This window comes from Helianthus annuus, chromosome 8, assembly GCF_002127325.2.
Source record: "Helianthus annuus cultivar XRQ/B chromosome 8, HanXRQr2.0-SUNRISE, whole genome shotgun sequence".
Classification (NCBI taxonomy): Eukaryota; Viridiplantae; Streptophyta; class Magnoliopsida; order Asterales; family Asteraceae; genus Helianthus; species Helianthus annuus.
Window position 1 is genome coordinate 45,616,104 of NC_035440.2, and position 144,179 is coordinate 45,760,282.

The 144,179-nt window shown below is 38.1% G+C and overlaps 1 protein-coding gene across 1 annotated transcript; it reads right to left on the minus strand.

Moving 5' to 3' along the window:
* Positions 1-83,217: 83,217 nt before the first annotated feature.
* LOC110871077 (oleosin 1) lies at positions 83,218-83,945 on the minus strand. The gene has a single exon (XM_022120045.2). It carries the CDS (start codon positions 83,904-83,906, stop codon positions 83,436-83,438), a length of 471 nt encoding a protein of 156 aa, XP_021975737.1. The 5' UTR covers positions 83,907-83,945; the 3' UTR covers positions 83,218-83,435.
* Positions 83,946-144,179: the final 60,234 nt, after the last annotated feature.

Consider the following 144,179-nt stretch of genomic DNA (forward strand, 5'->3'; position numbering starts at 1 on the left):
TCCTATTTATACTCAACTTAAAAACTTAGGCTCACAATTTTATCCTTCCACATACACCTCCTACGTGCCCTCTTTGAAATGATTTTGAGTTGTTGAAATGCACGTAGACATTTTTCAAATTCCTATTTTAAGTTTAGTATTATTTTATTATTTTATATTTTATTTGATTCTTATCTCGACATGCACACATACAATTTAAACAAAATCTAAATTGTTAACTTTATTATTATTTTATTATATATATATATATATATATATATATATATATATATATATATAAAATTATAATTAATTTAACTGCTTCACTTATTTGGCGCGTATAACTTCTAAAGTATGACGTTTCTAGAAAATAATAAATATGTTATTAGAACGAGAATAATCTTATCTATATTTTGAACCAGGTATCATTAAAAACAGAGTAAGTCCAAATATAATGTATTTTTATAATTTAATTATTAGATGGTTTCTAGGCCTGTCTAGTTACTTCATATTTTTAACGGTCAACTTACCCGAAATCTACCTGTCTAATAATATAAGTTTTTTTTGTATACTTTTATTTTTAATAGAAAGGTTACTCATATACAGGCCAATTAATTAGTATAATATTTCAACCAACTATATATATATATAATAGTTTTTAAAACTATTTGGGTCGAATAATTATATTAAAATAAACTAGTTACTAATAAATTTAAATAACCCTAAAATTCTTATATGGGAAAAAAAAGAATGTTACATCCTCCCCACCTTGTTTTAAATCTCGTCCTCGAGATTTGGGCTACGATATCTCTTTTAGAATTATGTCACGCCTTTGTCAACAAGAACAGTATTAAGGTAGATGGTACAGAATCAAAATATCAAATTTTGTGAATTTGAGTTTTACAATAAATTGGACTCAATAATTCAACTGAATAATTCAATAAATCGATGTCAAACGAACGATGTGAATTTATATAATTTCCAAGGTAACTAGGTTCAAGCCAAAAGAGATATATGATCAATAGATGTCTAGATTGAATGTTTATAAATTGTGAATGACTTTTAGGAACAATAGAATTTATTGTCAAAAGAAAACTTTCTTTGATTGTCAATTGAGGAAGATTCAGAATTAACAAGCTCGAATGAAATAGAAATACGGAAATGATTTGTCAATTATTGAATTATGATATGAGAAAAATCAATGGGTTGACATTTATTGAATTGCAAGGATACACCGATATACAACAGAGTTTAGTGTATCATTGTCTTAACACATAGTTGTATTAAGACCATTTTCAAGGATGAGTCAAGCGAAAGACATACGTGGTTCTGAAAGATTCGTATGATTATGCTTAGCACAAGCTACAAGTTTATTGTGACAACCCTAACTTTCAAGGTCAGTATCTCTTCGTCACGTATCTTGTTTCTCGTTATTTCTCTTTCGTATCTTCCCTGCGACAATAAATTGGTAAACACTCAGTTTGGATTGCCAGTCGACACTTATACTTTAAAACTTGTACTAACAAAGTGTTGTGGATCAGATAGTAATCTGATCGAGTAGCCACTCGACGATTATGTCACAACAATGAAATCAAAGAATTAAAGTCCGACAACGATGATCAGATCTCAAATATTATTGGGCCGCAAGCATGGAAACAGCTTTATTGAGCTTGACAATTCACATGCAAACATAAATCCAAATCAAATGGCCGACATAGTAAGCGAACCATCCTGACACTCGAAGATATGCTGCGAGTACGTGTGTGGATTGATTTATGTGAAAATTGGAAGGACACGTATCTTTAGTTGTGCTCTACCGTAGCAGACACCATTCTAGTATTCAGACAGCTCTGTTTGAGACATTGCATGGACAAGAACGCTAATCTCCTTGTTAGAATAATGGCAACCTAATCACAGGTCCAGGACTTATGCTCAAAACTCTTGAAGATTTCTTAGATCGAAAATTGTTTGACGGCAACGCGTGACTGCCAGGAAAGCTGATAAGCTTAGGAAACACTGGGAGTTTGTTGTAGGCAAACGTGTCATAATCGGAAGTCTCACCCTGGGAGAGTGCGGTGCACTATAGAAAACGTGACAAGCTTGGTTTACGATGAGTTGGGACAGTCGGATTTCTGGAACGAATCGGTGACATAGCTCACAAACTTGGGTAAACTGACGTAATGGAATAACGTTCGCGATAACATTCATACCTCGAATTTAAGGCAGTATTTGTCCGATGAAACACTTGTGATACCTTTACCAGAGTCTGAGGTTATCGAACCAGTTGTATTTATCAGGGAATCGATCGGAAATCATGGACCAGGACGTTAGGATTCGTTAGCATAGTCGAATTCCAATTGTGAGAGTTCGTTGGAACTCAAGACGTGGACCGGAGTTCAAGTGGGAATGTGAAGATCAAATGAAACTCAAGTATCCTCAACTTTTTCCTAATGATCAATCAAAGTTTGGTAACACTGGCGAATTTCGGGACGAAATTTCTCTTCAAGTTGGGGATGATGTGGCACCTGGGGAAAGCGTGCAACAATCTTGATTTATCACTTCACTTCTTTGTGCTTGTTTGTCAAATTTCGGGACAAAATTTCTTTCAAGTTGGGGATGATGTGACAACCCTAACTTTCAAGGTCAGTATCTCTTCGTCACGTGATCTTGTTTCTCGTTATTTCTCTTTCGTATCTACCCTGTGACAATAAATTGGTAAACGCTCAGTTCTGATTGCCACTCGGCACTTATACTTTAAAACTTGTACTAACAAAGTGCTGTGGATCAGATAGTGATCTGATCGAGTAGCCACTCGACAATTATGTCACAACAGTGAAATCAAAGAATTAATGTCCGACAACGATGATCAGATCTCAAATATTATTGGGCCGCAAGCATGGAAACAGCTTTATTGAGCTTGACAATTCACATGCAAACATAAATCCAAATCAAATGGCCGACAAGGAAATTAACTTTTCATGCAATTCATTATCAAGACAAATTGTATTTTATATATTGCCTACACCTATCTGATCATTCAATTGTAATTGGGCCTTATACTATAGTTCACGTGATACTGACAATGCTAATCTTTAATTGGGCCGATTGAATATTATTGGACTGACAACTGAATCAATTTAAAGCATCACATGTATATGGCCGACAACAATTTTGAAAAATGGACTATAATATAATAGCTAAACGTATTATGTGGGCTCAGGCCCAAATCGGTCAAAAATAACAACCGCCCCAAGTTTTGGTTATTTAGGGGCACGTAACATGTTATTATTGATAACACAAAATCAAAAACCCTATCCTTCCTCACCTGAATTACGACGATAGGAGACCCCCCCCCCCCATCGAGATAGCACATTGATTTGTCAAGACTTTTGGTTAGTGATTCTTGCGTAAGATATTCATTGTTGTATGGTATTGCTATATGTGATATTGAAGGTGTGACATACATATAGGATTGATTAATTATGATAATAGGTTGCATGATTTTGTTGTACATCTTACAATTCACGAACTAAACTGAATAATCTTCGCATTATTTTGTTAGTTGTCTTGTTTGCTTATGTGAAATCTTGTTCTAGGTTCTTAATATGTGAAACTAGGAATCTTGCATGACTTTGTTCTGTATAAGTGGGTGCGATCAATTAACAGCTTAGGTTAACATATGTGAACTTTGTGATACTTGAATTCATGATTTCTTTATAAGGATAACTATCATCAACGTTAATTAGTATCATGCTATTTAGATAGAATGTTAATACACTGGATGAATGTTGGGATAATGGGCCAAGAACCATTAAAGGAATTAGATGTCATGGGCTGGAGAGTCCAATAGAGGATGGGTTATAATCTGATGTTTTGGGTGATCTTTGGGTACGGGTTATAGTGGGCTGCGTAACATTTACCATAGTTTGTTGGGCCCAAACTTAACTGGGCCCAGGTTGTCTTTTAAAGTCATAATACTAATATCTTAGTTTTGTTTGGTTTGGGTCTAGTGTTGTTGGGCCAGGTATAAGGTGTGGATCACTGGGCTACATAAGCAAAATGGTGGAACATAGCTTTACTGAACCGTATGATGTTGTTTTATATTGGGTTTAATTGTAATTGGGCTTCTGGTATGGGCTGCCAAGGGATGGCAAGCCTTAAAAAGTGTTAATACAAGATTTAAGGTAACTAAATAAATGTTGAGTGATATAAACTATTGTTGTTATGTGCATGATCGATTGAATAAAGTTTGGACTGTTTCTATGTGTTGTGGTGATATATGATCATGTAACGTGAAAATATATATGGCCTGAATGCTCGTTGTAACTTGTGTGATAATACATGCCATACTTGCCTAACATTTGTGGAAAGTTGTGCAAAGAATATGCGGTTTACGTGTAAGCGAAACTAACTGTCATTGGAACCATATTAGGGTGTGGGTGTCCAACGATAAACAAATAAACTAATCTTACCGAGCAAACCTAAGGTGAGTTCACTGCTCTTTTCCAAGCATGCATCCCGGGGAGGGATATCGGGTAACGTTCCGGGGAGGAACACTTGTTTATTTGGATGTTTGTTATTATACTCAGTTTCTATCACATAAGACCCCTTACATCTATCGACAGTTGCTGGGGAGGCAACAAGGTTATTAGTTGATAGCGCTATTAGGTTTGGCACCCTCACACCGTACTGGGGAGGACGGGCGTGAACTAATTTCCTTAAATCATGACCAGTGTTCTGATAGACACATTGGGGTTGGGCAAACACGTCTTGTAGCCATTTCGGTAATCGAGTTAATAACAACATCAAGTCAATCTGTTAAACTGTTTTATACATGTATCTGGTAAACTAAACTCGTTAACGAAACTTTGAACTCACCAGCGTAGTCTGACATACTTGTTTGCATGCTTGTAGGTCGTTAGATGTTTTGCTTTGGAACTTGCTGTCTGGAGTAGCTGGAGTGGTCATGGGTCGACTGGATGGATTTATGTTATTCTTGATACAATACTTTGGTTTTTAAACTGTTTATTTTGCTTCCGCTGAATACTTTGGTTTTCACTTAAACTTGTTGATGGTATTTTATTAATATTTAAGGATTTTATTTTGAAACTTGTACGCGTTCAATGTAATTAGTGGCTCGTTATTGGTATGTCGCACGCCTAACAGGGACATTCCCTAGGTGGTATTTTGGGGGTGTGACAGTTTGGTATCAGAGCCACTGGTTATAGTGAACTTGGTTTTAAAAACGTTTTTATAAAACCAAACTATAACCGAATAATTCTGAAAACGTGAATACGACCATGACACTCAGCTCCAGATTGCAAGGTTCGTCTCTCGTATACTCATTGTACTGCGTAACTAGTGAACACTTACATATGATATTGCATGTGATTGCACATTTAGCACAACAGTATGAATTCACGTATTACTTGCATGTGTTATATGACTGATAGGGTGGTAGTTCCCTAAACATTCGTGACTTACGTTTTGTGATGCTCTTTGTTTGCTACTCGAGTTTGAGGAACCATTTGACATGAGTTAGTTAGGAGGAGCTGAGATGAGCATGCAAATCACAATATTATTGTGGGTGCACACATAATAATAATGTGGGGTGCATGCGAGTCCCAGTGAGACTTAACAAGTGAAAAAGGGGTTTCGTTCCGTTATTTAGTTGATGTGAAACACAACAGTCTATAGGAGTCAGAGGAGTGAATGTCTCCTACTCGAATATGATCTTCTCACTCCTCTCTGAATCCTTTCGAATCTCGATGTTATCAAGTATCACCCGAACACCCATCTGAACGTCTAGCGAACTGTGTAGAATGTTAGGTGCTTGTACGGGCGTCCCTGAGTTGGATGTCACAGCGTCGAATGATTGGTTTATATCTCCCTCACTTCTCTTTGTTTGCTGGAACTTAATGTATTGACGTCTTAGATCCCAAAGTGCGACCACCTCTGTAACACTCTCGAAGCAAACTGTATATTACTTAAGCAACTTGCAGCATCAGTGGACAAAAGGATGAGAGTAGTACTATACCGACTTCAGCATTTGGATGACCCTGATTACCAATAACGAACACCAGCAATTTGACGCTAATAGGATCTTTAACCCCAGTCAGCGGCTCATGGGAGCCAACTCCTACGAATTAACCGGGACATGAACGATGACAATTGACCGTGGTGCGAAAATGTGAAACGACCAGCACAATGAGTAGCGTCTTAGGACGTGGCACAGAAATGTAACAAGATGGACCTCTTCGGTGAAGAATTGTAGGACTTCGTTTCAGGCAATGACGTTAGAGGTAACAGTCACGGAAACATCAGGATACTCGTAATTGTAACTAACGGTATGGAAATGGAGGTGCCAATAGCATGGATTAGCCATGATTAGATCAAGGCGACAACAACCAAAGACATGACGTAAGTACTGGAAATCTTCGTAACGATAACAACACGGGAAATGATACTCATGGAAGGGCATTTAGGATTGGCGTGGGCGATGCTAGGATCATAACCACATGGTGGCCTACACGTTTTTGGTAATGAATCGCTTCGTCTCTGTTCTACTTAACCCTGATGCTTCTTGAAACCGAACCTGTTGTGGAATCGGCTGACAACAAGACAAACGAAACCTCATATGTTTGATGGGATACAAACTCGACCTTGTGGGACAAGCGTTCGACGTTGACATTCCTTTTACTACCCTTGATGGCTACGATACAGCAATTAGTGTGGATTGGTTATCCAAAGATCGCGCAGATCTACTAGTGAGGAGAAAGTTTGTGTGGAGAACCGTTGTTTGTTCTAAAGCGTCAGAGGGGTGCAAGGGTTAGCGCCATTCCAGCCATGAGGGCCCAGAAGTGTCTACAGAGGGATGACCTGCCATGTTAGCAACCGTTCTGACGATAAAGCTAAATAAAATAGGATCGAGGATCCACCCATTGTTATGACCCATCTCAGTGTGCTACTCGAGGAACTTTCAGTGTGCAAAGAATATGCGGTTTACGTGTAAGCGAAACTAACTGTCATTGGAACCATATTAGGGTGTGGGTGTCCAACGATAAACAAATAAACTAATCTTACCGAGCAAACCTAAGGTGAGTTCACTACTCTTTTCCAATCATGCATCCCGGGGAGGGATATCGGGTAACGTTCCGGGGAGGAACGCTTGTTTATTGGGATGTTTGTTATTATACTCAGTTTCTATCACATAAGACCCCTTACATCTACCGACAGTTGTCGGGGAGGCAACGAGGTTATTAGTTGATAGCGCTATTAGGTTTGGCACCCTCACACCGTACCGGGGAGGACGGGCGTGAACTAATTTCCTTAAAGCATGACCAATGTTTTGATAGAGACATTGGGGTTGGGCAAACACATCTTGTAGCCATTTCGGTAATCGAATTAATAACAACATCAAGTCAATCTGTTAAACTGTTTTATACATGTATCGGGTAAACTAAACTCGTTAACAAAACTTTGAACTCACCATCGTAGTCTGACACACTTTTTTGAATGCTTGTAGGTCGTTAGATGTTTTGCATTGGAACTTGTTGTCTGGAGTAGCTGGAGTGGTCATGGGTCGACTGGATGGATTTATGTTATTCTTGATACAATACTTTGGTTTTTAAACTGTTTATTTTGCTTCTGCTGAATACTTTGGTTTTCACTTAAACTTGTTGATGGTATTTTATTAATATTTAAGGATTTTATTTTGAAACTTGTACGCGTTCAATGTAATTAGTGGCTCGTTATTGGTATATCGCACACCTAACAGGGACATTCCCTAGGTGGTATTTTGGGGGTGTGACATTTATACCGTCACCACAAGGTGTCGGAGTGATTGAAATAATAATAGCGGTGACTGAATGAGTTCATCATGCTTGAAACCAAATGAAAGTTCAACGAAATAAATCCGAATGTTTGTTTCAAACAATTCTAGTAGGAGTTCCGATTGAAAATGAAATAATTGAATAATCTTTTTCGATCGAAAAGATCAAGAAATACTCGATCGATGTTGTAGGAATTGTTAAGAGATACACTAAGATATGATATGAATTTGTGTATCATTATCTTAACACACGATTGTGTTAAGATTGCTTTTATAGGATAAACCAACAAAGCGGATTCAATATAATAAATAAATAATTAAATCCGTATATGATGTGTGCAAACGAGATTAGCGCAAGCTTCAAATTTGTGAAAACGTCACCACAAGGTGATCGTGATTAAAGAAACAATTTAATGAAGTCGAAGACCAAACAAGCATGTTATGGTTCAAAACAAATGAAGTGCTTGTTGGGACTATTTTTAATATGATAGCTTGCAATCCATCATATGGGACCTTGAATTGAATACGTAATGCGAGCAAGTTCAAGCAATTGAACTTGTTTAAAACAAAACGAGTTCATGTATCAATAAGAAAGTTCTGACATGGTTACAACAAAACCCATGTATACCATTCGAAAGAAATCGAGTTTTTCAAAAATTCATCGATTTATATCAAAGAGTCATCGTTTTGTAAAAACGCGATTTACAAATGCAAAGATCAAGTATAGTGAAACGATATTTGAGTTTGGATAAAATAACAAATTGGAATGAAGCCCTCAAGTGGTCTTCATAAATCAAACGAACCACATGCGCAACAAACAGTGCATGTGTAACGTGTGGATTTACCAAGAAATGAAATAGATCAATAATTGCTACTATGAAAGAAATCCTCATGGTATGATGACCATTAGGGGAAGTAGAAACGCGAAGGTAAACTCATTGTATGCAGAAGTCAGGATTTCAACGAAAGAAATATAAGAACTTTATCTGGAATTTCATGTGATAACCGTTGTTAAGTGACGTTATCATGGAATGTCGAATAAAATGAAATAGAGAAATTGTACCGATATGTAACTTCTTTTGTAGTGCCAATAATTATGACTTTAATTAGACTGTGCACCGATGGTTGTAAAAATCTTGTTCCAACGTCCTCAGCAAGATTCATGTCGTTTGTAGGATCATGTGGAAAAATGCCGCTTTTTGATTAGTAGTTCTCCCACTGCCGGGATTAGCATTGTTGTTGTCGTGCCCAATCATGTTTTCAAAAGGCCTTGCTTTGAAAGTCGTGTGTGATATACTTCGACGTCTGTGGTCGTATAATTTAAGTTTTATGTGTTTTCTTGTGCACTAGCACAACTTTACGTGCTTCTTACTTGCGTTAATAGTTTATGGTAACGCATTGGAAATTCTTTATACTTTTGATGGCGTCCCAACTTAAAGGGTTCCCGTTGTTTATTTTGTCGCACGAGTTACGAGACAAATGATCAAACAAAATAATGTTTGATATTGGAATTAAAGATATATGCAAGAGATTCTTGATAAAGAAATCTAGATTTATTATTGACCATATGCTTGTGCTTTATTTCAAATTGTCAATCCTTATGGTTTTTGAATTTCCTTATAGATATACATATATATATAATCATATATTTCACATGTTGTAATATACATACCTTTCATGAGGTTAATGTATTTAAAAGATTCATATTTCCAAAAACAAGTCAGATATCAGGTCATGATACTATTTAGGGAAATTTTGTCACTTGTTTGACATATTATATACCTTCTTACCCGGTTCTAGCCGGAGAGGTAACCCTGTTATATCCGGACAAGTTGGAGAGTCTGCTACACCATACCCAGTCTTGCCGGAGAAAATTTATATTTCCCATAAATAGTATTTTTCTTTAAATCATGATTTAGAAAGTGCATTATGACTTTCAACAAGGACTAAGCAAATTAGTCTTCACATGACGGATCATGTTATAGAACAAAGTAGTACTAATAAATAAGAAATAACAGTGGTCAAGTGTTATTGCTTATTGATTTATATTTGCAACGTTCTAGTTATTATTCTCATGGCATAACAAAAACCCATCACACTTTATTTACACAAGTATTTAGCTTATACTAAGGCATCTTTTCTTAAGTTCAAGTCTAAATGCTACCATGTGTGCTACCAGTTAACAGCAATCTCCTAACTCTTTTATATATGCTTAGGTATTATTAGCACAACACCTATAGGCTTAAATCAGTGGCTATGATACCACCTTCTGTCACGACCCCCGACCCCACCCAGGACGGAATCGGGAGTCGCGAGCAGCCAAGTGGTACCGGTGGTTATTTTTGAAAACATTGCAGCGGAAATTTCATCAGGACCGTGAGTTAGGAAAAATATCAGAGTTTTAGAAAACACCGGATTTTTATTTATTAAATAGATGGGATAAAACCCAAGTTTTACAAAGGTAGCTTTAATATGGGATAAACCCGAATACATAAAACAACTTTTCTTAATTTAATTTAATGGATAAAATGAGCCACTTCTGTAAGCCTTGTTGGTGACGTATCCAACTCTTACTCCAATCTACTGTAATTACCTGAAACGTGTTTTAAAAAGGTTTTGTCAGCAGGAAATATTGGTGAATCATTCTTTTTGTCTAAAACGACGCATTGTTATAATTTACAGTATTAAGAGCGATTACAATGTTTATATATATCAACCATCTTCCCAACGGTATTTGTCACTCGACCACCTATTGGCTATCTCGTTGTCCAATGGTGTCTGTGATTATGGTCATATCACCCTTGGCTAACCCGTTGTCCAATGGTGACGGTTATCAAGCAATGTATACAAAACCCCACATACCGGCTGTAATTGAAGACTACAAAGACTTAATCACTGTAATTATAACTTTGGAAATAAACATGATTTTGAAAGCAAACTTTGTACAAAGAGAATGACTCACATTATAAGCATGTAGTATTGATTTAACAAGCTTCCTGATTCAAATTCTTCTGAGAATTAGCATCTACTTTGATTGTAAGTGTTGGGGTTAGAGTTTAGCCTACTGATAAGCCTGATAACCTAATTTAAACAATAATGCACATGAAACTAGGTAAGTAACTGAATACAACTTTTACGATAAGCTCACGAGATTAAAACCTCATAACGAATGACAAAGTGCCACGATACTTAAACATCCAGCGGATTCGCAACGAATGACAAAGTATAGCCCGAGTTCGGGCCACACTCAAACATCCTGTCGGAATCACGACGAATGACTAAGTATAACCCGGGTTTGAGCATCACTTAAACATCCCTCGGATAGTTTAAATCGATCGGATATTGAATCGTAACAGCGATTGAGTTAATACCCGGTATCGTAGCAGCGTCTCCCTAACGAAATTTATGATTTTATGCAGTGTATATTCATTTTTGTGAAAAGATTTCGACACCACCGAACTGCTCCTGATCCAAGCTATTTATAGCTGAAAAATGGGTCTCACGCGGCCCGCGTGAACCCTTGCTCGACCCTTACGCGGCCCGCGTGGAGGTCTAGTCTATGTATAGGTTTGCTGGGTCACGAGTAGGTGTGCCACGTGGATGACACGTAGCCCCGGATGCTTATCCAGTCAACTCTCAAGTTGACACGGCCCGCGTGACCTTCTGCCTATTCTTTACGTGGCCCGCGAGAAGACCAAACATCTGATTTTCTTGATTCTTGATATAGATTGGGGTTTCAGGGGTCCGGGTTTTTACTTACGGGTTTAACTAGAAAGTCTCCTGGTATAAATCTTGGATATAACTCCCGAGCTATTTTAAAACTATATATATATATATATATATACTCGTGTTAAGTATAGTTGTAACACCCCCAAAATTCCACCTGCGGAAACCCCGCGAGGCGTGTTACGCATCAGAGTTCGAGCCACCAATCACACTGAACCAATAGTAAGTACTTAAATAAAACATGTCATTAGTTACTGAAACAAAATGTCAATCTGATATCAATTCCCAAAATGCTGTGTAGCGGAAGCATGCAATCGTTTAGCAATCATTTCATAATAATATTCAAAATCAATGTTTGGTTTATAAGAGAATCCAAGAGTCTCGATCCATGACCACTCCAGCACTCCCAGATAGCAAGTTCATGATTCAAATGTCAACGACCTACAAGCATGCAAACAAGTGTGTCAGACTACGCTGGTGAGTTCAAAGTGTTGCTTACGTGTTGTGTTACCAGATACATGTTAATGCGATTCAATGTTATATTACGATGTTGCTCATGTTAGTTACCCTAGGGACTACGCCCTTACGTAACCGAGGAGTGTGCCTCTTAGCAACCCACTATGTTGTTCAGTTAGTTACCCTAGGGGAACCGCCCTTACGTAACCGAGGAGTGTGCCTCTAAACACCCATAGTGAAACCCAGATAATTAGTGCCTAATAGCGCTATCAACTAATCACCCCCATTGCCCTCCAGGCAATAACCAAAACCGATTAAGTTGTTTACCCAATGTTTCCCGTCCAATGTTTACCCGTTGTCCCAAACCACCGGGACGCATGCTTGAGAAAATGCAATGAACTCACCTTTGGTTTGCTCGGTAAGATTAATGCACGTATTCCAAGTTGATCAATTAGTCCCCGCACGGTTTGATCGACAGGCCGATGTTTTCGAACTACAAGATCACCTCAATGGGGAAGGGGTCTGCTGCCAAGGTCGACGATTAGGAGAGGGATATAGGGGTAGGGTTTGTTAGATGGGGATTATGAGGAGTATATGAATTACGTACAACCTAATATAGTGGTAATATCCTAAGTCATGTGGGCCGATCCCACATCTTCTCTGGCTACAAAAGGAAACGGCCCAAACTTGTGAGTGGTGGGCTGGGTGCGGTTATGAGGATGTGGGCCGAAATAGTGCATAATTTAAAGTGTGGGTATGTTGCCTAGAATACGCGCGGCCCAACAAATGTCTACATGTTACTACACCAGATTATCATACGCTTAAGAGTAACGGAAGTATCATTTAAACAGAATGTTTCAACACAATAAAGAGGAATAACGAGGAGTATAGATCGTAAGATAAAACGTTACCGACCTTGAAAGTTCGGGTTGTCACATCATCCCCAACTTGAAAGAAATTTCGTCCCGAAATTTGACAAGTAAGAGCTGAGGAGTGAAGTGAGGAAATTAGGATTATTGCGGATTTTGCTCGGGTGCCACATCCTCCCCATGTTACAGAAATTTCGTCCCGAAATTTAGGCTATATTATACTCTAGGCTCCAATTATGAGTTTGTCGATAATTCACTAAACACGTAGTTAGATACGGTTTCACGAAAGTTCACTAAATAATATATAAGTCATATAGCATATAAAGTCAGATAACATATAAATTCACATAAGTCATATATAAGTCATACCCATGTGTAATTCCGTAATTCCCCGTATTACCGTTATGTGAGTGTTATGCATGAATGAGTGTTTGAGGTAATAGGGTTTGTGTTAATTGTGTTAAACTAAAAATGTCTTACTCTTAGGTAGAAAACACAAGTTGAGTTAACAGGAGTTTGATGATGAAGAATGTTGTGACAATTTATGCTAAGCTCAAGAGATGCTCTCAAAAGTTGAAATACGAGTGTGTCATACATCTGTGTGGCATTGCCTGATGCATTTAACATGTGCGACCGGGGGGGGGGGGGGTTTGTTGCACTAAATGTAACTTGGGTGAGCTATACTCCTTCGAATTTGGGGACTTGCAGAAAGGCAGTATTTAGTTATCATGGATGTTGTATATTAAGTAGCCAACACTTCACGAAGCAAGTGTATCTAATGTATACCTGGAGCTTACCAGAATTGAGGCGAATGTCGTACATCATAAGCAAAGGGTCGACGAGATAAACCGAACTGGAAATGTGTCAAGGTAGTTTGTTACGGGCTAAAATGCTCAACCCTCAAATGACGTGTGTCGGGTGCACCACCGTGATTTTCTCGAAGCAAAGTATGTGAATGTGATAAAGTGAGTGTAAGAGATATACGTTTATATATGGTACCGCTACCGGCGATCAGAACTGGTGCAGTCGCCCCTATCGAAGATCAAAGGTGATGCCATCGTAAAAAAAAAAAATTCGAGAAAGAAAATATAATTTTCTTGGAACAGGTGATTCAAGCAATTCAATCAATCGATTGAATGAAACCATCCATCATATCAAACATAAAGCATAGTAGTTAAAATAATTTATAAAACCCGATACGATTGATGTTCAAACCAAACTTTGTCTGAGTAGCGAAAACATAATAATGAAAACCCAAAATAAGCCATAAGTTCAAATATCGTTCATCGCGTCCCCTTGTCCTAACACGAAAACTCGTCCTCTTGCCTCGTTGCCATTGCTGTTGTTTCCAGCATTGCCGTTATTCGGGCGGTTGTTGGTGTTGGCGTTTTGGTTTAACTGGGGGCAGTCCCGTTTAAAGTGACCCTCATCACCGCACTGATAGCACCCCTTCCTGAAGCCCTGGTTCTGCTGGGATGGTTGCCCCTGTTGTCCTTGGTCTTGCTGGTTCTGTTGCTGCTGGTGTTTGGGTTGTGAGGCCCTACAATCCCTGGCCTCATGGCCTGCCTTACCACATTTGTTACACGTCCGACCACACAGCCCCCAATGATGATAGCCACACCTGTTGCATCGTGGCTTCCTCCCTGCATACGAACCCTGGCTGTGGTCGCTTCCCTGGCCTGGATTGACAGAAGACGACTGGCTAATGTTGCGGCTGCTGTTGTCTGGCCTTTTCTGAGTCTGGCCAGCACCAGATGCTTTGTCATGATCACTCCACTTTCGCTTGTTATCATTAGTGGACGCAGTGGCAGTGGGTGTAGCAGCAGTAGCGGCCGAAATACGCGGAGGTAACGATTCGCTTTCCACCTCTTGGTCCACAATCTTGTGAGTCAGACGAACAATCTGTGTCAAATCATTGAGATGGGCTGCAGTGACCAAGCTCTTCACACGCGAAGGCAACCCTTTGATGAATAACTCAATCCTCCGGGACATAGGTCGGGATAAGTTTGGGCACATGTCGGCCAGTTCATACGATCGCTTCACATACGCTTCGACTTCAGATCCAACCATCTTCAAGTTATAGTATTCGTTTTCCAATTTCTGGACCTCGTCCCGAGGACAGTACTCCTCCCTGATCAGTTCTTTAAAATCTTCCCAAGTTGTGGCATTCGCTGCCTCGATGCCCAACAACTGTACCTGGGCGTTCCACCACGTTAGGGCACCATCAGCCAAGGTACCCGCAGCATATTTCACCCTGTCCCCAGCGGGACAGTTACAGATAGCGAACACAGACTCTGCTTTCTCGAACCATCTTAGAAGTCCCACAGCCCCCTCAGTCCCGGTGAAGGTTTGTGGCTTGCAGTCCATAAACATTTTGAACGTACACACAGGCTGGTTAGGTTGAGGTTGCGCTTGTTGACCTAATTAACGGGAGGAAACACATTATAGGAATGAAAAAGACGTGTACGTGGTATAAGAGTAAAAAGTACTTGGTACATTCCGTACCAGCTTGATAGGCTGCTAAAGCCTCAGCCACGCGAGTATTGATTAGGTCGGTCAACTCAGCCTGAGTCATGGTGATGTTACCACGTCCGTGTCCTCGTCCACTCATGTTTCTAAAGTGGGGAATAAACCGATTTAGAGAGCGAAACGAGATAGGAGTCGAGCATCATACTGATATTCACGTACTACTAAGTTCACACATAGTAAGGCAGAACCCTTCTCACGCTCGATAAGCCTCACTGGGTCTTGCATGCACCCCGCGTTATTATTAAGTGTGCACCCATAATAATAAGGCAATTTGCATGCTTATCTCAGTGCCTCTTAGCTTGCGCTCGAAGTTTCCCCCGTTCAAACAACACAACAGATGGTATCACAGTTCTACGGTTTACATGAATCAAAGAGTAGTGTCACACTATCCAGTCACTATGGTGTTAAACGTTTCAGTTCATGTATGCTGTGAGTGTGTGACTACTAAGCAAGTAATGCATAAAGTGAGAGAGAGACGAACCTTGCAATCTGGAGCTGAGTGTCATGATCGATTTTCGAAGTTGTTCGGTTATAGTCTGGTTTTACAAAACGTTTTAAAACCTAGTTCACTATAACCTGGCTCTGATACCAACTGTAACACCCCCAAAATTCCACCTGCGGAAACCCCGCGAGGCGTGTTACGCATCAGAGTTCGAGCCACCAATCACACTGAACCAATAGTAAGTACTTAAATAAAACATGTCATTAGTTACTGAAACAAAATGTCAATCTGATATCAATTCCCAAAATGCTGTGTAGCGGAAGCATGCAATCGTTTAGCAATCATTTCATAATAATATTCAAAATCAATGTTTGGTTTATAAGAGAATCCAAGAGTCTCGATCCATGACCACTCCAGCACTCCCAGATAGCAAGTTCATGATTCAAATGTCAACGACCTACAAGCATGCAAACAAGTGTGTCAGACTACGCTGGTGAGTTCAAAGTGTTGCTTACGTGTTGTGTTACCAGATACATGTTAATGCGATTCAATGTTATATTACGATGTTGCTCATGTTAGTTACCCTAGGGACTACGCCCTTACGTAACCGAGGAGTGTGCCTCTTAGCAACCCACTATGTTGTTCAGTTAGTTACCCTAGGGGAACCGCCCTTACGTAACCGAGGAGTGTGCCTCTAAACACCCATAGTGAAACCCAGATAATTAGTGCCTAATAGCGCTATCAACTAATCACCCCCATTGCCCTCCAGGCAATAACCAAAACCGATTAAGTTGTTTACCCAATGTTTCCCGTCCAATGTTTACCCGTTGTCCCAAACCACCGGGACGCATGCTTGAGAAAATGCAATGAACTCACCTTTGGTTTGCTCGGTAAGATTAATGCACGTATTCCAAGTTGATCAATTAGTCCCCGCACGGTTTGATCGACAGGCCGATGTTTTCGAACTACAAGATCACCTCAATGGGGAAGGGGTCTGCTGCCAAGGTCGACGATTAGGAGAGGGAGATCGGGGTAGGGTTTGTTAGATGGGGATTATGAGGAGTATATGAATTACGTACAACCTAATATAGTGGTAATATCCTAAGTCATGTGGGCCGATCCCACATCTTCTCTGGCTACAAAAGGAAACGGCCCAAACTTGTGAGTGGTGGGCTGGGTGCGGTTATGAGGATGTGGGCCGAAATAGTGCATAATTTAAAGTGTGGGTATGTTGCCTAGAATACGCGCGGCCCAACAAATGTCTACATGTTACTACACCAGATTATCATACGCTTAAGAGTAACGGAAGTATAATTTAAACAGAATGTTTCAACACAATAAAGAGGAATAACGAGGAGTATAGATCGTAAGATAAAACGTTACCGACCTTGAAAGTTCGGGTTGTCACAATAGTACCCCTAATTCAACCTTGTCCCTATGTCACGAGACAGAACCCCAATAAACTTAGTCAGGCAGAGCCTTGACATGTGTTATGGGGCTCAGATCAATCGGAAAGGGTAGCGGTGATCGGGAGTTAAAACACTTATAATGGGGTAAGGATCTTATTGTTATTATAAATAAAATAAATAACCAACATAAAATTCTTTTGAGAGTAAGTTGGCGATATGAACAGAAGGACACAAAGGTATGCTCATGAATATCGTATTTATACTCAACTTAAAAACTTAGGCTCACAATTTTATCCTTCCACATACACCTCCTAGGTGCCCTCTTTGAAATGATTTTGAGTTGTTGGCATGCACGTAGACAATTCTCAAATTCTTATTTTAAGTTTAATATTATTTTATTATTTTATTATTTTATATTTTATTTTGATTCTTATCTCGACATGCACACATACAATTTAAACAAAATCTAAATTGTTAACTTTATTATTATTTTATTATATTTATATATATATATATATATTATAATTAATTTAACTGCTTCACTTATTTGGCGCGTATAACTTCTAAAGTATGACGTTTTTAGAAAATAATAAATATGTTATTAGAACGAGAATAATCATATCTATATTTTGAACCAGGTTTCATTAAAAACAGAGTAAGTCCAAATATAATGTATTTTTATAATTTAATTATTAGATGGTTTCTAGGCCTGTCTAGTTACTTCATATTTTTAACGGTCAACTTACCCGAAATCTACCTGTCTAATAATATAAGTTTTTTTTTTGTATACTTTTATTTTTAATAGAAAGGTTACTCATATACAGGCCAATTAATTAGTATAATATTTCAACCAACTATATATATATATATATATATATATATATATATATATAATAGTTTTTAAAACTATTTGGGTCGAATAATTATATTAAAATAAACTAGTTACTAGTTACTAATAAATTTAAATAACCCTAAAATTCTTATATGGGAAAAATAGGAATGTTACACAAGGTGATAGCTAATTCCAGACAGCGATCCCAGCTTGATGAAAGGGGGAGTCTGACGAGGTTAGAGCCAGAGATAGATCCTGGAACATCATTCGAGAAAGAAAAGCTGTAGATGCGCTGAAGATTTTATGAAATCAACATTCAAGAGGGAAGCATTGATGTTGATAGAGTGTAGTTAGAGATTGAAGAGGATGCTACAAAATGTAAGATCCAAGCAGACTGATCAAGACTGAAGAGTTGACATGCTGAAGACTCGCACCGAAGACTTCGTTAACATCCGAGGGGGAGTCTGTTGGTGCATACGTCTGTCGACTTCGTCTTCGTTCGAGTCTTATATTAAGAAATGATAGTCCAGGTCACGTTGTACGAGAAAATAGGTTTTCAGGTGAAACTGGTGATTTCGCACGAAATGAGAAGGTCATTTCGCACGAAATGAATATTGTTCATTTCGTACGAAATGACACATCCCTGTTTCGTACGAAATCAACTGCCTATAAATACCTGTGATGTCATTTCGTTTGTATACTTCTTGATTCCGACGCCGAAGTGATGTCGAAGTGTCTCTAGCCTGTAAACTGTTGTGAAATCAATAAACAAGACAGATTAATGATATTCTAGTGTCATACAAACAAGCTGAATGAAGACTGAATCAATGAATTCCGCCTCTGATTCTTTCTAAGAACTCTTCTGATCGACTCGTTAAGGTCGCACAACGATCCTACATTTAGTCCACACCTTTTCAAAATAGCATGTTTGCTCCCTGTGGTTTAATAAATTGTAACTCGGATGGTCCCTACACTAGATGGCTATTAAATTATTCAGTTAAGTATGTGTAAAATGACAAAAATAACCTTACCTTAATCATATTAAATAAAAAGAAATATATATTAAATAGGCCCCACCCTTTTTATTTAAATATAATATTTAACCCATATCCTACCCCCACCCACCCCAACCCATCTTCTTCACCCATTTACCACCCCTAAACCATCACCACCACCATCCATCTCCACCTCCAAACAACCACTAAATCCACGCCCACCGTGACCACTATATATCAGCATATCACTAGATCGTCTTTCATTCGGGTAACGATGAGAGTCAACTACGCTTGTAGCCAAATTCTTTCCCTCTATATTGGTATAATCAATACCAGACTAAAGTTGGTAGTGAAGACCGATCATCTTAAGTTGCGACCTGAATTTGAACTCTAAATTGGCAATCTTTTCTCCCTTTGACTCCAATCTGTTTCCTTTCAATAGTTGTGTATAGACATCATCAAAAACTCTCATTGCTTTTAATCTTTTAACGTTTTACGTGTTACTTTCGCGTTCCAGTAGTCGTACTCACGTCTTATTTTTGGCCATCACCTTCCTTTGAGCCAAAAGACGGTTTGTTCCTGCCTAGTTCTTTGGATTGAAACCTTTTATCCTCACCATCAGAAGTCAACTTCCTTACATTTGAATCAACATTATCTGAACTTTACAAAGGTTTTCCCCATGATACAGTACTGGTGGTGACTTTTCAAAGGTTCCGGATGGAAGTGACCTACGGTGGCGTTTGATGATGGTTTCAAGCCGATCAACGGTGGCTTTCTGGTGATTTGGGGTGTTGACAGACGGAGATTAAAGTGGTTTCAGTTGGAGATAGGTAGTTTCAAGGGGTGTATGGAGGTTTATAGGAGGTCCGCGATAATTGCCGATGATATGTTATGTGATTCCGGCAATATTGTCCAACTTCCGATGAAAGGGTGGAGGAGGTAGGAGAAGGAGAAAAGGGACTGATGGTTGATGGTGAAGAACAATTGTGGGGCCACATGCTTTTTTGTGACCCATTAGTTTTTATTTGTTTTCTTTATTTATAATAAAGTGGGGGTAGTTAAGTCATTTCACATAAACTTAACTGGAAAAACTAACCTTTATCCATTGAGAGGACTATCCGAGTAACAATTTGTTAAACCACAGTAAGCAAACATGCTATTTTAAAAAGGTGGGGACTAAACGTGAAAAAATGGCAAACCATAGAGATTATCCAGGCAATTAACTCTCAAATTTATTATCAATATGGGCCAGAACGTAAATTCCTACACCATCAACAGTACCAACATAATAATCGAATGTATGACATGTCTTTTTTACATCATGCATTGTGTACACATATCATGCAAACACTCAATGTCTAGCCATTATGATTGTATAAACTTAAAGTTAAATGACATGGAACTTTTTTTTTGTTATATAGTCTACGCATATCATGCAAGCACTCAAAGTCAAATTATTATGATTGTATAACCTTAAAGTTAATGATGTGGAACTTTTTTTTATTGTTATACATTTTAATTTTAGGTTAAAAATCTATTTTTTTGTGAGACTTGACGATGTTGTTGATTTGTTTGGGAATAATGGATTTTAATAATCCAAACTATTAGTTGTTGGCCGGCAACAGTCTCAACTATAAAAATAACCGGTGGTGGTCCCACCTTTTCACATATTGTAAACTAATGGACTTTTATTAAAAAACCTTAATTTCTTTTTGTCTCCGTATCCTTTTCAGTTAATAAAGGCCCATTGGTTTACAATATACGAAAAGGTGGGACCAACACCGGTTATTTTTTAAGTTGGGACCGTTGCCGGCCAACGACTAATAGTTAGGATTATTAAAATCCATTATTCCATTTGTTTGTATGTACAATCAATGATGACCCTAAGACATCCACTTATGTGGCTCAAGTAGAGTCGTTGGATATTGAGCGTCCAATGGTTCTCATTCAGTGGTATTACCTGCCGGAGGAGACAAAGGAAGGGTGGAAAAGCTTTCATAGTATAATGGAGTTGTTTTTATCTAATAACTATGATGTGGAGAGCATTCATACCATCCAAGGGAAGTGAGTTGTTTATTCCTTGGAGAACTACATAAACCTAAAGTGTGTCCATGTTGATGACTATTTTTGCCAATTTGAAAACAACTATGTTAAAAAATGCCCCGTCGATGTTTTTGTTGTTGTGTGAGTAATTTGATTCTGTCAACTACATGTATTCACTTTTGTTTGATGAGTGTTGACATAAGTCCCAAAATGGCAGATATTATGTTGCTTTTAATTTATAGATCTTATAATCTTAATCACTTCATTTTGTTACTTGACAAGATTTGTAAACTAATTGGTTATATACATGTTATGAAGGTATTGCGATTGTAAAATGCCTTACAATCCAGATCTATTTATCGCGCAATGCGATGGATGCAAGCACAGGTATATCTTGTCCAAATATCATCAATAATCATATACATAATGTTGATGATAAAGATGAGACATTTTTTTATTCTTATTTTGTATTTAAAAAGAGATTTGTGAGAGTGACATAATCAACATTACATCTCTAACCAATTTATAATACCATATTGTTTAGTTATCTTTAATGAAACAAATCTTTATTTATATATTTAATTTCTAAGTTGTGCATCAGAATTAATTTTTAATTGTTTAGATAAGAGTTAAATGCCTGGTTGGTTCCTGTGGTTTGCGAAAACTGCAAACTTGGTCCTAAGGGTTCACTAATTACACAATTGGTCCCAGTGGTTGCAATTTTTAAACTCGGGTGGTCCTTAACACTAACATTTGTTAAATTTTCTAGTTGTGTCTTTGTGAAATGACTAAATTTTCCATGAACAATTAAAAAAAAGAGATGGGCCCACCCTTATCTTCTTCTCCCCCATCTCTCTTTAACCCATCACCACCTCCACCTTCAACCCACCGTCACCACACCTCCTCCACCTGCACCTCCACCTCCACCTCCACCTTCAACCCAAACCACCACCACCAAAAAGATAGTCGTCGCACCTAATATCCTTTTGTCTCTCTCTCTCCCTTTCTCTCTCAACTTTTATATCCCATCGCAAGATGTGGGCATAACACCAACCGCGGTCGCTAGTTCGGGTCCAGACCACAATAGCTACCGCTCGATCGGCGCTTTAGGTTTGTGGTTTTGAAATTATTGTTGTTGTTTGGATTTGGTTGTTTTTTGATACTGCTGGTTGATGATTGCTAATAATAATAACTAGTATCAAGCATCGAGGCGTTGCGGCGAGGTAAAACCGTGCCAAATAACATCAATGCCATACCCTCGTCAACAACCACCGACACCGTAAAAACTCGTAAAACAAAAAAAATAACAAAAAATAGACGTAAAAACATTGAACCACACCCGGCTGTTGTAGCGTGCTAATGCGAAACGTAAAACATAAAAAATAACTAATTCGATCGAGGACCCGCGCGTTACAACAGGGTCGATAAACGGAAAAAGTAGACGTAAAAACGTTGAAACACACACTGCACGTTGCAAAATTTCGACCAACATGAAAAACAGCAAGTTTATAAAAATGAAAAGTATAGGGTCAAAGTTGAAAATAAAAAGCGGTAGGTAAAATTATAAAAGATAAAAAGTACAATGGTTAAAAGTAAAAAAACTAAACTAAAGAAAAACCAAAAATATATTCACAAAGCATATGATCAGTGCATAAATAACTTGCTAATTAATTAAATTATAGGTACAACTATGAGATGCACAATACACCCACAAAGCTTGATGTACAAACACTAATGCAACAAAATGTTGCAGATTAATATTATATAAGTATTTGTGGATTTAGCAAAAGAGACGATGTATCAACTTTTTTGTACTATTGATTTATGTTTGATGTGAATTTTTGAATCAATTTGGCAGATTATGTGGATTAACCATTTCATTTCGTTTGATTAAGTTGGAAATTTGTGTGTGATTTGACTGCATTAGGATTTTAGTTTTGTTTATGCTTTAGGATTGGTGGGTTGACGGTGGAGGTGGAGGTGGTGTTAATGGTGGGTTGAAGGAGGTGGTGGTGGGTTAGGGAGTGAGAGATGAGGGAGAAGATGATGGGGGTTGGCCCATATCTTTTTTTTAGTTGTTCCGGGATGATTTAGTCATTTCACAAAGACTTAACCGGAAAATTTAACAAAGGCTAGTGTTAAGGACCACCCGAATTTAAAAATTGCAACCACTGGGACCAAGTGTGTAATTAGTGAACCCTTTGGACCAAGTGCAATTTTCGCAAACCCTAGGGAGCAACTAGGCATTTAACTCTTTAGATAATTAATAGCTTAGTTTATTATTAGGGTTTTTTCGTGGATTTGTACATATTATTGATATTATTTTGCAGGTTTCATCCATCAAGGAAGCGCATGAAAGATAAAGATGCAAAGCGACTAACGATGTTTCTCTGCTCTAAGAAATGCTCCGATGATGATGCAAAATGACCTTGAAAATGCTAAATAACTTGGTGTTTTTTAAATGTGCATCTTTATGGTGGTTATGTATTAGTTTCTACCTCAGTTAGTTAGTGTGTTGTCATAAGATTCAACAAACATACAACTTAATTAATCTTACTCTTCTAAGCAAACAACATAAGCTGTGCAATTCAAAAAAAAAAAAAAACCCATAAATATACTATTTATTAGTAATAAATAATTTAAGAAAGCTGATTTTTATATAATACTGAAATGGAAGTCTATGTGAATAGCTATTTAAAAAAAGAAAGGATTAGTTAATATCAATGAGAATTACCAACATGCAATCACTAATTAACACAAAATCTCTTGACATATTAGTAGGGGAAACGTGACTTTTGAACAAAATTGTAACCCAGATTAACCTTGACCATGTGAGTAAAGCAAACTAGTGTACGCAAAGGTAACTTAATAAATATTATGTGAGGGTCTTTTCATAGAAAACAAACGTTATTCATTTATTTATTTGTTGCAAATTGATTATAGATACTTAAATTTCTAAAAGAGTGTTTGTTGATATTTAAACTATGTGTTTTAAGGAGGGCTTTTTTGGTGTGCGCTTAACAACTAACACACAACAAGAAATATAATTCTTTTCTATATAAAAGAACTTGAAATAGTTAAAACTTGTTGCTTCGGTTGATAAAGGAAGCCACACGAGACTCTTGTAGTAAAGATATGAACATGAATCTTGTGGTTAACACTGAATGTATAGAGTGTTTGAAATGGTTAAGTTTATGGTTGAGTATGGCATTGTAAGGATCCCACAAGCTTGCAGATCTACTTTGGGAGAACCACGTTCTAGAGATAGTTTTTTAGTAGAGCTCAACGGAGTGGAGATTTATTTAGCACCATCCATGTTAAAGGTAGTTAAGACACATTGAATGTTACGGTGTTGTGACAAGAAAAATCCTTGGGAACTCGAAAGCGATACGAAGTCAAAGTACCCGCATCTTTTCCCTGAGTCGTCCTCTTGAATAATTTCGGGATGAAATTTCCTAAAGTAGGGGAGACTATAATGCTCTGTAGTTTATACTTTCTATTTTAAGAAAGCTTGTATTCGTATTTCGTTTCAATCTTTGTAATCTCGAGACTTTGATCATAATGGAAATACATTTTTTATCACACTTGTTTAATTCATACGTACATGATACATGCTTATTCATGAATACGCATTTTATATACGAAACCGAATCATACTTGACGTTTATTTTATGTTCGGGATAATATTCATACACATTCATACTATACACATACTCATGCATGCCTTAAAAACACTTAACATATTGTAGAAATTACATAATTGGACAAACAGCCAAACAATAAGGGACAAAAATATAAAAAAAATATTTCTGATATGTGTTTCGGACCACAAGACAAAGTGTCTTATGGTGCGCAAGAGGTTCTGCCGGGCAGAAATTTTTACAGCTCGCGAAATTAAGCCCAAAATCTCCTTTTCAACCACTTTTTTCACCTCTTTCTTCACCAATTACCTTCTAACCTCCATTAAACTCAAACCCTAATCCTTCCCTATAAAACCAAGCCTCCTCCTACACATTTTCACTTTCCATAACCACATTATACTCTCAACCATCTCAAATCTCCAAGAAATTCTACAACTTTGGGCAGAATACTTTCAAGTGTTTAAGTGAGTTTCAACTCACTTCCTTCTCACTTTCTTCTTGTTTTCTTCTTCCAAACCACTTGGATAATCTCTAGGGATGTTACCCAATGTTCACCAAGGTGTAGTAAGCCGGTACATCACCAATGTTGAGGTCCAAAGTCATATTAAAATTATGTTTTGTTAAAACTTGTTTAACTTGTCTTTGTTTCTTGTTTTTCTTGTGGGAATCTTTCACCATCCTTGTTCCCAACTAAACTCATGTTGTGCGGATTGTGTTATGGTTGATTTCCAAAAGGTTTAAGGTTCAAAACCTCCATCACTTGCTGCCCTAAAAGGTCCCAAGTGACCTACAAAGTGTTGCAACCAAACCAAGCCTTCAACCTTCAATGTTGAAAGACTTATGTTTTGGTTAGGTGTGAACAATGGAAACCTTGGTTCTCCATCCATGATTCCACCACTCCGCTTGTTACTTAGTTAGTTAGTTAAATCCACTTGGTTTTTTGGTGAATTATAGGTTTTATATTCTATACTTGTCCATAGTCATGACCAACCGAAATCAACAATTAAATTGATGATTTCATGCTTTGGTGAATCTATATAATGAGGTTAAATAGATGGAATTTATCCTACCTCCTTGCACGACCATTACATGGTACCCTAAGCTACATATGATGATTATACATACTATATAACTATAATATATAAAAAGCCGAATCTTAGCACCAACCAAACTTATGGTTGAATGTTATGTGTTATGGTGAACATTATATTAAATTAAGATTCCTCATACATGTACTTCCTATGGGCAAAATAGTGCCCATGAATAACACATAAACATGGTGTCCAATTTGAGTATTTAACAAGATAAATTTTATGTAATTTCATACTAAGATACATTTCCATATACGAATTCCTAATCCAATCCATCGTACTTACACGCCTTGTGATAACTTGGCGTTCCGAAGCTCTCAAACACATCTACTCACTTACGTGGAACTTCTATGAAAACCGTGAGTGTACTCGATCCCCTTTTTCGCTTTAATCACTTTCTAGGGTATAATATGTATGACATAATCAAACACACTCATACACACAATAAAACTTATACAATCACTCAATCCATCAAACATGTTATTTGATATGCTTAGGTTATTCATGCTAGATATTCAATCATGCAACTACTTATCATTAACTTTGCTAGCCAATCTTAACATGTATAGCGCTATAGGAGTAGCACCGCCCATTTTTGTGTTCTATGTTAAGTATTCAATCGTAAATGGGCTTGTTCACTTGTTGACAAGATTAAACTCTTGGAATTTTTGGTTTGGCACTTAGGTTGTGCATGCTAGTATGTAATTTAACTTAGTATACGAATTTCATGTTGGATTTGAGAACCTCTTTATTATATGCTATGTTAAAACCAAACTTGTATGCTCGCCACCCTTTTGTGATGGATTTGAGAACCTCTTTATTATACTTTAATACATGTTGCAGGAAATGTATGATGATGCTCTAAGAAATCTACTTAGGGTGGCTTAGGAACGCAACTAATTTATATGTTTTGTATTTCCTTTTGTTTGATTATGTTATGAACAAGATGTTGTAATTTCGTTCCAAACGTTGTACTTTTGAATTAGAAATGAAATGAAATATTGTTATTTAAATTATTGTCACTTCTAGTATGTTATGAAGTATCGAACAATCTCGTTTCGTCTCACTCCGATGTTTCCGCCATCGGTTGGGGTGTTACAATAATTATCTCTTATAGGTAGTTTTCTACGAGGTTGTGGTATAGGTGGGATACCCATGGGGCAGTAATATAGACCACATACAGGGCCTTAATATAGTATCAATCTATTTGTTGTTTTGACGATGGTTGATCAACTATGTAGAGTAAAATCTGTATGCTTAGCTCATAAGGATGTGTTCATGATTGTTAAAGAATATTTTGGTTTTACACAATGCTATGATTGTACGTGTGATATAGTTGTGTGATGCGCCTTGAATATTTTGTGTTTAGTGCTTGTTAAAGTTTATATTTTTAATTTATTTAAACTCACTCAGCACAATTGGCGTTTGGAGGTTTGTTGACAAAGTGAAGACTGATGTGCAGTAGAGACTCCCTGGCAATTGGCATCCCGTTTTTAATGTTTAGGTAGATGTTTTTTTTCTTATTTGGGTATCTAAATACTAAAATTTTCCTTTACGTTTGAATCAAAGGTTTTGATTTGAACTACATGCCAAAAAGTAAATCCAACAGTTGAGATCCTCGGGCACATGGCATTTCATAAATTGTGTTAACAACACTTATTTTTTTAAAAATTCATTTACCCTTTAACTTGATTTTTCTTTAAAAGATAGCAATCATTAACTTGAAAGAAAAAAGTAAATACACAGTTTTGTTTTGTTTTTTTATTTTGTCAATATTGTAATATATTTTTCTTTATTGAAACGGATTTGTGTTCAAAATGAAGTATTTTTATCAAAACTGGTATCGTAATGAACCGAACCAATACCGACCGAGTACCATAAGGAACCAAACCAATACCGAATGAACATGATTGTATATTACATTAGACAACTATTGTGTAATTAAACAATTGTAAATAATATTTTTCTTTTGTAATACATATATGTTTCCTATTGCACCGAACATAGAAATTTCTACTACTTAAGAATTAGACCTTAAACTCTCATAGTTTTTAAAATTCATTACCCTTTAGTTAAAGATAATTAATATATTTAGACTTATTAATCAGATAAATAAGCATAACCCACCCCCAAACTTCAAGTTAGACTGCATAGGGGGGTTCGTCGAGTCAGCCAAGGCTTATGTGAAGCTTAGGCATAGGGATAGGTGGACAACGACATAGAAGGACAAACCCACTTTCATAAGAAAATAAGTTAGGGTTTTGGGCCCTAAAATTTGTGTTCCCCGTTTAAAAAAGAGAGAGTAAATATGATATGGGGATATTACTATATATGCAACTTGATTTTATGAATCATAATCTTGAATTCTTTGATATAGTTTACTTATAAATATTCTATGTTGTGTATGTACAAATCTTGGTACGAATTGCGATAGCCGCACTTTAGGTTTTTTATAATTGTATTTGTATTCTTTTAAACCGGAAAAAGCCTTCGTAGGCCCAATAAAGGTCCAATAATATAAATCTATAAATCTCAAACCCAACTTCATGCATAATTACAAAACCTGATTCTTCTTTTGATATTTTTTCAAACCTATCTACGATTGACAACCTCATTTGGTAACACTTTGTTCCCAATCTTAGAGGAAAACAACCAATGTCATCTCATGGTAAACATTTGATTCTTGTTTCATTACTTCTATTTTCTCCCTTATTGTTTTGAGTTATTATTGTGAAGAGATCTCCCTTTTATTCTTATCGTAAGGTTTTTATTTTTTACTTTTACGAATGTACCCTGCTTAATTGTAATCTTTTTCATCATGCAGGGAATGAGAGAACACATATTTTATTTGTTTATAACATGTTGAGCGTTCATAGCAGGAAAATGAAGAATCATACAAGGTAATGTAAAACTTTAAAATTTCAATGAACTGCCTTTTAGATATGTTGCTCCACATCGCCACAAGCGTTGGTTGTTAGCTATGCTTAGTTAGAGTTTTTGTTTTCTCTAAACAAAATTTCAAAACTTGTTTTGTTTAGATCTTTCAAGGGGAGGATGATGATTTATAGATTTGTTGCTTTTTTCTAAAAAATACGAATTTGAATTCAACTTTAATGTAGTTGATTGTTTTCCAAATTAATTACTTAACCAATAATTGAAAGATGTTTCTTACCCCTCTTTGATGGCTATGGGTATTTGCCGCCAGGGATCCTTGTCGGGTGGTGAATTGGGAAGGGAGATCCCTTCCGCAGTCAGTGGTACCGTGCAACTACCCTTTTTAACCAATAATAGGTGACATATGTTTTCGTTCAATTGAAGAAATTATCATCAGATATCATATCAACCTGTAAGTGCCTATGCACATAAAGTATCGATTCACTCGAGGTCACACATGTGTAATGTGCTGAATCCAACACACAATTATATAGACGAATGTAATTGATCACAAACACGTAAATAAACCTTAATTTCTATTGATTGAAAGATACACACTCTTATAATCACACTCAGAAATCTCAATCTGTCGAAAACTTCTCCAAAAACATAGATAAAATCTGAGCTATAAACCTATTAATTAAAAAATGATATTTGTTTAGTTTAGATTATCCAAGTTAGTGGATGATGATTTAAAACTTGATTTAACTATATGGATGGTCTTAAGAACATGTATATATTAAAGATTTGATGCTTATTTCTAAAAAAAAGAATTTAAATTCAACTTCAACTCAATTGGTGTTACGACAAGTGCTGAAGATCGTTCATGATTAAATTATTCAACTCACTTTACTAAAATATTACCATTTTGATTTTTGTTGACCATTAAATGTGAAACGATAGTGAATCATGTAGGAACGGTGTATTTCAAATTTGTAGCCGTTTATCGCTTCTTTTTTGTCTTGGTGATTTTATTTATTGCAGCTGAGCCCTGTTGTAGAAGCCGCAGTTCTTTCACTCTCATAGAGCTCAGGTTCCCGCTTGCTACTAATAACTTCTATTTTATTTTTGCTTTATCAAATATAGTCCTCTTTTGTATCTCTATTAGCTTTAATCTAGTTTTTTGTTTTTTCTTTCTTTCTTTCTGTTTGTAAAAGAAGTTTTGCATTCACCATAAACAATGTAGTTATCTCTTACATTTTGTTTGTGTTTTGTAAAAGCCAATGGCGAACAAGTGTTTGCTGATCAGCAGGACAACAGGACAACGAAGATGAAATTGATGACAATGTTGCTGGTCTTGAGGACAGTGGGCCGGGTGTGTGATGTTTTTCTCTTAACTCATATTTATGATATTTACAATCATGGGTCGTGTGCTGCTCTAATGAAATTTGAAACTGAGATGCTAACATAACCTTTCATGTTTATCAGATACTCGACGACTTTTTTATGTTTCTAAAGATGAGAAACAGATGATGCATATGTGGAACTCCTTTGGGAGAAAGCAACGGTAATTTGATCTCCCTTTATCTCCCAAAATAAAGTAAACAAAAATAGTATTTAGTGCCATGCCATAAATCCATTTAACAATAGATTCATCACCCACCCCAATTAAAACTTATCCACTCATTCACCCTTAACACATATGTATGCAAAAGTATAAAGTTCAAAAACTATGAACTATTGAAAAGAATAAAAAGATATAGATTTTCTTTTCTCACAGCAATTAAGTGTTCTAGGGTTATTTTTCCAGTTACATATAAAAATAAGCATGTTTTTGCATACCATTTAATATTTGCAATAAAATCCTAATCATGGTATATTCATCACCTACCCCTATTAAAATGCATCCATTCATTCACCCTTTATTATAGACTTTCGGCTAAAACCAAGTTGCTCCTTTTCTTTCTCAATTTCTCAAATTCACCAATTCCTAGGGATCTCTCACATTTTTTTTCCTTTTGGTCATTTCTTCTTCTTTTTCCGTTTCAGCTTCGGAAAGTTTTGCATTATTTCTCGAATTTAGAGTTAATTGCTCGGATGGTCCCTGTGATTTGCCACTTTTTCATGTTTAGTCCCCACCTTTTCAAAATAGCATGTTTGCTCCCTGTGGTTTAACAAATTGTTACTCGGATGGTCCCTACACTATTTGGTCGTTAAATTATTCAGTTAAGTGTGTGTAAAATGACTAAGATGCCCTTACCTTAGTCAAACTATAATTAAACATTAAATAAAAAGAAATATATATTAAGTAGGCCCCACCCTTTTTATTTAAATATAATATTTAACCCATATGCTACACCCACCACACCCTAACCCATCTTCTTCACCCATTTACCACCACCACCAAATGACTGCAACCATCCATTTACCACCCCAAACCATCACTATCACCACCACCATCCATCTCCACCTCCAAACCATCACTGAATCCACGCCCATTGTGACCACTATATATTAGCATATCACGAGATCCGCTTTCATTCGAGTAACGATGAGAGTCAACTACGCTTATAGCCAAATTATTTCCTTCTATGTTAATATAATCAATAACAGACTAAACTTGGGAGTGAAGACCAATCATCTTAAGTTGCGACCTGAATTTGAACTTATCGCCAATATGTTCACCACATATGTGACCTAAACTCTTTTCAGGATCCATCCATTTCAGCATATGTTTGGCTATTTTTGCAGCCTCCACGGGAACCCACCAATTGGCAATCTTTTCTCCCTTTGACTCCAATTTGTTATCTTGCAATAGTTGTGGATAGACCTCATCAAAAACACCCATTGCTTTTAATCTTTTCATGTTTTGTGTGTTCCTTTCGCGTTCCAGTAGTTGTACTCATGTCTGATTTTTGGGCATCACCTTCCTTTGAGCCAAAAGATGGTTTGTTTCTTCCTAGTTCTTTGGGTTGGAACCTTTTATCCTCACCATCTGAAGTCAACTTCCTTACATTTGAATCAACATTATCTGAACTTTTCAAATGTTTTCTTCATGATACAATACTGGTGACTTTAGATAATGTTGATTCAAATGTAAGGAAGTTGAAAAGTTCAGATAATGTTGATTCAACTTCCTTACATTTGAAAAGTTCAGATAATGTTGATTCAAATGTAAGGAAGTTGACTTCAGATGGTAAAGATAAAAGGTTTCAACCCAAAGAACTAGGCAGAAACAAACCATCTTTTGGCTCAACGGAAGGTGATGCCCAAAAATCTTACGTGAATACAACTACTGGAACACGAAAGGAACACACAAAACGTGAAAAGATTAAGAGCAATGAGTGTTTTTGATGAGGTCTATGCACAACTATTGCAAGATAACAGATTGGAGTCAAAGGGAGAAAAGATTACCAATTGGTGGGTTCCTGTGGAGGCTGCAAAAATAGCCAAACATATGCTGAAATGGATGGAACCTGAAAAGAGTTTAGGTCACATATGTGGTGTACAGATTGGCGATAAGTTCAAATTCAGGTCGCAACTTAAGATGATTGGTCTTCACTCCCAACTTTAGTCTGGTATTGATTATACCAACATAGAAGGAAAGAATTTGGCTATAAGCGTAGTTGACTCTCATCGTTACTCGAATGAAAGCGGATCTAGTGATATGCTAATATATAGTGGTCACGGTGGGCGTGGATTCAGTGATGGTTTGGAGGTGGAGATCGATGGTGGTGGTGATGTTGATGGTTTGGGGTGGTAAATGGATATCATTTGGTGGTGGTGGTAAATGGGTGAAGAAGATGGGTTAGGGTGGGGTGGGTGTAGCATATGGGTTAAATATTATATTTAAATAAAAAGGGTGGGGCCTACTTAATATATATTTCCTTTTATTTAATGTTTAATTATAGTTCGATTAAGATAAGGGTATTTTTATCATTTTACACACACTTAACTGAATAATTTAACGGTCATCTAGTGTAGGGACCATCCGAATAACAATTTGTTAAACCACAGGGAGCAAACATGCTATTTTGAAAAGGTAGGGACTAAACGTGAAAAAGTGGCAAACCACAGGGACCATCCGAGCAATTAACTCTAAATTCGAGAAATACTACAAAACTTTCTGAAACTGAAACGGAAAAAGAAGAAGAAAATGACCAAAAGAAAAAAAAATGTGAGAGATCGCTAAGAAATATTGGTGAATTTGAGAATTTGAGAAAAGAAAAGTAGAAACTTGGTTTTAGCCAAAAGTGTGGAATAAAGGATGAATGAATGGATGTATTTTAATACAGGTGGATGATGAGTATACCATGAATAGGATTTTATTGCAAACATTAAATGGTACGTAAAAACATGTTTATTTTTATATGTATCTGGGAAAATAACCATAGAACACTTAATTGCTGTGAGAAAAGAAAATCTTATATCATTTTATTCTTTTCAAAAGTTCTTAGTTTTTGAACTTTATGCTTTTGCATACATATGTGTTAAGGATGAATGAGTGGATAAGTTTTAATTGGGGTGGGTGATGAATCTATAGTTAAATGAATTTATGGCGTGGCACTAAATACTATTTTTTGTTTACTTTATTTTGGGAGATAAAGGGAGATCAAACTACCGTTGCTTTCTCACAAACGAGTTCCACATATGCATCATTTGTTTCTCATCTTTAGAAACATAAACAAAGTCGTCGAGTGAGTATCTGATAAACATGAAAGATTATGTTAGCATCTCAGTTTCAAATTTCATTAGAGCAGCACATCGCCCATGATTGTAAATATCATAAATATGAGTTAAGAGAAAAACATGACACACCCTTCTGTCCTCAAGACCAGCAACATTGTCATCAACTTCATCTTCGCTATCCCGCTGATCAGCAAACACTTGTTCCAATGCCATTGTCTTTTACAAAACACAAATAAAATGTAAGAGATAACTACATTGTTTATGGTGAATGCAAAACTTCTTTTACAAACAGAAAGAAAGGAAAAAAAACAAAAAAAAACTAGATTAAAGCTAATAGAGATTACAAAAGAGAACTATATTTGATAAAGCAAAAATAAAATAGAAGTTATTAGTAGCAAGTGGAAACCTGAGCTCTATGAGAGTGAAAGAACTGCCGCTTCTGCAACAGGGCTCAGCTGCAATAAATAAAATCACCAAGACAAAAAAAGAAGCGATAAATGGCTACGAATTTGAAATACAGCGTTCCTACATGATTCACTATTGTTTCACATTTAGTGGTCAACAAAAATTAAAATGGTATTATTTTAGTAAAGTGAGTTGTATAATTTAATCATGAACGATCTTCAGCACTTGCCGTAACACCAATTGAGTTGAAGTTGAATTTAAATTCGTTCGTTTAGAAATAAGCATCAAATCTATAATATATACATGTTCTTAAGACCATCCAATAGTTAAATCAAGTATTATATCATCATCCACTAACTTGGATAATCTAAACTAAACAAATATCATTTTTTTTAATTAATAGGTTTATAGCTCAGATTTTATCTGTATTTTTGGAGAAGTTTTCAAGAGATTTCTGAGTGTGATTAAAAGAGTGTGTATCTTTCAATCAATAGAAATCAAAGTTATTATACGTGTTTGTGATCAATTACATTCATCTATACACGTGTGTGACCTCGTGTGAGTTGATACTTTAGGTACATCGGCACTTACAAGTTGAAATCTGATGATAATTTCTTCAATTAAACGAAAACATAAGTCAACTATTATTGGTTCAGTATTTGATTTGGAAAACAATCAACTACATTAAAGTTGAATTCAAAATCGTATCTTTTAGAAAAAAAAAAAGCAACAAATCTATGTATCACCATCCTCCCCTTGAAAGATCTAAACAAAACAAGTTTCATATTTTGTTTAGAGAAAACAAAAACTCTATCATTGACAAGCTAACAACCAATTCCCATGTGGTGATGTGGAGAAACATATATAAAAGGTAGTTAAATTGAAATTTTAAAGTTTAACATTACCTTGTATGATTCTTTATTTCCCAGCTATGAATGAACGGTTAATGTGTTATAAACAACTTAAAATATGTGTTCTCTCATTCCCTACATGATGAAAAAGATTACAATTAAGCATGGTACATTCGTAAAAATAAAAACCTTACGATAAGAATAAAAGGGAGCTCTCTTCACAATAATCACTCAAAACAATAAGGGAGAAAATAGAAGTAACGAAAGAAGAATCAAATGTTTACCCTGAGATGACATTGGTTGTTTTCCTCTAAGATTGGCAACAAAGTGTTACCAATTGAGGTTGTCGAAGGCGGCAGCCGCAACGCTACTATAGGTCTGAAGAAATAACAAAAGAAGAACTAGGTTTTGTAATTACACGTGAAATAGGGTTTGATATTTATAGACTTATATTATTGGACCTTTATTGGGCTTACGGAGGCTTTTTCAGTTTAAAAGAATACAAATGCAATAAAAGAAAAAAATAAAGTGCGGTTGTTGTAATTTGAACCAAGATTTGTACATCCACAAGATAGAATACTTATCACTAAACTAAATCAAAGAATTCAAGATTATGATTCATAAAAACAAATTGCATAGTAATATCCGCATATCATATTTACTCTTTATTTCTTTTTTAAATGGGACACATAAATTTTATTTCACACCCCAATCGATGGCAGAAACATCGAGGCGAGACGTAATAGATTTCTTAAACACAACATAACACTAAATTTGCGACAATAAATTAAAATTCAAAATTCCATTTCATTTCATTTCCTCAAACTCAAACATTACATTGTCTCAAAAGGAAAACACAACAAATTTCAAGTTAAAAGACTAAAACGTAAAAATGCCTAAATAAAATTTGGTGAGTTTCTAAATCCACACTAAGTAGATTTCTTGCATCATCAAATATTTCTGCAACATGTATAAAATATTCGTCAACACAAATTATGTCGGTGAGCATACCAGTTTGTCTACATAGCAAAAGTATGAATAATGTTTCAAATCCACATGCTTAAAGTATACTAATCATGTAATCACACTGCCATACAATAGCTAAAAGTCAACCCAAAGTTTCTAATAGCGTAATCTTATAACCAAAGTTTCTAGTTGCGTAATCTTATAACCGAAGTGAATAACACCATAATCTTATAACCAAAGTTTCTAGTAGCGTAATCTTATAACCGAAATTTCTAGGCAGAAGAGCTCTGCCGATAAAAGGCGGAAGCCTGTCAAATTCCGAATCGGGGACAGAGTAATGCTCAAGGTCTCGCCTTAGAAATGCATGATGAGATTTGGAAAGAAGGGAAAGTTGAGCCCTAGATATATTGGACCATTTGAGATAACAGAATATGTCAGTTTTGTAGCTTACAAACTTAAGCTACCAGAAGAGCTGAGTGGAATCCCTGATGTATTCCATATCTCTAATCTAAAAAAAGTGCTTAGCTGATGAAGTGTAGGATCGAATGCTGACCCGAACGAGTCGTTCAGAGGTTGTCTCTTGCAATTCAGATGCGGAATAATAAGAAAAGCAAGTAAATATAGCTAGTACTTCTTCCTAACTGCTTGTTTTGCTGATATGAAACGATTTACAGCTCAATCTTCACACCGGCAGAGCTTCGGCGTGGAATACAATGCATCACTACTGAGGATCGCTCAAGCACACCTATATATAGTGTCTTGGGTCCGCTCATGTGGACATGTGACACATGAGCGGTCCAGACTTGACCATATAAGCGACCCAGATGCCATATAAGCGATCCAGGCATCTCAAGACCCTATAAGCGACCCTAGCTCCTAAAATCTATACACACTCTTGTTTTCTCGTATTTCGTGCCCTATGCTATACAATACAATGCAAGACCTGATCCTAGACACCTAGACGGAATCAACAGATGTAGTGCACCAACAGACTCCCCCTCAGATGTTGATGGAGTCGCCAACACACCTTGACTTCAAAGCTGTGTCTTCACATCTTCAGTCTTGATCAGACTCTGGGCTTTCTCTATTTTTCAATCTTCAGACTCCCCCTCTCGACTTACTGGCATTCATTTGTTCTTCAGTAACATCTTCAGGATCTTTGTCTGGCTTTAAAACACTCTAATTCTCTTGATCAGATCTCTTGATTCCTTAAGTTCATTAGCATCAACAGTTGACATGATCTTTAGAATCATAATCTGATCTTCACAAGCTTTCAGAATCTATCAATCTGACTCTAACAGAAATCTTCAGAATTGATTTCTAGGATCAAAACTTGGCTACCTGCACAATCTCAACCTAGAAATAAATTTCTTTTACTAACATTTCAAATCACTATATACTAACACATAACTCTCCTCAAACCAATTTATGATGAACCACTTGAAGAAGGTTAAATTTAACGAAAACAGTTAGATTTACACAAACACTCCCCCTCAAATTCTGCTCATCATGTTTAGCTCTCGGAATTTTGAAAATCAGCTATTCAACATCAGTTGTCGAAAATCTTTTTGACTTTTTCAAAGTTTATGCTAAAATACACACAAAATCTTTTTGGATTTTCTGAGAGATATTACCTGACACCACCTGAAAAAAAAAATTAAACAAAAATACAATATTTTTTGTGAGTTCGTGCAAGAGGATCATATCAGTTTATGAAACAAATCACCAACACCGTTAAGCTTGATTTCATTTTAAGCTTTAAACAATTTACCTAGATTGTCAGTATGTTTGTCCTCTTAAATTCTCAACACAATTTTCAATCGATTCGAGATACGACATTAATGTTTTAGAGACTTAAACTTAATTGTGTATCACTCCACTTGAATATACTCCCGTATCCAGATCCCAAATATTCAGTCTTACAGGTGAGTATACCACAGCTGATATCTGTAAAGGGGTTAGGTGCGAAACCGTGAGAGCTCAGGTCAGAACTTCCGTTCAGCAGAGAGATGACGGCTCGACTTTTGGTGGGTCCCCTTTAGAGGATCTTTTTGCATTTCAACAGCAGTGACTATCAATTTTATTGTTTCATCAGCATGCTGAGGGCGAAGCTTATGTTTCAAAGCTTTAGCAAAAAGTATTATCCGGGGACTAGGTCAGTACTTCCATACAGCAGAAGTCCCGGGATAATACCCCAGATATCACTGAGTATAAAGACCTAGTATCTCAGAATATGGGACCTTTCAAACAAGATTTCGGGGGTTACCCATATATTCAAGAATAGTTACCCACGAATTAAGCAAGTTTGAATTAGGTTTATATCTCGTTTCAATTTACTAAATGTGCGAAAATCTACTGACACATCCGCAGTAAAATTGTTTAACACTTTTTAAACTTTTCAATTCTTTAGCGTGCCGTGATAGTCCACTGATGTACTATCATTTCCTCTTTTTCGCAACAAAACTCATTTTCGAATTTTATCATGTTTTTGGCTTTTTTCAAATTTTCAAATGTTTTTGGATTTTCTGAAATTTCCCTACTCCCCCTAAAATGCAAACACATTTTAAAGAAAATTTGAAAACTTCTAGACTCTTGACCCACTAGAAACATAAAAAGTAAAACAAACTGTACAAAAACTTGACAACTGACACTGAATCACATCAAATCGCCATTCACTAGGCATAAACAATCTGAACTCCCCCTATCACAAATCATTTTCTCATTTAGATTACACTTAAGTTTGTTTTAATCAAAATGACTTTTCCGGAAAATGAATTTGTGTTGATAACAACCACTTGTAGGTTTATCAATTTTAAGAACGGGGATGTGGTTCATCATCTTGTCTATCTTTTTCCATGAATAGTAAATCAAGTACAAATTAATGTCCTTGAATTACCATTTGTATCTTAGACTCTTCTGTACCACCTGTAAATGTAATTACTTCAAAGTATCCAAACATCTCAAAAATTTAACCACAACTACCACTTGTGGGATCAAGATTACCACTTGTAAATACCCAAAAACTACCAATTGTAGGAATGTTACGTCTACATCACCATTTTACCGAACAAAATGCCGATTCCTGCTTCGCACTTACCAACCTGGAAGCTCCGGCGTAGTCCTTTCACCTGCAAAACATTCAAACATTAATCACAATCATTCAAACAAATACGTCAAAAAAAACTAGAATGATGCCGATTCCTGATCCACGATATAAACTTGGGATCTCCGGCATAGTCCTTCGACTATTCTGGGAAACAAACTTCCCTCCAAGTCTTCTCAGACTTGAGGGTTTTCAACTCTTCAGTTGTAGGGTCGTATGTCGTCTTTTTAGTTGTGTAAAAATCTTTTACCCCTTTAGCTCTCCCACTCAACATTTTCCCAAATATTTTCTTAACATTTCCGTTGAATGTTTTCTCGACATCAAATTCTTTTTCATCATCATAAAATTGATTTGAAATTTCAATTTTGCCAACTTTCTTTTTAACTTCCTCAAACTTTAGTGATGGAAGAACATCATCATTTACTGAAATTTTCTTCACAACTTGTGGCTCTTCTGGTTTTGTGGAACCAGATTCATTGCCGACTTTTTCTTCTATCTTTTTTGCAACCCACACTTGGTTGTCTTTTCCTTTCCTTTGGTAAAAATGTTTCTTTGAACATTCCCCAACCTCATTTTTCGAATTTTCAAAAATTTTAGATTTTTCAACAACTTTTTCTTTCAACTTCTGAGAAGCTCCCTGTTTTGCTTTGATATCTTTCGGACAATCCGATGCAATGTCACCAGCTTCATTGCATTTAAAACAGGTTTGAGCATTTCTCGGATGAAATACTCCAGTTCCATTCCTTTTCCTCTCAGCAAGAAACTCTTTGTTAGACTGTCTCCAAAATGGTTTCTGCTGTTCATCTTCCAAGCTTCCACCTGATACAAATTCAGTGTTTGATTTAGAATTTTTCTCATTTTTCTGATTTTCTGGGGGAACAAAACCTAAACCTTTCTTTTTGTAGCTACTATTTTGGTTAAGTTTCTTTGAAAAACCAGAACCAGAATTGTAACCTTTTTTCTTGTTTAGACGTTGTTGAACTCTAGAAGTATATTTTTTCGGTTTATCAAAACTTTTCAAAACTTTTAATTCAGGAATATTAACCTCTATTAGTTTAAAAGTTTTGTTGATTAATTCTGTTTTCATACTCATTATCGGAAACTCTTTGTTGTAATATAATTTGTCAGAACCATTCAAAGTATACACAACTTCGAATGTTTCATCATTCAAATCTGCCTTTGATAACAAAAATCCTTTACTATAAGACCGTTTAACCGACGAATTTTGACTGTTGACTGACGACTTTGGCTTTTCATACTCAGATTTCGACTCTGTCTCCTCATCAGTATCCAACACCTGATCGACCACCTTTTTGATTAATTCAGACTCATGATCAGTATCGGATGAGGTAAACGTCACATCAATGTTTTCTGGTAAGACATCAGTTGTGTCGGTTTTAAGCTTTATATTGACTGCTTTTGCAAGTTGCTCCTCATTTGGTTTCCTAGGTGAATACCCATCCCAAATTGGAGGCGGACACTTGTTATAGCTAACAGTTGTTTTCTTACCACAGTCTTTCTTTTCTTTCGGCTTCTCGTCTTGAAAAGCTTCCATACCTGCAACAGTTGGATAAACACGATCAATAAGATAATCAGAGGTAGAATAACTCAACAATAACCTCCTAATTCTCTCATTTTCAATCTTTTCAGTTTCCAACTCTTGCTTCCATTTGGCACTCTCTTTAATGTAAAAATTTATAGCTTTTTGCTTCGACATTAAGGTTGCATTCATCATTGTCAGCGCCTGTTCTCTTTCTGAATTTGTTGTTTGGAGACCAGTTACTGTTTTGTTCAACACGTCGTACGATTCCTTCACATAATTGAGATTGAACAATAACTGCTCTTTCTTTTTCTCGTACTCAGCTATGATGTCATCTTTTGCTGCACATTCTTTGCAGGCTTCCAAACACTTATCACATGGCTTGACGACTTCAACAATATTTTCAACTTCGACTGTTTTTACAACTTCAATCACTTTCTCTACTTCAATCACCTTTTCTACTTCTTTCTCTACCTTGATAACCTTCTCATCAACACTTTCAACATTCTGAACATCACCTTCAGATTCAGATTGTTGTTCTTTTGCAGCTTGTTTTTCCTTCAGTTTCTTCATTCTTTCTGCAAAATAAAAATGAAAATTTTCAGGAGACAAATGAGATTTTGCAATATTTATGTGTTTCTCTTTCTCATCATCACTGCTGCTGTTATCAGGTGATTTATCAAAGTGTACAGATTTATCAGAATCACCATCTGATATATCAGAATCAGACGGTGTTTTGTCAAAAACAACTTCCTTTTCTGGAACATTTTCATTTTGCTCAGATTCATCTAAACTCTGTATGCTATCATCTGAGCTATCTGAAACATCTCCAGAGTGTTCTGAAATTTTATCAGTACTGTCTGAACTTTCATCAGATGACACAGACTTTTCATCTTCACTTTTCACATTCTCTCCGATAGATCTCATCCAAGTAGCAAACAAATTTGGTTCTCGGACAATTTTGGCAATGAAGGCTTTGAACTCTCCCTTCTTATCCACAAACATATCCCAACTGAAACCTTCAGGTAGTTTCTCATCATCTTGATCGATAATGCGTGCTTCTGTGGCTTCAGATGATATGTAATCACTCCAGCTGAAATCTACCAAACATGCTCTCTTAGGATCTTCAATCTTTCTCCCATGAGCAGTCTGAGGTTCTTGGGATTGTCCAACTTGCTGATAGATAGCTTTGCGATAATAATCATCTTTCCCGAATGGATTCTGTGCTCCGCTAGCTTCTCTTCCTTTGCACTCCCGCTTGAAATGGCCTTTTTCCCTGCATCGAAAACAAGTAACTTTAGATTTATCAAAACCTAAAGTTGAAACATGAGCATCTAAAAAGTCATTTCTCCCGGTAATGGTTTTGAATTTCTCAGCCCGACGAAGAACACTTGCAAGACACCATTTGATATCCATAAGTTCCATTTCCTCAGCGTCTATTTGATCGTAATCCTCTTTAGTGAGCATAGGATTTCCGATCCGACCAGCCACTAGACCTTCATAGGATAACAGAACTGAACCCAGAAGTGCCATATGATCTTTCGCAGTGTCTTCAGAAAAACTTTGACCTTCTGGTAGGTTGAGAGCTATGTTGCATTGAATCACATATCCGTTTCCAGTTTTTGTACTTTGAGATTGAAAACTTGTGTTAGTCTCTTTCGGATTCACACTTGGAAACGATGAAAACCCGCTGCTACTCTTGTTTGAGCCCTGATCAGCTTTCTCAGATGAATCACCAGCACTGAAAGCGGTTTGAATTTTCGGACTTCTTTCAGATTCAGTAGCTGGAATACTACCACGATAATACATCTTCACATCCTGTTGACCACTCGGACTATTCATCCTCGCGATCTTTTGCTGTTCAAGATCTTGGCTTTCTATTTTCTCAAAGAACTGTGAGATAGTCAACCCATCGTACACACCCGTATTCTTCAAGATCATCAAATACGTTCCCCACTCTTTCTGAGGTAACGCGTCAGCCAATTTATCCACCCATGCCTCACGACCTTTTTCAACTCCTAACATCGATAACGATCGCACCAGGTGACAATATCTTTCAATCAATTTCTTAGTATCTTCTCCTGGCAAACTACTAAACAGATCGAACTCTTTCTTTAATAAAGCTTTCTTGCTTTTAATCATGTTTTCGCTTCCCTCAAACTTAACTTTTAATGCATCCCAAATCGACTTAGCAGTTTTATCGTGCTGTAACAAGATGAATATATCTTCTTTAATAGCCTGCTGCAACAAACTGATCATCATTTTCTCTGCTCTATACATTGCTCGTTCTTGTTCAGTAAACTCGGATATCTCTTTAATAACTTGCAACTCTGTTCTAGGCAACGTGTACTTCTTCAATATGCACTCCCATGATCTAAGATGGTTTGCTTGAACCCAGTTTTCAAACCTATCCTTCCACCCATAATACTCCTCAATGCTCATCAATCTAGGAGGCTTTTGAGTCGTTCCCGTCTCATTTTCTAAGTTCATTGCTTGAGCAATTGCGGCTGGAGTAGTCGATGTTGCAAATGCGTTGTAAAATTCGGAATTCATGTTGACTTAACACGATTATCAAGACACCTGACAGAAAAGCGATTCACCACTGAACAGATAAGCGAACCAAGGATAATCCAAATAAGCGATTCTGAATGAATATATAAGCGATCCAGAAAATGCTTGGAGCGATCCAAAAAATGTTCTAAAAGCGATCCAGAAAGTAACTTTTGTACGTATGAGCGGTTTCAGAACATGACCTAAAAGCGGTTCACAATGACGTCACTACGAGCGGTCCACATTACGAACATGATTTGATCTGTTTTTAAGCTAAATTTCGACCTGAAACTTCCAAGGGTTTGACTAAGCACTATTACGCACAATCTGTGAGAATTTGATCGAATTTCAACCGTGAAATCTCCCCAAATCAGAAAAAGAAGGTGTAGAAACGAGAAGAAATGATGAAATCCGGCTATAATCTGCAGAAAACCTCCTCCCAAGCTCTGATACCACTTGTAGGATCGAATGTTGACCCGAACGAGTCGTTCAGAGGTTGTCTCTTGCAATTCAGATGCGGAATAATAAGAAAAGCAAGTAGATATAGCTAGTACTTCTTCCTAACTGCTTGTTTTACTGATATGAAACGATTTACAGCTCAATCTTCACACCGGCAGAGCTTCGGCGTGGAATACAATGCATCACTACTGAGGATCGCTCAAGCACACCTATATATAGTGTCTTGGGTCCGCTCATGTGGACATGTGACACATGAGCGGTCCAGACTTGACCATATAAGCGACCCAGATGCCATATAAGCGATCCAGGCATCTCAAGACCCTATAAGCGACCCTAGCTCATAAAATCTATACACACTCTTGTTTTCTCGTATTTCGTGCCCTATGCTATACAATACAATGCAAGACCTGATCCTAGACACCTAGACGGAATCAACAGATGTAGTGCACCAACATGAAGCACTTGTCATGTCTCATCATGACATTCAAATTGACGAGAGCTTAAAGGTTCATTGAAAAACCTTTGTCCATTGAGGACCGTGAAGTCAAAAAGCTCCGTAAGAAAAAGGTTTCCCTCGTCAAAGTAAAATGGGATTCCCGTCGTGGCCCAGAGTACACTGGGAGGTTGAATCCGAAATGATACGGAAATACCCTTATATGTTTGAATAAATCTAGAGAATGGAGATTTCCTTTAAGGGGTGAGGATGTAACACCCCAAAAATTGTGTCCAATTATGGGGCGACACGTGTCCAACTCTCCAACTAATCCTGACTATGTGGAAAGAGGAAGGACCTATACTATACGTTCACTGAAACGTTCCGTGAATCTCCGACTTATCCCGACTCTAGGAAGTTGAGAGAATATTATTGTGCGTTAACTAAAACACATCCTGGATCTCCGACTAATCCCAACTAAAAGGAAGGAGAGGGACTAAAAGTGTCAAATGGCCAAAGAATAAAAGTCCAAGGACTAAATATGTAAAAATCTCAAATTATAGTTTCTGGAGGTCCCTTACGGACCACAAGGCTTAACCCTTATGATCTGCAAGGGGGTTTGAATTCTGGTGCGCGCTTAAGATCCTTACGGACCGTAAGCCATCACCCTTACGGTACGTAAGGGAATGCCAGTGACAGCTTCTTCGCAGCTGGCTGCCTTAGCAGCCAAGCTTGCCACCTTGCTCGTTTTGTTCCACTTCTCATCTCCATTCAACACTTGTCCTGCCACTAATCAATGCCTAAACACCTGGTGGGACACTTGGCATGAATTGGTGGCACTTTGATTAGTATAAATAGCCATTGGATCTTCACAATTCAAGCTCACACCATTCTCTTTCACTCTAAACTCTCTTCGAGCTCTCCTCTGGACAAGAGGACCCCCATTCCTTGTCATTTTCTACTCAACACTTCCAAGTAAGTGTTTCTCCTAAGCTCTTTTATAGTTATTTTGATTATTTGAAGTTTAAAGTCAAACAGTTGACTTTCAGTTTGATTTTAGCTTCTGACCGAATTGGTCAAGGTAAAGTTCAATCTGAACATTCCTACGTTATCGTAATAATGATAGTATGATCCCTCTGTGATCATACCCTCGTATTATTACGTTTACTAGTTGAATTGTTAAGTCGAGCATGCTACGTAAAAGTTGAATTTTCGACTAAACTTTATAAAAGGCATAAATGGTTTTTGTAACTTATAACTCAATTGTTTTGACACATGTACAAGTTTTACAACTTATATAAACTGATATTAGCATGCCCAACTCGTCCAATTCAATTTAGAATTTCATTCTATGTCAAAAGTCAAGAAGTTTGACTTTTGCTTTGACTTTTGATTCTGACCCGTTTGGTCAATATTTAGATCTGTTTTAAACTTGTTTTGAGACCATAATATTATTGAGTGTAACTCTCTGAAGTTATACCACTTGGTCATTTCGTTTGATGAGTTAAATGACAAGTCTTGGAAATATTATTAAAAATGACCACAATGCCCTTATGTGGTCAAAGTAGATAAATAAATTAGTTTTAATCTAAACTAAGCTATACTTTGACTTTTGAACTGAATATATATATCAACTAAAGATATATTTTTAATACTTAGACTTGTCATAAGCTCGCCCGACCATCTAAACCCGTCTTTAAACTAATTGCCCATAAATCTAAGAACTCGGTTTAATCCGTTTTACTTGATAACTGAAACAATTGGGGGTTATTGGTACCGTGTCCGGGCGTCCCTACTCATGAACTATTATGGCCATATGGAATAACGTGTCGGGGTAGGCATACTAACTCTAAGACACGTTATTCAACTTTTGTGTGTACCTTAATCTTTATAGCACTGAAAATGATCGGCTTTGATCTCGGGTTCCCATTGTATGACAAGTATGTAAATCTGGTGACAAGATAAAATCCCAAGAAATATTAAATAATTACCTACGGGTTTTCTCTATGTATAAAATCATTTTTAAAAAACTATTTTCAAAATGAGTCAGTTAATTGTATTTACCAACAAAAGCTGACGTATTTTCAAAAGATTGAACTGTAGGTACCGAACCTTGATATTAGGCTGAGAATTCGGGTCAGCTATGATAAAGGCTATAGAATTTGCAACTCCTAGCTTAAGGCCTATGATGTCTAAGCTTCTTTTTATTCCGATCCCGCCTGTGGGCTATGTTTGAACTCTGTACAACTTTTATTTGTACATTCAGACGTTTAATGATATGGATATTTTTACTCTAATACTTCCGCTGTATTATTAAACTGTGATACTATTATCCAATCGTCACGACCCATCCAAGCCCACCGGAAGTCAGGGTGTAAGAGTGGGTTAATCTTACCCCTATCAATGCCTTCATTTTAAGGATCTTATGGATCTATATAAAGTGTGTGGGATGGGAAACAAGGAGAAGAAGGTGGTTCACGGGTTCATAAATCACGTGTTTTGATGTATTTGGAAGGCTGAAAACGAGAAAGTGTTTTCTAATAGTAGAGGTTCAAGTGAAGACATCTTTGGGAATATTAATCTTTTGGTTTTTTATGGTTTAAATATAGATCCAAACGTAAGTCATTTGTTTGGAAAGATTGATGTAGATATCCTTTGAATATGTTGTAAGTTATGGGTTGTAGTTTTCGGTTGGCCCTTTCGTTTTTCTTAGAGTAGGTTGTGTGTTTTTAGTGAAGTTTACCTTTAAATAAAAAGCTATATTAATTATTAACTCAAAAGTAAATTTACCACTTAAAAGCTTCTAACACATCAAAATTTATACTTAGCGCATACAAGTCTACGATATACAACTTGAATTAATCTCTCTTCTTGGTTATTTTTGTATAAAAAGTAGTTAAAAAAATCAGATTCTCCTTATACGAAGATACCAACACCCTGTTGCGGTTCACGTTTAATTGAGGTTTTTTTTTTTATGAGTGAATCTTGCTAATTATCTCTGAGTAACATTTCCCTTTAATCTATTTAAGTTCTTATTTAACTTGAATTTTCATTGATAACTTGTGCTCATTAACTTTTTCAAAAAAGCTAAATACTCGGGTGTGCTTTTTTCCTCGACATTCTAACATAAAATTTGCTAGAAACAGAGAGGTGTTTAAAATTATTATTTGATATATAACAAAGTTCATATTTGATACATGCTTATTCATGAATACGCATTTTATATACGAAACCGAATCATACTTGACGTTTATTTTATGTTCGGGATAATATTCATACACATTCATACTATACACATACTCATGCATGCCTTAAAAACACTTAACATATTGTAGAAATTACATAATTGGACAAACAGCCAAACAATAAGGGACAAAAATATAAAAAAAATATTTCTGATATGTGTTTCGGACCACAAGACAAAGTGTCTTATGGTGCGCAAGAGGTTCTGCCGGGCAGAAATTTTTACAGCTCGCGAAATTAAGCCCAAAATCTCCTTTTCAACCACTTTTTTCACCTCTTTCTTCACCAATTACCTTCTAACCTCCATTAAACTCAAACCCTAATCCTTCCCGATAAAACCAAGCCTCCTCCTACACATTTTCACTTTCCATAACCACATTATACTCTCAACCATCTCAAATCTCCAAGAAATTCTACAACTTTGGGCAGAATACTTTCAAGTGTTTAAGTGAGTTTCAACTCACTTCCTTCTCACTTTCTTCTTGTTTTCTTCTTCCAAACCACTTGGATAATCTCTAGGGATGTTACCCAATGTTCACCAAGGTGTAATAAGCCGGTACATCACCAATGTTGAGGTCCAAAGTCATATTAAAATTATGTTTTGTTAAAACTTTTTTAACTTGTCTTTGTTTCTTGTTTTTCTTGTGGGAATCTTTCACCATCCTTGTTCCCAACTAAACTCATGTTGTGCGGATTGTGTTATGGTTGATTTCCAAAAGGTTTAAGGTTCAAAACCTCCATCACTTGCTGCCCTAAAAGGTCCCAAGTGACCTACAAAGTGTTGCAACCAAACCAAGCCTTCAACCTTCAATGTTGAAAGACTTATGTTTTGGTTAGGTGTGAACAATGGAAACCTTGGTTCTCCATCCATGATTCCACCACTCCGCTTGTTACTTAGTTAGTTAGTTAAATCCACTTGGTTTTTTGGTGAATTATAGGTTTTATATTCTATACTTGTCCATAGTCATGACCAACCGAAATCAACAATTAAATTGATGATTTCATGCTTTGGTGAATCTATATAATGAGGTTAAATAGATGGAATTTATCCTACCTCCTTGCACGACCATTACATGGTACCCTAAGCTACATATGATGATTATACATACTATATAACTATAATATATAAAAAGCCGAATCTTAGCACCAACCAAACTTATGGTTGAATGTTATGTGTTATGGTGAACATTATATTAAATTAAGATTCCTCATACATGTACTTCCTATGGGCAAAATAGTGCCCATGAATAACACATAAACATGGTGTCCAATTTGAGTATTTAACAAGATAAATTTTATGTAATTTCATACTAAGATACATTTCCATATACGAATTCCTAATCCAATCCATCGTACTTACACGCCTTGTGATAACTTGGCGTTCCGAAGCTCTCAAACACATCTACTCACTTACGTGGAACTTCTATGAAAACCGTGAGTGTACTCGATCCCCTTTTTCGCTTTAATCACTTTCTAGGGTATAATATGTATGACATAATCAAACACACTCATACACACAATAAAACTTATACAATCACTCAATCCATCAAACATGTTATTTGATATGCTTAGGTTATTCATGCTAGATATTCAATCATGCAACTACTTATCATTAACTTTGCTAGCCAATCTTAACATGTATAGCGCTATAGGAGTAGCACCGCCCATTTTTGTGTTCTATGTTAAGTATTCAATCGTAAATGGGCTTGTTCACTTGTTGACAAGATTAAACTCTTGGAATTTTTGGTTTGGCACTTAGGTTGTGCATGCTAGTATGTAATTTAACTTAGTATACGAATTTCATGTTGGATTTGAGAACCTCTTTATTATATGCTATGTTAAAACCAAACTTGTATGCTCGCCACCCTTTTGTGATGGATTTGAGAACCTCTTTATTATACTTTAATACATGTTGCAGGAAATGTATGATGATGCTCTAAGAAATCTACTTAGGGTGGCTTAGGAACGCAACTAATTTATATGTTTTGTATTTCCTTTTGTTTGATTATGTTATGAACAAGATGTTGTAATTTCGTTCCAAACGTTGTACTTTTGAATTAGAAATGAAATGAAATATTGTTATTTAAATTATTGTCACTTCTAGTATGTTATGAAGTATCGAACAATCTCGTTTCGTCTCACTCCGATGTTTCCGCCATCGGTTGGGGTGTTACAATAATTATCTCTTATAGGTAGTTTTCTACGAGGTTGTGGTATAGGTGGGATACCCATGGGGCAGTAATATAGACCACATACAGGGCCTTAATATAGTATCAATCTATTTGTTGTTTTGACGATGGTTGATCAACTATGTAGAGTAAAATCTGTATGCTTAGCTCATAAGGATGTGTTCATGATTGTTAAAGAATATTTTGGTTTTACACAATGCTATGATTGTACGTGTGATATAGTTGTGTGATGCGCCTTGAATATTTTGTGTTTAGTGCTTGTTAAAGTTTATATTTTTAATTTATTTAAACTCACTCAGCACAATTGGCGTTTGGAGGTTTGTTGACAAAGTGAAGACTGATGTGCAGTAGAGACTCCCTGGCAATTGGCATCCCGTTTTTAATGTTTAGGTAGATGTTTTTTTTCTTATTTGGGTATCTAAATACTAAAATTTTCCTTTACGTTTGAATCAAAGGTTTTGATTTGAACTACATGCCAAAAAGTAAATCCAACAGTTGAGATCCTCGGGCACATGGCGTTTCATAAATTGTGTTAACAACACTTATTTTTTTAAAAATTCATTTACCCTTTAACTTGATTTTTCTTTAAAAGATAGCAATCATTAACTTGAAAGAAAAAAGTAAATACACAGTTTTGTTTTGTTTTTTTATTTTGTCAATATTGTAATATATTTTTCTTTATTGAAACGGATTTGTGTTCAAAATGAAGTATTTTTATCAAAACTGGTATCGTAATGAACCGAACCAATACCGACCGAGTACCATAAGGAACCAAACCAATACCGAATGAACATGATTGTATATTACATTAGACAACTATTGTGTAATTAAACAATTGTAAATAATATTTTTCTTTTGTAATACATATATGTTTCCTATTGCACCGAACATAGAAATTTCTACTACTTAAGAATTAGACCTTAAACTCTCATAGTTTTTAAAATTCATTACCCTTTAGTTAAAGATAATTAATATATTTAGACTTATTAATCAGATAAATAAGCATAACCCACCCCCAAACTTCAAGTTAGACTGCATAGGGGGGTTCGTCGAGTCAGCCAAGGCTTATGTGAAGCTTAGGCATAGGGATAGGTGGACAACGACATAGAAGGACAAACCCACTTTCATAAGAAAATAAGTTAGGGTTTTGGGCCCTAAAATTTGTGTTCCCCGTTTAAAAAAGAGAGAGTAAATATGATATGGGGATATTACTATATATGCAACTTGATTTTATGAATCATAATCTTGAATTCTTTGATATAGTTTACTTATAAATATTCTATGTTGTGTATGTACAAATCTTGGTACGAATTGCGATAGCCGCACTTTAGGTTTTTTATAATTGTATTTGTATTCTTTTAAACCGGAAAAAGCCTTCGTAGGCCCAATAAAGGTCCAATAATATAAATCTATAAATCTCAAACCCAACTTCATGCATAATTACAAAACCTGATTCTTCTTTTGATATTTTTTCAAACCTATTTACGATTGACAACCTCATTTGGTAACACTTTGTTCCCAATCTTAGAGGAAAACAACCAATGTCATCTCATGGTAAACATTTGATTCTTGTTTCGTTACTTCTATTTTCTCCCTTATTGTTTTGAGTTATTATTGTGAAGAGATCTCCCTTTTATTCTTATGGTAAGGTTTTTATTTTTTACTTTTACGAATGTACCCTGCTTAATTGTAATCTTTTTCATCATGCAGGGAATGAGAGAACACATATTTTATTTGTTTATAACATGTTGAGCGTTCATAGCAGGAAAATGAAGAATCATACAAGGTAATGTAAAACTTTAAAATTTCAATGTAACTGCCTTTTAGATATGTTGCTCCACATCGCCACAAGCGTTGGTTGTTAGCTATGCTTAGTTAGAGTTTTTGTTTTCTCTAAACAAAATTTCAAAACTTGTTTTGTTTAGATCTTTCAAGGGGAGGATGATGATTTATAGATTTGTTGCTTTTTTCTAAAAAATACGAATTTGAATTCAACTTTAATGTAGTTGATTGTTTTCCAAATTAATTACTTAACCAATAATTGAAAGATGTTTCTTACCCCTCTTTGATGGCTATGGGTATTTGCCGCCAGGGATCCTTGTCGGGTGGTGAATTGGGAAGGGAGATCCCTTCCGCAGTCAGTGGTACCGTGCAACTACCCTTTTTAACCAATAATAGGTGACATATGTTTTCGTTCAATTGAAGAAATTATCATCAGATATCATATCAACCTGTAAGTGCCTATGCACATAAAGTATCGATTCACTCGAGGTCACACATGTGTAATGTGCTGAATCCAACACACAATTATATAGACGAATGTAATTGATCACAAACACGTAAATAAACCTTAATTTCTATTGATTGAAAGATACACACTCTTATAATCACACTCAGAAATCTCAATCTGTCGAAAACTTCTCCAAAAACATAGATAAAATCTGAGCTATAAACCTATTAATTAAAAAATGATATTTGTTTAGTTTAGATTATCCAAGTTAGTGGATGATGATTTAAAACTTGATTTAACTATATGGATGGTCTTAAGAACATGTATATATTAAAGATTTGATGCTTATTTCTAAAAAAAAGAATTTAAATTCAACTTCAACTCAATTGGTGTTACGACAAGTGCTGAAGATCGTTCATGATTAAATTATTCAACTCACTTTACTAAAATATTACCATTTTGATTTTTGTTGACCATTAAATGTGAAACGATAGTGAATCATGTAGGAACGGTGTATTTCAAATTCGTAGCCGTTTATCGCTTCTTTTTTGTCTTGGTGATTTTATTTATTGCAGCTGAGCCCTGTTGTAGAAGCCGCAGTTCTTTCACTCTCATAGAGCTCAGGTTCCCGCTTGCTACTAATAACTTCTATTTTATTTTTGCTTTATCAAATATAGTCCTCTTTTGTATCTCTATTAGCTTTAATCTAGTTTTTTGTTTTTTCTTTCTTTCTTTCTGTTTGTAAAAGAAGTTTTGCATTCACCATAAACAATGTAGTTATCTCTTACATTTTGTTTGTGTTTTGTAAAAGCCAATGGCGAACAAGTGTTTGCTGATCAGCAGGACAACAGGACAACGAAGATGAAATTGATGACAATGTTGCTGGTCTTGAGGACAGTGGGCCGGGTGTGTGATGTTTTTCTCTTAACTCATATTTATGATATTTACAATCATGGGTCGTGTGCTGCTCTAATGAAATTTGAAACTGAGATGCTAACATAACCTTTCATGTTTATCAGATACTCGACGACTTTTTTATGTTTCTAAAGATGAGAAACAGATGATGCATATGTGGAACTCCTTTGGGAGAAAGCAACGGTAATTTGATCTCCCTTTATCTCCCAAAATAAAGTAAACAAAAATAGTATTTAGTGCCATGCCATAAATCCATTTAACAATAGATTCATCACCCACCCCAATTAAAACTTATCCACTCATTCACCCTTAACACATATGTATGCAAAAGTATAAAGTTCAAAAACTATGAACTATTGAAAAGAATAAAAAGATATAGATTTTCTTTTCTCACAGCAATTAAGTGTTCTAGGGTTATTTTTCCAGTTACATATAAAAATAAGCATGTTTTTGCATACCATTTAATATTTGCAATAAAATCCTAATCATGGTATATTCATCAGCTACCCCTATTAAAATGCATCCATTCATTCACCCTTTATTATAGACTTTCGGCTAAAACCAAGTTGCTCCTTTTCTTTCTCAATTTCTCAAATTCACCAATTCCTAGGGATCTCTCACATTTTTTTTCCTTTTGGTCATTTCTTCTTCTTTTTCCGTTTCAGCTTCGGAAAGTTTTGCATTATTTCTCGAATTTAGAGTTAATTGCTCGGATGGTCCCTGTGATTTGCCACTTTTTCATGTTTAGTCCCCACCTTTTCAAAATAGCATGTTTGCTCCCTGTGGTTTAACAAATTGTTACTCGGATGGTCCCTACACTATTTGGTCGTTAAATTATTCAGTTAAGTGTGTGTAAAATGACTAAGATGCCCTTACCTTAGTCAAACTATAATTAAACATTAAATAAAAAGAAATATATATTAAGTAGGCCCCACCCTTTTTATTTAAATATAATATTTAACCCATATGCTACACCCACCACACCCTAACCCATCTTCTTCACCCATTTACCACCACCACCAAATGACTGCAACCATCCATTTACCACCCCAAACCATCACTATCACCACCACCATCCATCTCCACCTCCAAACCATCACTGAATCCACGCCCATTGTGACCACTATATATTAGCATATCACGAGATCCGCTTTCATTCGAGTAACGATGAGAGTCAACTACGCTTATAGCCAAATTATTTCCTTCTATGTTAATATAATCAATAACAGACTAAACTTGGGAGTGAAGACCAATCATCTTAAGTTGCGACCTGAATTTGAACTTATCGCCAATATGTTCACCACATATGTGACCTAAACTCTTTTCAGGATCCATCCATTTCAGCATATGTTTGGCTATTTTTGCAGCCTCCACGGGAACCCACCAATTGGCGATCTTTTCTCCCTTTGACTCCAATTTGTTATCTTGCAATAGTTGTGGATAGACCTCATCAAAAACACCCATTGCTTTTAATCTTTTCATGTTTTGTGTGTTCCTTTCGCGTTCCAGTAGTTGTACTCATGTCTGATTTTTGGGCATCACCTTCCTTTGAGCCAAAAGATGGTTTGTTTCTTCCTAGTTCTTTGGGTTGGAACCTTTTATCCTCACCATCTGAAGTCAACTTCCTTACATTTGAATCAACATTATCTGAACTTTTCAAATGTTTTCTTCATGATACAATACTGGTGACTTTAGATAATGTTGATTCAAATGTAAGGAAGTTGAAAAGTTCAGATAATGTTGATTCAACTTCCTTACATTTGAAAAGTTCAGATAATGTTGATTCAAATGTAAGGAAGTTGACTTCAGATGGTAAAGATAAAAGGTTTCAACCCAAAGAACTAGGCAGAAACAAACCATCTTTTGGCTCAACGGAAGGTGATGCCCAAAAATCTTACGTGAATACAACTACTGGAACACGAAAGGAACACACAAAACGTGAAAAGATTAAGAGCAATGAGTGTTTTTGATGAGGTCTATGCACAACTATTGCAAGATAACAGATTGGAGTCAAAGGGAGAAAAGATTACCAATTGGTGGGTTCCTGTGGAGGCTGCAAAAATAGCCAAACATATGCTGAAATGGATGGAACCTGAAAAGAGTTTAGGTCACATATGTGGTGTACAGATTGGCGATAAGTTCAAATTCAGGTCGCAACTTAAGATGATTGGTCTTCACTCCCAACTTTAGTCTGGTATTGATTATACCAACATAGAAGGAAAGAATTTGGCTATAAGCGTAGTTGACTCTCATCGTTACTCGAATGAAAGCGGATCTAGTGATATGCTAATATATAGTGGTCACGGTGGGCGTGGATTCAGTGATGGTTTGGAGGTGGAGATCGATGGTGGTGGTGATGTTGATGGTTTGGGGTGGTAAATGGATATCATTTGGTGGTGGTGGTAAATGGGTGAAGAAGATGGGTTAGGGTGGGGTGGGTGTAGCATATGGGTTAAATATTATATTTAAATAAAAAGGGTGGGGCCTACTTAATATATATTTCTTTTTATTTAATGTTTAATTATAGTTCCATTAAGATAAGGGTATTTTTATCATTTTACACACACTTAACTGAATAATTTAACGGTCATCTAGTGTAGGGACCATCCGAATAACAATTTGTTAAACCACAGGGAGCAAACATGCTATTTTGAAAAGTTAGGGACTAAACGTGAAAAAGTGGCAAACCACAGGGACCATCCGAGCAATTAACTCTAAATTCGAGAAATACTACAAAACTTTCTGAAACTGAAACGGAAAAAGAAGAAGAAAATGACCAAAAGAAAAAAAAATGTGAGAGATCGCTAAGAAATATTGGTGAATTTGAGAATTTGAGAAAAGAAAAGTAGAAACTTGGTTTTAGCCAAAAGTGTGGAATAAAGGATGAATGAATGGATGTATTTTAATACAGGTGGATGATGAGTATACCATGAATAGGATTTTATTGCAAACATTAAATGGTACGTAAAAACATGTTTATTTTTATATGTATCTGGGAAAATAACCATAGAACACTTAATTGCTGTGAGAAAAGAAAATCTTATATCATTTTATTCTTTTCAAAAGTTCTTAGTTTTTGAACTTTATGCTTTTGCATACATATGTGTTAAGGATGAATGAGTGGATAAGTTTTAATTGGGGTGGGTGATGAATCTATAGTTAAATGAATTTATGGCGTGGCACTAAATACTATTTTTTGTTTACTTTATTTTGGGAGATAAAGGGAGATCAAACTACCGTTGCTTTCTCACAAACGAGTTCCACATATGCATCATTTGTTTCTCATCTTTAGAAACATAAACAAAGTCGTCGAGTGAGTATCTGATAAACATGAAAGATTATGTTAGCATCTCAGTTTCAAATTTCATTAGAGCAGCACATCGCCCATGATTGTAAATATCATAAATATGAGTTAAGAGAAAAACATGACACACCCTTCTGTCCTCAAGACCAGCAACATTGTCATCAACTTCATCTTCGCTGTCCCGCTGATCAGCAAACACTTGTTCCAATGCCATTGTCTTTTACAAAACACAAATAAAATGTAAGAGATAACTACATTGTTTATGGTGAATGCAAAACTTCTTTTACAAACAGAAAGAAAGGAAAAAAAACAAAAAAAAACTAGATTAAAGCTAATAGAGATTACAAAAGAGAACTATATTTGATAAAGCAAAAATAAAATAGAAGTTATTAGTAGCAAGTGGAAACCTGAGCTCTATGAGAGTGAAAGAACTGCCGCTTCTGCAACAGGGCTCAGCTGCAATAAATAAAATCACCAAGACAAAAAAAGAAGCGATAAATGGCTACGAATTTGAAATACAGCGTTCCTACATGATTCACTATTGTTTCACATTTAGTGGTCAACAAAAATTATGTTGGTGCACTTGTGTCTGTACTTTGTCTGTATTCGGTCTGATATAAACGATGTCCTGATTTGTATTGTAAGTTGACCAAGTCAACCATCCTCCGGTTTGACTTGGACAACAGTTGAAAGATGTTCTGATCGAAGGATAGCCTCGAAGGATACACCTGATCCTTCGAGGTGATCGAAAGATATGGTTCGACCATGGTTCGACCATTAGACCTCGAAGGATGATCCTTCGAGGTCCATGCTGATCTTTCGTGTAACATGTGGTCGACAGATGATCCTTCGGACCATCTGTCGAATCCTTCGAGCAGACCTGCTGAGCTGGGTATATATACCCATGCATGTGTTGAGTGTTAGCGAGTTCTGCCATTTTCACACACCCGAGAGATAGAAGCTTAGAGAGCATTCTGCCCAGAACTCACACACACACTTAGAGAGTTTATAGAACACTTCTGTAAACATTGAGCTTGTAACCGAACCTTCATTTGCATTAATACGACTAGTGTTAATCGGTGAATCTTTGTGTGTTTGTTTCTCTACTTGCTACTAACTCGGTTTGCTTGCTAGCTTGGATTCCGCACTCGCTAGTAGGTTTGTATAACAAGGTTTAGGTTCGTAATCCTCCGCGAAACAGGGACCTACAAGTGGTATCAGAGCTAAGGCTCTTAACCTTGTTTAAAACCGGGTTTTTACAAGTTTTGGTGTGTTGAAACACTTGGTTTTGCACCTGTTTTTACTAAGTTTCTTGCATTTTCTTTGAGTAAAAACGTGTCTAAACTAACCGGGAGTGGTCAGGTTGGGTTGGGTAACATAAAAATTGGTTTTTAGAAAACCTTGTGTTTTCCGGTGGTATTCCGGTGTGTTTCCGGTGACTGAACTTGAGGATAAGGTTTTGCCTTTTTGGGTATAATTTTTGAAAGTCAAAAAGTTTGGTGGAAAGTTGTGCAGAAACATCCTTTCTGCCGAAAGCAACTTCACCAACCCCTGTCACCTTTTCACCAACCTTTCACATCAGATCAGATTGTGTCAGAGCTCTCGAAAGATATCTTTCGACATCGAAAGATCATCCTTCGATATCTTTCGATCAAGGAGGGCTCGAAAGATTTATATCCTTCGACCCATCCTTCGAAGTCTGAAACATATCCTTCGACAGAGGAATCTTTTCGAAAGATTAGTGTCCGAAAGATTAGGATCCTTCGTATTGGTGAATCTTTCGAGATCTGTTATTCGAAAGATAAAGAGTTAACTCGAAAGATAAGGATCTTTCAAAAGGGAATCCTTCGAGCTCTTGAATCCTTCGAAGTCATTGTTCGAGAGTCAACAGTAATCTTTCGAATACTGTTGATCCTTCGAACAATAAATCGATCTTTCGACTGTGGTCAGTTTATTGCTAACAAGTTTCTGTGATTTCAGATCCTTCAACCAGGATCCTTCGGCTGTGTATCTTTCGGATCATTCTTACTTAGCATTTATTTTGCTTATCTATCATGAATCTGAGTTGGTGGGGAAGTCCGGCTCCAGACAGTGGAAAATACATGAATACCAGTCAATCTCCATCATGGGCCGAATCTCCAGTTTCTACATCCTCACAAGCAAATGCCACTCCAGCTGGTCAATGGGCGTTTGTCTCAAATCAAACTCCGAGTATTCAAAGTCTTCTACTAAGCGAAAGTGAAACCGGAAGTTTAAACAGGCCTCCAAAGTTGATGCATCTTCATGAATATCCGGGATGGGTTGATCGTTTCCATACATATATTCTTGGTCAAAATACAGAGTTGTGGTTACGGTTCATTACGGAATTCGATCAAACTATCGAGGTTGCTGCTTCTTCGACAGCTACATTTGCCGATCTTCCTGATGAACAAAAGAAGACGTATGACTTAGAAAAGAAAGCATACGCTATCCTCACTCAAGCACTGAGCAAGGATATTTATCATCAGTTCGTCAGTTTCAAGACTACGAAGAAGCTGTGGGATGCCTTGAAGACAAGAGGAGTAGGTAATGAAGCCACACGTCAACTACGACGAGATCTACTGAAGAAAGAATTTGATGGCTTCACATGTATGGATAAGGAGTCCTTAGGAGATATGACAAGCCGTTTCTATCACCTACTTACTGAGCTGACCAACTTTGAAGTCACAACGACTCCAACAGAGGTGGTAAAGAAGTTTGCCGATGCATTGCCTCCTCAATGGAACAACTTCCTGGAAATCTTGAAGTACAACGGAACGTTGAGAACTACCAATATCAACGATTTCGTGCAGCTTCTGGAGAACAAGGATCAGGAAGAAACGTTGAAGGCAAAGAGAGTTGCAGTGCCACAGAATCCAGAGATGTATTATGGCACCTCCACTACTTCATCTGCAAAAGCTGGATCACATGCTCCACTTCAAACGGCGTTTGTCACAAGCACGGATATGTATGGCAATCCAGTGCAAGTTCCTGTAAAGCCGCCTCCAACCACAGATCTGTATGGAAATCCAATACAACCACCTCATCCTCCTCCTGCTCAACAACCTCAATATGCATGTTATGGAGGAACATCATCTGCTGCAGGTCAACAATCAAAGTCAAGTACAGTACAGCTCGACACGTCAAGCTTCTCTAAAATCAGTGTAGAAGTAGCTAAGGAACACATGGAGCTGCTTAACACTGTAGTGAGCGCGTACTGTGGGTTGATAGAAGGTCAGATTGGAAACATTAATCTGACACAAGAAGATTACAGGCAGATAGATAAGGAGGAGATGGACTTGATGGACATCAAGTGGGCCTTTGCGAGTGCTGTGAGAAGAGCAAAGGATTGGATGGAAAGTACTGGAAGAACCAGCTTGGAAAGTAAGCGAGACACCAAGTATGGGTTCGATAAGCAAGCTGTTAAGTGCTTCAACTGTGGTGAACGGGGCCACTTTAAACGGGAATGTACAAAGCCAGCCCAGCACGGGAATCAAAACCCCTTCAGGAACCAAGGCAACCAGCAGAACAGAAACAATGATCGTACATTGGTGCCTGTCAACAACCAAACCAACCGAGCACTTGCAGTTCAGGTGGATGAAGGTTGTGACTGGTCAATCCAGTTGGGTGGTGATGCTCCTGATGGAACAGCATGTTTTGCTCAGATTGTGAAGGAGCTGGTTCACACCAATGGTGGAGAATCTTCTGCCAGTGGTGATGAATCGTCTGAAGATGAAGACTCCTCTGGATACAGCAGGAGTGTTGATGAAGAATCATCCAACTCTGGTGATGATCATGTGGGTGAGACATCTAATGTTTCGGATGATATTGACATTGATGAACTCTTGGGGGAAGCTGTAGCAGAAACTCAAAGAAGATCTATTCTGGTGGATCAAGCTGCTTACTCTTCGTCTTCTCTCCATTCAGCCTTTATGGCTAATGTCGACGGTTCATCAAGTCAGGTATGTGTCGATGAACCCACTGCTGTTAATTGTGATGAATGTGCTAGGTTGCATGCTAGATGTGCTGATCTTGAGAAAAGTATGTCTGAGTTGCAAGGCAAACATGATGCTTTACAAGCTAGTTTGTTTGACTTGCAAGACAAACATACTACTGTGAGTGAGAATTTGAGTGACTTGCAAAGTAAGCATGACGCTTTGCAAGAGAAATATGATGTGACATTCATCCACAATCAGAAGTTGACTGTGGACCTCTCTAAATGCACAGAAGCCAACATGTTTTATGAAAACCATGAAAAAGAATTTAAGTCAGTAATTGAAACATTAAAGAAGGATAAAACAGAACTGACTAAAATGGTTTCAAGAAAACAAACTGATATTAATTTGTATATATCTCGCCTTGAGAATATGCAAAAAGAGATGGCTTGTGTGAAAACCGAAAGTGATGCGATCAAACTCAAGCTAGACAGTTATTTGAGTTCTAGCTATGTGTTAGATCACATCATTGACGTTCAGAAGGAAAAGAGAGATGTCACATGCATAGGGTACAAGAAGTGTCCACCACCAGTGAGACATAACTATGACGCCATGCCTGATGAAGAGGACAGGGTTTTCTTTGAACCTTCTGTGCCTCTAGATGTTAAGGAGTTTGCTGCAGGGCTCGGATACCAAAAGGAAGTATCCTCAGATTCAGATGTGTCAGCAGATACATTTGTGAGTGCTGAACAGAATCAAGATCCTCCAGTTGTGATTGAGGATGCTGATTCGTCTGATGATGAATCTGATGATACTGTCCCAGCAAAGTCTGATGCGGTAGTCAAAAATGAGGACATACCTCTTGAGAATCACATTCTATGTGATCCCCCTGTTCAACCCGCTAAGACTGTTGCAACTGAGTCCTCATCTGCAGGAGAGCCGGAGAGTGTGAATTTGCTGTACACTCTAGTTGGTGATGATAAAATTTACTCAGACAAAGATTTTCCCATTAAGAACGTTAATCAATCCTTAATCTGCAAAGTCTTTGAGAATTCGACGAGTAAGTTCTTGGGAAAGGCAGGACCTAAAGTTACAGTTACACAGTGTCCTCCTATTCCAAAGGCTGAAATTCGAAAACAATTTGGCAACAAGAAATTACCAACAGTGCCAACACAGCAAAATCACACCAAACCCAAAGGTAAAACACCGGCTCAAACTAACAAGAAGCCGAATCAAAAGAAGAAGAAAAATGTTAACTTTGTGAAATCGACGGGAACAGACAAAATTGAAAAGTTTGAAAATCAATCTAACTTAGATTTTGTCAAGAAAGCTATTGTCGAGAAAAGAAACGAACCAAGCAGTTCAAAACCTAGTACCTCGGGTTCACAAAGTTCAACATCATCGGCTAGACGATCGCATGATTCTTCGGGGTTTGTAGAACGAAGATCATGTTTTGAGTGTGGAACCATTGGGCACATTATTAGAAACTTCCCATATCTTCATAAGCAGAAAGGAAAGGTTGATGATCCCCGTGGTAAGACTGACCGTAAGCCATCTGTTTCCACAAAACAAGATCCCCGCCTTGTAAAAGAAAGGGAAAAGAAACAGAAACGCCAACAGGTCAAAAAGATAGAAAAAGCGATTAGAACCGATGTGGTTCAAAAACAATCTGTTGTTGTAAAACCAGAAAATTCTAAAACTTCAAATCATCAAGAAGTTAAAATTTTAAAGAAAAACACTGGTGAAACCAAACAGACTTGGAAACCAAAAACGGTTGTTGAATCAGGGGGACCATCACAATTCACCAACCATCAAAGACAAGAAGTTATTGTCATTGATGAAAATGGAAGACCCAAGACCACAATGGCTTGGGTCCCCATCTCCAACTAATTCATTTGAGTTCATGTGCAGGGTGCTTCAGGAGGAACTATCAGTAGTCATTGGATTGTTGATAGTGGGGCATCCAGGCACATGACAGGCGACATGAAGCTTCTCTACGACGTTAAATCTATTAGAGGAGGTTATGTTGCTTTTGCTGGAGATAAAGGTGGATACATAACGGGTGAAGGAATGATATCTAACGGGATTGTCAGCTTTGACAAGATCAATTTTGTGCAACAACTTGATCACAATCTTCTTAGTGTTTCTCAAATCTGTGACAAGCAGTTCTCAGTACACTTTGATGCTAATGGATGTTATGTGCTGAAACCCGGCTTCAAAATTCCAAAAGAATGGATTCTCTTGTCGGCTCCAAGGATAAATGATTTGTACGTCCTTGACATGAGCCAGGCTATTACTACGTCTGCACAAGCAACTTGTTTCGTTTCAAAAGCCACTGAAAAAGACACTATCTCTTGGCACAGACGAATGGGTCACATTCACTTACGCAAAATGAATCATTTGGTTTCAAATGAATTGGTGAATGGTGTACCTCTCAAAAATTTCCATCTTCAAGACGTCTGTGTTTCGTGCCAGAAAGGAAAGCAAACAAAGAAGAAGCACCCTATAAAGAAGATCAACACAGTGGCAGTTCCTCTTGAACGTTTGCACATGGATTTGTTCGGTCCTGTCAAGCACAAGAGTATTCGGGGTGATCAATACTGCCTCGTGGTTACTGATGATTATTCAAGATTTTCTTGGGTTGCGTTCATGGCACACAAGAGTGAAACCTTTGGCATTATCAAAAACTTGATCATTCAGATTGAGAATTTGTATAAGTTGAAGGTTAGGCGGATACGTAGTGACAATGGTACTGAATTTAAGAATCATTCCATGGCGGAGTTCTGCACTTCAAAGGGTATTCTTCATGAGTTTAGTGCAGCTTATACTCCTCAACAGAATGGTGTCGCTGAACGTAAGAACCGCACATTGATCGAGACTGCTAGGACAATGTTGGTAGAGTCGCAGCTACCCATTCCATTCTGGACTGAAGCTGTGGCCTCTGCATGTTACACATTGAACAGAGTCCTTACAGTCAAAAGACACAACAAGACCTGCTTTGAGCTTCTTCAGAAACGGAAACCAGATTTGTCTTATCTAGAACCGTTTGGAGCTCCATGCACAATCATCGATCCTAATGGAAAGTTTGGGGCAAGAGCAATTGATGGATACTTTCTTGGGTATGCCACCCCTAACTTACGAGTCTGGAATCTAGAGACTAAAAGGGTCGAGGAATGGTCTGAGGTCAGAGTACAAAGGCACACCTTGCCAGTCAAAAATCCGGGTCAACCTTGGATGTTTGAGTATGATGACTTCTTCAATTCGATCAATGTTGAAGCCGTTGAAGAAAATGCTGCGGCTAGGATGTTTTTCGAGAGTGACAATGCAACAGTTTCACCGGTGGTTCGTCCAATTCTTGTGAATCAAGAACCATCCTCTTCGGTGAACAACAATACTCTCAACAATGAGGATTTTCATGATGCTAACGAATTGAACGAATCTTCAGAGGATGATGAATTTCTAGATGCAGATCAAGAAGCTCCTACAACAGCAGTTCATGGTACTTCAGAGGGTACTCCTCCAGTGGAAACACATAGAACAGCTGAGACTACTGCATCATCCTCTTCGTCAATTCCGGGTCTTGAATTGGTTGTTGATCTTAATCTTAACAACCTGGGTATAAATGTTCCAGTTCCAGACAATCCAGAAACAAGGATTCATAATACCCATCCTCAACAAAACATCATTGGAAATGTGCAAAGTGGCGTACAAACAAGAAACATGTTGCGAAACAACAACAATGCAGGCTTGTATGCAGCCATTCGAGAATCCGGACAACAAAACGACTGGTCTTTCGCGTGTTATGTCTCACAGGAAGAACCAAGAACATGGAAAGAAGCCTTGAAAGATAATGCTTGGGTTGAAGCAATGCAGGAAGAACTGCAACAATTCCAGAAGCTGGGTGTCTGGAAACTTGTAGAGAAACCTGCTGGATACAAGAAGATTGGTACCCGTTGGGTTTTCAAATGCAAAAAGGATGACCGCGGAGTTGTTATCCGAAACAAAGCTCGTTTAGTCGTTCAGGGTTTTCGTCAGATTGAAGGGATCGACTACAACGAAGTCTATGCACCAGTGGCACGTCTCGAAGCAATTCGAATCTTTCTAGCCTATGCGTCCTTCAAAGGATTCAAGGTTTATCAGATGGACGTGAAAAGTGCATTTTTACATGGTGTGGTTGAAGAAGAGGTATATGTCGAACAGCCTCCAGGTTTTGAAGATCCTATCCATCCCGATCGGGTTTGGTTGCTCAACAAAGCTCTTTATGGTCTTCATCAAGCACCACGAGCTTGGTATGCAACCTTATCTCACTATCTGCTGGAGAACGGTTTTCGTAGAGGTCTTATCGACTGTACTCTCTTCATCAAAGAACAAGATGGAGATCTTCTTCTGGTACAGGTATACGTTGATGACATTATTTTTGGTTCTACTAATGATGTCTTGTGTAGGGAATTCGAGCGCATTATGCAGGATAAATTCGAGATGAGTGCTATGGGGGAAATGACCTTCTTCTTGGGCCTACAAGTACAACAAACGGAGTCTGGGATATTCATCCATCAGACTAAATATGTTGGTGACATCTTGAGCCGGTTCCAGATGTCTGATGCAGCGCCCATTGGTACCCCATTGCCAACTAATCACGGAATTACTCCAGACTTGAAGGGAGAAGCTGTTAGCCCTTCTATCTATCGCGCCATGATCGGATCTCTCATGTACCTCACAGCATCAAGGCCAGACATAATGTACCCAACGTGCCTGCTTGCTAGATATCAAGTTAACCCGAAGGCCTCACATCTTGCTGCTGTTAAAAGGATTTTTCGTTATTTGAAGGCGTACCCTGACACCGGTCTGTGGTACCCTAGGGATAATAACTTTGAATTGGTAGCCTTCAGTGATTCTGATTTTGGCGGATGTAAAATCGACGGTAAATCCACAACGGCTGGATGTCAGTTTTTAGGAAATCGCCTAGTCACATGGCAGTGCAAGAAGCAGACGTGTGTAGCTACATCAACATGCGAAGCTGAATACATTGCTGCCTCAAGTTGTTGCTCCCAAGTACTTTGGATTCAACAACAAATGCGGGACTACGGTTTTGAATTCCTAACTACTCCTATTTACGTTGATAATTCTGCTGCTTTAGATATCACTAGAAATCCTGTGCAGCATTCAAAGACCAAACACATCGAAATCAAATATCACTTCATACGTGATTGCTTTGAGAAAAGGCTAATCGATGTTGTTAAGGTCCACACCGATGACCAACGTGCCGACTTATTTACCAAAGCTTTTGACAAATCAAGATTTGACTTTTTATTATTGGTAAACGGCATTAAGGTCAAGCAAGAGTAAAACCAACATCGGAAAATCATTTTTGTAAATACCTTTGTGTTTTTAAATTTATCTTAGTTTGTTGATTTTAGGGGGAGTAAATCCAAAAATCGGAAAATCCAAAAACATCGAAAAATTCAAAAACACAAAAACAATAGAAAAACAAAAATGAGTTTCCTGGCGAGCAAAAGAAAAAATGATAGTACATCAGTGGTCTATCCAAACCTCTTTAAACCTTAAATGAAAAACGATAAGCAGCTCTATATAAGATGTATCGGTAGGCTCACAATCATTTTAAAGTGTGCAGGGTGATATAAATCTTAATCGACTGAAGACCAGGTGGGAACCATTCATTGGCATATGGTCTTAGTACCGAAATTTCGTTTGATAGATTGCCGAGGTTCTGAGATATTCGGTCTTTATGCTGCTTATCATCTGGGTATCATGGTTGTATCTTTTACCGAAAAATAACGGGGACGCAAGTCTAGATCTTCCATGATACTATACATACGTGTACATATTGCATATTGCATTCGACCTCAATAAGTGATAAACAATCACATGTCCAAATCAAATAAGTGATAAAATATCACATTTTTCCGGGTGTCAAGTTCGTCTCTCTGCTGTACGGAAGTACTGACCTGTTCACGGACTTGCACCTGTGCCCTCATGCATATGAAAATCAAGTTCCTCATCAATAAGTGATTATATCACATAGGGCTTGTTTTCAAATCAAAATAAGTGAGTATCTCACAATTTATACGGTCAAACAGATGATAATCGGTATACTCACCGGTAAGATGAACTCTCGTGCATACCTTGATACGGGAATGTGTCGTGATGTGGATGAACACCGGTCGGTAAGTATAAATCATACCTTAACGTATCCTCTAAACATGATTACATCTGATAAGTTGAGCTTAAGTGGACAACAATACCGATAATTGTTATAGGATGCTTATCTTAATGTTAACTAACTGAACAACAAGAGTGTTTTGGCATGACCGTACACTGATATGATTCTCTTACCCTCGAAACTCGCAAAAAGAATGTTTGTATATATTTATTTATTTACTGTTTAACTTTTATTATTTCTTTTAAACAGTTTCGTCGTTTGGTGCATATCAGCACGACATTAGCGGTGATGTCGTTTGATAACACTCAAAGGATTTTAAATTGTTGTCTTTTAATTTCAAAAATACCAAAAAAAGATTTTAGGCGTGTTTTAATATAAACTTTATAAAAGCCAAAAAGATTTTATTTCTGCTTTATTTTCGATCGTACGATGTTGGAGCTCAAGTCTTCGTTACCTGAAACCTGACTGAAAACCGAACTGACTAAATCTTCATAAACGGTCAAAATTTGCAGATTTTGAAAGTTAGAATTTAAAATTGATAAATTTATTAAACTTTCAAACTGTCGGACGGTGTTTGATTTTGACATGGTCACTCGTGTGTCATTTGTTTATACTATTCCAAGCAGTTGTTCTCATTACGCGTTTAGATTTCTTGCATGTGCAGATTCTAAAGGCTAGGAGAACATGGTCGATGACAAGCCTTGGAATGAAGACACGACGAGAAGGCGCTCAAAAGATGAAGATGATCGAGTTGCCGCTGGCCATCATCAACACCACAAGGATCTTACTTCATAAAGTTAAAGTATTTCACGAGCATAACTCAAGGGGGAGCTTATGTTAAGGGGGAGTTTGTCAACACACTTCCTACATGATACGGGTAGTTTGTTGATACACTTTCTACTTTCAAGACGTGAAGACTTTGAAGACCCTCCGACATTGAAGACATGATAGGACATCAGAGTCTTGAAGACTTGAAGACCAAAGACCGTCGAAGTTCAAGACGAGTCTACACTTTTAGAAGAACAAGACAAAGATTAGAGATCAAAGACAAAGCTACAGCCAAGGGGGAGTTTGTTGGTGCACTTGTGTCTGTACTTTGTCTGTATTCGGTCTGATATAAACGATGTCCTGATTTGTATTGTAAGTTGACCAAGTCAACCATCCTCCGGTTTGACTTGGACAACAGTTGAAAGATGTTCTGATCGAAGGATAGCCTCGAAGGATACACCTGATCCTTCGAGGTGATCGAAAGATATGGTTCGACCATGGTTCGACCATTAGACCTCGAAGGATGATCCTTCGAGGTCCATGCTGATCTTTCGTGTAACATGTGGTCGACAGATGATCCTTCGGACCATCTGTCGAATCCTTCGAGCAGACCTGCTGAGCTGGGTATATATACCCATGCATGTGTTGAGTGTTAGCGAGTTCTGCCATTTTCACACACCCGAGAGATAGAAGCTTAGAGAGCATTCTGCCCAGAACTCACACACACACTTAGAGAGTTTATAGAACACTTCTGTAAACATTGAGCTTGTAACCGAACCTTCATTTGCATTAATACGACTAGTGTTAATCGGTGAATCTTTGTGTGTTTGTTTCTCTACTTGCTACTAACTCGGTTTGCTTGCTAGCTTGGATTCCGCACTCGCTAGTAGGTTTGTATAACAAGGTTTAGGTTCGTAATCCTCCGCGAAACAGGGACCTACAAATTAAAATGGTATTATTTTAGTAAAGTGAGTTGTATAATTTAATCATGAACGATCTTCAGCACTTGCCGTAACACCAATTGAGTTGAAGTTGAATTTAAATTCGTTCGTTTAGAAATAAGCATCAAATCTATAATATATACATGTTCTTAAGACCATCCAATAGTTAAATCAAGTATTATATCATCATCCACTAACTTGGATAATCTAAACTAAACAAATATCATTTTTTTTAATTAATAGGTTTATAGCTCAGATTTTATCTGTATTTTTGGAGAAGTTTTCAAGAGATTTCTGAGTGTGATTAAAAGAGTGTGTATCTTTCAATCAATAGAAATCAAAGTTATTATACGTGTTTGTGATCAATTACATTCATCTATACACGTGTGTGACCTCGTGTGAGTTGATACTTTAGGTACATCGGCACTTACAAGTTGAAATCTGATGATAATTTCTTCAATTAAACGAAAACATAAGTCAACTATTATTGGTTCAGTATTTGATTTGGAAAACAATCAACTACATTAAAGTTGAATTCAAAATCGTATCTTTTAGAAAAAAAAAAAAAAGCAACAAATCTATGTATCACCATCCTCCCCTTGAAAGATCTAAACAAAACAAGTTTCATATTTTGTTTAGAGAAAACAAAAACTCTATCATTGACAAGCTAACAACCAATTCCCATGTGGTGATGTGGAGAAACATATATAAAAGGTAGTTAAATTGAAATTTTAAAGTTTAACATTACCTTGTATGATTCTTTATTTCCCAGCTATGAATGAACGGTTAATGTGTTATAAACAACTTAAAATATGTGTTCTCTCATTCCCTACATGATGAAAAAGATTACAATTAAGCATGGTACATTCGTAAAAATAAAAACCTTACGATAAGAATAAAAGGGAGCTCTCTTCACAATAATCACTCAAAACAATAAGGGAGAAAATAGAAGTAACGAAAGAAGAATCAAATGTTTACCCTGAGATGACATTGGTTGTTTTCCTCTAAGATTGGCAACAAAGTGTTACCAATTGAGGTTGTCGAAGGCGGCAGCCGCAACGCTACTATAGGTCTGAAGAAATAACAAAAGAAGAACTAGGTTTTGTAATTACACGTGAAATAGGGTTTGATATTTATAGACTTATATTATTGGACCTTTATTGGGCTTACGGAGGCTTTTTCAGTTTAAAAGAATACAAATGCAATAAAAGAAAAAAATAAAGTGCGGTTGTTGTAATTTGAACCAAGATTTGTACATCCACAAGATAGAATACTTATCACTAAACTAAATCAAAGAATTCAAGATTATGATTCATAAAAACAAATTGCATAGTAATATCCGCATATCATATTTACTCTTTATTTCTTTTTTAAATGGGACACATAAATTTTATTTCACACCCCAATCGATGGCAGAAACATCGAGGCGAGACGTAATAGATTTCTTAAACACAACATAACACTAAATTTGCGACAATAAATTAAAATTCAAAATTCCATTTCATTTCATTTCCTCAAACTCAAACATTACATTGTCTCAAAAGGAAAACACAACAAATTTCAAGTTAAAAGACTAAAACGTAAAAATGCCTAAATAAAATTTGGTGAGTTTCTAAATCCACACTAAGTAGATTTCTTGCATCATCAAATATTTCTGCAACATGTATAAAATATTCGTCAACACAAATTATGTCGGTGAGCATACCAGTTTGTCTACATAGCAAAAGTATGAATAATGTTTCAAATCCACATGCTTAAAGTATACTAATCATGTAATCACACTGCCATACAATAGCTAAAAGTCAACCCAAAGTTTCTAATAGCGTAATCTTATAACCAAAGTTTCTAGTTGCGTAATCTTATAACCGAAGTGAATAACACCATAATCTTATAACCAAAGTTTCTAGTAGCGTAATCTTATAACCGAAATTTCTAGGCAGAAGAGCTCTGCCGATAAAAGGCGGAAGCCTGTCAAATTCCGAATCGGGGACAGAGTAATGCTCAAGGTCTCGCCTTAGAAATGCATGATGAGATTTGGAAAGAAGGGAAAGTTGAGCCCTAGATATATTGGACCATTTGAGATAACAGAATATGTCAGTTTTGTAGCTTACAAACTTAAGCTACCAGAAGAGCTGAGTGGAATCCCTGATGTATTCCATATCTCTAATCTAAAAAAAGTGCTTAGCTGATGAAGTGTAGGATCGAATGCTGACCCGAACGAGTCGTTCAGAGGTTGTCTCTCGCAATTCAGATGCGGAATAATAAGAAAAGCAAGTAAATATAGCTAGTACTTCTTCCTAACTGCTTGTTTTGCTGATATGAAACGATTTACAGCTCAATCTTCACACCGGCAGAGCTTCGGCGTGGAATACAATGCATCACTACTGAGGATCGCTCAAGCACACCTATATATAGTGTCTTGGGTCCGCTCATGTGGACATGTGACACATGAGCGGTCCAGACTTGACCATATAAGCGACCCAGATGCCATATAAGCGATCCAGGCATCTCAAGACCCTATAAGCGACCCTAGCTCCTAAAATCTATACACACTCTTGTTTTCTCGTATTTCGTGCCCTATGCTATACAATACAATGCAAGACCTGATCCTAGACACCTAGACGGAATCAACAGATGTAGTGCACCAACAGACTCCCCCTCAGATGTTGATGGAGTCGCCAACACACCTTGACTTCAAAGCTGTGTCTTCACATCTTCAGTCTTGATCAGACTCTGGGCTTTCTCTATTTTTCAATCTTCAGACTCCCCCTCTCGACTTACTGGCATTCATTTGTTCTTCAGTAACATCTTCAGGATCTTTGTCTGGCTTTAAAACACTCTAATTCTCTTGATCAGATCTCTTGATTCCTTAAGTTCATTAGCATCAACAGTTGACATGATCTTTAGAATCATAATCTGATCTTCACAAGCTTTCAGAATCTATCAATCTGACTCTAACAGAAATCTTCAGAATTGATTTCTAGGATCAAAACTTGGCTACCTGCACAATCTCAACCTAGAAATAAATTTCTTTTACTAACATTTCAAATCACTATATACTAACACATAACTCTCCTCAAACCAATTTATGATGAACCACTTGAAGAAGGTTAAATTTAACGAAAACAGTTAGATTTACACAAACACTCCCCCTCAAATTCTGCTCATCATGTTTAGCTCTCGGAATTTTGAAAATCAGCTATTCAACATCAGTTGTCGAAAATCTTTTTGACTTTTTCAAAGTTTATGCTAAAATACACACAAAATCTTTTTGGATTTTCTGAGAGATATTACCTGACACCACCTGAAAAAAAAATTAAACAAAAATACAATATTTTTTGTGAGTTCGTGCAAGAGGATCATATCAGTTTATGAAACAAATCACCAACACCGTTAAGCTTGATTTCATTTTAAGCTTTAAACAATTTACCTAGATTGTCAGTATGTTTGTCCTCTTAAATTCTCAACACAATTTTCAATCGATTCGAGATACGACATTAATGTTTTAGAGACTTAAACTTAATTGTGTATCACTCCACTTGAATATACTCCCGTATCCAGATCCCAAATATTCAGTCTTACAGGTGAGTATACCACAGCTGATATCTGTAAAGGGGTTAGGTGCGAAACCGTGAGAGCTCAGGTCAGAACTTTCGTTCAGCAGAGAGATGACGGCTCGACTTTTGGTGGGTCCCCTTTAGAGGATCTTTTTGCATTTCAACAGCAGTGACTATCAATTTTATTGTTTCATCAGCATGCTGAGGGCGAAGCTTATGTTTCAAAGCTTTAGCAAAAAGTATTATCCGGGGACTAGGTCAGTACTTCCATACAGCAGAAGTCCCGGGATAATACCCCAGATATCACTGAGTATAAAGACCTAGTATCTCAGAATATGGGACCTTTCAAACAAGATTTCGGGGGTTACCCATATATTCAAGAATAGTTACCCACGAATTAAGCAAGTTTGAATTAGGTTTATATCTCGTTTCAATTTACTAAATGTGCGAAAATCTACTGACACATCCGCAGTAAAATTGTTTAACACTTTTTAAACTTTTCAATTCTTTAGCGTGCCGTGATAGTCCACTGATGTACTATCATTTCCTCTTTTTCGCAACAAAACTCATTTTCGAATTTTATCATGTTTTTGGCTTTTTTCAAATTTTCAAATGTTTTTGGATTTTCTGAAATTTCCCTACTCCCCCTAAAATGCAAACACATTTTAAAGAAAATTTGAAAACTTCTAGACTCTTGACCCACTAGAAACATAAAAAGTAAAACAAACTGTACAAAAACTTGACAACTGACACTGAATCACATCAAATCGCCATTCACTAGGCATAAACAATCTGAACTCCCCCTATCACAAATCATTTTCTCATTTAGATTACACTTAAGTTTGTTTTAATCAAAATGACTTTTCCGGAAAATGAATTTGTGTTGATAACAGCCACTTGTAGGTTTATCAATTTTAAGAACGGGGATGTGGTTCATCATCTTGTCTATCTTTTTCCATGAATAGTAAATCAAGTACAAATTAATGTCCTTGAATTACCATTTGTATCTTAGACTCTTCTGTACCACCTGTAAATGTAATTACTTCAAAGTATCCAAACATCTCAAAAATTTAACCACAACTACCACTTGTGGGATCAAGATTACCACTTGTAAATACCCAAAAACTACCAATTGTAGGAATGTTACGTCTACATCACCATTTTACCGAACAAAATGCCGATTCCTGCTTCGCACTTACCAACCTGGAAGCTCCGGCGTAGTCCTTTCACCTGCAAAACATTCAAACATTAATCACAATCATTCAAACAAATACGTCAAAAAAAACTAGAATGATGCCGATTCCTGATCCACGATATAAACTTGGGATCTCCGGCATAGTCCTTCGACTATTCTGGGAAACAAACTTCCCTCCAAGTCTTCTCAGACTTGAGGGTTTTCAACTCTTCAGTTGTAGGGTCGTATGTCGTCTTTTTAGTTGTGTAAAAATCTTTTACCCCTTTAGCTCTCCCACTCAACATTTTCCCAAATATTTTCTTAACATTTCCGTTGAATGTTTTCTCGACATCAAATTCTTTTTCATCATCATAAAATTGATTTGAAATTTCAATTTTGCCAACTTTCTTTTTAACTTCCTCAAACTTTAGTGATGGAAGAACATCATCATTTACTGAAATTTTCTTCACAACTTGTGGCTCTTCTGGTTTTGTGGAACCAGATTCATTGCCGACTTTTTCTTCTATCTTTTTTGCAACCCACACTTGGTTGTCTTTTCCTTTCCTTTGGTAAAAATGTTTCTTTGAACATTCCCCAACCTCATTTTTCGAATTTTCAAAAATTTTAGATTTTTCAACAACTTTTTCTTTCAACTTCTGAGAAGCTCCCTGTTTTGCTTTGATATCTTTCGGACAATCCGATGCAATGTCACCAGCTTCATTGCATTTAAAACAGGTTTGAGCATTTCTCGGATGAAATACTCCAGTTCCATTCCTTTTCCTCTCAGCAAGAAACTCTTTGTTAGACTGTCTCCAAAATGGTTTCTGCTGTTCATCTTCCAAGCTTCCACCTGATACAAATTCAGTGTTTGATTTAGAATTTTTCTCATTTTTCTGATTTTCTGGGGGAACAAAACCTAAACCTTTCTTTTTGTAGCTACTATTTTGGTTAAGTTTCTTTGAAAAACCAGAACCAGAATTGTAACCTTTTTTCTTGTTTAGACGTTGTTGAACTCTAGAAGTATATTTTTTCGGTTTATCAAAACTTTTCAAAACTTTTAATTCAGGAATATTAACCTCTATTAGTTTAAAAGTTTTGTTGATTAATTCTGTTTTCATACTCATTATCGGAAACTCTTTGTTGTAATATAATTTGTCAGAACCATTCAAAGTATACACAACTTCGAATGTTTCATCATTCAAATCTGCCTTTGATAACAAAAATCCTTTACTATAAGACCGTTTAACCGACGAATTTTGACTGTTGACTGACGACTTTGGCTTTTCATACTCAGATTTCGACTCTGTCTCCTCATCAGTATCCAACACCTGATCGACCACCTTTTTGATTAATTCAGACTCATGATCAGTATCGGATGAGGTAAACGTCACATCAATGTTTTCTGGTAAGACATCAGTTGTGTCGGTTTTAAGCTTTATATTGACTGCTTTTGCAAGTTGCTCCTCATTTGGTTTCCTAGGTGAATACCCATCCCAAATTGGAGGCGGACACTTGTTATAGCTAACAGTTGTTTTCTTACCACAGTCTTTCTTTTCTTTCGGCTTCTCGTCTTGAAAAGCTTCCATACCTGCAACAGTTGGATAAACACGATCAATAAGATAATCAGAGGTAGAATAACTCAACAATAACCTCCTAATTCTCTCATTTTCAATCTTTTCAGTTTCCAACTCTTGCTTCCATTTGGCACTCTCTTTAATGTAAAAATTTATAGCTTTTTGCTTCGACATTAAGGTTGCATTCATCATTGTCAGCGCCTGTTCTCTTTCTGAATTTGTTGTTTGGAGACCAGTTACTGTTTTGTTCAACACGTCGTACGATTCCTTCACATAATTGAGATTGAACAATAACTGCTCTTTCTTTTTCTCGTACTCAGCTATGATGTCATCTTTTGCTGCACATTCTTTGCAGGCTTCCAAACACTTATCACATGGCTTGACGACTTCAACAATATTTTCAACTTCGACTGTTTTTACAACTTCAATCACTTTCTCTACTTCAATCACCTTTTCTACTTCTTTCTCTACCTTGATAACCTTCTCATCAACACTTTCAACATTCTGAACATCACCTTCAGATTCAGATTGTTGTTCTTTTGCAGCTTGTTTTTCCTTCAGTTTCTTCATTCTTTCTGCAAAATAAAAATGAAAATTTTCAGGAGACAAATGAGATTTTGCAATATTTATGTGTTTCTCTTTCTCATCATCACTGCTGCTGTTATCAGGTGATTTATCAAAGTGTACAGATTTATCAGAATCACCATCTGATATATCAGAATCAGACGGTGTTTTGTCAAAAACAACTTCCTTTTCTGGAACATTTTCATTTTGCTCAGATTCATCTAAACTCTGTATGCTATCATCTGAGCTATCTGAAACATCTCCAGAGTGTTCTGAAATTTTATCAGTACTGTCTGAACTTTCATCAGATGACACAGACTTTTCATCTTCACTTTTCACATTCTCTCCGATAGATCTCATCCAAGTAGCAAACAAATTTGGTTCTCGGACAATTTTGGCAATGAAGGCTTTGAACTCTCCCTTCTTATCCACAAACATATCCCAACTGAAACCTTCAGGTAGTTTCTCATCATCTTGATCGATAATGCGTGCTTCTGTGGCTTCAGATGATATGTAATCACTCCAGCTGAAATCTACCAAACATGCTCTCTTAGGATCTTCAATCTTTCTCCCATGAGCAGTCTGAGGTTCTTGGGATTGTCCAACTTGCTGATAGATAGCTTTGCGATAATAATCATCTTTCCCGAATGGATTCTGTGCTCCGCTAGCTTCTCTTCCTTTGCACTCCCGCTTGAAATGGCCTTTTTCCCTGCATCGAAAACAAGTAACTTTAGATTTATCAAAACCTAAAGTTGAAACATGAGCATCTAAAAAGTCATTTCTCCCGGTAATGGTTTTGAATTTCTCAGCCCGACGAAGAACACTTGCAAGACACCATTTGATATCCATAAGTTCCATTTCCTCAGCGTCTATTTGATCGTAATCCTCTTTAGTGAGCATAGGATTTCCGATCCGACCAGCCACTAGACCTTCATAGGATAACAGAACTGAACCCAGAAGTGCCATATGATCTTTCGCAGTGTCTTCAGAAAAACTTTGACCTTCTGGTAGGTTGAGAGCTATGTTGCATTGAATCACATATCCGTTTCCAGTTTTTGTACTTTGAGATTGAAAACTTGTGTTAGTCTCTTTCGGATTCACACTTGGAAACGATGAAAACCCGCTGCTACTCTTGTTTGAGCCCTGATCAGCTTTCTCAGATGAATCACCAGCACTGAAAGCGGTTTGAATTTTCGGACTTCTTTCAGATTCAGTAGCTGGAATACTACCACGATAATACATCTTCACATCCTGTTGACCACTCGGACTATTCATCCTCGCGATCTTTTGCTGTTCAAGATCTTGGCTTTCTATTTTCTCAAAGAACTGTGAGATAGTCAACCCATCGTACACACCCGTATTCTTCAAGATCATCAAATACGTTCCCCACTCTTTCTGAGGTAACGCGTCAGCCAATTTATCCACCCATGCCTCACGACCTTTTTCAACTCCTAACATCGATAACGATCGCACCAGGTGACAATATCTTTCAATCAATTTCTTAGTATCTTCTCCTGGCAAACTACTAAACAGATCGAACTCTTTCTTTAATAAAGCTTTCTTGCTTTTAATCATGTTTTCGCTTCCCTCAAACTTAACTTTTAATGCATCCCAAATCGACTTAGCAGTTTTATCGTGCTGTAACAAGATGAATATATCTTCTTTAATAGCCTGCTGCAACAAACTGATCATCATTTTCTCTGCTCTATACATTGCTCGTTCTTGTTCAGTAAACTCGGATATCTCTTTAATAACTTGCAACTCTGTTCTAGGCAACGTGTACTTCTTCAATATGCACTCCCATGATCTAAGATGGTTTGCTTGAACCCAGTTTTCAAACCTATCCTTCCACCCATAATACTCCTCAATGCTCATCAATCTAGGAGGCTTTTGAGTCGTTCCCGTCTCATTTTCTAAGTTCATTGCTTGAGCAATTGCGGCTGGAGTAGTCGATGTTGCAAATGCGTTGTAAAATTCGGAATTCATGTTGACTTAACACGATTTTCAAGACACCTGACAGAAAAGCGATTCACCACTGAACAGATAAGCGAACCAAGGATAATCCAAATAAGCGATTCTGAATGAATATATAAGCGATCCAGAAAATGCTTGGAGCGATCCAAAAAAATGTTCTAAAAGCGATCCAGAAAGTAACTTTTGTACGTATGAGCGGTTTCAGAACATGACCTAAAAGCGGTTCACAATGACGTCACTACGAGCGGTCCACATTACGAACATGATTTGATCTGTTTTTAAGCTAAATTTCGACCTGAAACTTCCAAGGGTTTGACTAAGCACTATTACGCACAATCTGTGAGAATTTGATCGAATTTCAACCGTGAAATCTCCCCAAATCAGAAAAAGAAGGTGTAGAAACGAGAAGAAATGATGAAATCCGGCTATAATCTGCAGAAAACCTCCTCCCAAGCTCTGATACCACTTGTAGGATCGAATGCTGACCCGAACGAGTCGTTCAGAGGTTGTCTCTTGCAATTCAGATGCGGAATAATAAGAAAAGCAAGTAGATATAGCTAGTACTTCTTCCTAACTGCTTGTTTTACTGATATGAAACGATTTACAGCTCAATCTTCACACCGGCAGAGCTTCGGCGTGGAATACAATGCATCACTACTGAGGATCGCTCAAGCACACCTATATATAGTGTCTTGGGTCCGCTCATGTGGACATGTGACACATGAGCGGTTCAGACTTGACCATATAAGCGACCCAGATGCCATATAAGCGATCCAGGCATCTCAAGACCCTATAAGCGACCCTAGCTCATAAAATCTATACACACTCTTGTTTTCTCGTATTTCGTGCCCTATGCTATACAATACAATGCAAGACCTGATCCTAGACACCTAGACGGAATCAACAGATGTAGTGCACCAACATGAAGCACTTGTCATGTCTCATCATGACATTCAAATTGACGAGAGCTTAAAGGTTCATTGAAAAACCTTTGTCCATTGAGGACCGTGAAGTCAAAAAGCTCCGTAAGAAAAAGGTTTCCCTCGTCAAAGTAAAATGGGATTCCCGTCGTGGCCTAGAGTACACTGGGAGGTTGAATCCGAAATGATACGGAAATACCCTTATATGTTTGAATAAATCTAGAGAATGGAGATTTCCTTTAAGGGGTGAGGATGTAACACCCCAAAAATTGTGTCCAATTATGGGGCGACACGTGTCCAACTCTCCAACTAATCCTGACTATGTGGAAAGAGGAAGGACCTATACTATACGTTCACTGAAACGTTCCGTGAATCTCCGACTTATCCCGACTCTAGGAAGTTGAGAGAATATTATTGTGCGTTAACTAAAACACATCCTGGATCTCCGACTAATCCCAACTAAAAGGAAGGAGAGGGACTAAAAGTGTCAAATGGCCAAAGAATAAAAGTCCAAGGACTAAATATGTAAAAATCTCAAATTATAGTTTCTGGAGGTCCCTTACGGACCACAAGGCTTAACCCTTATGATCTGCAAGGGGGTTTGAATTCTGGTGCGCGCTTAAGATCCTTACGGACCGTAAGCCATCACCCTTACGGTACGTAAGGGAATGCCAGTGACAGCTTCTTCGCAGCTGGCTGCCTTAGCAGCCAAGCTTGCCACCTTGCTCGTTTTGTTCCACTTCTCATCTCCATTCAACACTTGTCCTGCCACTAATCAATGCCTAAACACCTGGTGGGACACTTGGCATGAATTGGTGGCACTTTGATTAGTATAAATAGCCATTGGATCTTCACAATTCAAGCTCACACCATTCTCTTTCACTCTAAACTCTCTTCGAGCTCTCCTCTGGACAAGAGGACCCCCATTCCTTGTCATTTTCTACTCAACACTTCCAAGTAAGTGTTTCTCCTAAGCTCTTTTATAGTTATTTTGATTATTTGAAGTTTAAAGTCAAACAGTTGACTTTCAGTTTGATTTTAGCTTCTGACCGAATTGGTCAAGGTAAAGTTCAATCTGAACATTCCTACGTTATCGTAATAATGATAGTATGATCCCTCTGTGATCATACCCTCGTATTATTACGTTTACTAGTTGAATTGTTAAGTCGAGCATGCTACGTAAAAGTTGAATTTTCGACTAAACTTTATAAAAGGCATAAATGGTTTTTGTAACTTATAACTCAATTGTTTTGACACATGTACAAGTTTTACAACTTATATAAACTGATATTAGCATGCCCAACTCGTCCAATTCAATTTAGAATTTCATTCTATGTCAAAAGTCAAGAAGTTTGACTTTTGCTTTGACTTTTGATTCTGACCCGTTTGGTCAATATTTAGATCTGTTTTAAACTTGTTTTGAGACCATAATATTATTGAGTGTAACTCTCTGAAGTTATACCACTTGGTCATTTCGTTTGATGAGTTAAATGACAAGTCTTGGAAATATTATTAAAAATGACCACAATGCCCTTATGTGGTCAAAGTAGATAAATAAATTAGTTTTAATCTAAACTAAGCTATACTTTGACTTTTGAACTGAATATATATATCAACTAAAGATATATTTTTAATACTTAGACTTGTCATAAGCTCGCCCGACCATCTAAACCCGTCTTTAAACTAATTGCCCATAAATCTAAGAACTCGGTTTAATCCGTTTTACTTGATAACTGAAACAATTGGGGGTTATTGGTACCGTGTCCGGGCGTCCCTACTCATGAACTATTATGGCCATATGGAATAATGTGTCGGGGTAGGCATACTAACTCTAAGACACGTTATTCAACTTTTGTGTGTACCTTAATCTTTATAGCACTGAAAATGATCGGCTTTGATCTCGGGTTCCCATTGTATGACAAGTATGTAAATCTGGTGACAAGATAAAATCCCAAGAAATATTAAATAATTACCTACGGGTTTTCTCTATGTATAAAATCATTTTTAAAAAAACTATTTTCAAAATGAGTCAGTTAATTGTATTTACCAACAAAAGCTGACGTATTTTCAAAAGATTGAACTGTAGGTACCGAACCTTGATATTAGGCTGAGAATTCGGGTCAGCTATGATAAAGGCTATAGAATTTGCAACTCCTAGCTTAAGGCCTATGATGTCTAAGCTTCTTTTTATTCCGATCCCGCCTGTGGGCTATGTTTGAACTCTGTACAACTTTTATTTGTACATTCAGACGTTTAATGATATGGATATTTTTACTCTAATACTTCCGCTGTATTATTAAACTGTGATACTATTATCCAATCGTCACGACCCATCCAAGCCCACCGGAAGTCAGGGTGTAAGAGTGGGTTAATCTTACCCCTATCAATGCCTTCATTTTAAGGATCTTATGGATCTATATAAAGTGTGTGGGATGGGAAACAAGGAGAAGAAGGTGGTTCACGGGTTCATAAATCACGTGTTTTGATGTATTTGGAAGGCTGAAAACGAGAAAGTGTTTTCTAATAGTAGAGGTTCAAGTGAAGACATCTTTGGGAATATTAATCTTTTGGTTTTTTATGGTTTAAATATAGATCCAAACGTAAGTCATTTGTTTGGAAAGATTGATGTAGATATCCTTTGAATATGTTGTAAGTTGTGGGTTGTAGTTTTCGGTTGGCCCTTTCGTTTTTCTTAGAGTAGGTTGTGTGTTTTTAGTGAAGTTTACCTTTAAATAAAAAGCTATATTAATTATTAACTCAAAAGTAAATTTACCACTTAAAAGCTTCTAACACATCAAAATTTATACTTAGCGCATACAAGTCTACGATATACAACTTGAATTAATCTCTCTTCTTGGTTATTTTTGTATAAAAAGTAGTTAAAAAAATCAGATTCTCCTTATACGAAGATACCAACACCCTGTTGCGGTTCACGTTTAATTGAGGTTTTTTTTTTTTTTATGAGTGAATCTTGCTAATTATCTCTGAGTAACATTTCCCTTTAATCTATTTAAGTTCTTATTTAACTTGAATTTTCATTGATAACTTGTGCTCATTAACTTTTTCAAAAAAGCTAAATACTCGGGTGTGCTTTTTTCCTCGACATTCTAACATAAAATTTGCTAGAAACAGAGAGGTGTTTAAAATTATTATTTGATATATAACAAAGTTCATATTTGTGAATGGTGAGATGATGCTAAAATGCACCAATCCCCTTTGCTAAATTGAGCATCCCTATCTATGCTAAAATGAGCCGATTTGTGGTTTTTCTCTTTTTTTTAACTTTTAATCGTACCTTTATACTTTAAATAACTTGCTTTCATTGACTATAACGATTGTCGGTATTGTATTTTTGGAATTTTTCTTTCGATTGGTACACTGAGTATTAGTACTATATCGATACCGTTAACTGAATCAACCTGACTAGATTTATGCCTTTCTCACGAGGAAAATTTACTAGTCTATATTAAAATAGATAGGGAAATAAACAATATTTGCTGTAAAGTATTATTTACATTATTTTTAAATTCAAATTACACTTTGAATATTGGACGTCTTTAATATACTTTAAATTTTTAATTAAGTAAAATATCATTTTCATTCATGAGTTTTGGCTAGTTTTGCGACGTTCGTCCAAAGGTTTTTTTTTTCGCATTTGGATACAAAGGTTTTGGCAAAAATTAGTTTTGGTAAATTGTTGATTATGGCGAATTGTTAGATTTGGAAAATTGTTTGACTTTGGCGATTTGTTGGATTTTAGCGAAAAACTGGTCTCTGGCGAATTGTAGGGTTTTGGCGAAAAGTTAGTTTGGACGAAAAGTTTGCCTTCGTTCGACTTGATTGGTTTCATTTAAGTTTCGTATTTGGTTGCTCTCATTTGTGCCGCTATTCTAAGTGGGTTTCAATTATTTTCATAATGGATTCTTGAGCAATTCAGGTTGTTTTTAATTTCGGGCATTTCTTTGTCTAGTGGCTCAGGTATTCCTTCATCTACTTGGATTTTGGATTCTGGTGGATCTCATCATATGTCACCCTATTTGTCATCTTTGGTATCTAGTTTTTTGGCATCTGTTACGTCTGCTAATGCTACATCGGTGTTGTTTTGGTCAAAAATCACACAAGAATAATGCAACCAAATCCGATTTTGTGAGGTGTAATGCTTGGTTGAATGATCAAATATGTGAACAATGAATGAATGAAATGAATGTTGAACACAAGGATTTATACGAGGAAAAAGCCCTTGATCAATGTATGATCTCCGGCACAAAAACCTCGGGTGATGGAAACTACCGATCACCAAGTATATTCAACAAACAATGTTTACAAATCGGGATGATAACAAGCTTGGTACAAGGATCACTAGTGTGCAAAAAGTGTATAATCGCCAATAACTTGCAGAGAGTTCTCGAGAGTAGTATGTATTGCTAATAATAATCTAATCAAGCTTGTTATCCCTATTAAAAATAGAAACTAGCTAAGCTAACTAACAATCCGAAAAAGGTGCAAGCTCTCCCACGATCACCACAACGGTCGAAGAGCTCATACACGTACAAAATTAGAAGGCATATTCCCCTGGAATCTCGGTTATACCAAGTCCCACTTGAATACTCCTGCAAAACAAGTTCAAATATAACGGAAATAATTGTTAGTATTAGGATAATAATGAGGATCCTGGATCCGTAGTCCTGCAACGTCTTCTGAGGATCCTTAATTCAAACTGAACTGAGGATCTGTGATCCATATGCTTAGAAATTCTATCCCTAACAGGTGCCAATAGAAGGTGTTAAGACATGTTGTTACTCAGATCTCTCTCTTTAATATGTATTACATTCCAAATCTTGCTTTAAACCTTGTTTCGCTTAATCAGTTGTGCAAATCTGGTAATTGGGTGGTCTTTTCGGATTTTGTTTGTTGTGTATTGGATTCACAGTCTATGAGGGTGATAGGAATTGACCGTAGGGGAGGTGAACTTTATGTTTTGGATGAGCTCAAAGAAATTTATGTTGTTGCTTCTAGTGTTGACTTATCTTCCTTTTATTTGAGTCGTTCATCTCCTGATTTTTATTTTTGGCATTCTCGTTTGAGACATGTGTCCACGTCTCGTTTAAGGTTTTTGGTTTTTACAAGTGCTTTGGGTCAGTTAAACACTTATATTTCTGATTATAGTGGTTACAAACTTGCTAAATTTTCAGCTTTGCCTTTTAACCAATATTATTTTTTATAATTTTTATCAATATAAAACCTATGTCACTTTCATTTTAGATGCAACATAACTTTCATTTTATTTTTTATCTTTACCATTTTAGATGTATCATGAGTTTTTTTTTTTTTTTTCTCTTCTTTTTTATATTTATCTCTTCCGGTAGGTATGTTGAGATACCATCCCAATACCAACCAAATTCTCACATAATCCCACTACTTAAATTAGGTTAATAGCTATTCAAAAATTTATAAATATTATGAGGTATTGTAATAAAGTTGAGAGCAGATCAAATATTTATATCAAGTGACAAGTGTTACGAAATTCACTTCTTCCGTTCAGGAGATGCAATAAAGTTAATTGCAGATTTAATATTTATACAAGTTTTACGCAATTTACCGGGTTAAAATGATGGTTTTGTGATGCAACAAGTGCCGATTTTTCAAATGTTAGAAGACACAATTCTATATTGCTTAAACCTTTTGCATTACATATATTATAAGAATAAATTTGAAGGAAAAATTACCGAAATAAGCATTTTTAATAAGCATTTCCAAACTTTATTAAGGCTACTTAAAGAACATCTACATTTAGTTATGTTTGTTTTACTGAAATACAAAGGACAATATATTAAAAATAGTTAACTGCGCACATACTAAATTTCAAATTTGTACCATTTCCGTCTCTTTCTTTAAAGATGCCAGTTTCGTCCAAAAAAAACATAAGTTAACTGTCATTTTCGTTCCTATGATATGTTCAATTATTCAATTCAACCTTGAAACATATTTCCAAAGACGAAAATGATACAAATTTAAAATTTGGCCTGAACTGATATAATTAAACAAATGGACAAAAATAGCAGTCAACACTATAAAAAATGATCCGTAAATATAACAAACATAAAACTGATCCACAACTTAAACCGAACTATTGCTTATATATTTATTTATTATTATAATTAACATAATCAACACATAAACATAACACATCCAAAACCACTAAACACCAAATGGGCATGCAACCACCACCCATCATCTACATATCAGCTCTGGCGTGAAGCCCCATTCCGCCAGTCGCATGCTCCGCCCTACCCTTCATATCCCTCGCCTTGTAACCCAACTTGTCCCTAGCCTGGTCCAACGAGTCGGACCCCAGGGGATGTCCGCCGGTTGCGTACCTATAAATCCACGATAAAACCGTCGCAGCCGCAACCCCGAATCCCCCAGACATCAAAAACCCTGTTGCCAAAAGGAACAGGGTTATTGCGGCTGGGACAAGCACCGGACTGAAAATCACTAGCAACGGGGTAGCGATTGTCAGTGCGATGACTGTCCCGGCCAAAGTGAGTCCAGAGAGGATGAGGAGTGAGCCGCCCGCGGTTATCGCGGTTGCGGCCTTGACCGCTTGGTGGACTCGTGGTGAGACGTGTTGTTGTTGTTGGTAGTGTGAGACTCCACCGCCGTACGGCTGGTGTTGGGGGTTGTAGGTTTGATGAATTTCGGTCATTATTTTTTTTTGTTGGGATTAATAAAATGGAAGGTGAGGGTTTTAGTGAGTTGTGAGGGGTTTAAAAGGTCGGATGTGACGGTGGTGGAGTGGCACGTGGTGCAAGAAGAGTGACACGTGGGTGTTTCGTGGCGAATGTTGGTTTAATTTTGCATGTTGTTGCTTTTGTTATCTTTTCATGGTTATATATCTGAAAAGTGAAAACGTTAATAGTTTTTTTTTTCTTTTAACTGGGTGAATTTATTGTTTATTAACCAATGAGGTTACATAAAACGAAGTTTTACGTTAGACCAGTGGTTTTTAAGGGTGTAAAGATTAGGTTGGAGGATATAGTGAATCACCCTAGGATGTGTTTGAGTGAAATCCTATCCAATAATATTATGGCATGTCAACTCCCTATTCTATTTCCTATTTTACACTCAATCACTAGGTATAGTCAAACACCCCTCAATTAAAAAAAAAAAAAAAAAAAACTTGATTGGTTGAGAGATCCTCTCTCTTCTCTCCTCTCCTCTCAATCACTCTGACCCATTTTCGGTAACCACTCACCGAATTCCTCACCCTCTCTCCAACTCAAACACCCAACTCAATCAAGGGGGGTGGTCACCGATCGGTGACTCCCACTCAAACACCCAACTCCCCGCTACTATACCCTCCACCCTTATAGTTAAATATGATGCATTTACTAGAGGGACTACATCAGTTTATCAATCTATTTATTTATTTGGCTACCGAAAATGTAACGCCCCAAAAATATAATATTTAATAAATATGGCATATACTAGAATTATGTATGAAATAACTTAACTAGATTTGACTAACTAGGATTAGTTAACCTAGTTTGTATATCTACTAGTCTCAAGAATGAAAGAAATAAGTTAACTAAAGTGCAAGGGTTAATCTTGCACATTTTGAATGAAGTTTGGGTTAAGTGAGGGAAGACCACAAACATCAGACATAAGTCTGATGTTGGTGTCGATGCAAGGAAAGGAGACATGAGGGTTTCTCATGGTGATGAATGTTGAAGAATTGAGGTAGAATCCAACCTTAACTCTCTTGCATGAATCAAGATTCTACATCATCTAGCCCTATAAATCACTTGGTAAGTTGAAATTTTTGATTTGGTGATTTTGATATGAAAGTGGGTTATGTTCTAATCCGTGAGTTAATATGAAATTGACCATGTATAAGGGTTAGAATCATCATTTAGAACATAGGTTATGTATGGTTTGTGTTAATTTGATGTTTAGGGGTGAAACCCGTTTGTTATTGTGAGGATGATGACTTGAATCACCACCTATGTCCAATTCTTGTTGAAAGATCGATGTATTATGTGGGTATGATGAATTGTTGTTAGATTAATTGAATAAAATGTGATGATAATATGTTTGATGTTTAGTTTTAAATACTACATGTTGATGAGTGGAAGGATTTAATGAACTATGTATGAATTTAGAAGATTATGCATGAATTAGTTGTACGTTATGCTTAAAAGGTGGTACGCACACCAAGTGTATGATGAAATGCTTAAGTGAAGTTAGGATGCAAAATGTTATGAAAAAGCTTGGTGTATATAGGAATGAAATACGAAAATGATGGTATGATCATGTTAAATTACTAATTTGAATATGGTTGTAAGCACATTTGCATCGAGAGTAGGTAATGTATATGGTGCCTTTTGTATAGCCTACTTTGATATTACGAGTAGATGAGAATAAGTCGAAAGTTCACATGATGAATTGTTGACTTCTGAAAGTCAACTACGCATAAGAAGCATGATATGATTTGTTGTCATAAAAATAGGATTATAGGAAGTCGTAAGTTACATGTTATGTCAATACGTGATATTCGCGATGGCATGACGAATTTCATGAGTTTGAAAGGATATGAATTTGATTATATGTCTTATGCTTGTTGATTGTGACTAAAGAAAGTCAAATGTGAAATATGCAATTGATATGATTGTTAACATGTACAAATGAGTATGCTAATAAGAGCGTGATTTCGACAAAATGGAAGTATAGGAATCACGTCGAGACGGGCTCAATCACGAGATGTTAACGGGCCAAGAGGAGGCAAGGGATCGGATACGAGCACGGACGCATAAGGTAAGTGATTTCCGTAATCACTTCTTAGTTGTTTATGTAAAGCTAGGTGCAATTTAATTAAGTATGATAATTGAGGTCAAATAGGAATGAGTTGTATGAAATCGATGAATTTCGCTAAGTAAATCAAATGGGTCAGGATGAGGTTTTATTGCATACCGGAAAGGTTGCATAAGTAACAACTTCGGTATGATAACCGGGTAATGGATAAAATTGTATGTAAGCATGCTAACCGAGAAACGGTGACGCGGGTTAATGGGCAAGAGGTTCGGTAGTATATTATGAATAAATGAATAAACAATTTCATAGATGGAAATTGTACTATTTAATGTTTAATTACGTAATAACGAATGAATTTAACGAATACCGGGTATCGGGTGCGTAAACCCCAAGTACGACACTCCGGATATGTTAAAGTATTATGGTCATAATGTTCATGTAAGTTTTGAGTTAAAAGGAATGAGTTATTTGATAAAACCATGAAGGGGTCGGATAAATCCTAAATGAATAATAAGCCGATAGTGCGTAAGTTAAGAATTTCCTTAATCCGGATATGGGATTTCGAGTTCACATGATAGAATGTCAAATTACGAGCATGTAGGAAGAAACGGGAGGTTAAACGGGTAAACGGTTCAAAAGTTATGTGTGTTTTAGTGCGTACGGACGACGAAACGGAGCTGCAGAAAAATGCAATATCTAGAGGGCGTCGCCGACGGGCTCTAGAAAGTCAGCTTTTGGCTGATGTGTTATTTGGCTGTCTACGGAAGTTTTGGGCTACGGGAACTTGCAAGGGTCGTCGCCGACGCCCCTAGGGTCATCGCCGACGGCCTCCCCATGTTCAAAAACCTGAAATTTGTTATGTAAGTTGATTTGGGTATAATAGGCTTCGGTTTGTTATCCGTGGACCACGACGGGCCTCCCAAACATGATTTTGATCGTTCCTGTAACGTTATGGGCTATAAATCTAAGTCGAAGTACCATGTAATTAATGTATGGCTATATAAGAGGTATATAAGATCTTAAACGTGTACGTAAGAGTGTATGTACATATGTAGACATGTATTTAAGTATATATGAAGGCACGTATGAATGTATGCAAGTAAGTAGAGACGTAGTAATGTATGTAAGTATGTAGACATGTATTTATGTATATGTGAAGATACGTATGTGTATATGTACATATGTAGAGACGTAGTGATGTGTATGTGTGTGTAGATGTGTATATGGTATATATGAAGGTATGTATGAGTGTATACATGTATGTAGAGATATAGGAAGGTATGTACGTATGTAGATGTGTATGTATGCATGTAAGAATGTATGTATGCATGATTTAGATACGTCGAGTAATACGTTATTAATAGTGTGCCTTGAGAATGAAAAGTAATGCAGGTACATTATTGAAGCCTCACCAGGATATGGATACACAGATGAAATGCTTAAAGTTAGAAGGATAACGAAATGGGAAGTGTACGAGATTGAATCTTGTTTATGTATTGTGTACTAATGTTATCAATGTATGTGGTGACTGCAGGTTGTACGAATCATGGGCGGTTATCACGAAGAATAGAGATCGAAGACCGAGTCACCAGATAGATTGTACAGGAATAATTGAGTATGTACTTTAGCAAACAGGACTTATACTTTTTTTTGTAAAAGATACATATTCATTAAAACGAACTTTCAAGTAAGTCAAGACGTTTGTAATGAAAGAAATTTTATGGCACGACTTTCCGCTGTGACTTCTTGTCAAATACGTATTAGGGCCTTACAAGTTGGTATCAGAGCCCTAGTTTGAGCGAAATCAAGTACGAGGAGGCAAATACTTGAACTCAAACCTGTGCGCTCTTGTGACCAGGAACCCGTACAATCCAAGACTTGATCAAGATCTAAAGGTGGAAGCGAATGTAAGTGTGTACTTAAGTATGTATTTGAAAACTAACAGTATGTTATGTGTAAGGTAAGGATAATTGCTTGGGAGAGGATGATTCGTGAATGCGGTCTAGGACCGGCACCAAGGCATGTAATAACACCATTGCCCAGGTACGTAAATTTAACATGTGAGTGCATGTAATGGTAAAGCCTATTAAGTGAATGAAAATTTTAAATGAAGGATAGTATTGGAATAGTAATGAGGATTTTGGAATGTTAAACGTGCCGAAACTTAATTCTTCGGACATAAGGCGATGATTACATGAAGGCACGAAACTAGTATGTAGATTGCGTACCTGGCCAGTACGCAAGAAATATATGACGTTCGTGAGACCGTGATAATTGTTGCAGGTATGTCCGAAAGGATTGAGTATTAAGTAGACGTGTGGGTGAGAATTATAAGACTCTTAAGAAAATTTAAGCAACTCATATAAATGGAACGAATGAACGATGTGTTTGAATCCGCGAGACGGATTCAAACATAGAAGTAATGGTATGTATGAATTATATGTTTGGACCCACGAGACGGATTCAAACATAGAAGTAATGGTATGTACGAATGATATGTTTGAACCCGCGAGACGGATTCAAACATAGAAGTAATGGTATGTACGAATGATATGTTTGAACTCGCGAGACGGATTCGAAGCATAGAAGGAATGAGAAAGTATGAATGATATGTTTGAATCTGCGAGACGGATTCAAAACATGGAAAGGAATGGAAGGTGGAATGAAATGCTCGGATTCATAAGTAAATGCGGACCGAAGAGGTAAAAATTCTTAAGGCAAATATTAACCAAGTTATGTTTTTCTTATGAGAGCTTATAGCTCGGCTAGGAAGGGATGTGACAGAACTGGGTAATTGGTAAGTATAGGTCAGAATGTATTTACGATTGGAATTTTGAAAGGGTCAAACAAAGTAAATTGATATATAATTTAGCAAGTAATAGCAAGATAGCATGAGGTAGTTGACTTGTCAAGTAGATAAAACTGATAAAAGTTAATGCAGTAGCAAGAAACTTTAGGCGAAAGAAATAAGCTCTAAAATAAGTTATGTGCAAGACATATCATTAATTGGCTCTTGGGAGTCGGGATGAACGATGTCTACGACTTAGACAAATGATTTAAGTAGGGGAGGAAATGGGTAAAAATCTTGTAAATTAATAATAAAATGAGGAATTGAAGTCTTTGCAAGTACACAAGAATGGAAAGGAAAAATTATGAACGTATGCTCTAATACGTCTATGATAAGTAAGAAGTACTGGGTTTAAGTTCCTTAATCCGGATATGGGATTTGAAGTTCACATTATAGAATGTCAAATTACGAGCATGTAGGAAGAAACGGGAGGTTAAACGGGTAAACGGTTCAAAAGTTATGCGTGTTTTAGTGCGTACGGACGACGAAACAGAGATGCAGAAAAATGCAATATCTAGAGGGCGTCGCCGACGGCGTTAGGGGCGTCGCCAACGGGCTCTGGAAAGTCAGTTTTTGGCTGACGGGTTATTTGGTTGTCTACGGAAGTTTTGGGCTACGGGAACTTGCAAGGGCCGTCGCCGACGCCCCTAGGGCCGTCGACGACGGCCTCCCCATGTTCAAAACCTGAAATTTGTTATCTAAGTTGATTTGGGTATAGTAGGCTTCGGTTTGTTATCCGTGGACCACGACGGGCCTCCCAAACATGATTTTGATCGTTTTTTTGACGTTATGGGCTATAAATCTAAGTCTAAGTAACATGTAATTAATGTATGGATATATAAGAGGTATATAAGATCTTGAACGTGTACGTAAGAGTGTATGTACATATGTAGACGTGTATTTAAGTATATATGAAGGCATGTATGAGTGTATGCAAGTAAGTAGAGACGTAGTAATGTATGTAAGTATGTAGACGTGTATTTATGTATATGTGAAGATACGTATGTGTATATGTACGTATGTAGAGACGTAGTGATGTATGTGTGTATGTAGATGTGTATATGGTATATATGAAGGTATGTATGAGTGTATACATGTATGTAGAGATATAGGAAGGTATGTACGTATGTAGATGTGTATGTATGCATGTAAGAATGTATGTATGCATGATTTAGATACGTCGAGTAATACGTTATTAATAGTGTGCCTTGAGAAGAAAAAGTAATGCAGGTACATTATTGAAGCCTCACCAGGATATGGATACACAGATGAAATGCTTAAAGTTAGAAGGATAACGAAATGGGAAGTGTACGAGATTGAATCTTGTTTATGTATTGTGTACTAATGTTATCAATGTATGTGGTGACTGCAGGTTGTACGAATCATGGGCGGTTATCACAAAGAATAGAGATCGAAGACCGAGTCACCAGATAGATTGTACGGGAATAATTGAGTATGTACTTTACCAAACAGGACTTATACTTTTTTTGTAAAAGATACATATTCATTAAAACGAACTTTCAAGTAAGTCAAGACGTTTGTAATGAAAGAAATTTTATGGCACGAATTTTCGCTGCGGCTTCTTGTCAAATACGTATTAGGGCCTTACAGAGAAGTTAATTAATTAAAAGATTAAAATTAAAATATAACAAATTTGCAATAAATATTAATAATATTTAATGAGGGACTACATCTGTCTATAAAAGTTGATCATAAATTCATGATGTATAAAAGTTGCAATAATATCTATATTTACTAGGTGGATCTTGACGAAATTATGTGATTAGACTAGGACGGGATAGTTTTGATTTTATTTAAAGAGTAGAGTATTAGAGAGTTAATGTGTGTCATAAATGATAATTGTTTGTGGTGGGATAGGATTAAGATATTCTACAAATGTTTAGGATATAATAGTAAGTTTATTTGACCATCCATTTATTTAATGAAGGGCTAAGATTAAATGAGTAAAATTGAAGAAAAAAGGAGGCGCGTGGGTTTGTCTATGGGCATTCTAGTCAATTCAAGGCAATAGTTTCTCTCTCCTCCAATTCCTCCCCCTCCCCCAATTTTTTAAACGTTAATAACTCTTTCATACGACATTATTTTTTTTTTATAAAAGTTGCACCAAAAAAACGAGCGTTTTTTTAATCTTTAAAACAAGTATACTATTGCTATATTTTCGAAAAAAAATCAAAAACCCAGTTGCGTAAAATGCAATGGAAGAAACCCAGTTGCGTAAAACGCAATGGAAAAAAAACCTAAAAAAATGTCATTTTTCTAAAACGCAATGCACCAAAAACACAAAGAAATGTCTTATTTGTAATCCTTTTCTTGTGTCGAAATAATTATGATTCTTTATACTGTTAATCAATCCTTTTATTATCTTATATTATCAGGGTAATGATCCATCAACCTGCTGGCAATGGATAGAAAACACAAAGAAATGTCTTATTTCTAAAACGCAATAGCCTAAAAACACAAAAGAAAGTGTACTTTCTAAAACGCAATGGACTGAAAACACATAAAAATGTGTTTTACCTAAAACGCAATGCAGCAAAAACACAAAGAAATGTCTTATTTCTAAATCGCAATGGTCAGAAAACACTTAAAATGTCTGTTTTCTAAAACGCAATGGACTGAAAACACATAGAAATGTGTTTTACCAAAAACACAACGCACCAAAAACACTTCAAAAATGTGTTTTTCTAAAACGCAATGGCCAGAAAACACATAAAAATGTCTCCATTTTAAAATGCAATGGCCTAAAAAAACAAAAGAAAGTGTTCTCTCTAAAACGCAATGGACTGAAAACACCTAAAAATGTGTTTTACCTAAAACGCAATGACTAAAAACACATAAAAATGTCTTATTTCTAAAACGCAATGGCCTAAAAATACCAACGAAAGTGTTCTCTCTCTAAAACGCATTGAACCACAACAATAGTTTTGTCTGTGAATTGTCTGAACCAGGAAGTAGGAGATCAAAAAAGTTGTCTACGAATGCAGTTTTCCAGAGGCAATTTACAAAAAATTAAATTTTCTGATGCATTTTTATTAAAGCAATTTAATCGAAAAAAAATTAATGATACGCCGACCCCAGCCAGGGGCTCTTCCCCTTGGACCCCGCCAGGGGCTGCCGCCCCTTGGACCCTGCTACCAGGGGCGCTGCCCCCGGACCCCCGCCAAGATCATAAAACGCAATGACTAAATTAAAAACCGAGATCGTAAAAATGAAATTAAAGAATTTCTTACATGGATCGAAGCCGATTTCTTCAACGATTGACGAAATTTGAATGATTGAAACACTTATCAGCGATCGAATCGAACGGATCGAGTGATTATCTTCAAAATCACTGGAAAAAACGAGATTTTGTATCAGGGGCGGATGCACATTAGTGTAACGGGTGGCGTCTGCTACGGCTTGGCGTTCCGGCGGTAGTGTAAAATTAGTGTAAATTTTGGAAAAATTTGACGTTTCTTCGATTTCGTTACCGCTTAATTATAAAACGTTACTGCTTGGCGCGAATCCTATATCCGCCACTGTTTTGTATGAAATTAAACTGGGTTTTCTTCAAAAAAAAGCTGAAGAACACGTTGATCGGGTGTTTGAATCATTGATTGGTAACGAAAATCGCACTATAATGTAGTGATTATTGAGATAGTAAGTGAAGAAAAGGTTGAAGATGGTGGGTTTTGAAGTTACTGTGGAGAAGAAGGAAGAAGAAAGGATACGATTGACTAAAATACCCTTTCTCTTTATTTTAAATTTTGCCACATGTCATAATCATATTGCTTCCTATCCTTTCTAGCCAAAATAAACTTCCTATTATACCTAAACTAAATGAGAAAGGTTAGAAACAACCATAAAGTGACAAATGTCTAAGTAAGGATTAAGTGGGAATGATAATTTCATCGAAAGGAAAAAAAATATGCATATGGTTATCGCATGTCTATAAACATGCACATACAAGTCACATTTTATCCTCCCTCTCCTCCCCCCCCCCATTTTTTTAAAAGAACGTAACTTTTTATATGCCATTTGTTTTAAAAAAATATAAAGTAGACTAAAAACACAATAGAATATGCCTTAACCCGCAGACAGCTAGTTCCATTTGTTGTTTAACATGTGTTTTTCTTGTTTTTGAAGCACGTCTAGTAATGAAGACGCAACTAAAGTGACCCAGAACACCGCACCTAGGCGAATCCGCTCCTTGATTGAATGTACTCTTGGTAAGCTTGTCATAAAGCTCAAAGAGGCCATGGAGGAAATGACGGAAGTAGAGAAACTCATGGTAGCCCGGGTCAATGTCTTGACTTTGGAGGACCACGAGCTATGTGAGGAGATCAACTACCTCCACGATAGGCTCAACATCATGGTTGTGTGGAGGAGATGATCTTCCCGGATGAACTAATCATTCCGGGATGGGAACCAACCGGGTAGTATGTTGACTTGCCACCACTCCCGATTGAGGACCCGTTTGTACCCCCACCTCCACCACCTCAAGAAGTCGAAGTCGTGGTGGAAGCCGAAGTGGAGCCCAAGCCTACTCTTGTGGTGAACCTTGGGGAGCAAAATGAGGGAAGAGACCCCTACCTACGCCTTCCACACGAGATGTTGGCCATTTGGAATAGCGAGTTGGTAGTGGCGATGGTAATTGCTAGCTTATGAGACGTAACCCTAACATGATTAGAGTATTTGTTTATATCTTAGTATAAGATCTTTTTATTTTAGGTTAAGCTAACAATTCGGTGATGGTCATTGCTGTTGGTTCTGGTTATCTTAATTCAAGCTTGTTAGGACATGTAACCCGAATGATTTAGTTAATATAATTAAATAAAACGACGGTGACTTATATGTTTTATATATTCTTGTCTACTTCTCTTGTTTGTGTTTTTATTTTGATAAATAACATTGGTTTTTGAAATGTAACACCCCGTGTTACCGAATGTCAAAGTCAAAGTCAAGTTTGACTCTTTGACTGTAAATATCTATTTTATGTTTTAATTGTATTATGTGGAGTAAGTGTTGTTAATCAGAAGAATCGAAGTAATCAAACGTGTAGTCGACGCGAAACGCTTATCGACCTTGAATAGTAGGAAGTAACAATGCGATAAAGTTAATCAATCAATAATCAAGCTAATCGAATCATCATCGAACTCGAAACTCGAATTACGCGACCTTGGTATTATTTATACGTGTGTGTGTGCCTTACGTGTTACTTGTGCGTGTTTACTTTACGTTATGTGTGGTGATCAATCGAATCGAAACTCGAAACTCAATCGAACTCAATCGAAATCGAAGTCGAATATGGAATGTAGATGTTTGTATGTAGATATAGTAATTAGGGACTAAAAGTAATTTGAGTAGGAAACTCTATCGTATTCGTATCATCTCCAATCGAAATCGAAATATCAGAAATCGTCGCACCGAACGCTCGAAACAGGCTGTGGATCGATCAGGCTCCTAGCCGATCGAACAAGCTGTCTGATCGGGATGCCTGGCCGATCGGCCAGCCCTTTCCCCTTTTGGAAGCCTATAAATAGGCCTGTCATTGTCATTCTTTCCACTTTTGGAAACTCTCTGACCGACCAGCTCGTGCTCCCCTTCTTTTCATAGATTTCTTCCGATTTCGATAAGTTTTCATCTTAAATCTTGTACTTTCTTGATCAATACACACTCCTACACCTTTCTATCTTTCAAATCTTGATTTCTAACCGTGAAATCATCAAGATCTAAGCGTTCTAGGATGATGTCATCATGGTGTTCTTCAAGAACTCCGTGTTTTGGCCTCAATCCACCAAGAATCACTTGGATCTAGCCGATTTCCACATAAACAAACTAAGATCTGTTATAGATCTGAACATTTACATGGTGTGAAGGATTGAAAGAAGGATATCCAATTTTCTTTCAACTCTTTTACACTAAATGCCTTCAAACCGGTAGAAACGGAGCTTGAGCCAACTCACTAAACATTCTGATGGTTGAGTGGTTCGGGATTCGGATTCTATCTGCGAGGTTCACCGATCTCGGGTTAAACTCTAGACTCTGTTCCGAACCGTTCACCAGCCGGACTTGGGTGATTCCTGTCCGAGCAGGGGAAACAAGTAAGGACGAAGGTTACATGGTTTAGCTCGTTGTCAAAGTACCTCGATAAAACGTCAAACAATCAAGACAGCCGAATGTTAGGCGAATAGGCCGACCAGGTCAGGGTACTGACCGATCGAACAGGTAGTTCGAACGAACAGCCCAACTGATCGGACATGTCAACCAATCGACCAGGCCAGTCGAACGGCTAGCAAATGGCCCCACACTTTGACAAGTTTCATGAAGTATGGTATTGAACGAAGTGATGTTCGATCGAACGAGCTGTTCGATAACATTACTCATCAGATCATGAGATACTATGCTTCAACACTTAATCGATTTTCAATTCGTTCAACGTATTGGAGTGCCACCCGATCGAACATGCTGTTCGATCAGGTGACATCCTGCTGAGGACCATATCTGAAGTACCTAACTGATCGGTTAAGCCGGCCGATCGAACAGACCGTTCGATCGATCGACCTGAAAGGTAAGGACACTTCAGTGTCCTCAAATACTACAACGAAACTTCAAAAGGTCAAGCCATCATACAAAAACACATCCTACTCAAAGGAAGAAACAATCCACTCGAACAGTCCACCCGATCGAGCCTACCGGCCGATCGAATAGGCTGTCCGAACAGACTGTCCAACCGAACGAACAACCCGTTCGATGAAACCTGCAGTTCGATCGACCAGGCTGTTCGACCCATCATCACTTGTTTCCGTTTTACACGTTACTCATCATTATGCTATCGAACTATTCAGGCTAACCCTACTCTCAAGCGCTCCCTTCAATCCATCAATCAAACGCTGTGAGTATACTCGAACCCTTTTTGCTTTAGCACTTTTGGGTGTTACATACGTTACCTATCTAAAATCACAAACGAACACACTACTCAATTATTTAAACGCTAACCGTTCTGCATGTATTACGTGACTAAATGAATGCTTGTTGTTATGTTCACACGTGGAATGTTGTCTACCTACCTTAACGACGTAGTACTATAGTTTGGACTCAGCACCCGTTCACACGGGGGGTTGTTAAGGACAATTACTTGCATGGATTACGGTGGTAATCATGTATTGCGAACTGTCTCGGACAGTCAACCCGCAGTCATTGGTATCGATAGATCCATGTCGATAATTAACATGCTTCGTTTTCCTCTGTGTACGTGCTGGTTATGCGTAAACTATTTCGAACTCTATATGCTATTATCAAACTTGTATGCTCACCTTTACATTTTATGTATTGACTTTATTTTAACGTATGTGACAGGTGTTTAATGTGTGTATCTGCTAGGAAGGCGAGCTAAGAATAAGCGTCTAGAGCATAGTTGTCTGTAGATCTTGCAGATCGAGTCTCTAGAGGCATTTGAACAATATTTATATTTTATTTAAATCTGAGTTGTCGGAACAGTATATTTTACTAGATGCTTATCTGTAATAACTTGTTTTATTATTTGGGATACGGTATGGGACGTATTATTTAAACTAAATAGTAATGATGGTTGTTGTGGAAACTTCTGGACAATCTGTTTCGCTCAGTGCCATGCCCTGATGATTCCGCCATCGGTTGAGGTGTGACAGATTGGTATCAGAGCCATAACTATAGGGAATTAGGCTAGACACGACCTAGTCCGGGTCACTGTCTTAGAGACCTAGACTATAGTTAGGATCCAACAGACCAAGTTTATGTGTTAAACAACTCGTATTGCTATTCTATCTCAAGACGATAACAACTCGCCGCAATTCTAGACAACGTTACGCTACGATATACGATTATACTATACTACTCGACATGCTATACGACTATACGATGCTACTCGAACGACACGCGAACTTGGAAGGATAGGTTTCTGTATTCTGACTACATATGTGCTTAATTGCGTATGTGCTTAGGTGCTTATGTGCTTCTGTGATTCTGTGCTCTATGTGCTTCTGTGCCTCTATGATTACATGAATCTGTGATTTTATGCCTATATGATTATGTAATTTATGCCTTATCATGTTCCTGAGCTTTAGTAAGTAGGAGACGTGTGAGGTGAGATTCAAATTGTTGTGTCTGAAACCCACGACAATGTCTATTGCAGACCATGTCGTCATCTGGACACCGAACCCCTCTTACCAGCCAAGAAAAGAGAGACTGTCGTCTTGCTGCTATCATCGCCAAGCAAGTGGCAAAGGCTGTAAGCGAGGTGTATGAAAACACCAGCAAATTGTCTGAGGAGTCGCGAACTGACGCTCCTAAAGATGCCAACAAGAATGTTTTCAGCTTCAAACAGTTTAAGGCATGCGGACCAAAAGAATTCACTAGAGAAGATGACCCTACCGCCATGTTTCAATGGTTTGATTCGGTTGAAGTCACTCTGCGCCAAAGCGGCTGTCTTGAGAATCTCCGTACCCTAAATGCGACCGGCGTTTTCCAGTCCCGAGCTCTAGACTGGTGGACGGCCGAAGGAAACAAACGCGGGAATGATGCAGCTTATGTCACGACCCCCGACCCACCCTGGACGGAATCGGGTGCCGTGAGCAGTCCCGTGGTACCGGTGATTATTTTTGAAAAACATTGCAGCGGAATTTTCATCAGGACCGTGAGTTAGGAAAAATATCAGAGTTTAGAAAACACCGGATTTGATTTAAATAGATGGGATAAATCCCTATTTAAAATGGTAGCTTTAATAAAGATAAATTTCATTTTATAAAACAATATTTCTTTAATAAGCCATTTCTTGATGCCTTTCAGTGCCGTATCCAGCCTTATGATAATTACCTGAAACATGTTTGAAAAAGGTTTTGTCAGCGGGAATGCTGAGTGAATTCATTCCATTTTTATGCAAATATATTGTTATACCTTACAGTATTAAGGTTTTATATTTATTTTCATTTACCCTACTTAATCAGTATTTTGTCACATAATAGCAATTCCAATATAACAGCAATAATATCACTCATTGGTTTACTTTCATCCAATAGTGAATTAATCAAATAACTATACTTTACTGTTATTCAATTTATTTATCATTAGGCAATTCCTATGACTGGGTCATATCACTGTTGATCATTCTTTCAACTAGTGACTCTGACCATATCACTTTTTCATAACACTGTTGATCATTCTTTCAACTAAGGTCTTTGGTCATATCGCTGTTGATCATTCTTTCAACTAGCGATTCTATTCATGGCACTGTTGATCATTCTTTCAACTAGTGCTTCTGGTCATTATCACTGTTGATCATTCTTTCAACTAGTGATTCTAATTATAACACTGTTGATCATTCTTTCAACTAGTGTCTTTGGACATATCACTGCTGATCATTCTTTCAGCTAGTGACTTTGGACATAATGATGTCTTATTACTTTGTCAAATATATTATCTCTAGCACCAAATCATGCAATTCAGAATAATGACATGTTATGTCAATTATTATAACTTATCAAAATAGATTAGTTCACTAATTATGATATAATAACCTGACTACATTTAGAATACAGTATACTTGACTTTGTTATGGTATCCGCCATTTAGATTTATATATAATAATTATGGTTATGCTAACTTTCTGGGAAATAGCAATGAGAATCAAATAATGTATAATACCTCCCATACCAGTAGTTATTATAAAATATAATAACTTAATCACTGTAAGTATAACTGGTAACCATTTAGGATTTTAGAAAGCATTTTGTAATATAATTGTTTCACAAAATGGTGATAAAACTGTGATAAAAGAGTATGGACTCACAAACGGTGAGAAAAGAGAAATGAACTCACAGTGCAGATTTCTACGGGCAAGGTTTGGTCTACAGATAAGCCTTGATATATTGCTGATTCAATTTGGGCAGAGTCTAGTCTACTGATTGCTAATAACACGTCACACAAACGAGGTTGTAACTAATACAGCTATTACGACAATTCACGGGATTAAACCTTCACAACGATTAACAAGTGCAATACTTCAACTCATTTATCGAATTATCGACAAACGACAAAGTATAATACTTAATAATTCGATCGGATTCACAACGAATAACAGAGCATAGTCCGAATTCGAACAGCACTCAAATATTCAAGTCGAAATCACGATGAACAATAAAGTATAAGCTCAATTTGAGCAGCATTCGGACAATCGTCGGATAGTTATAATCGATCGGATGTTGAATCGTAATAGCGATCGAGTTATTACCCTGATTGCGGCGTCGATTCGTGAATCGTGTGTGTTAATTGTGGTAAACAGGCCGTAACTCAGTGCTTTAGACGAATTTCTTCGTCGTTCAAACGCAGAATTTCAAGTCCCAACCTCTACTATTTATAGCTGGAAAATAGTCCCCCTCGCGTGTCACGACAGGGAAACCTGGTCCTGGCGCGTGGCGCGAGAGGTCACTTTTAATATGAGGTAGCCACGCGTCTCAGTAGCTTGGGTGAGTCGACGGTTCGTTAAAATTCAATTTCTATCGAAAACAGTTTGGATAATACTAACTAGGAAATACCCCCCTGAGTTTTAGGGGCCCTGATCCTGATTCCGATTGTTCTGAAACTTTCAGGGTTTGTGCAGAATTACTTGGGTGTCTCAGTTAGGTTTTCCTATTGAATAAAATAATATAATAAATAATAGTTTTGTCGAGGGTTGTTACATCCTCCCCACCTTAATAAAAATCTCGTCCTCGAGATTTGGGTTATGATATTTCTGTTAGATTTATGTCATAATTTAGTCAATGAAACTAGATTCTTAAGGTAAATGACACAGAATCAGATCTTGTGAATACTAGTTGTATAAGTAGGGTTCAAAAAGTTCAACTGAAATAGTTCAAGAAATCGATGACAACTGAATGAGATGAAATGATATAGTTTCGAATGGGACTAGGTTCAAGTCAACAGATATATGATCAAATAGATATATGTTTACAGTTAGTGAAATGACTTTTTAGAATAAAATTCATGGTCAAAAGAAAACTTACTTTGATTGGCAACTGGGGAAGACTCAGAATCAATAAGGTCAGAATGAAATAATAGCACGAAGATGATTGTTAATTATCGAATCATATCAAGAGAAAAATCAGTGTGTTGACATTGCAAGGATACACTGGACTGCAACAAAGTTTAGTGTATCATTGTCTTAATACACAATTGTATCAAGACTATTTTCAAATGATGAGTCAAACGAAAGATATACGTGGGTTTTGAATGATTCGTATGTTTATGATAAGCTACGACTTCGCAAGGTGTCGTATTGCTTGGATAATTTCAATAATTACGGTGCTCGAACAATTTCACCGTATAATTAACTGAAAGTTTTAAATGAAGAAAACTTGGATATTCAAAAATAGGAGTTTCAATTTATAAGGAAAAAGACCAAATGAAATAGAATTTTCGATAAATGATGAAAGAAACGTTTAAGAAGTACACCGGAATATAATACGAATTTGTGTACTTTTATCTTAACACATAGTTGTATTAAGACTGATTTAAGAATATGAACCAAAATTTAAAATTCGTACATTAGGAGTAAAATTGAAAATAGCTCAAGCTACAAATTTATTATGACGTCACAAGGTGTCATAGTAGTGGTGAATGAAACGAGTTTCACCATGATGTAAATCAAATGAAGTAAATCCGAACGTTTCAATAAATTATTTTGGATTGAAATTGAAATATTTGAAGAAAGTTTTTCGATCGAAAATGATAAGGCAATAAGGATTACGAAACGCTCGATAGATACACGGAAATATGAAATGAATTTGTGTATCATTATCTTAGCACACGATTGTGTTAAGATTGTTTTGATAGAATAAATCAAGGTGATTCAACATGAATGAATAATTAAACCCGTATGTAAGAGGTGCAACGAGATTAGCACAAGCTTCAAATTTGTGAAAACGTCACCACAAGGTGATCGTGACCAAATAAAGGATTCAACGAAAGTGAAAACCAAACAAGTTTGTTATGGTTCGGAAAGGGATGAAATATTTGGCGGAATGTATTTATTTTATGAACTTTTATTTGTACTAGGGTCAAATAATAACTTAACTGAGATATATATCAGTGACTACGTCTGGAATCATCTCTGCTTCTTGTGTAGTAAGTGCGTATGCTAGTGCGTTCTTCTTAGCTCCGTCTGTTGTTCTAGCCTTGTTGTCAGATGCTTTGGTTAGTTTCGGGCAATATGGTTTGATGTGTCCGGTTTCCCCGCAATTGTAACAGACGTTAGTTTCCTTCTGCACTCTTCCTCTATGTGCCCGGTCATCTTGCAGAAGTCACAGTAGGGTGTGTTCCTAAAACGACATCGTCCTGAATGCGTTTTGTTACAGTTTCTGCAGATAGGTTGCTCCAATGACGGTTCAGTTTCTTTCTTCTTGAATTCTTGGGAAATTTTCTGGGCTAACTCTTTTTTCTTGTTTTCTTCTCTTGTGCGGATTAGTCCATCTGTCAGCATGTTAGCTAGTTCAACTGCTTCCTCAATAGTCTGTGTTCTAACGGCCTTGACTATGTCTCGGATTTCGCTAACTAATCCCCAAATATAACGAGAAATCAGTACGGGTTCTGGCGAAGCCAGAGTTGGTACCATTCTTGCATATTCGAAGAATGTTGTCGTATATTCACGACAATTCACATCTATCATTTTATGATTTAGGAACTTGTTAGTTATTCGTTCCTTTTCATAAGGAGGACAAAATTTTCTTTCTACTACTTCCTTGAATTCTTCCCAGTTTATGGCATAAGCCATGGTCCTTCCTTTTGCCTGAAGAATAGTATTCCACCATTCTAAGGCTTCTTCCTTAAAGAGATTAGATGCATAAATCACCTTATCTTCTTCAGCACATTTGTTGATCGTAAGAACAGCCTCTGTCTTTTCCAACCATCGCAGAGCAGCCGTGGTACCTTCACTGCCCGCGAACTCGGTTGGTTTACAAGCTAGAAATGCTTTGTAGGTACACCCGAGAGTCATCGCCTTCTTCTTCTTAGGAAATGGGGTTTTGGTAATATTATTATTATTATCACTATTGACACTATGGTTAAAACTATCGTCACGGGTATGCTTACTGCTCATAGCTTTGGTAGTTTCTATGGGATTTTTAACAGCTTTAATTATTAAAGGTAAAGCATTAGCTATTCCTTGAGCTATTAGATTTTCTATAGCATTTTTATCCAAAGGATTTTTATTATTAGCATGAACTTCTGGATTATGTGATACTTCATTCGGCATCTGGATTGCAAATATTTTCACTTATTAATATCACATAATAATTAAAACAAAATAATACCTCCAGGATATTATATGTGCATATTGACATATACATATTCATGTGCAACACATAAGTTAATTTGTATTAGTTTCCTGACTTTATTGTTTAGGTATTAAAGAACACCTAATTAGCTTAAACAAGTGGCTTAACTTATACTAAGGCATCTTTTCTTATTCAACCTTTGAATATTATCAGATGTGCTACCAGTTAATAGCAATCTCCTAACTCTTTTATTTAAGTTTAAATATTATTATCACAACACTTATAGGCTCAAAGTAGTGGCTTGGCTCTGATACCACCTTCTGTCACGACCCCCGACCCACCCTGGACGGAATCGGGTGCCGTGAGCAGTCCCGTGGTACCGGTGATTATTTTTGAAAAACATTGCAGCGGAATTTTCATCAGGACCGTGAGTTAGGAAAAATATCAGAGTTTAGAAAACACCGGATTTGATTTAAATAGATGGGATAAATCCCTATTTAAAATGGTAGCTTTAATAAAGATAAATTTCATTTTATAAAACAATATTTCTTTAATAAGCCATTTCTTGATGCCTTTCAGTGCCGTATCCAGCCTTATGATAATTACCTGAAACATGTTTGAAAAAGGTTTTGTCAGCGGGAATGCTGAGTGAATTCATTCCATTTTTATGCAAATATATTGTTATACCTTACAGTATTAAGGTTTTATATTTATTTTCATTTACCCTACTTAATCAGTATTTTGTCACATAATAGCAATTCCAATATAACAGCAATAATATCACTCATTGGTTTACTTTCATCCAATAGTGAATTAATCAAATAACTATACTTTACTGTTATTCAATTTATTTATCATTAGGCAATTCCTATGACTGGGTCATATCACTGTTGATCATTCTTTCAACTAGTGACTCTGACCATATCACTTTTTCATAACACTGTTGATCATTCTTTCAACTAAGGTCTTTGGTCATATCGCTGTTGATCATTCTTTCAACTAGCGATTCTATTCATGGCACTGTTGATCATTCTTTCAACTAGTGCTTCTGGTCATTATCACTGTTGATCATTCTTTCAACTAGTGATTCTAATTATAACACTGTTGATCATTCTTTCAACTAGTGTCTTTGGACATATCACTGCTGATCATTCTTTCAGCTAGTGACTTTGGACATAATGATGTCTTATTACTTTGTCAAATATATTATCTCTAGCACCAAATCATGCAATTCAGAATAATGACATGTTATGTCAATTATTATAACTTATCAAAATAGATTAGTTCACTAATTATGATATAATAACCTGACTACATTTAGAATACAGTATACTTGACTTTGTTATGGTATCCGCCATTTAGATTTATATATAATAATTATGGTTATGCTAACTTTCTGGGAAATAGCAATGAGAATCAAATAATGTATAATACCTCCCATACCAGTAGTTATTATAAAATATAATAACTTAATCACTGTAAGTATAACTGGTAACCATTTAGGATTTTAGAAAGCATTTTGTAATATAATTGTTTCACAAAATGGTGATAAAACTGTGATAAAAGAGTATGGACTCACAAACGGTGAGAAAAGAGAAATGAACTCACAGTGCAGATTTCTACGGGCAAGGTTTGGTCTACAGATAAGCCTTGATATATTGCTGATTCAATTTGGGCAGAGTCTAGTCTACTGATTGCTAATAACACGTCACACAAACGAGGTTGTAACTAATACAGCTATTACGACAATTCACGGGATTAAACCTTCACAACGATTAACAAGTGCAATACTTCAACTCATTTATCGAATTATCGACAAACGACAAAGTATAATACTTAATAATTCGATCGGATTCACAACGAATAACAGAGCATAGTCCGAATTCGAACAGCACTCAAATATTCAAGTCGAAATCACGATGAACAATAAAGTATAAGCTCAATTTGAGCAGCACTCGGACAATCGTCGGATAGTTATAATCGATCGGATGTTGAATCGTAATAGCGATCGAGTTATTACCCTGATTGCGGCGTCGATTCGTGAATCGTGTGTGTTAATTGTGGTAAACAGGCCGTAACTCAGTGCTTTAGACGAATTTCTTCGTCGTTCAAACGCAGAATTTCAAGTCCCAACCTCTACTATTTATAGCTGGAAAATAGCCCCCCTCGCGTGTCACGACAGGGAAACCTGGTCCTGGCGCGTGGCGCGAGAGGTCACTTTTAATATGAGGTAGCCACGCGTCTCAGTAGCTTGGGTGAGTCGACGGTTCGTTAAAATTCAATTTCTATCGAAAACAGTTTGGATAATACTAACTAGGAAATACCCCCCTGAGTTTTAGGGGCCCTGATCCTGATTCCGATTGTTCTGAAACTTTCAGGGTTTGTGCAGAATTACTTGGGTGTCTCAGTTAGGTTTTCCTATTGAATAAAATAATATAATAAATAATAGTTTTGTCGAGGGTTGTTACATCCTCCCCACCTTAATAAAAATCTCGTCCTCGAGATTTGGGTTATGATATTTCTGTTAGATTTATGTCATAATTTAGTCAATGAAACTAGATTCTTAAGGTAAATGACACAGAATCAGATCTTGTGAATACTAGTTGTATAAGTAGGGTTCAAAAAGTTCAACTGAAATAGTTCAAGAAATCGATGACAACTGAATGAGATGAAATGATATAGTTTCGAATGGGACTAGGTTCAAGTCAACAGATATATGATCAAATAGATATATGTTTACAGTTAGTGAAATGACTTTTTAGAATAAAATTCATGGTCAAAAGAAAACTTACTTTGATTGGCAACTGGGGAAGACTCAGAATCAATAAGGTCAGAATGAAATAATAGCACGAAGATGATTGTTAATTATCGACTCCACTACTCAGCCCTCCAAGTCATCACGCCGAAAGAAGAAGCGCAACAACAGCAGCTCCAGCAATAAGAACTGTGCTGTCACAACAACTGTTGCCCCTCTGCAAGCCGGACCGGCTCAGCTGCAGCCTCATCACCGACCAGCTCCAGTGACCAATGCACAGCCAGCAAAGCGTGCTTACACAGGTCCCCATCCGCTCTGCCCGACATGCTCATATCATCATCCGGTGGGAATCGCCTGTCGTTTTTGCGCTCACTGCAATCTCTACGGTCATTTCACTACAAATTGTTGCTACGGTCCCCGAAACACCGCAGCTCCTGCCGCCGCTCATCAAGCTCTACTTCCAACCCCTCAAGGCCAACAAGCAGCTCAAGCGCCCACGGTCAATACTCGAGTCTGCTTTGCATGTGGTGACCCTTACCACTTTGCAAACATGTGCCCGAACAGGGTTGTGAAGCAAGAACCTCAACAGCAGCAGCAGCAGCAAGCAGCCCGTGCCATAACTTTCAACATCAACGCCCGTCAAGCCCAGGCTGACAACAACGTGGTTAATGGTACGTTCCTTGTGAATGGTATTTATTCATCATGTTTGTTTGATACGGGAGCCGATAACTGCTTTGTGTCGTTTGAATTCGAGAAGCTCCTTAGTCGTAAGCGCTCTTATCTTCCCTCGTCATTCGAAGTCGAAGTCGCTACCGGAAGAACTTTCGCCGTTAACTCTGTTCTCCGTGATTGTACTCTCGAGCTCAACAATCACGTCTTCTCAATCGACCTCATTCCGATGCAACTCGGAAGTTTTGACGTCATAGTAGGCATGGACTTTCTTCGCGAAAACCATGCTAAAGTTGTGTGCTTTGATAAAATGATTCGATTCTCGCTCGCGAATGGTGATCTATTTTGTGTGTACGGTGAAACTGCTTCGAAAGGTCTCAAGCTCATGTCATGCATCCAAGCTAGCAAGTATCTCCGCAAGGAATACAGGGCTTTCTTGGCCAACATTGTAGTAGCGGAGAAGGAAAAGAAAAAGATGGCCGAAATCAAGGACGTTCCAGTGGTTCGTGAATTTCCTCAGGTGTTCCCTGATGATCTTCCTGGACTACCTCCAAGTCGTGATATCGACTTTCGTATCGACCTCATTCCTGGAGCTAACCCTGTTGCCAAAGCCCCTTATCGACTCGTGCCATCCGAAATGAGGGAACTCTCGAATCAACTCCAGGAGTTACTTGAAAAAGGCTTTATTCGCCCGAGCACCTCTCCGTGGGGCGCACCGGTCCTTTTCGCTAAAAAGAAGGATGGGTCGTTAAGGATGTGCATCGATTATCGGGAGTTGAATAAGTTAACCATCAAGAACCGTTATCCTCTACCTCGAATCGATGACTTATTTGATCAGCTGCAAGGTGCTAAGTGTTTCTCGAAGATCGATCTACGTTCAGGCTATCATCAGTTACGCATACAAGAGGAAGACATCCCCAAAACCGCTTTTCGTACTCGATACGGCCACTATGAGTTCGTTGTTATGCCTTTTGGTTTAACCAACGCACCCGCGGTTTTCATGGATCTGATGAATCGCGTGTGTAAGCCATTCCTAGACCGTTTCATCATCGTGTTCATCGACGATGTCTTGATCTATTCCAAGTCGAAAGCCAAACATGCGCAACATCTACGTTTGGTTCTCGAGCTACTCCAGGGGAAACAACTCTATGCCAAGTTCTCCAAGTGTGAATTCTGGCTGGAGGAGGTTCAATTTATGGGGCACATCATAAATAGTCAAGGTATTCATGTTGATCCCGCGAAGATTGAAGCAGTTAAGAGTTGGATTACGCCTAAGAACCCGTCTGAAGTTCATTCTTTTCTCGGACTAGCGGGCTATTATCGATGATTTATCAAAGGATTCTCTAAGATCGATGTGCCGCTTACTGCTCTTACCCATAAAGACAGATCTTTTGTTTGGGGAACCGAGCAAGAGCCTGCCTTTCAAACCCTCAAGCATATGCTTTGCAATGCTCCTGTTCTCACATTGCCTGACGGAAGCAACGATTTCATTGTCTACTGTGATGCTTCCAACCTTGGTCTTGGTTGTGTTCTTATGCAACGAGACAAGGTTATAGCTTACGCATCTCGTCAGCTCAAAATCCACGAGAAGAACTACACAACCCATGATCTCGAGCTAGGCGCAGTTGTTTTTGCATTGAAGATTTGGCGACACTACCTGTATGGTACCAAGTGTACGATCTTCACCGATCACAGGAGTCTACAACACATCTTTAATCAGAAAGAACTTAACATGCGTCAACGTCGATGGGTAGAACTTCTTAGCGATTACGACTGCGAGATTCGTTATCACCCAGGCAAGGCAAATGTTGTTGCCGACGCGCTCAGCAGACAGAGTTATTTGCTCAGTATTCACAATACCCAAGCCCAGCACGATCTCGAAACCCTCATCCGCGAAGCCCGGCATGCTTGTTTTAACGAACGCACCTTGAAGAAGGAGAGAATCTATCACGATGGAGCTCAGCTTGTTAGCAAAGCAAATGGGATTTTCTATTACCTGGACCGAATTTGGATCCCTAAGCGGACCGATTTGCGAAAGATTATAATGGACGAAGCCTACAAATCCCGATACTCTATTCATCCCGGTGCCGATAAAATGTACCAGGACCTTCGTTACAAGTACTGGTGGCCGGGCATGAAACGGGATATCGCTCTCTATGTGGGAAGTTGCCTGACTTGTGCGAGAGTTAAGGCTGAACACCAACGACCTTCTGGCTTACTCGAACAACCTCCAATCCCTATATGGAAGTGGGAGAGTATAGCTATGGATTTCATAACCAAACTCCCGCCCACGCCATCAGGTCACGACAGTATTTGGGTCAAAGTTGATCGTTTGACCAAATCAGCCCACTTTTTGCCAATACGGGAAGACTACAAGGTAGAACGACTAGCCCGAATCTACACCGACGAGATCATTTGTAATCATGGTACGCCTCGTGATATCATTTCGGACATTGACGCTTGGTTTACCTCGCGATTGTGGGAAACGTTTCAAGCAGCTCTTGGTACGTCGCTTAATCTAAGTACCGCATTCCATCCTCAAACCGACGGACAGACTGAAAGAACGATCCGTACTCTTAAAGACATGCTCCGTGCGTGTGTCATAGACTTTGGTGGTAGTTGGAATAAATACCTGCCGTTAGTCGAATTCTCGTACAACAACAGTTATTATGCCAGCATCCAAATGGCACCATTCGAGGCTCTATATGGAAGGAGATGTCAATCGCCAATTGTGTGGCACGAGATCGGTCACTCGCAATTAACTGGTCCCGAGCTACTACAAGAAACGACTGACAAAATCCTCCAGATTCGAGACAACTTGGTTAAAGCTCGAGATAGACAGAAAAGTTACGCCGATAGAAGACGCAAGCCCCTTGAATTTGAAGTTGGCGACTACGAACTCCTAAAGGTATCACCTTGGAAGGGTGTGGACAGATTCGGCAAGAAAGGGAAACTAGCGCCACGATATGTTAGACCTTTTAAGATTCTGGAAAGGATCGGAAAAGTCGCCTACAGACTCGAACTACCAGAGGAACTTAGTAACGTCCACCCGACTTTCCATGTGTCGAACCTCCGAAAATGCCTAGCGGACCATGATCTGATTGTACCTCTCAACGACCTTCAGGTCAATGAAACACTGAACTTCATGGAAAAACCTGTCGAAATCATGGATCGCCAAACCAAGCAACTCAGACGCTAGCGCATCCCTATCGTGAAAGTCCGATGGGAAGGCAAACGAGGCGCAGAGTTCACTTGGGAACTCGAGAGCGACATGAAGGCTAAGTACCCGCAGTTGTTTAAATGAAGATCTGAAGCGAGAAATTGGTAAGATGAATCACAGTGCTGTACAGCTTTCAGCCTAATTTCGGGACGAAATTCCCTAAACAAGGGGAGGCTGTAACACCTCGTGTTACCGAATGTCAAAGTCAAAGTCAAGTTTGACTCTTTGACTGTAAATAGTCTATTTTATGTTTTAATTGTATTATGTGGAGTAAGTGTTGTTAATCAGAAGAATCGAAGTAATCAAACGTGTAATCGACGCGAAACGCTTATCGACCTTGAATAGTAGGAAGTAACAATGCGATAAAGTTAATCAATCAATAATCAAGCTAATCGAATCATCATCGAACTCGAAACTCGAATTATGCGACCTTGGTATTATTTATACGTGTGTGTGTGCCTTACGTGTTACTTGTGCGTGTTTACTTTACGTTATGTGTGGTGATCAATCGAATCGAAACTCGAAACTCAATCGAACTCAATCGAAATCGAAGTCGAATATGGAATGTAGATGCTTGTATGTAGATAGAGTAATTAGGGACTAAAAGTAATTTGAGTAGGAAACTCTATCGTATTCGTATCATCTCCAATCAAAATTGAAATATCAGAAATCGTCGCACCGAACGCTCGAAACAGGCTGTGGATTGATCAGGCTCCTAGCCAATCGAACAGCCCAGCCGATCGAACAGACTGTTCGATCGGGCAGGCTGTCCGATCGGGATGCCTGGCCGATCGGCCAGCCCTTTCCCCTTTTGGAAGCCTATAAATAGGCCTGTCATTGTCATTCTTTCCACTTTTGGAAACTCTCTGACCGACCAGCTCGTGCTCCCCTTCTTTTCTCAGATTTCTTCCGATTTCGGTAAGTTTTCATCTTAAATCTTGTACTTTCTTGATCAATACACACTCCTATACCTTTCTATCTTTCAAATCTTGATTTCTAACCGTGAAATCATCAAGATCTAAGCGTTCTAGGATGATGTCATCATGGTGTTCTTTAAGAACTCCGTGTTTTGGCCTCAATCCACCAAGAATCCCTTGGATCTAGCCGATTTCCACATAAACAAACTAAGATCTGTTACAGATCTGAACATTTACATGGTGTGAAGGATTGAAAGAAGGATTTCCAACTTTCTTTCAACTCATTTACACTCAATGCCTTCAAACCGGTAGAAACGGAGCTTGAGCCAACTCACTAAACATTCTAATGGTTGAGTGGTTCGGGATTCGGATTCTATCTGCGAGGTTCACCGATCTCGGGTTAAACTCTAGACTCCATTCCGAACCGTTCACTGGCCGGACTTGGGTGATTCCTGTCCGAGCAGGGGAAACAAGTAAGGACGAAGGTTACATGGTTTAGCTCGTTGTCAAAGTACCTGGATAAAACGTCAAACAATCAAGACAGCCGAATGTTAGGCGAATAGGCCGACCAGGTCAGGGTACGGACAGATCGAACAGGCAGTTCGAACGAACAGCCCAACCGATCGGACATGTCAGCCGATCGACCAGGCTAGCCGAACGGCTAGTAAATGGCCCCACACTTTGACAAGTTTCATGAAGTATGGTATTGAACGAAGTGATGTTCGATCGAACGAGCTGTTCGATAACATTACTCATCGGATCATGAGATACTATGCTTCAACACTTAATCGATTTTCAATTCGTTCAACGTATTGGAGTTCCACCCGATCGAACATGCTGTTCGATCACGTGACATCCTGCTGAGGACCATATCTTAAGTACCTAACCGATCGGTTAAGCCGGCCGATCGAACAGACCGTTTGATCGATCGACCTGAAAGGTAAGGACACTTCAGTGTCCTCAAATACTACAACGAAACTTCAAAAGGTCAAGCCATCATACACAAACACATCCTACTCAAAGGAAGAAACAATCCACTCGAACAGTCCACCCGATCGAGCCTACCGGCCGATCGAACAGGCTGTCCGAACGGACTGTCCAACCGAACGAACAACCCGTTCGATCGAACCTGCAGTTCGATCGACCAGGCTGTTCAACCCATCATCACTTGTTTCCATTTTACACGTTACTCATCATTATGCTATCGAACTATTCAGGCTAACCCTACTCTCAAGCGCTCCCTTCAATCCATCAATCAAACGCTGTGAGTATACTCGAACCCTTTTTGCTTTAGCACTTTTGGGTGTTACATACGTTACCTATCTAAAATCACAAACGAACACACTACTCAATTATTTAAACGCTAACCGTTCTGCATGTATTACGTGACTAAATGAATGCTTGTTGTTATGTTCACACGTGGAATGCTTTCTACCTGCCTTAACGACGTAGTACTATAGTTTGGACTCAGCACCCGTTCACACGGGGGTTGTTAAGGACAATTACTTGCATGGATTACGGTGGTAATCATGTATTGCGAAGTGTCTCGGACAGTCAACCCGCAGTCATTCGTATCGATAGATCCATGTCGATAATTAACATGCTTCGTTTTCCTTTGTGTACGTGCTGGTTATGCGTAAACTATTTCGAACTCTATATGCTATTATCAAACTTGTATGCTCACCTTTACATTTTATGTATTGACTTTATTTTAACGTATGTGACAGGTGTTTAATGTGTTTATCTTCTAGGAAGGCGAGCTAAGAATAAGCGTCTAGAGCATAGTTGTCTATAGATCTTGCAGATCGAGTCTCTAGAGGCATTTGAACAATATTTATATTTTATTTAAATCTGAGTTGTCGGAACAGTATATTTTACTAGATGCTTATCTGTAATAACTTGTTTTATTATTTGGGATACGGTATGGGACGTATTATTTAAACTAAATAGTAATGATGGTTGTTGTGGAAACTTCTGGACAATCTGTTTCGCTCAGTGCCATGCCCCGATGATTCCGCCATCGGTTGGGGTGTGACAGATTGGTATCAGAGCCATAACTATAGGGAATTAGGCTAGACACGACCTAGTCCGGGTCGCTGTCTTAGAGACCTAGACTATAGTTAGGAACCAACAGACCAAGTTTATGTGTTAAACAACTCGTATTGCTATTCTATTTCAAGACGATAACAAGTCGCCGCAATTCTAGACAACGTTACGCTACGATATACGATTATACTATACAACTCGACATGCTATATGACTATACGATGCTACTCGAACGACACGAGAACTTGGAAGGATAGGTTTCTGTATTCTGACTACATCTGTGCTTAATTGCGTATGTGCTTAGGTGCTTATGTGCTTCTGTGATTCTGTGCTCTATGTGCTTCTGTTGCCTCTATGATTACATGAATCTGTGATTTTGTGCCTATATGATTATGTAATTTATGCCTTATCGTGTTCCTGAGCTTTAGTAAGTAGTAGACGTGTGAGGTGAGATTCGAATTGTTGTGTCTGAAACCCACGACAATGTCTATTGCAGACCATGTCGTCATCTGGACACCGAACAAGAAAAGAGAGACCGTCGTCTTGCTGCTATCATCGCCAAGCAAGTGGCAAAGGCTGTAAGCGAGGTGTCTGAAAACATCAGCAAATCGTCTCAGGAGTCGCGAACTAACGCTCCTAAAGATGCCAACAAGAATGTTTTCAGCTTCAAACAGTTTAAGGCATGCGGACCAAGAGAATTCACCGGAGAAGATGACCCTACCGCCATGTTTCAATGGTTTGATTCGGTTGAAGTCACTCTGCGCCAAAGCGGCTGTCCGGAGAATCTCCGTACCCTAAATGCGGCCGGCGTTTTCCAGTCCTGAGCTCTAGACTGGTGGACGACCGAACGAAACAAACGCGGGAATGATGCAGCTTATGAGCTGACTTGGGAAGAGCTGAAGGCCATCATGATGGACGAATTCTGCCCTCCCCATGAACGGCAAAAGCTGGAGGACGAGTTTTGGAACATCAATCAGAAGGACGGAGACAATGCTGCTTTAACTGCTCGCTTCAAGCAGCTTAGCATTATCTGTCCCGATCAAGTCAAGACGCCAGACATGGCCATCAAGAAGTATATTCGAGCTCTACCTGATTGTGTTGCCGACTTTGTTCACGCCGCCAAGACATCATCAATCGAGGAGACTTACTTGCTTGCCGCTGAGATCAATGACAAGCGGGTAAAAGCTGGTTTCTGGGATAAGCCATCCAAGTCTCTGCATCAAGCTACAACTGCAGCAACCACCGACTCCACTGCTCGGCCCTCCAAGTCATCACGCCGAAAGAAGAAGCACAACAACAGCAGCTCCAGCAACAAGAACTGTGCTGTCAAAACAACTGCTGCCCCTCTGCAAGCCGTACCGGCTCAGCAGCAGCCTCATCACCGACCAGTTCCAGGGACCAATGCACCGCCAGCAAAGCGTGCTTAAAGGCTAATAATGATAGTCAAGGTGATGAGATTGGATGGTCACCCGCCTCCCGGGATTGATTTGACTCAAAAAGGAGCTCTTTGTTTCTTTTTCCTCCTTACACTTTTTATTTACATTATCTTACAATATATATAACGATGGTTAAGCAAATCGGAAACAATGTGCATTTTAAGTGTGCCGAGGTTAACACGGGTTAAAATAAAAACTTGAATCTTTTGCACATCTATAAATCGAGTCGTTCACGAAACTCTCATGGAACCGTTTTGTTACCCTATTTTTTTTAAATTACAAAAATAGAACTTATTTTAATAACAAATAATTACCGTATATAAAAACTCGCATTGCAAATGCCCTTCAAATGATAAAAATCCAAAAATGTTTTTGATTTGTAAATATAAAATGAAACATTTAGGTATAACAAGTAGAAACAAATAAAACTTTCTTCAATATAAAATCACATTAAAACTTTCCCATTTATTTTTCATGCAAGAATTGGAGTCTAATGAGCATTACCAAAATATATACATAGAGATACATGCACCTTTGTTTTGAAAAATAAGTGTGATAGTTGAACGTTCCCTGCAAATTTAGAACTTAACAAGTGCATACGTTATAAAAACTAAAAACCGAATGAGAGTAAACAAGTGATAGAGGCATTAGAATTTTTATTTTTAACCCTTTCTTTTTTAAACCCACTTTCATTTCTATGCCAACCAACCTTAGATAAACCCATTAAGTAACCATTTTTTAGCACAATCATTTTCCATTTCTTAACCCTGAAAACTATAGAAGCCCACTAAAAGCCAAACAATATTTAAACTTTTTTACTTTTAGTCCATTTGTAGCAAAAATGCGGTCTTTCAAAAATAAAATGTTTTTTATTACTTCTATCTATAAAGACCCGCACCATAAAAGGCAGGATTGAAAAAAAAACGCAACATCTTGTGCAGCTTTCTTCAATCAAATACAATTTTGCTTAAATTTACTCGCGTACAGTTTCGGTAAGCGGTTGAAGTTGAGCGAACAATCTTGTAAGGTGTATGATTTTGTATAAAAGAAATTTTTAGTAGGTTTAATATATTTTTATGTTACTTTTCAGTGAATTAATCAAAAAACAAAAAATAAATGGTTGGAAGCAAGCGAAGGCCTTTAAAGTGCTCCAGATCTTGGCCCACAAATTAAAATGAATTTGGATGTACATTACAGCCAATATTAGTGAGTTTTGTTTGAGAACAAATAAAGATTCAAGTGTAAGGATATTTGATGAACATGTAAATATACATGTTTTTCGTACCAACATAAACCCACTTTTTATTGGTTTTGTTGAAAATATATTTGAAATAGACATATTCAGTTTATTTTTAGGACAAAACGAACCCAAACTGAATAAACGAAGTAATTCTAGGCGAAAATCAGAAGTTCTCCTTAAAAATTTTCCGAGCATGCTTCATACCCCCTTCGAAAGCCCCAATATGAGTAACAACAACATCTTCAGAGGATCATTCAAGAAGACCAACCAAGAAGAAGGAAGACACGCCCCGTACCCGCAAAAAGACGAAAAAAAGATATCTTGGAAGATTTTTGAAGATCCAGTGGGACCCGCAAAGCTAACCACACTCTTCTTCTATCTACTTTCGCTAATCATTGCAATCACTAAGATTAGTAAGAACAATCATTAAGATTAACCAATCTTGTGATGATTAATATAATCCTTTCAAGTTTGGTTAAAACTAACCTTGAAACCATGCTTAGATAAAGTTCTTGTAGGTGTTTAGGGGAAACAAACCACTTATAGGAGTTAACTAACCAAGTTATGGATTAAAAAGAGGTGTGTGTGTGTGTGTTAATGACTTTAAACATTTAGTATCACATTAAAAGTGAGTTTTCCAAATCCTGAAAAACTAACTAATAATCTTGTGTTGCTGCTAGCGCAGAACATTCACGTTTTCTATGTCTATATAGAGTTAAACATGTTGATGCCTCGAAAGGGGTTAAAGGTTTTTGTTAGGGCTGGATTTTTATTATAGGTGATCCTTACACGTGATCCTAACCAGTGATCCTTGTTTCTTTGGCAGACAGTGATCCTCAACAGGACTTCAGGATCAGGATCATGGGACATTATAGGATCCTCATACTAACGATCATCTTCGCTTAATGCAATGTTATTTTTGCAGGAATATCTAGCAGGATACGCTCTAAGCATCATGATCAAGGGACGCGTCTTCACAATTATGGCAAGAGCTTAATCGGAGATAGACGTTGCACAGGATATGGAAACATGGCTTGATTTATGGGCGGCAATTTAGGCTAGATTGTCTTTTATTTCTAAAGGGGTAATGAGCTGATAATTAGTCCTTTTACCTAAAATAGGTCACCTACACTTGTATAAATACCACTCTCCATCATTTGGAAGAGAAGACACGATATACAACGCAACTCTCACACACTTAGACACTCGAAACAATAGTGATCCTTGTACTCAGCTCATTATCATCCGAAGTTGTAACTATATTTTTCTTATATTGAAGTTGGTGATCGGTAGTTGCCATCACCCGAGGTTTTTTATGCCGGAGATCATACATTGATCAAGGGCTTTTTCCTCGTATAAATCATTGTGTCTTTGCATCTTTATCACAGATGTGATCCTTTACTTTCATAATTAACCAAGCATCATACCCCGTTTACATAAAGTTTGGTTACATTATCCTTGTGTGATTTTTGACCAAAACAGTTTGGCGCCCACCGTGGGGCAATTGGTGCTTCATTCATAAGAAAATCTTTTGTTCGAAATCATTTCAAAGAATTACATGGCTTCATCATTGAAAAACATGTCCACGGCAATGTCTGCAGTCACCTCGTCCCAGAACATTCTGCCTCCACCACCGGCAGGATCCCAGAAGAATGCTGAGAAGAGACAAACTCCTACCACTTCTAAAACTCCATCTCCTTCTGCTATGAATTCTTATATTCCCAATACTAGTGATGTATTTACTTTGATTTTGCAGATGAAGGATCGTATGCAGCGGCAGGATGAAACTAATGAAAGGATCCTCAGGGAAATTGGAGATCTCAAAAGACAGAAGAAAACGGCAGAGGATCATTCTCCACTAATGCCCAAATCCTTGAGCTTTGATACTCCAATGATTACTTCTCAGCCATCAGGAATTCCAGACGTGCAAATCATGGGAGAATCAAGAGGATTGCACCACGGATCGACAGCAATGACTCAGGCATTAGGCTCACACTTCCAGCCGGCAGGATCCTACCCCCAGCATTTGGGATCCTTCATGAATCTGGGAGCCTATCCGGGAGCACAGCAGTTTCAAGGATCCTACTTTGTTCCAGGATCATTCCAGGGCCAAGGATCCTCCTTTGTTCCAGGATCATCCCAGGTTCAAGGATCCTCCTTCGTTCCAGGATCATCCCAGACACCAGGATCCTTCCAGATGCCAGGATCCCTAAAAAGTTTGCAAACAGGAAGTCTAGATGTCCATCAAGGGGACTTCATTCCAATGCAGACCATTGCTTCCACTGGTCCCTCCGTTGTTCCAGAATCCCAGCAATATGGGTTCCCTAACTTGAACCCAATGGGAGGTAACACTTTAAATAATTATCCTACCCCTAACCATGGATTCATGCAGGATACAGGTACCAATCATGCTATGGCCAGGGAGTTGCAGAAGCTAAAAGATATGATCTCAAGTGTTCCAGGGGTAGTCAAGCCTATCCCAGAGATTGCAGATGGAAGCCACAAGGTATCTCGCTTTGCACCACCAATTTGTGATGCAGAGGTACCCAAAAGGTTCCATATCCCTACCATGAAGCTGTATGATGGCACAACGGATCCAGAGGAGCATATAGCACAATACAGGGAGAGGATGGAGATCAATCCTATCCCAGAAAAGTTGAAGGAAGCATGCCTATGTAAAGGATTTGGATCCACTCTTACTGGATCAGCTCTTAAGTGGCTGCTAAGTCTTCCCCCCTACTCTATTACTTCATTTGCTAATTTAGTTAATTTATTCAATAACCAATTCTCTTGTAGCAGAAAATTTGAAAAATTAACTAGTGATTTGTACAGGATAACTCAAAATCATAATGAATCATTAAGGGATTATATAACTAAATTTAGTAAAGAATCCTTGGACATTCCCAACTTGGATATGGCTACGGCTGTTGAAGCCTTCAAAATGGGACTGCTTAAGGATTCATTATTCTATGATGATCTTGTTATGACACCATGCAGGAATCTAGATGAAGTAAGAACTCGAGCACTCAGGTTCATCCGGCTAGAGGATGACAAGAGGATCCAGGAGAGACAAGTAGGATCCTCAAAACAGGAGAAGCAAGGATCCTCCTTCAAGAACAACAAATTCAAATCCTACCATAGAAATGAGAACAAGAATGTGCATGCTGTTGACCAAGAAGAGGATGATGAAGATTATCCTCCAATCTCAGAATATTGTTTTTCCGTTGATAATCATGAACTGATCCTTGCAATGCAGAATCTAGGTGAAAAAGCTAGATGGCCCAGGAAGAATGATAAACCATCCGGGACTAAAGACAAGTCAAAATGGTGTGCATACCATGAGGATTTCGGGCATCTAACTGAAGATTGCATAGCCTTAAGAAAAGAAATTGGATACCTGCTAAGCAAGGGGCATCTAAAAGAATTGCTGGGGAGAAAAAAGCAAAGGATCCAGGATCTTGAAAGGATCCCCGAAAAAGCTCCAGCACCTCCGGCAAATGCACAAGTGATCAACTTTATATCCGGAGGATCAGACATCTGTGGTACATCCTTCTCGGCGGCCAAAAGACATGCAAAAGAATCAAAAATGGATAATGGAGAAAGGCCTATTAGAACCTCAAGTGTCTCAGAAGGGAAGCTGATAACATTTGATAAGGATGATCGCATTAACATTCAAGATCCTCACCATGATAGTTTAGTTGTCACTCTCTTTATCTCTAACCATTTTGTCCGCAGGATCCTTATTGATGGAGGGAGCTCAGTGAACATTATCCAGCTTGATGTCCTGAAGAAGATGGGAATCCCAGAATCAGACATCACACCAAGATCCTCCGTGCTTGTAGGATTCAGTGGGGAAACAAAGAAAACTCTGGGGGACATCAAACTCCCAATCTACGTGGAAAGATTACATAATTATCAGAAATTTTGTGTTATTGACTGTTTATCTTGTTGCAATGTTATCCTTGGCAGACCTTGGATACACGATATGAAAGCAGTCCCATCCACCTACCATCAATGTGTGAAGCTCCCTAGCCCATGGGGAATAATCAAGATCGACAGTGATCAGCAGGAGGCTAAGGATTGTTATACCTCATCCATGAAGCCAACCTCGAAGCCAAGGGAGCAATAGCAATTACAGTATCCTCCGAGGGATGTCTTGGAGGCAAGGGAACAAGATGTGGACGAAATCCTTTTGGATCCTAATGATCCTGAATCAAAAATCTATATCGGATCAGGGATCCTTGGCAAGATGAAAGAAGACTTAATATCCTTTCTCAAAAGAAGAAAACCTACCTTTGCTTGGAAACATGAAGATATGACAGGTATATCTAAGGATATTATTACTCACAAACTTGGCATTGACAGGTCTATCAAACCAATCCATCAAAAAAGGAGGAAATTTGCACCAGAAAGGAATGCCATTATCCAGGAAGAAGTAGAGAGACTACTTCGAGCAGGTATGATCAGAGAGGTAAAGTATCCAAAATGGTTAGCCAATGTGGTTGTTGTACAAAAGAAAAACGGAAAGTGGAGGGTATGTGTCGATTTCACTGATTTAAATAAGGCACGTCCCAAGGATCCTTTCCCATTACCCCACGTTGACTCCATGGTGGATGCAACGGCGGGGCATGAACTGTTGACCTTTATGGATGCATCATCTGGATTCCAACAAATTCAGATGGAACCATCTGACCAAGAGGATACAGCCTTTATGACCCCAACCGGTTTATATTGTTATATTGCCATGCCTTTTGGACTAAGAAATGCAGGTGCAACATATCAAAGGCTGGTGAATATGATGTTCAAAGATCAAATTGGAAAAACTATGGAGGTGTACATAGATGACATGGTGGTCAAGTCAAAGAAAGCTGAGGATCACCTAAGGGATTTGGAAGAAGCATTCGATATCCTTGATAGCTACAACATGAAACTTAATCCTTCGAAATGCCATTTTGGTGTTAAGGCAGGAAAGTTCTTAGGATACATGGTAACCCAGAGGGGCATTGAATCAAGCCCGGAACAAATCAAAGCATTAGTAAATATCAAATCTCCTGCCAATGCCAGGGATGTTCAAAGACTGACAGGCAGGATAGCAGCTTTGAACAGGTTCATATCGAAATCCTCAGAAAAATGCAAAGAATTCTACGATATCCTAAGGAAGAATAAGAAGTTTGAATGGACTGAGAAGCATGAGAACGCTTTACAAGCCCTTAAAGAATATATGTCCTCAGCACCAGCATTAGCAAAACCGGAAAAAGGAGATGTGTTATCCTTATACCTGGCGGTATCCTCAACCGCTGTAAGTGCTGTCCTTGTCAAGGATCACGAAGGTACACAATATCCTATCTACTATGTAAGTAAAAGTCTACTTGATGCCGAATCCAGGTACTCACACCTCGAAAAACTTATTCTTGCATTAATCATGGCATCCACTAAGTTAAGGCATTATTTTGAAACCCATACTATTGTTGTTAAAACTAATTTTCCAATTAAGAATGTCCTCAGGAAACCGGAGATGTCAGGGAGAATGGCTAAGTGGGCAGTGAAGCTTAGTGCCCATGATATAAGATATGAACCAAGAACAGCCATTAAATCACAAGCCTTAGCCGACTTTGTGGCTGATTTCAGTAGTGATCTACAAAAAGAAGCAGAATTGGAGGTCCAGCAGCTGGATGAAACCAAGGATCCTTGGATATTACACACTGACGGATCCTCAAATGTCAAGGGCACAGGGCTCGGGATCCTACTAAAATCGCCACAGGGGGACATAATACCCCACTCCATAGCCTGTGAGTTCCAAGCAACTAACAATGAGGCTGAGTATGAAGCCTTGATTGCTGGCTTGCAAATTGCTAAGGATATGGGGGTAAAATATCTTAAAGTATATGTAGACTCATTATTAATCACCAATCACTTTAATGGATCCTATGCTGTTAAAGGTGAAAAACTAACCAAATATTTAGAGATAGTCAAAGAATTGGCACTCTCTTTTGTTTCTTTCAGCTTAACACAGGTACCAAGGGAGGATAACACGGAAGCTGATGCATTGGCCAACTTAGGATCATCCTTAAAAATTCCAGGAGACATAAGTATCCCTATCATCCATATCCTGGCTCCTGCTATTGAAAATCAAGTGGCCATGGAAATAGAAGAGGATACTGCAATAATCCCTAGTGAAGAAGCTCAATCTTATTCAGGATCATGGGTCTCACTAATCATGAAATACTTGCAAAACGGAGAGATTCCAATGGGAGAAAATCCTAGAGCTTTCCGGATCAAGGTATCTCAATTTACAATCTTAAATAATGTGCTATATAAACGATCCCTTGCAGGACCATACTTAAGATGTATTGAGGATCCTGAAATTGAAGAAGTGTTGAGAGACTTCCATGAAGGAGATTGTGGAAACCACACTGGGGGCAGGGCATTATTCTCAAGGATCCTTAGAACAGGATACTACTGGCCAACCATGAAAAGGGATGCTGTAGAATATGCTAGGAAATGTGATCCTTGTCAAAGACACAGCAATATCCTTCATCAACCAGCTGAACTGCTACACCCTATACCATCCTCTTGGCCATTCATGAGATGGGGAATGGATATAGTGGGCAAGCTTCCTAAAGCACCTGGTGGAAAAGTATTTATGCTTGCCATGACTGACTATTTTTCTAAGTGGATAGAAGCTGAAGCCTTCGCCCAAGTCAGAGAAAAGGAAGTCATATCTGTTAGGGCTGGATTTTTATTATAGGTGATCCTTACACGTGATCCTAACCAGTGATCCTTGTTTCTTTGGCAGACAGTGATCCTCAGCAGGACTTCAGGATCAGGATCATGGGACATTATAGGATCCTCATACTAACGATCATCTTCGCTTAATGCAATGTTATTTTTGCAGGAATATCTAGCAGGATACGCTCTAAGCATCATGATCAAGGGACGCGTCTTCACAATTATGGCAAGAGCTTAATCGGAGATAGACGTTGCACAGGATATGGAAACATGGCTTGATTTATGGGCGGCAATTTAGGCTAGATTGTCTTTTATTTCTAACGGGGTAATGAGCTGATAATTAGTCCTTTTACCTAAAATAGGTCACCTACACTTGTATAAATACCACTCTCCATCATTTGGAAGAGAAGACACGACATACAACGCAACTCTCACACACTTAGACACTCGAAACAATAGTGATCCTTGTACTCAGCTCATTATCATCCGAAGTTGTAACTATATTTTTCTTATATTGAAGTTGGTGATCGGTAGTTGCCATCACCCGAGGTTTTTTATGCCGGAGATCGTACATTGATCAAGGGCTTTTTCCTCGTATAAATCATTGTGTCTTTGCATCTTTATCACAGAAGTGATCCTTTACTTTCATAATTAACCAAGCATCATACCCCGTTTACATAAAGTTTGGTTACATTATCCTTGTGTGATTTTTGACCAAAACAGTTTGGCGCCCACCGTGGGGCAATTGGTGCTTCATTCATAAGAAAATCTTTTGTTCGAAATCACTTCGAAGAGTTACATGGCTTCATCATTGAAAAACATGTCCACGACAATGTCTGCAGTCACCTCGTCCCAGAGCATTCTGCCTCCACCACCGGCAGGATCCCAAAGAATGCTGAGAAGAGACAAACTCCTACCACTTCTAAAACTCCATCTCCTTCTGCTATGAATTCTTATATTCCCAGTACTAGTGATGTATTTACTTTGATTTTGCAGATGAAGGATCGTATGCAGCGGCAGGATGAAACTAATGAAAGGATCCTCAGGGAAATTGGAGATCTCAAAAGACAGAAGAAAACGGCAGAGGATCATTCTCCACTAATGCCCAAATCCTTGAGCTTTGATACTCCAATGATTACTTCTCAGCCATCAGGAATTCCAGACGTGCAAATCATGGGGGAATCAAGAGGATTGCACCACGGATCGACAGCAATGACTCAGGCATTAGGCTCACACTTCCAGCCGGCAGGATCCTACCCCCAGCATTTGGGATCCTTCATGAATCTGGGAGCCTATCCGGGAGCACAGCAGTTTCAAGGATCCTACTTTGTTCCAGGATCATTCCAGGGCCAAGGATCCTCCTTTGTTCCAGGATCATCCCAGGTTCAAGGATCCTCCTTCGTTCCAGGATCATCCCAGACACCAGGATCCTTCCAGATGCCAGGATCCCTAAAAAGTTTGCAAACAGGAAGTCTAGATGTCCATCAAGGGGACTTCATTCCAATGCAGACCATTGCTTCCACTGGTCCCTCCGTTGTTCCAGAATCCCAGCAATATGGGTTCCCTGACTTGAACCCAATGGGAGGTAACACTTTAAATAATTATCCTACCCCTAACCATGGATTCATGCAGGATACAGGTACCAATCATGCTATGGCCAGGGAGTTGCAGAAGCTAAAAGATATGATCTCAAGTGTTCCAGGGGTAGTCAAGCCGATCCCAGAGATTGCAGATGGAAGCCACAAGGTATCTCGCTTTGCACCACCAATTTGTGATGCAGAGGTGCCCAAAAGGTTCCATATCCCTACCATGAAGCTGTATGATAGCACAACGGATCCAGAGGAGCATATAGCACAATACAGGGAGAGGATGGAGATCAATCCTATCCCAGAAAAGTTGAAGGAAGCATGCCTATGTAAAGGATTTGGATCCACTCTTACTGGATCAGCTCTTAAGTGGCTGCTAAGTCTTCCCCCCTACTCTATTACTTCATTTGCTAATTTAGTTAATTTATTCAATAACCAATTCTCTTGTAGCAGAAAATTTGAAAAATTAACTAGTGATTTGTACAGGATAACTCAAAATCATAATGAATCATTAAGGGATTATATAACTAAATTTAGTAAAGAATCCTTGGACATTCCCAACTTGGATATGGCTACGGCTGTTGAAGCCTTCAAAATGGGACTGCTTAAGGATTCATTATTCTATGATGATCTTGTTATGACACCATGCAGGAATCTAGATGAAGTAAGAACTCGAGCACTCAGGTTCATCCGGCTAGAGGATGACAAGAGGATCCAGGAGAGACAAGTAGGATCCTCAAAACAGGAGAAGCAAGGATCCTCCTTCAAGAACAACAAATTCAAATCCTACCATAGAAATGAGAGCAAGAATGTGCATGCTGTTGACCAAGAAGAGGATGATGAAGATTATCCTCCAATCTCAGAATATTGTTTTTCCGTTGATAATCATGAACTGATCCTTGCAATGCAGAATCTAGGTGAAAAAGCTAGATGGCCCAGGAAGAATGATAAACCATCCGGGACTAAAGACAAGTCAAAATGGTGTGCATACCATGAGGATTTCGGGCATCTAACTGAAGATTGCATAGCCTTAAGAAAAGAAATTGGATACCTGCTAAGCAAAGGGCATCTAAAAGAATTGCTGGGGAGAAAAAAGCAAAGGACCCAGGATCCTGAAAGGATCCCCGAAAAAGCTCCAGCACCTCCGGCAAATGCACAAGTGATCAACTTTATATCCGGAAGATCAGACATCTGTGGTACATCCTTCTCGGCGGCCAAAAGACATGCAAAAGAATCAAAAATGGATAATGGAGAAAGGCCTATTAGAACCTCAAGTGCCTCAGAAGGGAAGCTGATAACATTTGATGAGGATGATCGCATTAACATTCAAGATCCTCACCATGATAGTTTAGTTATCACTCTCTTTATCTCTAACCATTTTGTCCGCAGGATCCTTATTGATGGAGGGAGCTCAGTGAACATTATCCAGCTTGATGTCCTGAAGAAGATGGGAATCCCAGAATCAGACATCACACCAAGATCCTCCGTGCTTGTAGGATTCAGTGGGGAAACAAAGAAAACTCTGGGGGACATCAAACTCCCAATCTACGTGGAAGGATTACATAATTATCAGAAATTTTGTGTTATTGACTGTTTATCTTGTTGCAATGTTATCCTTGGCAGACCTTGGATACACGATATGAAAGCAGTCCCATCCACCTACCATCAATGTGTGAAGCTCCCTAGCCCATGGGGAATAATCAAGATCGACAGTGATCAGCAGGAGGCTAAGGATTGTTATACCTCATCCATGAAGCCAACCTCGAAGCCAAGGGAGCAATAGCAATTACAGTATCCTCCGAGGGATGTCTTGGAGGCAAGGGAACAAGATGTGGACGAAATCCTTTTGGATCCTAATGATCCTGAATCAAAAATCTATATCGGATCAGGGATCCTTGGCAAGATGAAAGAAGACTTAATATCCTTTCTCAAAAGAAGAAAACCTACCTTTGCTTGGAAACATGAAGATTTGACAGGTATATCTAAGGATATTATTACTCACAAACTTGGCATTGACAGGTCTATCAAACCAATCCATCAAAAAAGGAGGAAATTTGCACCAGAAAGGAATGCCATTATCCAGGAAGAAGTAGAGAGACTACTTCGAGCAGGTATGATCAGAGAGGTAAAGTATCCAAAATGGTTAGCCAATGTGGTTGTTGTACAAAAGAAAAACGGAAAGTGGAGGGTATGTGTCGATTTCACTGATTTAAATAAGGCATGTCCCAAGGATCCTTTCCCATTACCCCACATTGACTCCATGGTGGATGCAACGGCGGGGCATGAACTGTTGACCTTTATGGATGCATCATCTGGATTCCAACAAATTCAGATGGAACCATCTGACCAAGAGGATACAGCCTTTATGACCCCAACCGGTTTATATTGTTATATTGCCATGCCTTTTGGACTAAGAAATGCAGGTGCAACATATCAAAGGCTGGTGAATATGATGTTCAAAGATCAAATTGGAAAAACTATGGAGGTGTACATAGATGACATGGTGGTCAAGTCAAAGAAAGCTGAGGATCACCTAAGGGATTTGGAAGAAGCATTCGATATCCTTGATAGCTACAACATGAAACTTAATCCTTCGAAGTGCCATTTTGGTGTTAAGGCAGGAAAGTTCTTAGGATACATGGTAACCCAGAGGGGCATTGAAGCAAGCCCGGAACAAATCAAAGCATTAGTAAATATCAAATCTCCTGCCAATGCCAAGGATGTTCAAAGACTGACAGGCAGGATAGCAGCTTTGAACAGGTTCATATCGAAATCCTCAGAAAAATGCAAAGAATTCTACGATATCCTAAGGAAGAATAAGAAGTTTGAATGGACTGAGAAGCATGAGAACGCTTTACAAGCCCTTAAAGAATATATGTCCTCAGCACCAGCATTAGCAAAACCGGAAAAAGGAGAAGTGTTATCCTTATACCTGGCGGTATCCTCAACCGCTGGAAGTGCTGTCCTTGTCAAGGATCACGAAGGTACACAATATCCTATCTACTATGTAAGTAAAAGTCTACTTGATGCCGAATCCAGGTACTCACACCTCGAAAAACTTATTCTTGCATTAATCATGGCATCCACTAAGTTAAGGCATTATTTTGAAACCCATACTATTGTTGTTAAAACTAATTTTCCAATTAAGAATGTCCTCAGGAAACCGGAGATGTCAGGGATAATGGCTAAGTGGGCAGTGAAGCTTAGTGCCCATGATATAAGATATGAACCAAGAACAACCATTAAATCACAAGCCTTAGCCGACTTTGTGGCTGATTTCAGTAGTGATCTACAAAAAGAAGCAGAATTGGAGGTCCAGCAGCTGGATGAAACCAAGGATCCTTGGATATTACACACTGACGGATCCTCAAATGTCAAGGGCACAGGGCTCGGGATCCTACTAAAATCGCCACAGGGGGACATAATACCCCACTCCATAGCCTGTGAGTTCCAAGCAACTAACAATGAGGCTGAGTATGAAGCCTTGATTGCTGGCTTGCAAATTGCTAAGGATATGGGGGTAAAATATCTTAAAGTATATGTAGACTCATTATTAATCACCAATCACTTTAATGGATCCTATGCTGTTAAAGGTGAAAAACTAACCAAATATTTAGAGATAGTCAAAGAATTGGCACTCTCTTTTGTTTCTTTCAGCTTAACACAGGTACCAAGGGAGGATAACACGGAAGCTGATGCATTGGCCAACTTAGGATCATCCTTAAAAATTCCAGGAGACATAAGTATCCCTATCATCCATATCCTGGCTCCTGCTATTGAAAATCAAGTGGCCATGGAAATAGAAGAGGATACTGCAATAATCCCTAGTGAAGAAGCTCAATCTTATTCAGGATCATGGGTCTCACTAATCATGAAATACTTGCAAAACGGAGAGATTCCAATGGGAGAAAATCCTAGAGCTTTCCGGATCAAGGTATCTCAATTTACAATCTTAAATAATGTGCTATATAAACGATCCCTTGCAGGACCATACTTAAGATGTATTGAGGATCCTGAAATTGAAGAAGTGTTGAGAGACTTCCATGAAGGAGATTGTGGAAACCACACTGGGGGCAGGGCATTATTCTCAAGGATCCTTAGAACAGGATACTACTGGCCAACCATGAAAAGGGATGCTGTAGAATATGCTAGGAAATGTGATCCTTGTCAAAGACACAGCAATATCCTTCATCAACCAGCTGAACTGCTACACCCTATACCATCCTCTTGGCCATTCATGAGATGGGGAATGGATATAGTGGGCAAGCTTCCTAAAGCACCTGGTGGAAAAGTATTTATGCTTGCCATGACTGACTATTTTTCTAAGTGGATAGAAGCTGAAGCCTTCGCCCAAGTCAGAGAAAAGGAAGTTATATCCTTCATCAAAAGAAATATTATAACTAGATTTGGCATTCCCTCTGAAATTGTATGTGATAATGGCTCCCAATTCATTGGAAGCAGAACCACTAACTTTTGTGACAGTTGGGGAATCAAGATGATAACATCAACACCAGTTCATCCACAAGCCAATGGTCAAGCAGAATCATCCAACAAGATCATCATCAACAATCTGAAGAAGAAGCTAGGATCCAAGAAGGGGAAATGGGCAGAGGAGTTACCTTATGTGCTATGGGCTGATAGAACAACTCCCAAGAATGCCACTGGTCAAACACCTTTCTCTTTAGTATTTGGGGCAGAAGCAGTGATCCCAACAGAAATGGTGATCCCAACTGCTAGAACAAGTACTCGTGATCCTGAAGAAAATGCTACAATTCTAGCTCAGGATTTGGATACTATTGAAGAAATCAGGGATCTAGCTAGGATAAGGATGGCAAGCTACCAACAAAGAATGGCTGGTGCCTACAACAAAAATGTCAGATTAAGGAAATTCCAAGTCGGAGATATGGTGTTGAGAAAAGCATTTCAAAATACTATCAATCCTGCTGACGGGAAGTTAGCACCAAAATGGGAAGGTCCCTACTTGATTGAAGCTGAAGCAGGAAAGGGGGCATACAGGTTGCTAACCATGGAAGGAAACTTGTTGCCAAGAGCCTGGAATGCTGTTCACTTAAAGAAATATTTCATGTGAACATGATCCTCCATGCACGTGATCCTTACATTGAAGTATCCTTAAAGGATCCCGGTGATATCAGTGATCCTTACTCTGGTAATATGCTTATCCTAGAAACTATTGCATTTTCTTACTTTTTACCTAAGGATAAGGATCATGTATCCTTCATCCTCTACTCACGAAACATTTGAGTTATGATGAGTTCAGGTATCTTCAGCATATCGTCAAAGATCTTCAAAAGCACCGCAGATCCTTGGGTCCAACCCCAGTTATCCTTGGGATTATCCCCAGTTTCCGCCAGCAGCGCACGATGATCCTGATATAGTTCACGTCTTTGGGACCAGTACCCACTTCCGGGGCTGACAACCTCATCGTACTGGCTATATTTAGGATCCTGCGTATAATGGTAGACGTACCATACATCTGTTCCTAAGGTTTCTAACGTTTTCACGTTAGCTAAGGTTTTGACATTTTCATGTCACTAAGTTTGGATAGTCGCCAGAAAGGGCCATACTCCAGTTTACATACGATCCTTTGGGCTTGTCCCCAGTGATCCTCCGGGATCATCCTCAGTTATCCTATGGGCTTGTCCCCAGTGATCCTCCAGGATCATTCTCAGTTATCCTATGGGCTTGTCCCCAGTGATCCTCCGGGATCATCCTCAGTTATCCTATGGGCTTGTCCCCAGTGATCCTCCAGGATCATTCTCAGTTATCCTATGGGCTTGTCCCCAGTGATCCTCCGGGATCGTCCTCAGTTATCCTTTGGGCATGTCCCCAGCTACTAATTTATCTCTTACATTGGCTTAGTCCCAAGATATGTTCCATCTTTCAGGTTCTCGAAGTTAAACAAATAAGGATCCTTAATCCTTATCATCCATTAAAGTTTTACTTGTGGTTATCCCGATTAAAGGTTAGGATCCTAACTTGGATCCTCAGGTATGATCCTTAACTATTTTTAATTTCATTATTCATTTGAAAAACCTTTAGACCTTGACAACTGAACCTATGATCCTTAAAATAAACTACCTTGAAAATTTTTGATTATAGGATATTTGATCCAGGATCATATCCTATATTTCTCGAACATGGTTTGCTTAATTATTGTTATTTCTAAAACAATTGGAAACTAAAAAGATAAACAAAGGATAACAACACAGGATAAGCCAGAAAGATTAAGGTTATATTATTAAAAGGATCTTTAACCCTTGCAAAAAGTTGTCAAAATTGCCAACCCACGTTTCTACCAGCAAAACGTGGCCCGTCCGCATGGGTTGGCAAAGGGTGTCCATTGTCTATGCGGTCTTAGCAGGTACAGGAAAGTAAAAGCGGCAGGATCACAAAGGCTTCATCCCCCAAACAGAGGATCCCTCCACCTTTTGTAATCCTACCTATTGTTCAAAGGATCCAAGATCCTTTACCCTAAAAACTATTGTTCAGAGATTACAGACCATAATTGTTTCACAAACACCACTACCACAAAAAACTATTACCAAACCTAAAAAATTGGGCTCCGGCCTAGTCAAAAATATCCATCATCGCCCAATCCAGCAGCTCACACCTCTGCTGCTCCATCACCACCAGCATCTCCACCTTGATCCTTCTCAGCATCACCACCTTCCAGCATGGGGATCTCCTCAGCCTCATCCTCGTCCTCCAGGTCTGCCAGCCTTGCCTTCCAACCTTCAACGTCCCACGAGCTTTTGTCAAAGGTAGGATCCTGAGCCTCCTCAGCCATCTGAAGTTGTATCTTGTACATAGCAATTGCCGCGGAGACCTTGGCATCTTGGGTGATCTCCTGCTTCTCGTTATCCATATCGATCAACCTCTGAGCAGCCTCATCCTTCGTGGCCCGGAGTTCCTTCTCAAGATCTGCTATCTTGAGATCCTTAAGCACGCCCATTTGTTGAAGGTCGGCAATCTGGCTCTCTTGATCCTCAACATGGCCAAGATAGGTCTCGATCTCGGCAAGTTTCTGCAAAGAGGGAAATAAGGTAAGTTCAGAACCGGATGATCCTCAAAGAAACAGGATACACAAACAGGATATTCGAAACGGATAACCAACAGGGGCAGTGATCCTTACCTCATTCACGTAGTCAAGAAATTGCTGACGGAGGAGGGGAAATCCTTGGAGATCTTCAGAGGTTTTCCTCTTTTTTCCCTTGCCCCGGATAGGTGCCTTGGGGGCTGAAACTGAAGGACTGGCAGCAGGAGCCTTCTTCCTCGAAGACTTGACGTTGGTGAGATCATCTATCCCAAATTTAGAAGCAGATTTGACAGACCTGGCAGACTTTCCAGCACCTACACAATCAAAAAACAAGATAAGTTGCTTTATTAATCAAACAATCCTACATATAATTTATTTTCTATAAGGATACTTACTTGACATAGTGGCAGATGCAGAGGATACTTCTTGAGAATCTTGGACGGTGACTTGGAAACTTCTGACTTCAGGATTAAGCTTTTTAAAAGCTAGGACTCTCTCTTTTGCAGCAGGGCTTAATTTCAGATGAGCAATGGATATAGCTGCACAAGAGATAAAAAGAGATATTAGTGATCCTCATTATATGAGACAGGGCTGATAGTGATCCTTCGAGGATCCTCTATCCTACCATGAGTGGCCCATTCCTTGGGCAGATCCTTCCCATCTGGGATGGAATCCCTCCTAACAAAGAAAAAGCGACGCTTCCAGTTTGTATCGTTCTTAGTGACCTTGAAGACAGGATGATCCTCCCCGGCTTTCCGTTTCAACAAATACCGGTGAGAACCAAATGTGGTGAGATCATAAAGATTGGCCAACTCCGCCATCCCTAGATCAATCCCTTCCTGCTCGATGATCCTCTCGAAGGTATACAGAACCCTCCAGATCATCGGCATAGCTTGGATGTAAGAAATGCCGGTTAAGGAAAAGAAAGACTGGGTAAAGTCTGGAAAAGGATATGAAAACCCTATGGTGAACGGGGTAGCAGGAAAAGCCACCCAAACATCTGAAACAAAGTCGCTTAAAGCTGTAGGAACGAAGGATTTGAAAACAGTATTCGCCGGAAAGCAATGACGAATTCTGTCTACGTGAACGTCAGTAAAGCAACATCGCTCCGTAGGGGAATCCTTGATAATCCCCTGGCCTTTTAGGGGACTATCCTTCTTGGAATCCTTGTGTGGAGAATTCCGGAGCAACATGTTTGTGACGGAACAGAAACAGTGACGGAGCAAAAAACAGAGCAAAGAGAATATAGAAAGGAAAGAGAGAAGAGGAGAATACCTGATCAATCTTCGGTGGAGAATATAAAGGGAGTATATCCTGAATTTAAATACAAACTGATCCTCACCCTATCTCCTATTTATAATCATGATCTGCAGGGATTGTCACATCTATGACGTAATGATCGCAACGGCTAGTCCATGTGTAACGGCTAGTTATTCGGAGTCGCCCGTTGGAGATAAGATCGAAACAAAATATAACTCGTCAATTTACAATAAACTCCTTATATTTTGGGGGCAATTGTTAGGGCTGGATTTTTATTATAGGTGATCCTTACACGTGATCCTAACCAGTGATCCTTGTTTCTTTGGCAGACAGTGATCCTCAGCAGGACTTCAGGATCAGGATCATGGGACATTATAGGATCCTCATACTAACGATCATCTTCGCTTAATGCAATGTTATTTTTGCAGGAATATCTAGCAGGATACGCTCTAAGCATCATGATCAAGGGACGCGTCTTCACAATTATGGCAAGAGCTTAATCGGAGATAGACGTTGCACAGGATATGGAAACATGGCTTGATTTATGGGCGGCAATTTAGGCTAGATTGTCTTTTATTTCTAAAGGGGTAATGAGCTGATAATTAGTCCTTTTACCTAAAATAGGTCACCTACACTTGTATAAATACCACTCTCCATCATTTGGAAGAGAAGACACGACATACAACGCAACTCTCACACACTTAGACACTCGAAACAATAGTGATCCTTGTACTCAGCTCATTATCATCCGAAGTTGTAACTATATTTTTCTTATATTGAAGTTGGTGATCGGTAGTTGCCATCACCCGAGGTTTTTTATGCCGGAGATCATACATTGATCAAGGGCTTTTTCCTCGTATAAATCATTGTGTCTTTGCATCTTTATCACAGAAGTGATCCTTTACTTTCATAATTAACCAAGCATCATACCCCGTTTACATAAAGTTTGGTTACATTATCCTTGTGTGATTTTTTACCAAAACAATATCCTTCATCAAAAGAAATATTATAACTAGATTTGGCATTCCCTCTGAAATTGTATGTGATAATGGCTCCCAATTCATTGGAAGCAGAACCACTAACTTTTGTGACAGTTGGGGAATCAAGATGATAACATCAACACCAGTTCATCCACAAGCCAATGGTCAAGCAGAATCATCCAACAAGATCATCATCAACAATCTGAAGAAGAAGCTAGGATCCAAGAAGGGGAAATGGGCAGAGGAGTTACCTTATGTGCTATGGGCTGATAGAACAACTCCCAAGAATGCCACTGGTCAAACACCTTTCTCTTTAGTATTTGGGGCAGAAGCAATGATCCCAACAGAAATGGTGATCCCAACTGCTAGAACAAGTACTCGTGATCCTGAAGAAAATGCTACAATTCTAGCTCAGGATTTGGATACTATTGAAGAAATCAGGGATCTAGCTAGGATAAGGATGGCAAGCTACCAACAAAGAATGGCTGGTGCCTACAACAAAAATGTCAGATTAAGGAAATTCCAAGTCAGAGATATGGTGTTGAGAAAAGCATTTCAAAATACTATCGATCCTGCTGACGGGAAGTTAGCACCAAAATGGGAAGGTCCCTACTTGATTGAAGCTGAAGCAGGAAAGGGGGCATACAGGTTGCTAACCATGGAAGGAAACTTGTTGCCAAGAGCCTGGAATGCTGTTCACTTAAAGAAATATTTCATGTGAACATGATCCTCCATGCACGTGATCCTTACATTGAAGTATCCTTAAAGGATCCCGGTGATATTAGTGATCCTTACTCTGGTAATATGCTTATCCTAGAAACTATTGCATTTTCTTACTTTTTACCTAAGGATAAGGATCATGTATCCTTCATCCTCTACTCACGAAACATTTGAGTTATGATGAGTTCAGGTATCTTCAGCATATCGTCAAAGATCTTCAAAAGCACCGCAGATCCTTGGGTCCAACCCCAGTTATCCTTGGGATTATCCCCAGTTTCCGCCAGCAGCGCACGATGATCCTGATATAGTTCACGTCTTTGGGACCAGTACCCACTTCCGGGGCTGACAACCTCATCGTACTGGCTATATTTAGGATCCTACGTATAATGGTAGACGTACCATACATCCGTTCCTAAGGTTTCTAACGTTTTCACGTTAGCTAAGGTTTTGACATTTTCATGTCACTAAGTTTGGATAGTCGCCAGAAAGGGCCATACTCCAGTTTACATACGATCCTTTGGGCTTGTCCCCAGTGATCCTCCGGGATCATCCTCAGTTATCCTATGGGCTTGTCCCCAGTGATCCTCCAGGATCATTCTCAGTTATCCTATGGGCTTGTCCCCAGTGATCCTCCGGGATCATCCTCAGTTATCCTATGGGCTTGTCCCCAGTGATCCTCCAGGATCATTCTCAGTTATCCTATGGGCTTGTCCCCAGTGATCCTCCGGGATCGTCCTCAGTTATCCTTTGGGCATGTCCCCAGCTACTAATTTATCTCTTACATTGGCTTAGTCCCAAGATATGTTCCATCTTTCAGGTTCTCGAAGTTAAACAAATAAGGATCCTTAATCCTTATCATCCATTAAAGTTTTACTTGTGGTTATCCCGATTAAAGGTTAGGATCCTAACTTGGATCCTCAGGTATGATCCTTAACTATTTTTAATTTCATTATTCATTTGAAAAACCTTTAGACCTTGACAACTGAACCTATGATCCTTAAAATAAACTACCTTGAAAATTTTTGATTATAGGATATTTGATCCAGGATCATATCCTATATTTCTCGAACATGGTTTGCTTAATTATTGTTATTTCTAAAACAATTGGAAACTAAAAAGATAAACAAAGGATAACAACATAGGATAAGCCAGAAAGATTAAGGTTATATTATTAAAAGGATCTTTAACCCTTGCAAAAAGTTGTCAAAATTGCCAACCCACGTTTCTACCAGCAAAACGTGGCCCGTCCGCATGGGTTGGCAAAGGGTGTCCATTGTCTATGCGGTCTTAGCAGGTACAGGAAAGTAAAAGCGGCAGGATCACAAAGGCTTCATCCCCCAAACAGAGGATCCCTCCACCTTTTGTAATCCTACCTATTGTTCAAAGGATCCAAGATCCTTTACCCTAAAAACTATTGTTCAGAGATTACAGACCATAATTGTTTCACAAACACCACTACCACAAAAAACTATTACCAAACCTAAAAAATTGGGCTCCGGCCTAGTCAAAAATATCCATCATCGCCCAATCCAGCAGCTCACACCTCTGCTGCTCCATCACCACCAGCATCTCCACCTTGATCCTTCTCAGCATCACCACCTTCCAGCATGGGGATCTCCTCAGCCTCATCCTCGTCCTCCAGGTCCGCCAGCCTTGCCTTCCAACCTTCAACGTCCCACGAGCTTTTGTCAAAGGTAGGATCCTGAGCCTCCTCAGCCATCTGAAGTTGTATCTTGTACATAGCAATTGCCGCGGAGACCTTGGCATCTTGGGTGATCTCCTGCTTCTCGTTATCCATATCGATCAACCTCTGAGCAGCCTCATCCTTCGTGGCCCGGAGTTCCTTCTCAAGATCTGCTATCTTGAGATCCTTAAGCACGCCCATTTGTTGAAGGTCGGCAATCTGGCTCTCTTGATCCTCAACATGGCCAAGATAGGTCTCGATCTCGGCAAGTTTCTGCAAAGAGGGAAATAAGGTAAGTTCAGAACCGGATGATCCTCAAAGAAACAGGATACACAAACAGGATATTCGAAACGGATAACCAACAGGGGCGGTGATCCTTACCTCATTCACGTAGTCAAGAAATTGCTGACGGAGGAGGGGAAATCCTTGGAGATCTTCAGAGGTTTTCCTCTTTTTTCCCTTGCCCCGGATAGGTGCCTTGGGGGCTGAAACTGAAGGACTGGCAGCAGGAGCCTTCTTCCTCGAAGACTTGACGTTGGTGAGATCATATATCCCAAATTTAGAAGCAGATTTGACAGACCTGGCAGACTTTCCAGCACCTACACAATCAAAAAACAAGATAAGTTGCTTTATTAATCAAACAATCCTACATATAATTTATTTTCTATAAGGATACTTACTTGACATAGTGGCAGATGCAGAGGATACTTCTTGAGAATCTTGGACGGTGACTTGGAAACTTCTGACTTCAGGATTAAGCTTTTTAAAAGCTAGGACTCTCTCTTTTGCAGCAGGGCTTAATTTCAGATGAGCAATGGATATAGCTGCACAAGAGATAAAAAGAGATATTAGTGATCCTCATTATATGAGACAGGGCTGATAGTGATCCTTCGAGGATCCTCTATCCTACCATGAGTGGCCCATTCCTTGGGCAGATCCTTCCCATCTGGGATGGAATCCCTCCTAACAAAGAAAAAGCGACGCTTCCAGTTTGTATCGTTCTTAGTGACCTTGAAGACAGGATGATCCTCCCCGGCTTTCCGTTTCAACAAATACCGGTGAGAACCAAATGTGGTGAGATCATAAAGATTGGCCAACTCCGCCATCCCCAGATCAATCCCTTCCTGCTCGATGATCCTCTCGAAGGTATACAGAACCCTCCAGATCATCGGCATAGCTTGGATGTAAGAAATGCCGGTTAAGGAAAAGAAAGACTGGGTAAAGTCTGGAAAAGGATATGAAAACCCTATGGTGAACGGGGTAGCAGGAAAAGCCACCCAAACATCTGAAACAAAGTCGCTTAAAGCTGTAGGAACGAAGGATTTGAAAACAGTATTCGCCGGAAAGCAATGACGAATTCTGTCTACGTGAACGTCAGTAAAGCAACATCGCTCCGTAGGGGAATCCTTGATAATCCCCTGGCCTTTTAGGGGACTATCCTTCTTGGAATCCTTGTGTGGAGAATTCCGGAGCAACATGTTTGTGACGGAACAGAAACAGAGACGGAGCAAAAAACAGAGCAAAGAGAATATAGAAGGAAAGAGAGAAGAGGAGAATACCTGATCAATCTTCGGTGGAGAATATAAAGGGAGTATATCCTGAATTTAAATACAAACTGATCCTCACCCTATCTCCTATTTATAATCATGATCTGCAGGGATTGTCACATCTATGACGTAATGATCGCAACGGCTAGTCCATGTGTAACGGCTAGTTATTCGGAGTCGCCCGTTGGAGATAAGATCGAAACAAAATATAACTCGTCAATTTACAATAAACTCCTTATATTTTGGGGGCAATTGTTAGGGCTGGATTTTTATTATAGGTGATCCTTACACGTGATCCTAACCAGTGATCCTTGTTTCTTTGGCAGACAGTGATCCTCAGCAGGACTTCAGGATCAGGATCATGGGACATTATAGGATCCTCATACTAACGATCATCTTCGCTTAATGCAATGTTATTTTTGCAGGAATATCTAGCAGGATACGCTCTAAGCATCATGATCAAGGGACGCGTCTTCACAATTATGGCAAGAGCTTAATCGGAGATAGACGTTGCACAGGATATGGAAACATGGCTTGATTTATGGGCGGCAATTTAGGCTAGATTGTCTTTTATTTCTAAAGGGGTAATGAGCTGATAATTAGTCCTTTTACCTAAAATAGGTCACCTACACTTGTATAAATACCACTCTCCATCATTTGGAAGAGAAGACACGATATACAACGCAACTCTCACACACTTAGACACTCGAAACAATAGTGATCCTTGTACTCAGCTCATTATCATCCGAAGTTGTAACTATATTTTTCTTATATTGAAGTTGGTGATCGGTAGTTGCCATCACCCGAGGTTTTTTATGCCGGAGATCATACATTGATCAAGGGCTTTTTCCTCGTATAAATCATTGTGTCTTTGCATCTTTATCACAGATGTGATCCTTTACTTTCATAATTAACCAAGCATCATACCCCGTTTACATAAAGTTTGGTTACATTATCCTTGTGTGATTTTTGACCAAAACAGTTTTGATATGGGACTTTGGGTTTCGAAAGGCTTGCCAAAGCGTGGAGATAAGATGAAGACGTCGAGGACTTGGTTTATATTATCGTCACTACTCTTGGGGAGATAACACCAAACCAATAGGTCCACAGTGATGGGTCGTATAAACCCTTATGGTATTTTTCTTACTTAATACTAAACCACAATGGTATATAGTTTCCATCTTGATTCGGCAATATCATTGTGGTTTGAACCTACCTTACGGGGCGTTTCCTTACTTATTCAAACCAATATGGCTAAGAGTGAGAGGGTCCCTAAAAGAGAACTCCACGAATTTATGGCATTAGTAGAATACAACTTGTTGCCTAAAAAACGGGCTCTTGTGATCCATGGTAACTTTTAGTTAATGAAGCATAAACACCCCATTTCTTATTATTGATTACAAATCAATCTTTTTATTTTATTTTATATTTATGAGCCACAAAATTAACCTTCACTTTGGGATTGACTAGACATTCACGGAGACTCGGTACAGCAAATTGTTGTATCCTTGGACCACCTCAATATCTTACCATCACTATATTACGCCAATGATGGGTGCACTTGCCCAATGTGAAGTGTAGAGTGGTAGTATCTTATCGTGTTTTCTAAATATTAAAACTTAAACTAGTGTATAAATTGGCTAAAACTATACCACTTTTTATATATACTCCAACGCACGTTAGTGGTCCTATTCGGACCAAAGAAGAGGAGTACACCGAGAGCCTTGCTTTTGTATACGTTAGGACCTTAGACTTACACGAGGAGGGTATAATGGGTAGATTTTGTCCTAATTTTTCGGATCGTGTTAAGGATAGATTTGACGAGTAAATGGGTTTTGCGACCGAGCATACAAGTGATCAGATATTGTCATAGTGGACTAGTATAACGTTAGTGCTTGAAAGATTTCACATAATCTACCATAGGCGGGTGAATAATTTAGTAGATGATCAAAATAATGAGACTATTGTTGAAGAATCTTATACCGAATATGCACGAGTTAATGGAGAGTTGCTTACTAAGTTAGAAATTTGGGAGCTTATAATCGACGTCAATTATTATTAATATTGTAACATTTGTTTAAGTTAAATGTTTACTTAATATAAATTTTAATTATTTGAATTTTTTAAAATTTATAAAAATAAAGGTTAGTTTTAACCGAAAATAGTTCAAACACTTTAAAAAATAATAAAAGTTGTATGTTTTTTTTCTTTATGGCTTAACTTATTTTAATGTTCATGCAAGAACCAGCTTATGGACCGAAACCGCCCCATAATGCCCTTTTGCTGACTGGGCTGCCACATGTCGCAAAACGCCCAAGATTGGAACATTACCACTACACATGGTCTTATACAATGGTAATTTTCTTCCTTTATCTTCACCACTCCCAAAGCACAACCAAAAAAGCTTAACGTCCGGTATAATCTTCGATGTCCAAGATTGGAACATTACCACTACACATGGTCTTGTACAATGGTAATTTTCTCCCTTTATCTTCACCACTCCCAAAGCACAACCAAAAAAGCTTAACGTCCGGTATAATCTTCGATTCTTCCCAGTTTGGTTTCATCTCCTTATCTTTTCTTATAGGTAACTCTAACCATCGAAAGCAAATCTTAGAAATTTGGAGGTCAAACTAACATCAAGATACACTAAATATCCATTATCAATTTAGTTCGTTGGAGGGTCAGCCGGAGGGTCAACGGACCCCTCGGACCCTCTTCTGGTTCTGCCGATTAGGAACATACAATCTGACCTTTGAGCACTTAGTTGGACTGATCAAAGAACATATAACTTATTAGCTTTGCGCTCTCAAAACAATGCAATGTAAGGCTTTGCGTTGGTGAGTAATGGCACACGCAGAGTAGGTTTGCGCTTGGGCAACAATCCTAAGCACATAGTGGCACGTTGCGTGTTCATCATTTAGGAATGTGGAATGGCACACAACTTACCTGGTAGAAACCCTAGTCGCACAAAGTATTAGTTGGTCAGAAACCTGAACTTGATTCTCATCAAGATCCTACCTTTATGGATGGAAACACATCAATATCGATCCATAACGTCTTACCATGCATTATTCTCAAAAGCATGTAACTTTTACGTGAAACTAACCTTGTTGCGAGATTCCTTCACCCTGAACTTGAACCGCCCGAAAACTCCTTTTTAACCGTTTTTTTTTTTCTGTTCCTCAAACTGGATCAGTATCGAGATGAAATCATTCCCCAATCCTCTTCCTTCTATTCCCACTCAAATCCATCAAAAGTAGTCTTCCTCTCTATAGGATCTTTCTTTCTCTCTCTAGAAGATTTAAGACAAGTGTAAGAATGAGGGAGGTTCATCCTTGCTTTCCCTTTGGGATTTTTACATGCCAAAAAGGGTTGATACTAGGGGTGTACTTGGGTCGGTTTTGACCAAAAACCATAACCATAACCGCATAACTGATCAGTTATGGTGGTTATGGTTATTCGGTTTTAATGGTTATAGCGGGTCGGTTATGGGTGGTTAATCGTGTATTTAGCTTAGCTAAAAATAGCTTATTTTTTTTAACATGGAATAAATTGTTATTGCATATTTGTATATATTAGTGTATTACATAGTATTAAAAAATACATATAATCTAGAATATTAATACCAATTATTACCAAATATTCGAATAAAGTGATATGATACATTCCATAAATTCAAATAAACATTTAACCAAAACCACAAAATGATATGAAAAACCAATAAGTACTAAAAATCATCAGTCAAAAATATCAAATATAAAAAATATGGTGAAAAGTCCTAAATCCTACAAATATTTATTACATGCCGGTTCAGTTCGGTTATGGTGGGTATGGAAAAAATGATAACCATAACCGACCCGCTACATTCGGTTTTCAAAAAAACCATTAACCGACCCACCGGTTTTTTATTTGGTTCGGTTTTTTGGTTCGGTTTTGGCGGTTAATTCGGTTATGGTTCGGTTAATTCGGTTTTTTGCACACCCCTAGTTGATACCCTTTGACTATATGAGTGAATCTAAACCACTTGCATGTTCGAAACCGTTAAAACCACCTGTAATTTCAAAGATACACGGTCACCCTTAAGTCATGTGTTGTATTCTGAACATATTGTGCGCTGCGCACTAAAAAAGTATAATTTTTTTAAGAGAACTCAACCTCTCTCTTAACGATTTTATCGCTCGGAACAAGCTTTTGATTTCAAGGATTGGTCGGATGGTTTTCCACTAATTGATTTCCTCCTGAGAAGTTCTTAATTTCAATCCCTACTAAATGCAAATTCTGTAAATATGGGCGACTACCACTAAGAAGGATTTGAACTAGGGGAGAGGGTCTAAGAACTTGTTCTAAGAACTTGTTCTCGCCCTTTGGAGTAAACTAGATATCAGCTGATCTGCCGCTTAAGAAAAAACGTATTTAAAACGACTGATCCGGTCATAGTTTATTTATTGGATCGTCAATGTAGTCACAAACTTACTATCACAAGAAAATCACATAAAGTTCAATCCAAATTCCATCCGTTCCCAGGCCCAGCCCATGGAGATAAAATTTAGTTTATCACTAATGACTAACAGGAAGCCTATAGAAGACAAAAATACATATATAATTATTAAAAATATATCATAATATGAAGCTTTTATTCAACGATGAAATAAAAATATAATAATGTGAACACCTCAATATTAATGTATACTAGTGAGATTTCTCACGCGTTGCGGCGGATATTCGGTCAAGCTTGATTCGGTTCATTACAATTCCAGTAAGATACTGACACTCAGTACTATAACCAAAAGATTTATGCCAAATAGGATTCAAAACGTGTTTTACATCGATCTAAAACAAATGAAACGAATACTGGTGCCGATAAAATTAATATGGGCCTTGATGCTGCTAGGTCGAAATTGGTTCGGTTTGTCACGGCAGCAGTACGGTACCGACACTCGTATACACTACGACACCAAAACGAATACCGGTGCCAATAATATTGATACGCTGATTATAACAACTCTCCTAAAAATTATAAGAACACCCTATACGTCCTAAAATACACCCCGTATATAAAAAATAGGCCCTAAATACCAATATATAATTAAAAATCAAATAAAAACATTAATTTAACACCCGCGACAGACTGTTCTTGATTCTTTGCGGGCCGCGAGCGAGGGGACAAGCGGCGTTACCCGAAGCTGCCACGTGTCGAGATCGTGTTAAACCTACTCGCATGACTGGTCAGGGCTAGGCCCTACTAGACTTAGCTTGCGGGGCGCGAAGGCCCCTTTGTTCTCTTTCGCGGGGCGCGACCAAGGGTCGATCAGACCCTATAAATGGATGCCATCGGCATTCAGTTGCAACTCGTTCAGAATCTCAAATTCTCTCTCAGTTCTCTAAAGCTAAAATTATATCCGGGTATTATACCCACTAAAATAGCGAAGCTCTGCCTCGTTGTAAGTATTTTAACCCCCGGTTACGTATTAGATACGCTGCCCGATTGATCTAGTGCTCCGTAACGCATGTCGACCCTCTGCCTGACTCAGTCGTTGGAGTTTCTGTCTCGGGGAGGGTATAACTAATGTAAATTTCGGTTATTATACTAACGCGTGTGCATTATTTAAATTTGATAGATTATAACCAGGAAGTCACAAAGGAAATACCTAAAATAGCAATGTGAGTAATTCCTTTTTTTTGCAAACTGTTTTTACAAAACCTCAATTGTTTTAATTTATATTTAACAGTGATTGAGTATTTGTATTCTACAATTATCGTCGGTATGTTGGGGTTTTGTATACAAAATTTGTTACTACACTGTGAGTAGTAACATTACCACCAGTCAGGATCGACAATACCGTTGGTGGTAATTAAAGTAGATGGAAACAAATGTAATTGCTGGATTGCCCTCAATACTGTAAAATGATAAAATCTGTTTTGATTAAACTGGAATTTACTCACCGGTATTTCTTGCTGATAAAATGTTTTTAAACGCGTTTCAGGTAACAAAATGTGAAAGCCAAATAGAAGACAGCTGGACAGCACTGAAGGCTTGGAAAAATGGCTATAAACGTTACCTAAATAAAGAAGAAGCTTTTATTTGAATAAATTAGGGTTTATCCCTATAAACATGTTTGTAATAGAAACTTGGGTTTATCCCAACGCATTTATTATCATAAAATTGTGGTGTTTTACTCTGATAAAATTTCCTAACTACGGTCCTGACGAAATTTCCGCTGCCAATTTAATGATAAACATGGATACCACCATCTCTGAGTAAGCCGCGGTCGCCCGCCTCCCAAGGCAGGGGTCGGGGGTTGCGACAGAAGGTGGTATCAGAGCTACAGCCACTAATTTCAGCCACAGAAGTGTTCTGCTGACACCAAAATTTTATCTATTATGTTAGGAAATTATCTACGGGATTATGTGCATATTTTATTGTTTTGTGTTATTTGACAATTTGTTAGTTTACAAGATGAGTGATCAAGGACCATCGGACGCTTATCGTCAACCGTCTAGTTCTCCTAAGGATGAAGGAACTTCTTCCCAGCCTACCCCCTCGGGGTACTCAGCTGACACAGAAGTGGGAATCTTTATATTTAAGGCACAATTCGAAGAACCATTCCCTACAAAAAAGAGAGGATGGTTCAGTCGGGGAGCACACGAGCGTAGGAAAAGAATGAGGAAATTGCAGCAACAGAGGGCCTTAGCAGCAGTAAATAGAGAAATGAATGCCCAAACTCAAGATATATTCAATAGGAGATTAGCAAATTTTCACATATTAGCTACCACTGCCGTAGACCCAAATTTAGAACAAATCCTTGCACCACAGCCGTTACCACTGTTTCCAACACAACCTATGGAAATTGAACCAAACCCAGTGGACCAGATTCCAGTACCTGCCTTCGACCCAAACAAAATCCCTAGAGTCCCAACACCCCATCCCCTAGATTATGACCCATGGAATGACGACCATAGGTATTACCGAGAACTCTACCCACTGGAAGAACCTATACAAAACCCAATAGCACCCTATCCCAACCTTGACCCCCTAGATCCATATTGGGATAACGACCAGTATATTCGAGAAATCCTAAAAAACCCATACCCATACGAAGAACCGATGCCCCAGTTCCCCAACCCGATACCAGCACCAGCACCACCCATGAGTACCGAAAATGTGCAGGAACTCCGTACCTTTGGTGAGGAGTTGTTACATGAAAGTGAAAGGATAATGCAGATAGGGGAGAGGCTCGTTTGGAAGTACGACGAGCGTAACATGCAATACTGGATGAACCCCTATCAGCAATAATAATAATAATAATAATAATAATAATAATAATAATAATAATAATAATATATGCGTGTAATTTGAAAAAATAAATCCACTAAAATGGATAATCCAATAGCTACTAATGCATACTAGTATTGTATTTTAAATTTCCGTTGCAGTTTGTAATAGATATAGATATCTATAAAATAGAGTAAATGTCGCAATGCATGATGATTTTGACCAATGTGTTACTGTGTGATTGTTCGCATTAAATATTGTTTTGTGATATTAATACTTGGTAAATGTTTATAATCCAGATGGACAACGAAGTGAACCAGGAAAACCCGAATAACGATAATAACGACAACCAAGTAGATAACAATGCTATCTAACACATAGTAGCACAAGGGATTATAGACGCTATGCCATATATTATCAAAACGGTTAAGGAAGCAGAAAATAATAAAAGTAACAGTGGAACTAAACGACCACCTACTGAACCTAGTCACAACGTAAAAATGGACCACTACTTCAATTGCCTATTCCAAAAAGAAGAAGAACCATGTCTTATGGTTGTTCTTACAAAGAATTCTGGTCTTGTAAACCAATAGAATTCTCGGGTAATGAAGGAGCCATTGCAACTCTACACTGGATAGAAAAGACTAAGGCAGTCTTAAAAATAAGCAAGTGTGCAGAAGAAGATAAAATCATGTTTGCCTCCAATCTTTTTAAGAATGCAGCTCTAGAATGGTGGAACACTATTCTCCAGTCTAAGGGAAGTGATAGAACCAATAATATGGAATGGAATGAGTTTAAGAACATGGTTGAAAGGAAATTCTGTCCTCCCAATGAAAAGGAACAGATAGCTAATAAGTTCTTAAACCTTAGAATGACTGGAGTAGACAGCAA

Bases quoted from the DNA above. Each gene is read 5' to 3' on its own strand.
- LOC110871077 (XM_022120045.2), bottom strand. From the start codon at position 83,906: ATGACCGAAATTCATCAAACCTACAACCCCCAACACCAGCCGTACGGC.